General features: G+C 51.4%; 4 protein-coding genes across 4 annotated transcripts; 1 reads left to right on the forward strand and 3 right to left on the reverse strand.

The window, feature by feature from the left end:
- Window positions 1-2,269: 2,269 nt before the first annotated feature.
- On the reverse strand, window positions 2,270-106,977 carry LOC101075381 (calsyntenin-2). Its single transcript, XM_029844489.1, has 17 exons — window positions 106,543-106,977; window positions 63,640-63,762; window positions 42,697-42,892; window positions 38,096-38,304; window positions 35,059-35,208; window positions 26,689-26,874; window positions 24,887-25,144; window positions 23,965-24,086; window positions 14,901-15,063; window positions 13,046-13,212; window positions 11,677-11,825; window positions 8,635-8,849; window positions 7,048-7,218; window positions 6,581-6,726; window positions 6,344-6,464; window positions 3,898-4,082; window positions 2,270-3,824 (listed from the first exon to the last, which is right to left on the reverse strand). The coding sequence occupies exons 1-17, from the start codon at window positions 106,601-106,603 to the stop codon at window positions 3,627-3,629; spliced, it is 2,820 nt and encodes a 939-aa protein (XP_029700349.1). The 5' UTR covers window positions 106,604-106,977; the 3' UTR covers window positions 2,270-3,626.
- A 4,969-nt stretch (window positions 106,978-111,946) lies between these two features.
- On the reverse strand, window positions 111,947-113,340 carry lpar5b (lysophosphatidic acid receptor 5b). The gene has a single exon (XM_011620714.2). It carries the CDS (start codon window positions 112,909-112,911, stop codon window positions 112,003-112,005), a length of 909 nt encoding a protein of 302 aa, XP_011619016.2. The 5' UTR covers window positions 112,912-113,340; the 3' UTR covers window positions 111,947-112,002.
- Window positions 113,341-132,438: 19,098 nt separating this feature from the next.
- Window positions 132,439-134,217, forward strand: rbp2a (retinol binding protein 2a, cellular). The gene is made up of 4 exons (XM_003968746.3): window positions 132,439-132,598; window positions 133,564-133,742; window positions 133,826-133,927; window positions 134,085-134,217. The coding sequence occupies exons 1-4, from the start codon at window positions 132,526-132,528 to the stop codon at window positions 134,136-134,138; spliced, it is 408 nt and encodes a 135-aa protein (XP_003968795.1). The 5' UTR covers window positions 132,439-132,525; the 3' UTR covers window positions 134,139-134,217.
- A 1,334-nt stretch (window positions 134,218-135,551) lies between these two features.
- mrps22 (mitochondrial ribosomal protein S22) lies at window positions 135,552-138,741 on the reverse strand. The gene is made up of 8 exons (XM_003968770.3): window positions 138,583-138,741; window positions 138,092-138,240; window positions 137,862-138,026; window positions 137,555-137,698; window positions 137,375-137,458; window positions 137,132-137,277; window positions 136,898-137,006; window positions 135,552-136,375 (listed from the first exon to the last, which is right to left on the reverse strand). Exons 1-8 carry the CDS (start codon window positions 138,707-138,709, stop codon window positions 136,283-136,285), a joined length of 1,017 nt encoding a protein of 338 aa, XP_003968819.2. The 5' UTR covers window positions 138,710-138,741; the 3' UTR covers window positions 135,552-136,282.
- Window positions 138,742-141,511: the final 2,770 nt, after the last annotated feature.

Here is a 141,511-nt window from a genome sequence, read left to right on the forward strand (position 1 = left end):
GTTTTACTGTTGCAGCAGGAAGCTCCGCCCCACGACCCGTCAAACGTTACCGAACGAGGCCGAAAGCTTCAGCCGAGGACGCGTTCGATCGGGTTAAAAGCGCCTCGTTTCTATTTGTCTGCTGTCCCCAGTCGGGCCTCGCTTCATCCGGCTCTCCTGCACGAGTTTCCCCTGATTCCCACTTTTCCTTCCATCCGATTTTTCCCTCCTTCACCTGCACGGATGAGGTGAGTCTTTGGGGAGAACGATCACGTGACTGTTTCCTGTCACACGTCTGCGTAGATGAGGACTCCACAGCCCCACGCAGGCCTGGATCCGTTATTTCTGCATAAAAATATCCACTTACCTCGGGAAGACGCTCGCGTTTCATATTTATTTGCTCTCCTTTGTGCTTTTACAGGTTCCACATGCCGATATCTTCAAAGGAGCTGAGAAGACTCAAAGTGAGGATGTTTCTTGTGCTCACAGTCTCAAAAAAAAACATAAATGGAAATGATTCTTCTGGCACTGAACACTGCAGGACGAGCATTTACTCTGCTGACAACTGGATCCAGCAACTCTTGGATCAAATTAGCTCTAACTTTTAGGGTTCAGATGTAGTTAAAACCATCCTGGCGCAAACACGCATTTCCATATTTAACTCGTTTCTCCTTTTGAACACAAATCTTGTTTTGGTGGATGATTTTCCCAGTCGCGACGTGGGCGTGGAGGGGGAACATAGCACGGCTGGGGTTCAAGATGAATCGGCTTGTTAATATTTTCAGAGGGTTTTACACGGACCCCTGCCTGCTGCCTCAACCTTTGCAAATGTCAGCCGGTGCCTCTGGGGCAAAAGCCGACCACCTTGCTGCAGAGGTGCATCTAAACTTGGTGATAACACCCCTGGGGGCACATTCGCACAAAGGAGTTAATGATTGACATGCACACGTGGTCTTGTTGATCTAATGAGATTAATTTCTGCAAAACAAAGCTGCAGGTTTCATGACAGCGTGATTTGGTTAAAAATAACCCATTAAAAACGGTTATAATGGCCGCAGTTAATTTATGCCGCTGTGTTTCTAGGGTTCTGTCGCCACCTTGTGGTCACTTGTAGGTGTTACAGCGCAACAGTTCCCAGGACGGCCCCCCTCGTGTGTGCGGGAGTTGTATCAGTTACTGTGTCGCTTTTAACCTTATTGTGAAGAACATCCAGAAAACGACCACATTTTATTGGAACTTCCATGTTACTTCAACCAGGAGAACCGAACTCTTTCCTGCCACCAGTTCAGCAGCGGATCAATACCCCGTTTTTTCCCTGAGCACCAAAAAGATGCTGGTGCTCGGACCGGCGCTCACCTGGTTCCAACTTGATGCGTTTGCTTTCCCCTCCTCCCTCCACGACGTCTGCCTATGGATTCCAGATGCTCCGGCTGTGGAAGTCCAAGGGGTCAGAACATGTCTTCAGGTAGGCCACGAACTAATGTTTAGTTCAGAAAAGTACTTCCTGTATTCCAGTGTGCAGGAGTTGGGCTTATCTCGAACTTCGGGAGCTAAATCTAGTCAAATGTTACTGTAGAAAAACAAATTCCGAGCTACTTATTTTCTGTGTTGATTTAAAAGTTGTGCCAGTTCTCAACATCCCTTTTTAGAGACTATTAAATATTAATCACATTTCTGTAATGTGAGGGAATTATTAAATTCTCTTTCGCTTGTTACTTTATAACATGCGTTTCACCCCAACATTCATGCTGTTTCCCCAGGGTTTCATCTTTTTAGTTAATATTGCTTCATTTTCGAAGTTTTAATAATTTCTTCAAACGAAAACATTGAAGGTACTGAACGTTTGCGCCCCCGCGTGGCGACAAACAATTACGGCAACTGAAAAAATCATTATTCTTATAATTAACGTGAATTGAAGAAGTCTTCTGGATAGAAGTGGAAACAGAAGAAAAACAGTCCAGCTGACACAGAAATGAGCGTTTGTTGTATTATATTGTGTAGCAGCAGATCTAATGTGTCGCATCTCTCCAGGCTTTCAGCGATCATAACGTGTAATGACCACTAGATGGCGCCACGAGGCTGCAATTGTTTGCGGTTCCGAGTAGGAAAGTAACAAAAATATACCAAAATATATTTAACTTGACGACTATATTTTATAACTTCACAGACTGAATAACACTTTAATTACTGACATGAGGAGAATGATCTTAGGATCCAGACATTTGGTCACTCATGGAACCCCCGTGGAAAAACTTAATCTACATAAGTGAAGAAGAAAACGGGCGTGGAATCAGTACAAGACCCACAGCTGGAGTCCAAAACAAGTTTTTATTGGCCAATTTACAGAAAGTGCTGCAGTGACCATTCCAAAGAAATCAGACCAAAGAGTCCAGAGAAATAAAACTCTAACAAAAAGATAAACTTTTACACATTTTACAAGGTCTTAATGTTAATTTAACCATCCGCCTCTTCTAAAACAAACGTCAGGACAACATCAGGGCTCAGGATGATGCAAAATCTACCAAAAGGTTCCGGGGGGGGTAATGGATCACAAGACTGGGTGTTACAGTAGATGAGAAACTCTCAAACAACATGAGGTCTTTACATGAACATAGAACTACAGTTTACACACAGCAGATTCTCTGGCGACGCCCACGGGACCCGCGTCCAACGTTGGCCGGGGAACGCTCCAACGCTCCCGGCGACTCTTGGATCGGGAATATTCTGGAAAGATTCTGAATTTGGCTCCGACCGTTTCAAGCGTAAATAACAGGATTAAGCTCGGAACACGGAGGTTCCAGACGGGACGTCCTCCCAAATTTGATATTTACCTGGACTTTCCCACTCGCTATAGCGATAAGACCAGGATTTAAGTAGCAGTAGCTCGTATATGAATATTAACGCTGTTTTTTTTTTGGTTGTCTGGCTGTTTGTGAGGCTGTTGCATCTTTCCTGGCAGAGCTGGAACCAGGCGACAGTGGGGGGGCCGAGCTGGCGGAGGCTCCCGCAGGCTAACTCCTCAGGGTACGGACATACATTCATATGAAGTAGTGGAGAGTGTGTGTGAGTGTGTGTGTACAGGGGCAGAGGAGGGGGAGTGGGGGGGTCACCGACAGTATTTCACTGCTATTTACACCAAAGGGGCATATAAAAGTTCCTTCCCAGAACACAGAACCCTAGGCTAGTCGAACATGGTTACACACACACACACGATGGTTTTCTTTTTTTTTTTTGTCTTTAGGTAACTTGAAAATATGCTATTTCTGTAAAATCACCTGGCTTTGCCGCAAAGGCTGGATTAAAGAAAGTATACAAACCAAAAAAACGATTTCCTCTGGGGCAAATAAGGAGTGCTTTATTTACACCGGACATCCGCGATTTCACCGTGAAATGAGTTGACGAGCTGCTCTTGGTGTCATTTACTGTGTTAATGAGCTGAAGGGGAAAACAGATTTCTTCATAGTCGTTTCTTTATTTTTAAATTGGCCGTTTTTCATCGCGTGTTTCGAGGTGACTTCCAGTAGGGGGCGCCATTGCCCCATTTTTAGAGCATTACCGTCACAAAGTCTTTAACTTTTGTTTTTGAGTACAGAGGTGCTGCTGAAGGTGTGAGTGTGTGTGCGCGCGCATGGTCTGGAATATGTGTTTCAATAGGATATTCTGGCTTTGTCCCAGTTCTGGCCCTTTCTGCTCTGGCGTTCCACCTTAGGTAACTGGATGTCGACTTCCTCCTCGCTGTAGTCTGACTCAGCACTGGTGATCTCATCATCCTCCTCCTCGTCCTCCTCGTCTTCATCCTCCTCGTCGCTGCCCGCCTCCTCTTCGGCCCGAGGCTCCTGCAGATTCTGTGGCGAGAAACATTCGGGGAGGTTTAAAACGCGGTTCCGCAGCGTTGCTGAGGGGTTCCTCCTCCCGTACCTCCATGGGGTTGACGGTGATGGTCAGAGCAGAGTCGTCCCAGGAGGTGCCTGCTTCTTTTGCCGTTTCCTCCAGCCTGATCTCCTGCTGGTGGGTCAGGTGGATGCGGTAGATCCCCAGCACGACCACGACCACCAGAGCCGCGATGCACATCACGATCACCACGGTGGCGGCGCTCGGCACAGCTGCGAGAGGCGGGAGGAGAGGGAGGAAGGTGAGTGAGGGAGGGAGGAGAGGGAGGGAGGTGAGTGAGGGAGGGAGGGAGGGAGGGGAGGAGAGGGAGGAAGGTGAGTGAGGGAGGGAGGTGAGTGAGAGAGGGAGGGAGGAGAGGGCAGGAGGGAGGGAGGAGAGGGGCGGGAGGGAGGAGAGGGCGGAAGGTGAGTGAGGGAGGGAGGAGAGGGCGGAAGGTGAGTGAGGGAGGGAGGAGAGGGCGGAAGGTGAGTGAGGGAGGGAGGAGAGGGCGGAAGGTGAGTGAGGGAGGGAGGGAGGGAGGGAGGGAGGGAGGGAGGGGAGGGAGGGAGGGAGGGAGGAGAGTGAGGGAGGGAGGAGAGTGAGGGAGGGAGGAGAGTGAGGGAGGGAGGGAGGGAGGGAGGGAGGAGAGGGCGGAAGGTGAGTGAGGGCGGAAGGTGAGTGAGGGCGGAAGGAGAGGGAGGGAGGGGAGAGAGGGAGGGAGGGAGGAGAGTGAGGAGAGTGAGGGAGGGAGGAGAGTGAGGAGAGTGAGGGAGGGAGGAGAGTGAGGGAGGGAGGAAGGTGAGTGAGGGAGGGAGGAGAGGGCGGAAGGTGAGTGAGGGCGGAAGGTGAGTGAGGGAGGAAGGAGAGGGAGGGAGGGAGGAAGGAGAGGGAGGGAGGGAGGAGGGAGGAGAGGGAGGGAGGAGAGGGAGGGAGGAGAGGGAGGGAGGGAGGAGAGGAGGGAGGGAGGAGAGGGAGGGAGGGAGGGAGGAGAGGGAGGGAGGGAGGGGAGGGAGGAAGGAGAGGGAGGAGGAGAGGGCGGAAGGTGAGTGAGGGAGGGAGGAGAGGGCGGAAGGTGAGTGAGGGAGGAAGGTGAGTGAGGGAGGGAGGAAGGAGAGGGAGGGAGGAAGGAGAGGGAGGGAGGGAGGAGAGGGCGGAAGGTGAGTGAGGGCGGGAGGAGAGGGAGGGAGGAAGGAGAGGAAAGAAGGAGAGGGCGGAAGGTGAGTGAGGGAGGAAGGAGAGGGAGGGAGGAGAGGGCGGAAGGTGAGTGAGGGCGGAAGGAGAGGGCGGAAGGAGAGGGCGGAAGGAGAGGGAGGAAGGAGAGGGCAGAAGGAGAGGGAGGGAGGAAGGAGAGGGAGGGAGGAAGGAGAGGGAGGGAGGAAGGAGAGGGAGGAAGGTGAGTGAGGGAGGAAGGAGAGGGCGGAAGGAGAGGGAGGAAGGAGAGGGAGGAAGGAGAGGGCGGAAGGAGAGGGAGGGAGGAAGGAGAGGGAGGAAGGTGAGTGAGGGAGGAAGGAGAGGGCGGAAGGAGAGGGCGGAAGGAGAGGGAGGGAGAGAGGAAGGAGAGGGAGGGAGCAGCAGGGCTCAGCTGTGATCCTGGTCCTGATCCTGATCCTGATCCTGATCCTGGTCAGCGCCGCCCACCAAGACGCCAAAACGCCGTCTCGTATTGGTTGAAATGGAACGTTGCGCAATAGATACACGTCCTGGTGTTAACGTGCACAGATCACCTCCTGACTCACGGGCCTGGAGGCTCGTAGAACCCACGTAGAACCCACGTAGAACCCACGTAGAACCAAAAACAAGGCGTCTCTCTCCCCCCGTACAGGCGACGGAAAGGGAATACGCATTTTTAGAAACGCCGCCTTTTGTCACAGCTCCGCCACAGTTTGCTGCGCACGGCGCCGAACAAACAGAGGCAACAACAGAGTCGATCCCCCGGAGTCGAGTCTGCGGTTCGACACAAAAGCCCCGATGATTACGATGGCGGCGGAGCATAATGCGAGTCGTAGAAGAGACAATGGCGTGGCTTTATGGCGTTTTGATGGCGCAGTGCTCCTCGGTTTCATCCTATTTGTCCCTGGAGGAGCAGCACAAGCCAAAGGGCTGCAATTTAAGCACTCAAAACGCACCAGCTAGGTTGTGATTGGACCTGCCAGGCCACTTCCTAAAGTAGGCAGAGAAACTTAATGACCATAATAAACAGCGAGTAAAATAAACCCGACTTGTTCGGCTGGTGACAACAGTGACGCCTATCGGCGAGTGTCGGTACGGCAAGTAAAAAGCAGGTGAGGCGGAACAGAGTTAAACGGCCCCCCCCCCGTTTAACTCGGTTCCGCCTCACCTGCTCCAGACCCACGCAAGTAGAAACCAAGGTGAGGTGACCTTCAGATGCTTGTGAATGAAGGTGTGTCTTGAGGAGGAGTGTGTTCCCTTTGAGGAGTTTAAACCTGGTTCCCTTCTAACAACACTTCTGAGTTGTGCTTGTGTGTGGTCTCACCTGAGCTGTGGCCGGCGTACAGGTCGTGGACCACAGATGGGCGGCGCACCTGCATGTATTGAGGCGGAGCGATGGCGTGACCCACGTGCTCCCCGGGTTCGGAACCGTGCAGCACGCTCACCTGGGTTGGAGACGACAGACGTGACAGTTTCATGTCGGTTGCCAGGGAAACATTAAAGGCGTGTAAACGTCAGAGCTGTTGAGTCTTTGGACACGTGAACCTTCAGGTGCACTGACCTCCAGGTTCAATTCGTTGCTGGTGTAGCGTCCATTAAGCTCTGAGCAGGTCAGTCGGAACCTTCTCTCTGTGAGGTGTGCGGGCCGCCGGTGGTAGTACCGAACCTGTCGGATCACCTGCTCGTAGCTGGACATGGAGTCCACACCTGGTGGAGGACGGAGCGTTGTTAGTTCCACGCTGGAGGACACGTGAGCGTCTTAAGATGCTGAACTAAGATCTTCTAATGGACGGAGCACAATAAAGTGCCCTTCAGGTGGAAGCCTAAAGGGCGTCTGGATCCAGGATAATTGATTAAAACGGTTCTAAAATGCATTAAAATCCAATTACAAACGGGCAAAATAGGTGCCCGAACAGCATTTAAAAATGATTAATTCACAATAAGAGGTGTCCTCCGAGTCTGCTGGCGAATCGCTCGCTGGGGTTCTGCCCAATTACACGCGGAGCCTCGGTTGCCGTGGTAACCCACCGTAAACGGACATGCCAGACGTGGAGTTGGTGGCGTCCAGGTGTTTCCCGAGGAGAGCGCCGCGCCGCACCTGGAGGGACTCCTCCTCGGGCCCGAGCTCCTCCCCGAGCACCAGGATGTCGCAGTAGTCCAGGTTGTGAATGATCTCCTCCAGAACCTCGGGCTGACGAGCTGCACGTGCACGCACGCACGCACACACACACACACACACACCATAATGAGCTGCGCTGCATTTTCAGGAGGATCAGAGTTTTTGGACCCGACTTTGTTCTCCCCCACTAAACCCGGACCCGACAGCAGCGTTTGGGTTCTGGGTTTGAAATGGGACAAGCTGGGCTTCAGAATGGCGGGAGGACTGTGCGGGACGGGCGGGTGGGAGCGGAGGAACGGAGGGAGGGACGACGTGAAGATGATGGGGAGGGAACAAGACGGCGGCGTCCAGGAAACACCAGCGAACGCTTTTGTTGAAGCAGAATAAAGAGGAAGGAACGAGGAGACGGAGCAGCGATTAGCACCCGATCGCTACTGCGGGGCCCCGAAAACCATGTGATCCATCTGGAATCCTCTAAGCCCTGGGAGAACACACAATCTTCTCATTATAGAACTTCACCGTGCCCCCCCCCCCCGTACGTAGTCTCATTGTGCGTCCTCTCGTTTCCTCTCTGGCTCCCCGCTAATCTCTTCCCCCCAGCCGCAGTCTCCATTTCAGCTCTGCCGACTCCTGAAAGCGATGCTTCTTCCTGCTCTTCTTCATTTGCGGCGTGACGCACAATGAAGCCCCCCCCCGATTATCTGCCCCTAATTGGCTGCAAACTCGAGGGCCCGGGGTTGGCTGTGGCGGCGCCTGACGGAGGCAGGACCGGCGGGACTTAAATGTCAGGCTCATTTGCTGGCGGTCGGGGTGGCGCGACCCTGGAGGTGGCGCCCGGGTGGGGGCAGGTCTGACTCAGCAGGAGCGGAGCTGAAGCGTTGGTATGGAGACCACCCCCCCCCCCCAAACCCCCGTCTGCTGCTCCAGATGCGTCAGGTGGAAGGAGCCGCAGCTGCTCCGCCGTCCCGGGAGGCTTCCTACGGAATGTTTGGGTCGTTTGGGCGGCGCCGCGTGGGGCAACGGGGACGACGGAGCGCATCACGGGTGTGAAACGCCGCTGACATCTTCAACCTTGACAGAGTTGCACCTGCAGGTTTGGAGGACGAGCAGACTCCAGCTTTGATTTCAGGTGATGACCTTGACCTTGACTGGGACCTTGACCTTGACTGGGACCTTGACTGGTGATTCTGCGTCTCTGTTCACGTTGAGCGGTCGGGGGAGGGGCGTTCTGCCGTATAGATGACACCAGTCCTCGCCCCTGACTTTAAAAGCTCCATTTCCTGATGTGCATCAGCCTCTTATTCTCTTAACTTCCAAACCAAAGGCGGCGGCGCGTCTCACCTGTGTGACGCGCGGCGGCGGCGCGTCTCACCTGTTTGACGGGCGGCGGCGGCGCGTCTCACCTGTGTGACGCGCGGCGGCGGCGCGTCTCACCTGTGTGACGGGCGGCGGCGGCGCGTCTCACCTGTGTGACGGGCGGCGGCGGCGCGTCTCACCTGTTTGACGGGCGGCGGCGGCGTCCGCCCTGGTGACCGTGCTGATGATGTGGAGGTCCTGGAAGAGCGCGATCCCGCCCGCCGCTCCGAAGTCGGACTCCGGCCGGGTCAGCCTCTCGGCTCCGCTGATGGTTATCCTGGGCTCGCTGGGCTGCAGCACCATCACCACGGCGTCGATGTCGGGGATGGTGATGCAGGTGTCCTCGCCGAAACATCTGGAAAGGAACGCATCACATGATCATCAGCCGTCTCTGGAGCCAGTGTGAATAGATCAGGTTAAATCAGATTAGATTAGATCAGATTAGTCCAGATTAGATCAGGTTAGTCCAGGTCAGATTAGATCAGATTAGATTAGATCAGGTTAGATTAGATCAGGTTAGATCAGATCAAGTTAGATCAGGTTAGATTAGATCAAGTTAGATCAGGTTAGATCAGGTTAGATCAGATTAAATCAGATTAGATTAGATCAGGTTATATCATATCAGATTAGATCTGGTTAGATCAGATTAGATCTGGTTAGATCAGGTTGGATCAGATTAGATCAGGTTAGATCAGATTAGATCAGGTTAGATCAGATTAGATCAGGTTAGAAGACATCTGAGCCATCTTCCAGCCCCTGAATCCTCTAAACGGAGGGAACGTTTTGCCACAGCGGCCTGTTTCTGTCAGACAGCGTTTCTGGAGACTGGCAGCAGATCAATTTTTCACTCTTGACAGACGATTTCCTCCCTCCGGTGGTTGGAGAGTGGCGGCGGCGCCGCTGCTGCTGATGGGCCGCGGCGTCTCCAGTGGATCACATGACCTTGGCCAACGCTGCGGCGTTGCTTTATTATGGCCAGATGAGCGATCTCCCACGACACGGCAGAGAGAAGGTCAGGCGGCGCCGGCCGGTGTCGCGGTTTAAAACGACGCTCCATAAACAAACCGTTTAGGAGCCAGTGTGTTGATTCAACGTCCAGGCGCTGCTGCATGGAGCCATCGAGCAGCCACGTGCACGTGCAGCTCCCGTGCACGTCTGCCTTCAAGTCAGAGCGCGTTTAAAGGCGCAGCGTCCTGGTAAAGCGCGGACACGTGACGGCTCTTTGGCGGTGTTGGCGGGCCATGCCAGCGCCCCCCCCCCCCCCCCCCCACACACACACACACACACACACACACACACACACACGCACGCACGCACACACACACACACACACACGCAGTGTTGGGACTGGAGATTCCACATCAGTGAGCAGGGAAACCAAAGGCATTAAATGGAATGAAAAATGCTGGTGGTCGGGGACGGAGGCGCCGCCTCTGAAAGAGGAACAAACAAACCAGAGGTTTTTTTTATCTTTAAACATTCTAGTGAAGCTCGAACATCTGAATATCAGTGGGGGGGGGGCATCAATGCAGCTTGGGGAACACAGGACGGGCACACTTCCTGCACCATCCACAGCCGGAGTTCAGCCGTGCTGCCGAGGGTTTTGGCTGAAGAGCTGAGGGAAGCAGCAGAATCAGGCAGAAGCTCTGGCCGAGGATCTGCACAGCTCGTATAACGCCGCCCCCCCCCCCCCAAAAAAAACGTGTTCCGATGAAAAGGTGAAATCGTATAGGACAAAGCAAAACCCTGGAATAATCCTCCAACAACAAGCCTTTTGTCTGAGTCGCAGTTTGGCTGCTCGGTCTAATCTCTCCCCTCCTCCGCTGGCAGCAGGTGGCGTGGCGGCTCGGCGTTCACGCATTAATCCATCGTACAAACGCGGCGATGCGGGGAGACGACTGCTGTCCGGGCCGTTTGCCTTCTTCGTGCGGGGGGGGGGGGGGGAACGGCAAAAGAAATGAAAACGCTCCCAAAGCTGGAATGATTCCAGTGTAATCCTGCTGTAATATGTGGAAGGCTCGTCGCCATCGGAGCCACTTCCTGTTGTTTCCCGAAGGCCGACGCGTCACAAACGGGCGCCGGAACATCACCGAGGTTCGATTTAACCGCACGAGCATCACGGGAATCGATGCTGTGGTCGCTTCAGCGTGCGCGGATCAGCAGAACATCGTTCCAAAATGCAGCCGCGGCCTAAATTCCCAGAGTGTTCGGAGCTTTCCTGGGACTCCGCAAATGTCCGGACGCCTCCTGACCGGCGGGAAAACGCACCACGCACACGCTCCCTGGGAGACGGCCGTAGATTAAGGTAGCATCGGAGGGCAACGCGCACGAGGGATGTTCCCGTTATTTGGGTTTTTAAACAGAAAAGCGGCACAATAATGGCCGTTATTAGGCATCAGCGGGGAGCTAAGCTAACAGTCTGGAGGAGCGAGCGGATTCTGCCGACGTGTTTACGGCTGCATTTAAAGCCTTTCAGTGGAGATAATGAGTTCATTAAATCCCAACGCTTGTTTTTAAAGGGGCTCGCCACTCTGGCGTGCCGGGAGCGCCCTGTTCTCCAGACCTGCGTGGCAACAGCCCAGCTGACAATACTGACGATCTGCAATGGAAGCTGAACATTTAAGCAGCATTAGCAGGGAAGCTAGCCGCTGCTTTATGGTGCTGCTTTAGGGGTGCTGCTTTAGGGGTGCTGCTTTAGGGGTGCTGCTTTAGGGGTGCTGCTTTAGGGGTGCTCCTTTAGGGGTGCTCCTTTAGGGGTGCTGCTTTAGGGGTGCTGCTTTAGGGGTGCTCCTTTAGGGGTGCTCCTTTAGGGGTCCACATGTCATTAAAATAATCACTAACAGTGCCTCCGTCACACACTATGGCACTTTTTTTGTGAACTAACTCTTTTTTTTCCCCCAGTTCCTCCGGCAAAACCCACGCAAAATTATTAATACATGGCATGAAAATGTAAAAACTAGCCCCCTGTGGCAGCGCGGGGAGGAACGACGGCGTATTAGAGGAAGAAGCGACAGCGGTGGAACGGAGGATGAGAGAAGTGAGAGAAGGAAGGATTAGCATTAGCGCGCGAGGAGGAGGGATGGCGTATGTGGGTTAGAGATGTTTTCAACATCTCAGGGGGGGCTGAGCTGGGTTCCAGGAGCCGGGAGGAGAAACCTGCAGAAATAAAGACGCGTACTTACTGCACTGATGTGGAGATGCGCAGACGCCGCGCGCCCGGCGTGGGGAACTGGCGGGAGTTGATGTAGGAAACCTTCCTCACGGCGGCGTTCATGTTCTCCAGGTCCTCGCCCTCCATCACCAGGATAGACTGGGCGGGGTTAAAGTGGAACTGTGGGGGGAGAAAGGCCATGGTCAGAGCGGCTCCCGTTCAACAAACAAGAGGGCGGATTGGTCATCGGGAGCGGCCAGGAAGCCGCGGCCACGGCGCTGCAGGGCGCCAACGTCGGCCAGGGATTCACTCTGGAGCCCACACTTCCAGGAGGAAACAACACACTGGATAATGTTACCGCTCAGCGTGAGTGTGAGCAGTTGGTGAATACCTACCAAATAAAGCAGGTTTTTAAGTGCAGTGTTCATATATTAGCCATAGTTAGCGTCTCATTTGAATGATTTGGTTTAAATGCATGAAAAGAACCCCAGAAGTGGTCAAATCAGCCATTTTTCTTTGTATTTCATTCGTACGCAGCATCGATGTTCATGTCTGATGTGGAATGTTTGACCACTGACGGTGTCCCTGTAGAGGCACACGGGCGAGGATCCGTGCCTCTTTTCCCACCTTAAACAGGGCTCAGCGCTCTCCTGCCACTGGAGCCGGGAGCAGTGGGGGGCTGGAACAGTCCTTCAGCGCTCCGCGGGGCCCCACATGCCCTCCCCTCCCAAGTCATTTTCTCTTTCACAGTCTCCTCTTCATATTCTGCCCTCCATCACGCCCCCCCCTCCTGGCCACGCCGTTATTCTCCTCCGATTGTGCTGTGCCAGCCCTCCAACAGCTCCACTAAATGCTGTCCTCAGGACTCCTGCGGACTTATGGAAGCCAGACGAGTGTGCGGCTCAGAGGAAAATGAAAAAGCTCTCAAAAGATAAAGTGCGCTGGCCGAGAGAGGTTGTGCTCCGCTTCTCTCCTTCCCTTATCCCACCTTGACTCCTGCGAGTTTGGTTTTCCTCCCCTCCGACTTCACCAGGAAAGAGCAGGAGTGAGGATGACTGAGGAGAGTCGGAGGGAAAAGAGAGTTATGGGAGCCGAGGGACCGGACAGGTGGGTCGGCATAAACCCCGATCCATCTTATCTGCCCTCTATCTTCCACAGCGCAGGGAGATGGATTAGCTGCAGTGTGTGTGTGTGTGTGGGGGGGGTCGACTTGGGATGTGGGGGAGGGGCCTGTAGGGTCAGCGGGGATCAAAACATGATGTTTTCCAAAGGATTCAAGTGGTGGAAGGTAAAAAAAAACCCACAGGATTCCGAGTTTTTACTGTCAATAATTCATCTTGCGCTCTTTTTCATGCAGCCGTCCTCTAGGGGGCAGACTTGCCCACCTCGCGCCCTCCTACCTTGATGCTCTTGTCCAGGCTTTCCAGCGAGTTGATGTCCAGACCCTCCTTGCAGGCCTGCAGACAGGAAATGACCTTCTGGCTCTCGATCTTTCCGGGTCGAATGGTCAGTCCAGCCAAGCTGCCCCTGAAGTACTGAGTGAAGCGAGGCTTCTTCACCTCCCCACCTACGCACACACACACACACACGCACACACACACACACACACGCAGAAGGAGCTTTATGAACACGCCGTTACCTCCAGGCAGTGTTGCCACGGTTTGGGTCTCTTTTATCGGCTGCTGTTACCGGACCGGAGTGTTCAGACTGGTGCCCGAGTCTCCTCTGCATTTCCAGTTAAGTAACTTCCAAACGTTATTTCGCCCTCTCCTCAGGCCTCGGCTCGCTCTTTAACGCCCCCTCCCTCCGTTTCCGCTGCCTTCCGCCCCAAAAAGACGTTATCAATGGAGGCCGCGGCCAGGAAAAACCATTACGGCTCCCAGATAGAGGCTAAACTCGGGAGCAGAGATGGGGGGATTACGGCGCTGCTGCGGGGAGGGAACGATGCGGGCGATAAAGCCGCGGCTCATTCCGCGTTTTACGCCGACTCAGCTTCCTTAAAACGCTCGGCGCCGCCGTCCTGGCTCTGACGGATCCTCGCTCTAGTTTTTAACCATTTGTTTTATTGCTATCAATGAGGAGGCGCCTGCATCCATCCTTCTCCACACGAAGTCAGCGGTAATAACGGCCGATTCACCAACGGGCACAACGAGCGCGTTCACCTTCACTGTGCCGGGGTCAAAGGTTAAACACAGACCGACGGCGGGAAAATTGCACATCCGGCACTTCAATAATTAGGCTTTTGTTGCGGCCAAATTGCCTCATACATGCTAACGAGCCAGCGAGCAAATTACCTGCAGGCGCCACGGCGGAAAATGCAGCTTTCAGACGCTGTGTCCAATCACACACATCTGTCCACATCTGCATTCACAGCCACACCAGCCACGGAAGCGGTATTCATGTGGCGTTCCAGGAGTGTTTAGCACAGCTCCAACGAGCCGATGAGACAGGCGGCGTCATTAAAACCATGATGTTTATGCAAACGACAGAGCCGTTAAGATGCTGAAAAGATGCTGCTCTCAGGCTGGGAGGGACGTGCTGATGTCGCATGTGGAAGTTTGCTGAAGTTCCGGAGCAAAAGGAAAATCTATTCCAATCGAAAACGGCGTTCAGGCCCGAGGAGCCGCTCCCACGACAAATGACATCATCTTTGCAGCACGCTTGCAGTCACACGCCGCTGTGGAAGGGCTAGCTGTCGCGGCTAATGGCCGATGTTAAGGTTTGTTATCACCTTTAGAACTCTTTTCTGAGGCCGACTAGAAAGGCTGAAATGGTCTTTGAGCGCCGTTTCCATTCAAGGCCTGTCTAATCCTCCTGAAGGCAGGCGAGAAATGGGCGGAGATGAGAGGTGAGAGCGTGCGTGTGGGCTCGCCGGCGCAGATAAAAGCATCATTAGACGACTAATCACGCTCCCGTGGCAAAAGAGCTCGACATTGAGACCGAAGGCTCAGCATCGCCGAGCAGCCTCGTCTGGGCCGTTAAGTCAACGTCGCTCCGTCCTCGGCGGAGACAAAGACACAATTAGTGTTGGTTTTAAAGGACCGGCGCCACGGGGGTCCATTACAGCAGCCAAACTGGCGTCGGTGACCAGAGGAGCTCAGGTGAGGAGCAGCTTAGAGGGGACCAGCTGGACCGGCGTCCACCTGGACCGGCCTCCACCTGGACCTTCTACCTGGACCGGCCTCCACCTGGACCTTCTACCTGGACCGGCGTCCACCTGGACCTTCTCAGCATTTTCCCGTCTCTCTCACTCACCTTGCCAGCAGGCGCCGACGGTCAGCTGCACGTCGATCTGCGAGGGGTGGATGGGCCAGTCGTCGGTGACCAGGTAGGGGTCGTAGGTCACGCCGTCCACGTAGAGCGTCACCACGGGGAACTCCACGTTGATGACGTAGTAGTGCCACTCCTTATCACAGATCTGAAAAGGGTTCACACTCGGTCAGTGGCCATCGGACTCACGCACGTCTCCATTCTTTAACCCCTCGGTGCCCTTTCAGCCGGGCCAGCCGGTGTCCTGCCTCTTTCCCGCCCCCCTCACCCTCACCTGGGCCAGCCCCCCCCCCCCGATGAAGAGCTGCTCATTAGCGCGCGCGCTTGTGCAGCAGATGGAGGTTCTAATCAATCGGCTCCCGTTTGGCTGCTGCTCAGGTGCCGCGCGCAGCATCTGTTCAGCCGCCCAGCGTTTTCCACCAGTCTTCGGCACACGTGCGGCGCGTCGGGCTGCTCCGCCACGCCGGCGGGAACGTCGGAATTCTGCTGCATCGCGTGAACAATAGTGAAGAATCGTCAGGCGTCACGCTCACAAAGAGGAGACGCTAAACACCTCTCAGACTTGTGCTTTTTAGTCTGTTTAATTGGCTCTCGAAGATGTTTTCACACACACACACACAGACACAGACACACAGACACACACACACGCACACGCACGCACACACACATGATATTTATAGATGCAGAACAACCAAGGCTCACTTGCTTCTTCCCAGCCTGGTTTTTCAAAGAAAAACTCGGAGCCCATATGGGAGCCGAGCGGCTGGTGGACGGCCTCCTGTTGGAGGCATCAAAGTGCCCCCCCCCCCACCATCCCGCCGCCGCCAATGCCGAGGTTGTGATTCCAGCTGGGAATCTCTCTCAGGGACGGCAGCGGGAGAACTGTGCAACCTCAGTTTGAGCAGGAGAGGCCTGCGATGGTGCGGCGCGTTTGTAAAACACTGTAAATGATTCAGCGGGAAAAACACTTCACACGGCTTTGGGATCAGGGGGATTACAGTTTTTAATAAAACCGGTCAAACTTCGCTCAGACACGGCGACCGGCGGCTGCTGCCGAACGTCTGCTAATGTGAAAAACCAAGATCGGATCACTTTTTATGACAAATACGCTAAATCTTGGAGGAAAAGCTGACAGTAATAAACAAATACAACAGGTTTCAGATCTCACAAACATTAAAAATGGGAGATCTGACCACGAGACAAGCTAATCCAGCCATTATTGGAGCCAATTCTGGAGCCGCTGATGCATCCATCACCCGACTGATGCTTCCTCCATTCGTGGCTGCAGCTATAGATGCAGCCGAGCCCAGGCTGGTGCAACTTCAGTGAGGTTACCATGGAGATCGCTGCCTCGTGCTAATGCTACACATGCTAACAGGTGCAGAGATGGAGCGTAAACCACATTAGGTGCAATCAAGAGAAGAAGAAAGCTCCGATTTGAAATGGTGGCGGTCCAGCAGCAGAGCTGGGAGCTGCAGGAGCTCAACTCTTCTGAAAGCAAAGTTTTCTTCTCTTGCGACCGATTCAAAATGACAGACGGAAGGAAAGGATGGAAAAAAGAAAAATAACCGCGCGAACAAGAGGGAGCAGGATGTGAAACAACCAGGACAGAAAAAAAATGAGAGGAGAACACAGAAAGAATGGAAACGTCACACATCAAAGGTGCCTCCATCATCTCTCGGGGCACTCGAAAGCAAGAAGAAAACAAAATCTCGCGGACTTTTTTTTATCTCTCCGTCAGAAGCCGAGCGTAGAGATGCTGCCTCCAGACCCTTTCGCAACTGAAAGTCTTTAAGAGATCTGTCACCCGAACCGACCTTGTAGCTTCAAACGAGAGATGGAGCAACAAGGCAGACAAAAGGTGGAAGAAGGAGGAAGGATGTGGTGATGTGATCTGAGATCTGGGGGGGGGGGGGTGAAGATGAAGGAAGAGAAAACCTACAGAAGTGAATAAATAGAGTTTGAGGAAAAAAGGACTCATTCAACTGGAGGGGGAAGAACAACGTTGTCCTATTGATTCAGCTCTGTGGCACACACGATGCTAGCACCGGGAGACGACAGGAATAGCATCAAAGTGAAGGCGTTTGATGGAATATTTAGGTTAAACTATTGAGATCACTGAGACAGTCAAACTCTAAAAACAATTCCTCTCATAGTTCTCCAAGAAAGACCAAGAAATGTGAGATTTTCTACCCTTTTTAACATCAATGACCATCAGGAGTAGCATGCTAACATTAAATTAGCATAATGGAGAGGATGGAAACTCACTGAGTCACTAGTGAGGCTTAAGATTCTTCATTTTCTGTGCAACAAATGATGGAGAAAAACAGCTCAACCGTGGAGGAAATGGGACGAACCATTAGGCTGGTAGTTTCAGCCAGTTTGGACTTTGAAATGGGAAAAAAAAAAAAGGACGCAGCGGTTGGACACAAAGCTAAGTTTGATGTCTGAGCTGAGCTAATGAAAGAGGGAAAAACTGAAGGAAAAATGAGAGGAGGAGGGAGGAGAGGCTGGAGGAAGACTCCAGAACAGAGATTGATGAGCAGGACAAAGAAGGTGACTTTACAGAGGAGGACGGATAAAAGGGAGGAATACGAGAGGCCGACAGGACCGGGCCGTTTAAACCAGGCGCACAAATGCTGATCACTCAAATAGGAATCGTTCTATCAATGGCAGCATGACGGCGAGGCCTCGGTCCGACTGGCTGGCGGGGTTTGACCTTTAGATGACGGCTGAAGGTCAAGCATGCGTCTAAAATCAAAACCCATCGAACAAATCAAGGTGTTCTACTGTCCTCATGATGACTCCGAGCGGAGGAGGGGCTCAGGACCGCCCTTGAAAGAGACGCTTGAGTCAAAACAGGCCTCAGAAAAAAACATCGCTTCAATCCGAGCTCCTCGTGGTTGGGTTGAACCTTAAATATGTCTGATATCTGCAGCTGTAATCTGCCCGGCAACAGATGAATCACAGACGCAAATTCAAGCGTCTCATCTTCAGTCGCACTCGCAGGTCCCACATTTGTGTACTTATGCCCCGCCCCTTTTCTCAAGTATCAGGGCGCGACCTGTGCGGACGTTGCACCGCTAGGTATCCCACAATGCATTGCAGTGCATCCGAGCTGCATCCTTGCACAGCGACGCTCATATCTGGGAAATATCGATGCCGTTTTTCTTCACCGCGTGATCCCACAGATCTGCTCCACAGACCAGCGGAGGCGGAATAAAATCGGAAACGATGTGGTGAATAATTGATGCTTATTGACATCCCGTCTGTCCTCACAGGAGCTCTGACACCAAGGTGGTGGAACGTCAAGCAAATAAATAGGCCGAATGTTTCTCCCTGCCCGTTCAGAGTCTTCAAATCTGCAATTACAATCCTCAAGTTTTTCTTTGAACCAGTAAAAACAGACTGATTTTGGTGGGGGGGGGCGCGTACGCCAACTCGCCTCTATGAACGCAACAAAGTTGCAGATTTCAGTTGAGGGAACATTGGCAACATTTGAGCTACGGCGTAAAACATCTGGCCCAGGAGCCGCCTGCTCACGAACGGCCGTAAACCAGCGTCCTGCAGGAACAACCTTAACAATTCCAAGAATCCAACACTGACGTCTCACAGGGACAATTTAGAAGTGAGGGGTGTGTGTGTGTGTGTGTGTGTATATACAACTACTGTACAAATGTGTGTGTGTGAGAGATCAGTACTTGAAGGTGACTATGAATTACCAGCTCGGCAAAAGTGACTAATTAGAGTTGCAATTATGCAGCAGCTCCCAGCAGAGCTGGTGAGTCAACAGGCAGATGACCTCTCTAGCAGCTCATAATAGACCACACACACACACACACACACACACACACACACACACACACACACACACACACACACACACACACACACACACACACAGCTGCTACTTTACTACGGCAGTGAGTACCATTAGCCTAGCCTAGCGACACACAGGAATACGCCGCCGTCATTAATTTGTGGCATTCAGCCGAACTTTCCGAGACAACAGGCTCGCCGTCTCAGAACCGCGAGGAAAATTGAGATTTTAATCAGTTAATTTAAAACCGCTGGCAGAAAGAAACGTCAAATGGAGGAGGGGGGGGGGGGGGAGGAGATTGTTCAATCTGTTCCGTGGTGGAAGTGAATTGAAATATGAAACAAATGTCACTGGTGCGTCGTATCGGCGCCGTCGCCGCGGCTGCAATCGCCGCTGATATTTGGACGCTTGTTTCTCAAATATCACCTCTTCAACGAGGCTCAGATGATAAAAATGGCAGAAACATGAACAAATAAGTGACCACAAAAGGAGGCGTCGGCTAACTCAAAGATCTTATGGCCGCGACTCCAGCAGCCCAAATCCGCCACTGCTAATTCCAGTTCTTAAACGCGGCGCTTCGGAGGCCCTGGTGGCGTCCGGCAGCGTTCGTCCGTCCCACGCCGCCTCCCCCACACCGGAGCCCCGACAACAGGTGCTCTCAGACGCTCCGGCACCACGCGCACCCACAACCCGCCACCCCCCACGTCTCTGCCTCCATTTCTCCTTCAATTCATCTCCCTCGCTCATCCTCTCCTCTCGCCGCACTTAAGGTCAGCAGAGGATCTGCACTATAAATCTTAACTGGGAATTCTGACAGCCGTTCCCCGTCCAGGAAGTGCTTGAGCCGGGCGAGGAGCTACACCGCACACAGGCTTCCTGGGGAGCTGTTTACTCAGAGTCCTGGGTGAGGGTGCTGGGGGGGTCAGTAGGTCACAGACAGACAGATCTGTGGGGCAGGGAAACATTTAAGCAACAGAAAATACAGAGGAGGGAAGGACGGAGGCAGGAAGCTATCCAATAATAAAGGATGACGCTTCCACTCTTAAAGTGATTGACGACGATTGTAAAGAAAAAGGGAAAAAAAAAAAGAAGCATGCGAGCGCGTCGCCGAGGCAACCAACCGACATCAACGTTAGCACGCGTTAGCACGCACTAATGGTCCCAACAGCAAAGGTTGTTACAAACACGACAGACAAATAAATACCACATAATAAATACCGCATAATTAATTCCGAAGTGTTAACATCTCCTTCCGTAAAGGAGTAGTGCGTCTCCGTCGTCTCCACATCGCCGCTCCTGCCTCCATCCATCCCGGGGAGACAATAAAAGCGCCTCCGCCCTGTCATTTATTGCCCTCCCCAGCACAGCGGCTGCCCCTCCACGACCTGCTGTATACGTTCTGCTCCCGGAAGATGGAGGTAATATTATCTGGAGACGACGGGGTGTGAAACGAATAGAGAATAATGGGAAAGTGAGCAGAATGTGCGTTTGTAATAAAGGCTGATTTCATTTGGGATTCAGACGGAGGCCCAGGGAATCGTCGGGAGGCTGTAATGGAATTTCTGTGATGAACGAGTGACGGGATAATACGGGATCGCAGTGACTGCGCGGCTGCTCTCATTACAGTTATTAAATTATTAGTTTTTGCATAGATGGACCCGACTCTGCCGCGTTCTGCTCACCAAAGAGCCGACAGGATGTGGGAATGTTGTCGGAGGCAGAAGGAAGCGGCCCTCCGCAGCGCCCCACGCCGGCACGTGTCCGTCTCAGCCGGGTGCAATTCCCGTTTATTCGCTCGCCTGACGGGATGTTCAGTCATTTTTATTATTCATTCATATCGCGCCGGCCTTCCGTCTTCTTGGGAATATTGATTCCGGCGCTGGAAAAATCTTCCAGCCGAATACAAACATGAATGCAGATTAATATGGGCAGATAGCGTCGGCGGCTCTGGCTTTTTTATGTTATTAGCAGAAGATTCGCTGTTTTACCTGATAAAACGGGGTTCCGAGGACGGAACGGCGACTAACGAGCACGAGTGGGCGAGACCACGAGGCTCCATTTTTATATTCCCGTGCACGTTGATGTTGAATTTAAGCAGCATCTTTGCGGGAGATGAGCCGGAGCTGTTTTGGCCAACGTGCTTTTGTGGCTTCAAACTGGAATTGGTCACTGACTTTGCTTCTTTTTTTTTTTCCCCTGGAAATGAAAGATTAATCACAGAGTGAATCGAGAATCAAAGAGCCGATGTTCTGTGGGAATAAATGGAGCCACGGTCGGAAACCGTGTACTGTACATGTGTGTCCATCAGGCTCTCCGGGGCCATTTGGTGCAGCGGCGCTCTAAATTTAGCAAGCTCTTTAGTAGGAGTCATCTATCATTCAACAGCAACCTTCCCTTGAGGAGACAGACGGGGTGTGTGTGTGTGTGTGTGTGTGTGTGTGTGTGTGTGTGTGTTTCCACTAAAAGATGCAAAACAGCAGCACAGATGAGAAACCAAAAGGCTGGATTCAGTTTCTGGGCTCTCAGGACAGAAGGAACGAACAGTCAGGCTGATCTCAGATCAGCTCATTCTGCTTTGGTGGATTTTTGATGGACGAGAAGCTAAAAGCTGCATCAACAGAGAGAAGATGCAGCAGGAGCCTGAGCCAAGTGTTCATGTATAAAGAAAGAAAAATCTACCAACCATTTAGCGTTTCTACACACACATGTGGCTTCCTGGGTGTGTGTGTGTGTGTGTGTGTGTGTGTGCGCGCGCGCGCTGGACCAGGAAGATTTTATTTCATCTCTGTGGTTTAAAAATGATGTTTCAATCATCTGTGGGATGCTGAGAATCAAACCCTGCTCATTCTAACATCAATTTGGCCTAAAATGGGAGACGAACAAAACCCCACAGCCTCACCCTGACCAAGCAACAGCGGCAAGAAGAAAACCCCCTTTTAACAGGAAGAAACCTCAACCAGAACCAGGCTCATAGAGGGGGGGCCTCCAGCTGCGGGTCAGTGCCCCACCAGCAGCCACCGGCTGTTATAGGAAACGTAAGTAAAAGAAGACAAAGTGGGACTGATGGACATGTTGTCCCGTTAGAAAACAAGATCGGTGACGAGGCGCTCGGATCGGTGACGTCAGTCTACTGTGATTTTCCACCCCAAGTGCCCTCGCTGATGCCATTCTGATGGAGAAAAGCCCATTAATTGCCCCCCAGAGGATGCCAAGAGGAAGAATGCCCTACACACACACACTCACCCCTCAGCCGCTGGGATTTACCTTTGAAATGACGGTTCAGGCAGATTTACGGCCGTTGACACACAAATGTTGAGACGGAACGTTGTTGCTCGTTTTGGGAAGCAGCATCGTTTGCCTCACAGACTGTTTGGGTTAGCAGGCGGCTAATGAAGCAGGATGTTTTGCCAGATAACGCGGTCGACCACCTCGGGCCGCGACCGCAACACGGCGGCGTGTTTCGTTGAACCATCGCGTCGCTGTCGCGCATTCAGACAAAATAAAAAAGCGTCGCCGTTACTCCCAGAATCCAAACGAGCGGAATAAAGATGTATTCACGCCAGTAAACGCCTCAGCCCGCCGTCTCTTAATAAAGCATCATCACAGCGAGCACAACAGGCCACCCTGCATTAAGTGGCGCCGCCATAACGGCCGCTCTCCCCGTTACGGAGAGATGGGACGCACTTTTTACAGCAGGTAAAACTATCATCTGAAACCATCTCAGCAACTCATCGAGACCATTATGGGGCGACTGGCAACGCATGATTGGAGCGTATGAGACACTAATTGTGCCTCTGTGGTAAACCGATGTGGGGTGAAGAAGGGTGTGTGTGCGCGTGGGGGGGTGGGGGGGGTGGGAGGGGGGGTGTGTGTGTGTGTTCTGGAAGTTCATTTGTTTAAAAGAAGAAGCACAAAGCTGAGTGTAGAGGGAGACTTAATGGAAGTTTCTCTTCATGCCCCGGGGGGAGGGGGGGGGGGGGGGGGGGGGGTTCAGAACCTGCTGTTAACAACAGGGAGGCAGAGTGAAGAATAAAGCAGCAAAGATTAGCAGAGAAAACCCACCCTCGGTTCCCGGCGTTCCCCTGAATCAAGATTCATTCGCAACGAATCAAAGAGAATGAAGTCAGCTTTCGGTTTTAGATTTGTTCAATCTGAGCAGCAGCGTTTTAAGAGGACGCGGAGCTACGGCCGCCTGACAAAAACAGGTTTATTCTACACCAACGCACATTCCCCCATCCTATAGCCAAAACCATGCTGGGACTCTGGGAGCAAGAGGTCAAAGGTCACGCCGATGTCAACACTGACCCTCCAGGGAACAGATGTTTGCTAATATTAATCCCAATTTCCATCAGTTTCATCCCACTTGGTGGATGAAAATTGATCGATTTGAGATCTCCGGATTCAAACGGAAACAAATATTTAACGTCTCCTCCAGTTTGACTGTTTTCGCTAAAGATTCATTTGAAAGTGGGCTCGGCCAATCAAAGGTAACGTATGGGCGGGGCACTAGGTGGACATCCGCGCACGTCTTCCTTCATTTCCCCCCAAATACTCAACATTAACAGCCAGCAGAAGAAATGTGGAATAAACGAGACGTCAGACTCTGTCGGGAGCTGAAATTCCTCCAGATGATCCCCTCTGCACACACACACACACACACACACACACACACACACGCGCATGCATGCAACACATGCCCACCGGAGGCTGACGGCTGACCTCCACTGTGCCCTCCCCCAATCAAGACCAGAGATGTGTCGGATCAAATTAGCCCTGGATGCTGCATCTGGAGGTCCAGGCTCAGCTGGTGGCTCTTCTACAAATCAAACGTCCTTGCCGCGCGAGTGTGGGATCATGTGGATCTGAGTGACCCCCTCAACTTGGGCAGACAGCTGCTGCACACACACAGGTGCGCACACACACACACACACACAGACTGCGAAGTTTGAAAGCATCCCTGAGAAATCGTGGACATGCAGACATTCAGCGTCTAAAATATGAAAATCACTTACACTTAATGGAGCTTGAACTGAATATTCATCAAGACACACAAGATGGCATATTTTAAATTTTAAACGGCCAAATGCCCCCCCCCGCCCCCTGAAATCGTAGAAGTGTGTGAATATGTGCATCCCTGTGATGCACTTTAGAATCTCCCGCAGAGATTCATCAGAGATCGTCTCAAAACACACATTTAAAGCCAAACGGTAAAGGTGAAGAGCCTCGTACCTGCTCCAGCTTCCAGTGGAACTCCGCAGGTCTGAAGGTGTCCACCTGGGTGAAGTCTCTCCTCAGCAGGAACACCAGGCGGCAGTTGTGGACGTAGAGCGAGTAGTGGTGTCGGTTCATCTCTGCGGCAAAAGCAGAGTTTTCACCGTAACCGAACCTCTGGAGGTTCGCCTTCAGTCATCCACGTCATCAAAAGTCCGTTTCATACATCCGAGACACTAGAATAAAACTCTCCAAACTGTTCCAGCGTTCAAACAATCCAGAGATTGCGACAGGAAGCAGCTCCAGCCAATGGGAGCAGCTCTGGATGTCACATGGTATGACGTCACATGACTTACCTACTCGCTGTCGGTGGTGTTTGGACAATGAGGAAGAATTTACATGTACAATAAGTTTAGGAACCGACTTCAAATGGAGCTTCAGCAACAGACTCCCGGAAGGGAAGAGTTTGTTTTTTGAAAATGTGCTGAATTTAATTAATTAGCGGGTTTAATACCGCTTCAACACCTGCAATCCTAACTGTCGCCACTAGATGTCGCCTGATTTTAATTGCGGTCATTAAAAGTGCGCGACGTGCACGCTTTGTTTTCACAGCATTGCAACAATGATGAAAGTGAGGAAGACAGAGAAGAAAAATGTTCTTTTCTCCAAATGTGTTAAACCAGCTTCTATTTAAAGGAGTGTTAATTTTATCGCGACGCTTCATTTACATTCTACACAATCGGGAGGAAAAAACACCTCCTCTGTTCTATGAAGAAGCTTCAACAGTGTGACTGAGACAAAAAAGTGAAAATGTCACAGTCGTTTGCTTCCAAAGTTCATTCTCTCTTGAACATGGACTTTTCTGACGGCTGCGTTTAGGCTGACTGAGTTGATCTGACACCTTTTCCCGTCGTCTCTTCCCTCTCATCTCCCCACTCACCGGTTTTGTCAGAGTTGCAGAGCAGCGTCTCCTTCTCAGCCCGGAGCCCGTGGCTGGGCCCGTGCTTCATCCAGGTGGCGATGGTGAAGTGGTCGGTCAGATTCTGAGGCACCACCCAGTCCGGGATTTTGGCTGCCTGGCGACCGTCGAACGTGAATATTAACTCACTGTCGCGGCCACTGTCCGTCACCAGGGACGCTGTCCAGTTGGTGGCAGCACTGGGAGCCGGAAGAAGGTCCGTGCTGCCCGAGGAGGCTCCTGGGGGTCACCAATGTGGGGAAGAATGAAAGGTATGACAGGAAATGTGTCAACAACTATCATGGCGGCTGTTCGGTGCATATTGGTCTAAGCTAGGCTATGATTACTTACGGGTAAAGAAGATGGCAGGGCTTAATACATAATCAATGGGATGGAATGGCTAAAGGATGTGGGAATCGATTCCTCGCAAATGAAACTGACTTTCAACAGAAAGGAGGTGTCATTGGGCGCCTAGCTCACCATGAAAATGTAATTCCATGTAAACAGAGAAGATAGGAGCGAGGACAGGTGAATGACGTGGCGCAGGCTAGCGGGGAGGGGTGGGGGTGGCTGAATCACCACATGAGCATTGAGTCATCCCCATCCCTTTTTCCGCCAACTCCATCACGGCTTTGACGTCGCCGAACGCTCCCCGTTTCCACGCTGTCACCTTGACGGACGTTATTTTCGCCTTGCCGCTCACCTTGTCCGTCAAGGCGCCCGACGTGCCCTCACCGACTCCTCTGTGCGACGGTGAAAGATGCCTTCCAGGCGCTTAAACCACATTTATGAATCATTTGTAACGTCCTCTGGATGGTTATAAATCAAAGCCGCACGGTGGCCGTGCTTTTCGGAGAATAAATGGTCAGCGTCAGGATTTACCGTGTCGGCTTTGTCCGAGCAAACAATCACAACATGCTTTTCATTCCAGCTAACGGCGCAACATTAGCCCATTAATTGATGTTTTTCCTCTTTGCCTGGAAACGCGCTGCTTTTCTCCACCTCCCACTTATCCCAAAGTCGGCACTCTGACTCCGGTAATTAGATTCCCCGATGAAATAAATCCGCATTGACTTTTCCTGCCTTTTCTCTGCCTGATGTCTCTGTACATTAAGTTGAATTGATTCTGTTTTAAGAAACGAACACAATTTATTCTCTTTACCATCAGACAGTAATTACGAGCCGCCTGAGAAGGATTCTTGAGCAAAAACCTCACGTGTTCGGGGTGTCAGGGAGACGGATTCTTGCATTCAGACAAGCTGGGATGGCAGCCTGTACAGGCTGTTATGCAGAGACGGTGGCTCCGGACCCCCTGCTGGCCCCCCAGTGTGGGCAGGGAGGGGGCTGGGCTCAGGCCACCGGCCCATGGCCAACGTCCTCCCGCTGCTGCGTCATTAGGTATCGACGGGTCTTTCAGTTCTTATTCTGGGTCGGTTTTACATGGACGTAGACGGAGACGAGACAGAGGCCCGTGTGTTTGGGACGCGGCGTTAGCAGAGGTCAGAGAACGCCGCCTCGGGTCACGTCTGACCCCGCCTCTTCTTCAGAGGCCGACGATTTCTAAATCGCTGCACGCGGTCGGTTGGGCCGCTGCCCTCAGAATTTATCTTTCATCAAATACCCGGCGCACTTCCTCCACGTCCTCGCAGCCGCAGGTCGGATTCTGCGGCGATTCACTGTAAAGCAGACTTAATTGAAGCTGCTCGCCATTCCGCGCACGTGGCACAGCCGCGCGCCTCGAAACCCGACAGGAATGCTAACAGAGGGAAGTTCGGGCCACCAACCGCAGAGTTTCTGCAGAGACTTTTCCGAGTAGGTCTCGCGGTCGCAGCCTTTCCCGATGTGGCCGGTCTGCAGCTCCACCGTGGTCCTCGCCGATGACAGGGGGCCGCCGCAGGTTTCCAGGTGCATCTTGGGAAACAGCTGCTTGCTCCCAGTTCCCGGCTCGTAATCCACGCGCTTGTTCCAGCCTGGGAAGAGACGGGAGGTGCTGAGTTTAGAGAGGACAGATCTGATTCAGAGTCTCTGATGCTTTTTAGGATCTGGAACCAGATTCCAGGATGTTGCTTCGGCGGTTCTCTTCAGCTCAGTTCGCCGACCATCACAACACCATTCGTCACCGTCTCAGACACCTCCAGAATCACAACCTGCTGTTCTGGCAGAACGCGCCTCGCTAATGAAAGTGCAACGCTCATTATCCTGTCAATGTCTGCCCCGTCTTCTGCGGGTTCTCGTGCCCGGGCAGGCGGCCATTACGCACCACAGTCTGTTTGCTCTTCTCCTCCAATCTCTGGGGTGTGATTCTGCGTTGAGATAACGGGAGGGAAACGACCGGCAGCGTTCGGTGTTCACGGCTCAGGTGAGATCTGCTGGAACATCCACGGATGCTGCTGACAAACGAGTCAAACGTTTGCCTCGTCAGACCCCCCCCTCGCCCCCCGATTCTGCCGCTCCGCAGCCCCACTCGTCAAACCTGGACAGACTCCACCTCCTCAGGAGCTTAATTGGATAACGAACTCAGCCTCATTCGCAGCTGCCATAAATGTTACATTCCTACGCATACAAATGGTGTGTTTGTCTCCTAATCATGAGTGGAGGCAAGAGCTGACACACACACACACACACACACACACACACACACACACACACACACACACACACACTATCTGATTTTGCTATATTTGCTTGCCACAGCAGTGGATGTGGTGGCTGCAGCTAAAAGCTTATGAAAGGATTTTCCACTGGAGGAGGGGGGGGGGACAGAAGACTCCACCAAATGATGACGCCTCACACCAATGACCCCCACATGGAGCTTCATTATGAGATCCAGACAAAGCCGATGTCATCAAGCTTCGGCCTTCCTTCAGTAAGACATCCCCCCATTCTTTGATAGTGTGAGTGCAAATATTTAGGATTTTCTACTAAAATGATCTTTCAAGGAGGACATCGTGCCAACAGGGCGTCCCCACAGGAAGTCTAGGACAGGTCCAAGCCCTGTTTGGATGCAGCGATGAGAGGGAGGTACGGGGGGAAGACATTGATGGTCTAATGGGTTTAGCGCCTACTGTGCATATAGATACATGAAGAGGGGCTGGATTACCTTTGGAAGGGGGCGATTAGGTGTTAAGGTCGGAGCAGCGAATATACACGAAGGATCATGAACAGCGCCAACTCAGCGGTGAGGTTGTCCTCCTCACCTCTTAATAGGTTTTAATCTCATAAAGTGGGAAACTCCAGTCTATACATCTTCTAGAGGAACTGTCTGTCCATCCCTCCATCCATCCGTCCGTCCCTCCCCACCAAGGCAACATTGGCTGGATTGTAGAGTAACTCATGTCCTCTATTATGCAGAACCAGATGTTATAATTGGGCACTAACAATATTTAGACCATCTGCATCATTGTTCATCACTGAATTGCTTGGAGGAGGAATATCAACCAACCAATCGTCTGTAGAAGGTAAGAACGAGCCCGTAAAAGCTCATTTCAAGCACGATAATCTAAACGCAGCCACTGCTCATAATTAAAACCTTCGTGCTCGTCCGGTCCCTGAAAAAGGGAAAACGCCCCCGTAATGACAAGAGCTAATGATGAATGCAAGGAGTGTTTGAGTAGAGCACCCCCCCAATATGAAAAGAAAGAGGCTGTCTAACATCAAAACACCGTCACCGTCTTGGGTACATGCATATTAAATATAATCATCCACACATGCAAACCGTTCGGATTCATTTCCATTCCTGACTGACTGGCCCACACGAAAATAACAAAAAGAGAAATTATCGGATGGTTTGGCTGGAATTGAATGCAATTTGCAGAAATTACAGAGCACGCAGGCGCCCGTGGTGGGAGGTAGACGGCTGCTGTGACACACCGACAGGAAGAGTCAGGAATCTGACATTTTAAAAGTCAAAGACAGGAAACCGCACTTTCTGGCTCCCATATGCGAGCAAAGGTATAAATAAACCTGCTTGTGTGACTTATGCATCACTTGATAATATCATCGCCTGCTTGTGATTGCAAGTGAGTTCGGCTGCTGCTTCCCGTCGTTCCAGCTGTGCCTCCGCGACCGGAACGCCATTAGCAAACTGATCACTGAAAATAACGGGCTTGAGGCAGTCCATTAGCGAGCTGCGTCCGAAATATCTGATTCCATTGCAATGATAATGGGAATAAACTGCTGGAAAAGCTCCACAGAGGTGAGTCCACCTACCCAGATATCAGCGAGGACGTATTCATCCTGTGTCTCTGTCGCCCAGATGAAGATGGATGGGTGATGTGTGGTGGATTTAACTTCTGCAGCGCCACTCTGAGATGACTCACCCTGAAAGCTCATGAGCACCATTCAGACAAGCGCATCCCTCCGCAGGACCAGGGTGCCATTAGATGCCATTAAACCCCCCCCCCCCCCGTCCATTTGCATAGGAACGCAGGCCAACAACCACAGAGGGCAGCTGGAAACGTGGCTCAGGTGGCACCAGCTGACAAGCATCCCACACGAGCTCCGAGTGTCTGTGGTGCAGGAGAACGCCGTGATTTCCACTGAGGTTTCTGTGTGCCTGCAGTAAACTGAGGATCCTGCTGTGGCTGTGAGGGGAAGCAGAGCTAAGAACATGCAGACGTTGGCATCAGAAGGGTAAATATTTGTTACACCAGGAGAGGAACCAGCGACTGGTGGTGGGTTTGAATCGGCTGCGCCTCCGGATCAACCAGAATGAGCTGTTTTCTAGCATCTAGAGGAAAACTGTATTTCATATTATGTGAAATCAATTTGGCAATTAGAGGACGGGAGGAGAAAATCAACAATAGTGATCGCCATTAGTGTTTGGTTAAACAGCTCATTTAGGCTTTGTCAATACTGTTGTGCTGCGCTTTGATAATAAAGTGTTTAAGCTGCTTGTTCAGCTGAAAGGAGGATTTTGGGTCCTTGTTCTGGATGGAGATGATAAAGTGAGGAGAAAACCACTGATACAGCGGCTCACTCAGACCGGCGGACTTCAGGGGATCTATTTAACCCGGCGGAAGAAGCTGGTGCCACTCTCAAAGACGTTAGCGTGAGTCTGCATGCGGCTGCAGTAACCGGCAGCCTTCGCTCACACCAGGGCCGCCTCTCGTCCTCTGGAACACAACGAGGTCCTGAAGCCAGCAAGATGGATGAAGGTGCTTAAGAAAATGATGCATCATCAGGCTTTGATGTTCTTCTTTGCTGTTCTCCATCTCTGGAGGGCGTGTCATCACTAAGTTCTTACGTGGACATACGGGATGGCGGTGAGCACGTGTGCGTGTGGGTGTGTGTACGTGTAAAGTGCTGATGCTACGTTGGAGTGGTTGGGTTGGAGGGCTGGGGGGGTCATCATTACTGGTTGCAGCCATCAGTGCAAGAGCCCATTTCCATTTAAAAGAGCACTCTGCTCCTCTTTTCCTTCCTTTCCCGCCCTCTCCACCTCTGTCTGCCTCTCCTGCTTCAGTGAATTCCACTTTTCTGACCCCCCCCCCCTTTTTTTCTACCCCAGCAATGTTCTGGTGCTTTCATACATGCCCTTTCTTGCCAAACAACAGCTTTTCCATTTTTAAGATTATGGAAAGCTCTTACATGTTTCATTGAAGCCCGAGACTTCACAGCGGGAAAATGCGGCGCTATTAAAGGTGGCGGCTGAGGAAAAATAGCAAAAACGGGGAAAAAGGCTTGAATGACAAAATGGATTATAGCACTTTTCGTCTCCTCTTCAAGTACACGAAGGCCAGCAAATGTGATCACAAAGCATTTAGTGGTGTTTCCTTTATGTTTGCAGTGTCACCACACAGCAGCAACATATATGTGAACATATCGTGACCTCGGAAAAATGAAGCCGCTGCACACAAAAGCCGGCAGTAATTTAAAGTGCAGGCAAATAATTCTCAGCTCGGGAGCGACTGATGAGCGGAAGCAGCAGAGGTCCCTTTGATTTCCTTGATTTCCAGGCCGACGAGCTGTCGCGGCGCCACTCTCGGCGCCACTCTCGGCGTTTCACTTTGCATTCATTCATTGTAAACGCGGCTGCGGTTTTCTGAGAGCGGAGCTAATTTGTTTAACGTGAAGGTCGGAGGAAGACGGATTAACAAGCCGCCTGGCCTCCTGTTTCTTGAGTTGTCCTCAAAGTGGCTGCTTCATGTGTGGATTTGAATTGAAGAGGATGTCTCACTTCTAAGCACCAGCTGCATTTTTAGGGTCAGACAACGTCCCTCACACGTCCTTCTCCTCCTCTCTTCAGTCCTCCTTTCATCCCCTTCACTCCTGATCTTTCTTCTCCTTCATATTTGGGATTTCTCAATGTCACAACGACGCCGAAGTGGCGGTAAAAAAAAGAGGAAACTCTGAACGGGGCGCGTGACAAGGTCGAGAGGAGCATAATCACTCCGACAGAGGTGGCGTGATGCTGCATCAGGGCCTCTGAAGTCACCAGCACGCTGATGACATCTTTGGATCTTCCGTTGAAAAGGGAAAACAACCGCAGACAGCAGGGATGTTTTTTGTGGAAAAGCCGGGAATCCATCCTTGACACGTTGAGGGTTCATGGATCCAGACGCCAATGAGGGTGAGATATGCTCGACGTAGCCGAGGTGCTGCTGTGGCGTTGGCTCCTCGGGTGAATGAAGCAGATGTTTAAAGATTTGGGTGCCAGCAGCAGCAGAGGTCGAGTTAGCTGATTTAGACGTGGTAATTAAGCTGCTTTTATTTTTATCTGAACCTGATCTGACAACAGTTTATCCTCCATTTTCAACAATAAAATAAACAACAGGACCTGAATATCGACACAACCTTGACAAGATCTCTATTTTAGGGGTGGAAAAAAGGTCCCCCTCTGGTCTTGGCAGGAGGTGGTGGACACAAGAAGGAGGAGGAGGAGGAGGAGGAGGAAGAGGAGGCTCTGCAGAGGGGGTCACCGCTGCTGCATCCCAAGGAGGAGCAGGAGGTGAAGGAGGAGGAGGAGGAGGAAGAGGAGGTGAAAGAGGAGGAGGAGGAGGAGGAGGAAGAGGAAGAGCAGGAGGAGGAGGAAGAAGAGGGAAGGAGAGGGCAGGAGAAGGAAGAGGAGGAGAAGGAAGAGGAGGAGAAGGAAGAGGAGGCTCTGCAGAGGGGGTCACCGCTGCTGCATCCCGAGGAGGAGGAGGAGCAGGAGGTGAAAGAGGAGGAGGAGGAGGAGGAGGAGGAGGAGGAGGAGGAGGAGGTAATGAAGGAGGAGAAGATGAGAGGCCTGGTATGGAAATGCAGCGTAGAGACACAAAGACAAACAAGAGAAAACAAGAGGAAAAAAGTGCTAAAGCAGCATCCAGATTATAGAGGAGGTGAGTGGGGAGGGAAGAGGAAGTGCTGCGACATTATTGGCTTTCTTTCTTTAATTTGTTCCTCTTATCAGAGATCAGGACCATTGACGGCCACACACACACACACACACACACACACACCCACCCACTCACACACACACTCACACACAACAGCACATAACTGGGCTTCCCCCCCCTAACGAGGTGTTGACCCAACCTTTTCCTGCCACTTCCACAGTAATTAAGTTTCCTTTATCACTGCAGTATTTGATTACAGCATCCAGCCGAGGGAAAAAAATAATAGAAATAAAAATCCCCTGTTTGGTGGGAAAAGCAGCGATAAAAGTCGTGTTTTACATCATCTTGAAATTGAAAAAAGCCAACTGTCGTGCGAAGACCTTTAAAGTTTATTCTGTAATAAATCATCACCACAAAACACGTTATCAGCTCCTGTGATCAACATAATAAAAAATAAGAATAATTAATAATCGCGGAGGCGTCTGAACTCTCCTGGAGGTTCCCTCATTATGTCACATGGAACACGTGGCGTGCTCGACCCCCCGGGATGGATGCCAACCTCTGTTAATTGTTCAACAGTCCCACGTGCACAGAGCTGTGCACGTCACCGTGGACGGCGTGGAAACGCCGTTTAATGGCGCTGGTCAGAGCTGAGAGAATAAAAGTGACGACATCCCAGGAAAGGTGGAGAGGAAGCTGCAGCCCCATCCTCACATCCTGAATGAGCTTTTATTAGCTGTGCCCGTGCGTGAGCGCGTGCACGTGTCCACAGAGATGAGGAGACAAGAGACAATGGCCTCTTTAATAAGGATATTGTTGTTATTATGCTAGCGTGAGTCATTTTTGAGAACGTGGCTTGACGGCGGTTTATTAAATCCAGCAAAATCTCGAATCAGATCCCAAAGTCTAATTAATCATGAAGCCGCTGGTGACACTGGGAAGAGACGTGGGAACAACGGGAACACCGAAGCAGCTGGTGACACTGGGAAGAGATGTGGGAACAACGGGAACACCGAAGCAGCTGGTGACACTGGGAAGAGATGTGGGAACAACGGGAACACCGAAGCAGCTGGTGACACTGGGAAGAGATGTGGGAACAACGGGAACACCGAAGCAGCTGGTGACACTGGGAAGAGATGTGGGAACAACGGGAACACCGAAGCAGCTGGTGACACTGGGAAGAGACGTGGGAACAACGGGAACACCGAAGCAGCGGTTGACACTGGGAAGAGACGTGGGAACAACGGGAACACCGAAGCAGCGGGCGACACTGGGAAGAGATGTGGGAACAACGGGAACACCGAAGCAGCGGGTGACACTGGGAAGAGATGTGGGAACAACGGGAACACCGAAGCAGCTGGTGACACTGGGAAGAGACGTGGGAACAACGGGAACACCGAAGCAGCTGGTGACACTGGGAAGAGACGTGGGAACAACGGGAACACCGAAGCAGCGGGTGACACTGGGAAGAGATGTGGGAACAACGGGAACACCGAAGCAGCTGGTGACACTGGGAAGAGACGTGGGAACAACGGGAACACCGAAGCAGCGGTTGACACTGGGAAGAGACGTGGGAACAACGGGAACACCAAGAGGTCCGGCCCTGCTAAATAAAGCCAACTGAGTTAAATAAGCAGACTAGCAGAGCCGAACCGGTTCAACACCATCATGGGCGGGACCGCCATGGGGAGAGAAGCTGCTAAACACTGCAGGAGTGCACATATTATGGGATGTTGCAGGAAGTCGCTGTGAGGGGTTTCGTGTCCGCCACATCCAGACTGGATGGAGGTGAGGTGACACCAACCAGCAAGTCGTCAAGCCTTTGAGACACGTGCACAGAGCTGGGTCAGCATGGACACGACGCCCCAAATCTACACCCCTGTCAAACGGCCTGTGTAAGAGCGCCGAGATCACCGGTTCTCCCTGGGAGCCCAGCCACGAGGCAAACAAACACACCAGTGATGTTTTACTGGGTTCCAGAAGGCAGAGAAGGAGAAAAGGGACCATTTCTCCTCTCCACCTGCCCCCTGATGAAGTGTGTGTGTGTGTGTGTGTGTGTGTGTGTGTGTGTGTGTGTGTGTGTGCACCTCACGTTCCTACACTGTTTCAACACCCTGCGGTATCCCCTGATCTGTGGCCATGGCATTTATTTACCCCCCCACTTCCCTTTCTTTTCTGCTGCCAAACAGCGCTCGCAGGGACGGCTGCCCTTTCATCCGGTGAGGGGTGGGGGGTGGGGGGGCAGGGGGGGTGGGGGGGGGCACGTGCACACACACAGATATTGCAACCAGGCTTCAAAGACAGGATTAGCTGAGCGAGCCTGGAGAGTTAATGTCGTTCTCTGCATCCCGTCTCCGGCGGCGACACGGCGAGAGAAGCAGAACTTTACATCTGCTGCTTTATTCTCGCTCCACTCTTCGGGGGGGTCACAGGTGGCCTGACGCCCCCCCCCCATTACTCTGATCACCGACGGTTTTGGAAAGAAAGCGGCGAGCAAGACCAAGACCTAAGTAACAAAAGACGTTGACTTATTCGCTGTGATTTGCCTCCGAGGCGCCGGTTCTGAAAGTGCCGGGGAGATTCTGCCTCTCGTTAGCCGTGCATCTCTAATCTTCCCTCCCCCGTCCACCCTTTGATTCTGTTTGCTTTTAAGAGTAGAACGTTTTTCTTCCTTCCTGACTCGCAGTCGGAAACATGCGAGGCAACGACCTCCGCAGAGCCAGGCTGGGGGAGTGGAAATGAACGCCTTATCGGGGGTCAAAGGTCGCCTCCCAGCTGCTGCTGCTGCCTACAGGTGTAACGACAGCCGGCCCCGCCCACCCAGGTGCGGTGACCCACCTTGCCAGCCAGGTTTGCAGACGGGCTTGACGTCGATGCGGACGGAGACGCTGCGCAGCGCCCTCTTCTGGCCACAGTCCCAGGCCGTCACCTGGATCTCGTACTGCTGCTGCCGGTCGTAGCTCAGCTTCTCCGTGTTCCGGATGTTCCCTGGTGCATCAGAGGAGACTTTATTCAGGCTTTGCTTCTGTGACCTCTTTCTGAACAACAATTTACGGTTCTGGTTGAGGACGGGTCCAGATTTAATCAGCCTTGAGGGATTCAGAGGCTTTACGAAGCTATTAAAGGGCCGTAAACGCTTTTATAGTGCAGTTTATTTTACAGTAATTGTAAACAGGGTTGAGTTGAACAAACAGATTCATACTCTTAAAATTCAAATAATCAAGTGAAGGAGCACTTCCTCTATTTAAAGGCTTTGTTTTTTTTATGACTGGAGGGTGCGCTCCCTATGCTGCCTCGTGCACAGTGAAACAACCATTTAACTGCTGTGTTTATGGGATTTAGAGGAAAACTGGAGTTTATTTCTGCTGAGACATCCTCTCTGCATCTTTATACATCATTGTCAAATGAACTGTGCGTTCTGAATGTCATCAATGGAGCAAATGAGGGGGGGGGGGGGGGCAGGGGGGAGGCAGCCCACCCTAAACAAGGGCTCTGATTAATGCTAATAGCTCCCAAAAACCTTCTGATTAGATCCCCAGCACCTACTGGTCACATCACACACTGCAGACTGAATAGTTTGATTTTTTATGCACCATATCTTTTAGTCTTTTTTGCTGGAAAATACAGAAACGTCTCGGTGAAACTAAAAATAAACAAGCTAGTCATGTTTGCAGGTCCCAGTCTGACTGGGAGTCTCTCTCCGTGACCCATTTACTGAGCCAGCGTCCTCAGTCCTGATGTTCAGAGTGCATAAAGCGAGTTCTTGCTCCTCTAATGTGTCGGTTAATATTTGATGAGGCTTCCAGAACAGACCGATGACATTGCTACGCACACCACAGGGCCTGCAGGGAAGCCTCTCCCCGGCTCACAACACTTGCAGAACGGCATTAAAAAGACACCATCTGGCTTTTACCGAGCTGGAGAGGAGCTGCACTTTGACTTCAGATACATTTCAGTCTGCTTCTCAAGATTTTGGAGCTGTTTCTGCAGCAGAAGCAGAAGCACGATGGTCTGCAGGGTGTCACAATTAGGTGCAATTCATGCTAGCCTATTAGCAACTGTCGCTCTCTTACGCAGCCCCCCCCAAAATAATCTGGATGCAAATGCACACACTCACACCTTTCTGCATGACCGAGATTCTCATCGCTGCTACTTGAATTGCTACAGCAGCTTAGCCGTGTCAGCAGCCCGTGCGTAGCCCGTAACCGTAGCGAGAGGTTGACGAACAGATGACTGCTTCACCCTCCGTCTCACCCTCTCAATTTGCCTCTCTATCAAACGCACTGGTGTCATGTGACGTCTCCTCTCGTCCTGTCATAATTAATATCCAGTTTTAGGGCCGCGCTGATGTGATGCGCTGTATTTTTCTGCTCATTGTTTAAACAAGCACGGTTATTTTGTTATTATTCTCTTGTAAGCAGCAGAGAAGCAAACACTTCATATATTTGTGCTACTTCTGCATGTTTCTGCTCACTTCAGCACCATCTGATGAGGATAAGTGGAGTTAACATGTTTCAATGAGCAACAAGCGCATGAAGGAGACCAGGAAATCAGTTGTGCTTCATATTTTGGTCTTTTTTTAACACCCAATTGACTTCAGCACATCTTTTTTTACTACATCTCTTTACTCTATATTGAGCAGATTAAACGTGCGCAGCCACTTCAGACAAGCACAGCAGCTCTGGCCTTGTAATTAAAGACAGGGAAGCAAATAAACAGACTCCAGATCTCTCCGGAACAGCAATTTATGTTTTAACTCAACATTAGTGCCTTCTGTTAGCGTTATGAAGAAGTTCGCTGAGGTACTGAGGTAGGAGCTGCTCCTGCTCCAACACCGGCCACCATCAGGCTGAAAGGTGGAGCTGTGGCATCTCTCGCCACCTCCTACCTCCTGTGGGCCACACCCCTCCTCCCCCCCTGCTGCCTCATCCCTCAGGTGCTCTTAAGTTCAAGGGCTCCGTTCCTCAGCGGACAATGACTGAGTGAGACCTCTTCAGAGAGGAGAGGCCAGAGACGGCCTCACGGCGAAGGGGCGTGGCCTTCACCTTCTTATCTAAGCAGCAGTGAAACACTCGGCGAGAGGCAGCTACAAGGCCCTAAAGACTGAAGGTCACACAAGTATGCAGGATCTATCTGCCAGGATTAGTTTAAAAAATGACTTCTCTGGGCGACTCTGGCATTTTTGTTGGATAACAGGAAGAAAACCCAGTTCTGTGAAGGTCGTAAAGGTCTGAAATGGGCAGACTTTCACGCATCTGTACTCACAGACACCCAGTAAAGCTGAGGGAGTCTGTGGGTTTTCCGAGTATTTATCTTTGTCAGCATGTTCTTCCACGCCTGCGTGCGCACGCATGCGCGGTCCGATTTGTGGAGACTGATGGTTTTCTCGGCAAAGCCTGACTTTGTCCTTGAGGAGCGTAAAGAACGTGTTCCTTCCTCAGGAGGGAAATCTAGCAGAATATTAGTAGGTGGCGTTTCTGCTGTTCCCAGACAGACGTTGGAGCGGATCAAGCCTGTTTTCTCCTCACCAGGTGAGACAGTCTGAGAATTATGTTGAAATTTTGGTCACGACGGCGAGCTTCACCCGTCTCTCCGCTCAATAATCGAGCAGTGCTGCTTTTTGTCTGCTTTCGTGTCAGATGTTGGTGTGATCTGTCAATCACGCCCAGGCTGTCAGACCTTCGATCGGCTCTGCTCTCTGCTGCCGTCGGCTGTCATTTCGGGGAGGAAGAGTGCTGCTCCTCCGCCTCTGAGGGGTTTGGAATCTTAGCATCCATGCTACCGATGTCGCCGCGTTTGATTCAGACACATCTGACAAACCTTTCTGAAGCTGAATATGCAAACAGGCGAGAGGAAACCCTCCTGGCCCGCTCACCGTTGCGATCGATGGCGAAGGGCGTCCTGGCGCTGGTGATCTGGTAGTTGCAGATCTGGCTGTACTGGGGCGAGCAGTCCTGGTCGGTGGCCTCCACCTGCAGGATATTGTCATAAATCTTGCCCTCGGTCACTGCCGCCCGGTACTCGCTCTCCCGAAACACCGGGGCGAACTCGTTCACGTCGTTGACCTGGATGTGCACGGCCGCCCTGCAGACAGGAGAGGAATGCATGTGAGTGGCATGTTCAGCACAGCTGGAGCTGGCTCTTCTGAATTCATTAGGCTGGTGGGGTTATTTCCAGCTTTGCTGCGACGCCACGGGACCAACGGGGCAGCAGGGAGCACGCTCGTCGCCCCTAATCACAGCGACCTGAACCAGCAGAAACGCTCGATATGTTTTTAATCCACACGCATTTCCTGTGGGACTCAGGTCCCCACCGCAGGCAGAGGTTCTGCTCAGGTGGTTCCAGGGCAAAGGTGACTGCTGGTGACGCATTAGTGTGGCCGCCTGTAGCCGCCGGGTGTTGTATAATATACAGAGTGACCCGACCTCATGAAGCGTTCAATTGTCCCCCGATGGCCAAATAATTGCACGAAGCATTCTCAGGCCTCCAAAAGCAATAAACTGCACCTATTAATCACCCCATAAGTGATCTATCAGCAGTTATTCTAACGCCCTAATCAATACCCTCCACTGGCCAGAAGGTTACACGCTGCATGGTCAATGGTTCGATTCTCCCGCTGATTGCTGATGATTGATAACGTGGGACCCAATGGGAGTGAAGCTCCGAGCGGCTGCCGCTAATATGCTTCGTTTTAAGAGATAAAGAGTTGGACATGAGCGTGTGTTTTATAGGATTAGCTGCTGGCGGCGATAATGCTGCTAAAATTATCCTGTTAAAAGACGCTGTAAATATGTCTGCAACACACGGCAGTGGGGGCGAGTCGGGGGGGGGGGGGGGGGGGCAGTTTCTGCTGTTTAAAACGCAGGTTTACGTCCTTTATGGGTTCTAGAACTTTGCCAACTTGCACACTCCTTTATCTTCTCACACCTTGTCATTAATGTTCCATCTCACACAGGAAGTCCAACCGCTCTGGTTCCTATAATGTATAATTGATCTGAAGACACAGGTGGCTGGATCATAAATAAACATTTCCCCCCTCCTTATCTTGGCTCTTCATTCCACAACACTGAACACGCTGGTGAATAAAAGCCGGGGCTTTTGAGGTGGCAGGATCCTTACTGCAGGGAAGAGGATGATAAGAAGCCCTGACAGATGATGGCAGCACCGCTGTGTGAAGAAAATCCCCCTGCCTCTCCGCCTTTGTCACATTAATGACACGCTCTCATTAACATTATCCCCTCTGCGTCAGCGCACTCCCTGATGGCGAGGAGGCAAACATATGTTCTTCTCCTGTGGGGCTTGTACAGCTCTGACTGAGGCACAGCAGCAATAAGTGGAATAATTGTGAATATGTCTGATTTTGACAGTGGCGTAATCTGGCGTAAACAGACGCCGCTTTGACTCCGTGTGCATGTGTGTGTGTGTGTGTGTGTGTGTATGTTAAAGTTTTTTAAAATGCATGCCAGCCTTTCTTTTTTTGTTTAAGTTACTACTGAGGTAACAGCTACATCACTGACTGGTGGAGCCTCTTGGATGACAAACCTGCACAATATCGACAGATTAGCATGATGAAACACACACACACTCACGCACACACACGCACACACACACACACGCCACACACACACACATCATAAAGTGACTCAATCAATCTTTGTCACCAATTCACCACGAGGGTGAGTGATCAGTTTCCTTCTGGGTAAACAGAGGAAACAAACAACCCCCCAAGGTGTCGCAGGAATGAATCCATAGGGGAAGGATGGGGGGGGGGGATCCTCATCAGTATGCAAGGAAATTCCTCCATCCACAGTGACGAGCACCCCAAGGCAGCGGCGCAGACAATTACCCCATGAAGGGAGGCCCGTATCATCAGAAGATCATCATAATGCACGATAATCCTGTTGGCCATGAAGATCCAGACCCAGATCAGGGAAGAGAGAGGGACGTCCCAGGTGAGGAGCAAAGCAAACCAAATGGGGGCTGTGTTTTTAATCCGGCGTAGGAAAGTGTTGCTTTCTTTATGTGTGAGTGAAACACACGCAGCCAGTGGAGCTCATCAAATACGCAGACGATACTCTCTTATTCCACCAGTCTAGCTGGAGCTGAGCGCTCCACCAGGACCCAGACTGATGCGGGCTTACAGGTTGTGACAGAATGAGGTTTCACTTATTATCATTTAGACTGACGAGCGTGAAGATCTGTTGGATCCCCTGCTCTTCCCTCTGCAGGAATCCATGGTGACAGCTCGTGCTAACCAGGCGCAGCTCTTGGCCCACTTCTTCCAGATTAGAAAGTCACTCTGCTTGTTATTGATGGGGATTTCTGTTGTCCCTGTGCATTTGTTGTCTGTGCGCCCGCCTGCGCAATCAGCCCATCAATGTGTTTTTCCTCTTATTTATATGTAAATGCAGCCACATCAGTAAATTTGACTCAGCGTTCGGGATTTGCCAGCGTTTGTGTTTGCTCCGCTGTCCTTCAACAAGCTGTTCCCCCGAGATAATTACGTCTCCAAACTGCAGCAGAAAAAAAAGCCCATAACCGCTCAGAAACGACTTTAATAACTCCAGAGCATCAAACATGCATGCAAATGTGTGGCCGCGGGAAAATGTGACTAAATGATTGCACTGTTTTCCCTCACACCTCTGCCTGTCCTCCAGGAGCGGCGCAGTGGAGCTGCTGCTGAATACAGGTGTCAGAGTTTAGGTTCGAGCTGGGGAATTATTGTGATTATGACACGTTGAAATTTGTAACGCTGTGAAACGTCCCTTATGTCTAATTACTGCATTGAAACAATGGAGACTCGCACAAAGCGCGGCGTGTGAGGAACGGCGCCGCCGCCGCCGCCGCTAATTAGCAGGGTTGTTTTTCCAGCCGCACCTATCTGAAGCTCAGGGGCTTATTTAGCCTCACCTGCGTGTTCGGAGGTGCTGGGCTCATTTACAGAGCAACAATGGCAAACTGGAGGAGCTTCAGGTGATGTGTCAGGTTCCATTGAAGCCTCCTAACATGAACCGCTTCCTTTGTTACACCTTTGGAAAGTAAACGTGCACAAGCCTCCCACTAGGGCAGAATCAGGAGATCGAGTTTGTTTTTAAGTTTGTTCCAGCTAGAAATAATCTGTAGCGTATTCGTATTGTTCCCGATCACACGGTGAATTACGAGATCCTCCTCCACTGGAAGTTTTGGACAAACAAGCCAGATTCGTTCTGAGTGAAGCACACGTGGGCGTTGTGTGTTTTCTAGCCAAGAAAGTTTGGTTTGTTCTCCGCGCAGACGTCACGCAGCTTTAGATTCCTGCTCACGCTTGACCAGATGAGCAGAAGGGTTTGGAAATATGAAAATGAGCTGCAGGATTCTGGTTGAAACAGAACAGAAACCACACAAGTGAGCGTTCATCTCGTTTGTGTGGCCCTGAGGAGCCTGGCAGTGATTCAGTGTTCGGCTTCGGAACGTTTAAGGTGAGTTTGTTCAGGTTGATGAGTAGTTGATGCTTCTATTCAGGTGGAATTCAGGGCTGAGAACGCCGCCCACCTGTGACACACGGAAAAAAGGCTTTTAATAATGTCTCCTCTTTTCCCGGCCTCACGGGACGATGCATCACCCAAAGGAGGAGGAGTTGGACAGAAACGGAGAGACAGGCAGGAACGAGGACTACAGGACTCCAGACCTGGAGTCTTCCGTCCTCTTTAGCTGCTACGTTTCAGCCCCACTGCTGCTCATGAGTGGAGTTACTGGAGCCACAGGCACAGATTCTCCATTAGCTTCTTTCTAAACCAGAGTGGGAGCCAGCTGTGCTGTGGGGCGAAGACGTGGTCCTGACCGGGGAGCTAAAATCTACTCTGATGGCGTCTCCTGCTTCATGCTCTTATTCTCCATCACTGTGAGTCTCCCTCCACTGTTGTGCACAGAGAATAATCCACAACACATTGAACATGCAACAGCCCCAAGGGTGGTGATGAGGTCAAAGGTCAATGGTTAGCATAGTTTAACCGGAAGCATTTCACACTTGAACCCCGGTGTCACTCTGTTCCGTTGAGGCAAGTTTGACCTGTCTGGGGCATTAAACCAGCCATTGACGGGCCTGCTGGTCTTTCAGACCTTCATGCCTCTAAAATCTGACTGTCTGGCCGATGACATGAAAGACAAAAGGTCATCGGTGTCGTTATGGACCTGAGAAGGCTCCTTCCTGTCCAGGCCTGCTGCTTCCACAGTAGCCTGATTAAATTAAATCACCCTCCTGCCTGGTGCTTCTGGGATTTTACCAGTCCAAAGTTTCCTCCCATCAGTGACCTCACCAATCGCAGAGGCCATTTGTTCCAGTGTGACCTGGAGGAGCGTTTAGCACCCCCTGGTGGGCAGGGTGGGAGGGAGCAAGATCTGCATTCTCCTCGTCCCTCTCTCCTTAAAAAAGGGCTGATAAATAAAGGATGAAGGCAGGAATGTACGTGAACAACCAGGCGCTTGTGTGCCACTCACTTGTGCGACTTCTTGCCCTCCGCTCCTCCGGGGCCGGAGCCACAGTCGTGAGCCTGAATGATGAAGGTGTACTCCTTCTGCGACTCGCAGTCCACCAGGCCGCGGGCCCTCAGCTGGCCCTCTCCAGACGTACCGTTCAGCACCACCGCCTCGAACGGAGACTCCAGCCCCTGGATGTTGAACGCACAGATCTCCCCTGGAGGCCAAGCAGAAGGGAAGAGGACAGGAAGAGGATCACTCAGAAGGAAGCGTTTTGGAATAATCTCTGTTTCTCCGGGACATAAAAACCACACGGGGACCTTCAGAGTGGATAAGACTCCCTGTAAGTGAGGAGATACCTGCTGTTGTCTCACCACAGCCCTCAAAACGCAGCACACACAGCACAATCAGGTTACATTCGCCTCAAAGTCACCCTGGTGCTGGGGTATAAACAGAGCATCCATTTAAACAGAGCGCGAGGAGCCAGCAACGGCAAAACAAAGGAGCAGAGATGCAACTGACAGCGAGCAGCAACCTGCATAAAGAAGCCACCTGGAAAGCCGGCAAGGTAACCTTCCTGTTCTTTATTTACTTTTCCCTCCGATCTTGCCGTCCCCACGTGCTCCGACTGCCGGGATTTGGGGAAATCACTTAAAGCGCTCTGGCCTGTGACAACTAATTGCACTGATATCACTTCAGCTAACAGCGGCGGCTAAATTGGATTCCCAAACAGCTTTGTGTGCACGTTGCTCCTGGCAAGTTCCGATAAGAGCAACTTTATTTCCTTCCACCTTTCTCTCCCCTCTCATCCCGCGCCTGTCATAATCCGCCCACCCACTTCACCCCGGCCTCCCAGCGCGCTCTCAAACACCTATTTGCCGGGAGAGGAGCCGCGGGCAGCAGAAGAGTTGGGCGATAACGGCGTGAAAGAACAGAAGAAGAGGTGATGAGCCTGTCTGACTGCAGCCTCTGGTACCTAAACAATTACACGTCAGAGTTGCTGTCCGGAGAAACCTGGTTGTCTGGCAAAAGCGAAGCCCTGGAGTGACGCCGAGCAACGGCTGCGCGGCGAGGAGTGACGGAGGACGCGGCGCTCCTCGTGTGCCGCTGCCGCACAAGGCACAAATGGGAAATCCGTCACTGCTGGGCCGAGAAATCAATTCAATCCAAGTGCACAAGCTTGACTTGATGGAGAATGTGCTGACGGTGGCCGTCCGGGTCGGGCGGTCCGGGTGATTTAACCGGGAGGCTCGGTAAACAGGTCAACACCTTCTCATTGAGAGATCAGTGCTTTTTCTGTCTGACACTGTTGGCGCTTTAATTCAGACCTGAGGAAACTGTTCTAACACCCACGGAGGGAGGAAGAAGGTTGGTGGAGGAGAGACGGAGGAAACGGCGGCCCTGATGGCAACGTAGGAACAGATGTTGACCGGCTGGCACTCAGAGCCTGAGAACGCTAATTACTGCGCTAAACACTTAGCTAAGTACGTGTCTCCACATCATATCACACTTTGAGGAGGTAGATTTATGGTTCCACCGAATGTGAGAACATTACCACACTGTTTTTATTATCAGGCTATCGATTGGCTTCTCTGGTCGAGGCGTGCCTTTAACTGGGGGGGACGTTCCATCGTTGACATCGTTGACGTTCCATCTTTTCAACATTTACAGATTTAACACATTCATCTGGGAAAATGGTAAAAATGCCCCTTTATCTTTACACTTTGACATGTTTACACAGTGAAACTTCTTCCACATCCTGTATCTGTCTCAGTCTTTCCCCCATCTTGTCCTCCGATGCTCTAATCGCTCACTCTCCCTTCGGGCATCATTACACTTTCATTTAATTAAGTCTAAATTAGCGACCGTTAGCCGGTGACAGCATGTGGCCCTGACCTGAGCGCCGGCCCTGGCGGTGTCAGGAGTGGCGCTCGTCCCCATGGGGGCTCTGGCACGCGTCCACATTAGACTGTCTTTGAGGACCCGGAGCTGGTTATCAGTAAAAGCAGAGATGTTCCAACAGCAGCATTTATTATCAAAGCTAGCAGAGCGTCGCTGATGAGCTGTCTGCTTTTGCCAAAACAGTCACATAAGTCCGGAGCTACGAGCGGCAGCCATTTACAGAGTGTTTGACTTGGCGCAAAACGCCAGTCGGGAAACGGCGGCGCCGCTGAGAGGAAGCGCGGGAGAGGAGATCTGAGGGGAGATGAAAGGATGACACGGGAAGGATGGAGATGATTGGCTGGAGCCTCGGGGCAGCTTCCATCTCCCTGCTGGAGAGTGACCAAAGCCCGGGCCCAAACACACACCCACACACGCACACACACACACGCACACACACACACACACACACACACACGGTGCCAGTTTGGCAGCGGTAATCAGAGCTGACATGCTTTTCATCCTCCTACTGCTGGAACACGCCACACAGACAGCAAGCAAATCTGATTACTGGATATCACAACCCGGCACACTCTGTAGCCGCCGTCGGCTCGCTGGCGCGGACGTGTTTGCATTATTTTAAGATCTCCTCTCGCGTTCTTTTGCCACTAAGTCAACAGTATTTGCAAAACAGTTGCTGTCAGCTTGGCAGTTTACACAGTTGTCGCAGTTTCAGTCGCTTTCCAAGTGTGGATGGTGGCGAGAAGTGATCTCCTCTACGAGTCACTCGGCTAATTCTCCTCCTTGTTTTCGCCCAAGCGGCACGTCCAGGAGCACTCGGCGATGCTCAGTCGCTCATCAACCCCCCCGCCAGCCCCACCAGCCCCCTCAGCTGCAGGGCAGAGATAGACCGTCGTCCTCATAACTCTGCAGAGGGCTGAAATTGAAAACGCTGTAATTATGCTCTTCAAGAAATTAGCCAGCCGAGTAAGGAACACAGTTGAGGAGCGTTCCGTTTTAGCGATAAGGTTTAATGCTAATCACGTTCAGGCTGTAGCACATGAAACCTAGAGGAGCGTGCACAACTTTCTGCGTGTTATTTTATTTTTTTAATTAGAGTCTCACGTTCTAAACAGAGGGGGGAGGAGGGCGTCTTCTCAAATGTTAATTACATTAAAGGCTCCTCTTACCGAGTTAATGGCTGTCTGTTAACAAAGGGAACGCCCACCCTCGGTCCAGAGCGGACCTGTCAATCAAACTGTCGCGTACGAAGAAAAAGGGTGACTAGAAATTCGGTTTGCAAGTGATAAAAACCAGTAGGAAGGCAGGGATGTGCTGGATTATCCCCAGGAATGAGCACTCCCAGCACCTTGGGGAGATTCAGGTTCAGTTCTTGAGATCTGTGAGGTCTTCTCACCGTAAAGATCACAAACTACCTGCCGTTAACCTTGAGAACATCCTTCCTCACACCTCCATGTTGCCAAAACTGGTTTAAAACATTTAAAACACTGTTTTATCCACCCGATTCAGAAAAAAAAGTCCCATCAGGCCAAAGCTGAGGCAGAGAAGCAGCCCCAGCAGCAGCTCCCGGGACGGTGCTCCTGGATCTTCTCTCTGCAGGCATCTCATTGGACAGCAGCACTCGGAGTCCTCAAACATCAATGCTATTTTGTCTTAGCGGCTTGTAAAGCCTGTTAGCTCTGCCAACAGTGCGCGGCGCCATGAACCACCCCCCCCGCCCATATGTCAATAAAGTTAATCACAACACCCAGCAGGCGACGTGTCAATTACTCCAACCTGTTGGAGCGGCGCCAGCGCGCTGGCAGGTCGGCGTTGCGCTATCAATAACACACTGGCATCCGCAGGAACGGCAGATAAAACATTCCACTGAACACAACCACATCAATTCCATCAGCTCGCTACTCGCTGGCTGCTCCAAAACAATCCGCTGGAGTGCTGAAAGCAGCAGAGACGGAGATGTTCTCACCCCGCTGCCATGACAGCTGGCCAGGCTGAGCGTGCACGTGTGTGTGCGCGTGTGCGTGTGTTCGTGTGGACTCTTATATTTTCCTATTTGGGGTTTTGAGCGTTTAAATCGGCACGTTTCCCGCCCGGTCGTGGCTTTAATTCATCGTTTTAAAGTCTTTGCCAGACACTTTTGTAATCTATGGGGCCAAAGTGTCGTCCTCTCCACGGGTCCACCGTGCACAATAGCAATGGGATTTGGGCCGTTTCTGTCGGAGCCCGTCTGAGCCTGGATTACACATCCCTCCCTTTATGATTGGGAACACTGCTGCTGGATAACAGTGAGACTTCTGTCCAATTACGTCCGGGCCTGATAACTCCCACATTCAGCCAGAAGCCGAGCGACAGGCCGGCGGACGCAAAAGTCAACGGTATTAAACGCAGCAATTATGGAAGTCGGCTTCCACATTAGGTCCAAGACACGGACAACAAAACAGTTAAATATTAATAAAAGGCAGCGGAGGCGATTCCATTAAACACCGCGAGGAATCAATAGTTTCTATTTTCAAATTGTGTTCGTGGAGCCGGCCTCAGGGGAGAGCATGCGTCCTTGTCTGAGCAAGGCCAGTTAGAGTTCAATGTGTTCAAATACCCGTATCGGAGTTTATGACCCCCATTAATGCCCCTGAGGATGTTCTCCACACAGCTGAACTGCCAATAAAGGAGAGGAGACAGAGAGAGGCCGAGCAGCGTGTTGCCCAGGTTGGTTTGACCACAGAGAGGCTCTATTACATCTGAGGTCAGCACCCAGAGAACAGGGGGGTGGCCCCGCTGGTCTAGGGGGCGCTGTTACGCCGGATTCTGCCCCAACAGAAGCATAAAGAGCAGCAACGGTGGCCAGAGTTAGCGGCCCGATTTAAAAATGCAGATTTTTCAGCCTTCTCACCCTAAATGAAATTAATCTTGGAAACGGCGTCCCGGCTCACGCACAAAAGAACCTCGGCAAAGTGATGAAGTAGAAGCTGGTACAGGCAGGAATGAGGGATCTGTGGTGGGGAGGACGACCTTTAATCGTCTCCTCCTCATAAATCTGCATTTACGGCGATTTAACGTGACCAAAGGGGCGTTTTATCACGGGCGGCGCCGCAGTTACTGCTGCTAACAAACGACTGGGGCTTAACTGGTGCGTTTACGTGGCAGGACGCCGCAGTACCGCCACCGGCCACCGCATTCATGTCGGTGGAGCCTCCACGTTGGGCTCAGCCCTGTTGAAAAGAGTCGAAAACTCCTTAAAATGGAGAGGCGGCGGCACCTCCGGGGGCTCGCCATATGGCCCGGCATTCAGAGAGTAACACGCCGTTTCCCATCAGGAAAATGGCGGCTTACGTCACCTCACAGCTCCCGGTGTGAAAGGAGGTGGAAAAATATCCTGAGGGGAACATCTGTCTCCAGGAGAGCTCCCCCGGTGGCCAGGTGGCCGTCACCAGCGACGGTCCCTCGCTCCCAGCCTCGGCGACGCTCCGCTCGGAAGCTCCGGGTGTTTTAATCAGGATGTTTTAATCCAGATGTTTTAATCCGGTGCGTTTATAGCAACAATGATCTGAGGATCATCGGAAATGCTGAGTCATGTTAGATAAACTCCAGGAAATTGGGTTAGTCAGGATATTTTAGAATTTTAGACTTTCATGAGTACATTATAGATCCAGAGAGGAACCACGTCCCCACAGACCCAAGCGGGAATTATATGCTAATCTTGTTTTCACTGTTTTTGAGGAAAACAAGCTGAAAATATGGATGCGGCCTCCATTCCTCTCCCATATTTCATATGTAAATTGCTATCAGTTACATCAGCCCCTCTAAGAGCAAACGCCGGGTCTATTAACGGGCCGGGCGTCACTTTCTGCCGGAGTCTGTGGTAATGAGAGCATTAGCGCGGGATGGATGAGCTCGCCGTGACGGGCGACGGCCTCAGGTGACACGGCGACTCCGCTGCCGGCGCTGTTTACCTTCCGGAGGGAGGAAAGAGAGGACGGAGGGGAAGAAAGGGGAGAAGAGAACTCTGGCAGCGTGTCTGCAGGCCATCCCAGGAGAGGAACCCCGGGATGCTGCTCCTGCCTGACGGAGAAGACGGAGAAAAGTGCAGGTTAATTCCCTCCTTAGGATGGGCGACGCTTCCAGGGAGAAGAGTCGGAACGTCTCTGGAACGGGATCGACCTTCGAATGGATGAAAACGCACAGAGGCCAAATGTTTCCTGACCTCTCATCGGTTTGTTTTAAAGCGGGTCGGGAATTTCGTTTTTTTCCCTTCATTTTTCCGAGCAGCCGTGGCATCGGCCGACCTCCCACGAGCGGGAGCAGACAAGCAGATATTCCGGAGAACACGTCAGCAACAAACGGTGCGTTTGAGGAGAGAGGTGATGTCCTACACCTGTACACCCTGTGTGTGTGTGTGTGTGTGTGCGTGCGTGCGTGCGTGCGTGCGTGCGTGCGTGCGTGCGTGCGTGTGTGTGTGTGTGTGTGTGTGTGTGTGTGTGTGCTCGGCTCAGGCACAGCCGCTCCGTCCCTCCAATCATTAATTCCTCCCATTCTCTCTCATTTATTCCCGTCTTCCGCTGAGCTGCCGTTCCTCAGATTCAGCCTCTTATTAAGTGTCTGTTTGCACCATTTGTCCACACAGCTGCATTTCTTCTTCCCCTCGTTTACCCTTCATCCCCTTGTTTACCCTTCTTCCCCTCTTTACCCTTCTTCCCCTCTTTACCCTTCTTCCCCTCGTTTACCCTTCATCCCCTTGTTTACCCCTCATCCCCTCGTTTACCCTTCATCCCCTTGTTTACCCCTTGTTTACCCTTCTTCCCCTCTTTACCCTTCATCCCCTCATTTACCCTTCATCCCCTCGTTTACCCTTCATCCCCTTGTTTACCCCTCATCCCCTTTACCCTTCTTCTCCTCGTTTACCCTTCATCCCCTCGTTTACCCTTCATCCCCTCGTTTGCCCTTCATCCCCTCGTTTACCCCTCATCCCCTCATTTACCCCTTCCCCTCGTTTACCCTTCATCCCCTCATTTACCCCTCATCCCCTCGTTTACCCTTCATCCCCTCATTTTCCCTTCATCCCCTCGTTTACCCTTCATCCCCTTGTTTACCCTTCATCCCCTTGTTTACCCCTCATCCCCTCGTTTACCCTTCATCCCCTTGTTTACCCTTCATCCCCTCATTTACCCCTCATCCCCTCGTTTACCCTTCATCCCCTTGTTTACCCTTCATCCCCTCTTTACCCCTCATCCCCTCTTTACCCCTCATCCCCTCATTTACCCCTCATCCCCTCGTTTACCCTTCTTCCCCTCTTTACCCCTCATCCCCTCTTTACCCTTCATCCCCTCGTTTACCCTTCATCCCCTCGTTTACCCCTCATCCCCTCGTTTACCTTTCATCCCCTCGTTTACCCTTCATCCCCTCGTTTACCCTTCTTCCCCAGCAAAGTTCAGGCTAACGTCTGGATCAGGAGTCTTTTAAACAAACCTTCAGTCACGTGCACACACACGTGCTCGTGCTGGTGAAGGAAGCTAGCGAGGCAGCCGCCAGTTTTAGAGCTAGCAGTTGGTTAGCTGGCGGTAAGCTTTTCGCTTGTGTGCGGAACATCTAATCCAACCACAGTGACACGATTTGTCGGATGAATAATTTAAATATCGAGGAGAGTCCCTGCTCGCTCTGCTGTCGACTAATGCATCACTGACAGAATCGCTAATTAAGACAGCGGGTCTTAATCCTTGGCTGTTTCTTCCCTGGATGCTCTGGGAGGATGGAATCATCCGCTCTTTAGCCGCGGCGCCGCCGGCGCGCAGGCAGGACGGGCTCACGTCTCCTTTGACTCGACATTGGCCTGACGGAGGACGCGAGAGTCGAACAGATGACAGAAAACATGCTTGACGCAGAGCGACAGCCTGGGAAGTGTGACGGAGCGCCGCTGCTCCCCGCCAGGCCCCACGATATCGCTACGCATCAGAGGCGAATCGATACCTGTGCAGAAGATGCGCGCGCCCGCTCTCCTGATGTCTGACACAAAGCGTGGATGACGTGCTCGACCTTCACAGTCTCTTCACCTGTCCCGCAGCTCGTTAATCTCCTCCACCCGTCAAACTCCCCTCCGTCGTCTGTCCCGTCTCCGATGGCTCCGTTCACCTGCTGCGGGCTAATTAGCGCTTTTACAACCTTTACGTTATCTTTACTGCAGCCTCGCTGCATTAACTCCAGAATAGATGCTCGCTGTTAGCTGCTCCGCTAGCAGTTATCTATTGCTAAAGCACAGACGTCCCAGCGATTCATGCTATTATAGGCTGAGATAGTGTCAACCGGAGCGGAGCGGAGCGAGGAACTGATGCTCAGAGATGCCGGAGAGAAACGTGGAAAAGCAAAAGTGTCGCTACGTTAATTTTAACTGCAAAAATAAGAGCCTCGACTCTCTGGGAGCTCATCAATAACGAGGGTGAAGCCATATTCATCATAAATGACCATTTCAGGGATGAAGTGGGTTCAGTCAACATGGAATATGGCGATAACCTCCCTCACCGACGGAGCTAGCAAGCTGGTTCACCAGAGCAGTCGGAATGTCTGACACGCACGTGTCCGTTCACCTTAGGAAGAGGCAATAGAAGACGACCTGGCAGGGCGCACGGATCCCTATTTAATGAGGGACCACGTTTGATTCATGGAAAACTCCACCAAACTACGACAACTCCACCATTTATCAGCAGCCGTCGGGAGAATCCATGATGGACGGACGACGTTCCTGCTGGCCGCTTCCTTCCTGATCGATATTAAAAAGGCTGATGAGGAATGCTGCGTGCGTGTCACGGGAATTCGGCTCTTCACAGGTTGAGATAGCTCCACGCTCCGGAATTCTCAGACTTTTCCCACTGGGGGGGTTTATCAGCAGCCACTTTGCATCCGTTGGTCCCCAGCCGAGTGTGTCGCCGCCCGTCTCGCCGCTCCGCTGAGTTTTTCCTGCACGCCGTGTCTCGAGTACATCTTATCCCCCATTCGCCGCCAGCTGGCACGGAAAATTGACGGCGCAGTGGGATTTTGGGTGATCTGTAAGTCTGCTGTCACGGTGACGGGAGCAGCACAAAGGCGGTGGCGGTGCGGTAAATGTCAGCACGTCAGGAAGGAGTGATAGAGAACATCTGAGCTCGGCACATATTCCCTGACCCGGAGCAAGGCCGGAATAAACAGGAATTATCCCCACGTAAGGCGTTCCAAAGGAAACAACCTGACCCGATCATACTGGGGAGAGATCAACAATTCCGGCAGTTAGCTTAGCTCGTTAGGCTAAGTGTGTTAATTACCCTGAATCCTGCTCATTCCCACATTTGGGAGGAAGTTTTATCCATGTTTGGGGTCAAAGCGACTCAGCGATGCTTTTATTTTGAAAGGAGAGCGACGTGGAGATCTAGGAAAAACCAAACTGTGAGAGGAAAGTCGTGCACGATCCTGCCAGGCAGGTTGTCCCAGCTGGGAATGAACAACGGAATGACAATCCAAATTTAAAAACATCCTAATCCAGCCTGTCGGAATTCTCTTTTCTGACTGGATCACAGGCGGTGTTAATGAGAAACTGTCAGGAAGAAGAAAGGAATGTTGGAGGGATGGAATCGTGTCCTCTGTGATCCCTCATCAGCAAACCTGCTTTGTGTTCATCCTTCAGCCGGAATACTGCTGATGAAACACGATTCCGGACGCCTGGATCCCGACAGGAGCAGGCAGAACTGACAGATCCACTCATTCATCCTCCGGAAGACGGGCCGGAAAATGAGGGGAGAGGGACGGGATCCCGTCCTGGGACCCCCCCCTTTGGGCCTCCAGAGAAGCCATTACACTTCATCTATGGAGATAAATTTACATTTCTTTTTTTTTTAGGGGGGGGGGGGGGGGGGGGGTCAGTGCGATTATTCCGGGCCGGAACAGCAGCCTGTCGTGTCGCCAGATGTGATCGATGTATTGATTTATTGATCACATTTCGCCGCCTGCTTCAGTCCCTTCTGACGGATTACCCACGATCCTTTGTGATTCATGACATCGGGGAAGAGACGCGCGGCCGATCGCAGATATGCAAACGGGAACGCCGGCGTTCCGTCCATCACAGCCGGCGAGCGGAAATAAACGGAGGCCGGCCGCGGCGACACGTGTTCACGTACCGGCGGATGTTGCGTCATCGCTCTTTACACGATCACATGACGGCAGCCACACACACACACACACACACACACGCACACACACACACACCGTGAGAGGAATCCGAGAGGTGCGGATCGGAGCCGATCCTTACCCCCCCCATCCTTACCCCCCCCAGCCTCCCATTACATCAGACAGCAGTGAAACATGGCGCCACGCTCTGACCTTCTCTAATTCCCTTTCATTCTCCGGGATCAGCCCAAATGATCCGATCTGCACGCAGCGGGAAAAACACACCCGCCAGCCGTCCGTCAGGCCGGACAGGCGCCACGCGTGACGGGAACGTCCACGCCGGAGACGCGGCGGCTGCTTAATAACCCTGACCTTTAGCGCCAAGGCGGCATAATCCAGCCGTATCGTCTCGGGAGGACAACTGGAAATAATCCCAGTATCACTGGTGAGATGTTTGCTGGGGTCACCGGAACACCACTGGAATGAGGAGGATGTCGGAACGTCGCCGTTCCAATTTCTTCATTTACGCTGACCTAATGCTCCGTCTCACGGCTTTAAATCGAATGGAAACCAAAACGGGATCGATCCATTCGTCCAAAGCTGGTTCCCTAAAAAGGCTGATGTTTAATCCCAATTCTGCCTTCAGACCACACACACGGGTGTTTGCTATTCTTGTGAGGACCTTCCCAGCTCTGCCTCCATGTTTCAACCACAGGTGCTCATTAAGTTAATGAGAAACGACTTTCTGATTCATTATCAGTGCACAGCCTGTGCGCACGTGCCAGTGCCTGCGCGCACGTGCCAGTGCCTGCTCTCCAACCCCATTCTTTTAATAATGTCATGAAACGTGAACACAAACTTTATTATTAAAGGTTCCGACGGCATCAGAACTTCCATCAACAGGAGCTCAAGTGTCTAATCTGCCCTCACGCCGTCACTCCACCAGCCAATCATGAGGTCTGCAATTAGTGTCGCTCTAATTAGAAGCCATTGTTGCCATTGCTTCAAACATCAATATGAAATTAAGCAGCAGCCACTTAGCGCACAATTTCTATTAAGACTTCACCCGTGTTGGAACAATTCCTTTGTGTCGTTGGGTAGAATTGGGCCTCCGGGCCGTGCGTGGGAGTCCTGAGAGGTGCACGAGTGGGGGGACAAAGGGAGGGAAGCACAAAGTGTGAAATTAGCCCTGATTTCCTCCTCAGGAGAGGACCCTTATCACAAATCAGACAGTAAACGGAGGCGGCGCTGCAAATCAAGCTGCTTATCGGCCGCCGCGACAGCATCGCGCACGATAAACAACCACCGACCACGGCGAGGGACGCGGCCCGCTCTTCCCGCTCTTCCCGCTCTTCCCGCTCTTCCCGCTCCCACCTTTGGTCCTCTCCTACAGATTTATTGCTGATGTCGCCGTGGCGTTGAACTTCCAGCTCTGTAAAACAATTGTGTTTAAAAGTTTTATGCTATCGGACGTCACACAGAGGGAAACAAGGATCAGCAGGGCGACTGCTGCCACTCTTAGTGCATCAATGTAAAAAACACACAATTATACAACTGGGCTTGACGAGCGTTTGAGGCTTAACGGAGCCGGTTGCTGAATTAAAGCCGTTTCTTTGGTTACGACCGACAATAATCCAGAAAAAATCAATTGTAAATGTTTCATTTTTCATCACACGGCTGCTGACGGCTGAACAGCAGCCTGACAAACTGCTGCAACCTTGGCCTGTTTCAGGCAACAGCCTCCGCTAACGAGCTTTTTTGTTCAGGCACCAGCCTGAACCTCCTCGTCTCTGCAGGACCCCCCCCCCCCCCCCCCATCAAGAAACAAGGAGCAGAAAAGAAGAAATGAAAGTGCAGATGGGAATTTATTTTAAACATAAAAGAGGGTTTAAAATGGGCGATCAGGGCTGAGTGTGTGTGTGAGTGTGTGTGTGTGTGTGTGAGTGTGTGTGTGTGTGTGTGTGTGTGTGTGTGAGTGTGTGTGTGTGTGAGTGTGTGTGTGTGTGTGGGGGGGGGTTAATGAAGCCTACGTGACTGAGGAAACGGTAACAAAAGCAGCACGGAGAAGCTCACAGAAGCTGCGACTGGTCACCATCTGCGCTCTTCGGCCTAATTACGTCATTTTAGCGTCCGGTAACGACGTTCCCACATCAGGAAGTCGGGAAAAAGGGTCTGAACAGAACGGCCGAGGGAAGCAGCAGAGAGATACACGAGTGATTAAAGGAGAAGAATGGTCGGAAGTGTTAAAAAAAGATGAGACAAATTCACAAATCTGGAGGCTGAAGGAAGTTTTTCCCAGTGAACCAAACCGGAATAACTGTGATGCTTTCAGTGTCGATGGACTTCAGCAGCTAATCGGCGCTAACGACGTCGCCGCTAATGCTGCGTTTTAGCTCGCAAACGTCTGCGAGTAAATGGTCTGAAAGTTTCAAACGGAGATTCCGAACAAGGAAACGTCTCAACTCCGGTTGTTTAACAGACACTCGCAACAGCCGCGAGATGCTAAAATGGGCTAAAGGTGGGAAACGGAGGGAAGAAAACATGGAAAACTGTTGAATCTTCACATCCTTCATTCGTCTCATTTATCATCAGTCAGAAAGAAAAATGAAAAAAAACCAGCCATCATTCAAGGGGCAGTAAAGAGACCTTCAATGTCTCCAACAAACCCCCGTTATTCCCATTTTTCCCCATTAGCAAAGGTCGCCCACTCCTCAAAGTCCTTACAAAGACGCATGTTTTCTTCCGGAACTTTCCAAACTTTCCGTCTCGGCTTTAACGAATCGCAGCTCTGCAAACATGTTGACTGAAACAACGCCTGCTAATGACGACTGCGTCGAATGCTAATTAAAGTTCTCGAGCGAGCACGGGAATAACGTGTTGGGATTAATTTTCCTTTTGTCCTTGTTTTGTCGCAGTTCTTCGCCTCACTCAAAGCCCGGCGCCGCTCACGCCGACGCCCTCGTGTAATCATATCACCAGATTGTAATTACCGCCAAGCCGCACGCAAATTTGTCCGTGGCTAAATGATGCTTTTCATCCAGAAAATTACAAAAATTCCTGGCGGTTGTATTAGCATGTCGCTGCCACTCCGCGGGCTTTCCCTGTTTTATCCTTCCCGCCAGAGCACGCGCGCCCCTCCATCCGTGACGGCTTTATACGAGACGCAAATCTTAATATTTACAGACTTTTAACAGGTGAAATCAAACCATAAACACGACCGACACGACCCCGAAACATGTAATTACCCTAAATCTGACGAGGAGCCCTTGATAAGAGAGTTTTCCATTAGTGTCCTGATGATTTTCTTGATTATTTTTCCCGTGTGACAGCAGGGATCTGATTGCTAATTTCAAAGCTAATGTTAATAGCATTGATGAAATGACGCTTCCAAAGGCTCCATCTCGCTCATCCTCTCATTTCATATGTTTTCCTGGTGCTGCTGCGCTCATTAATCCGGCCCATTCATCAAATCACCTCAACCAAACGCTCCTCAGCCACTCGGAGCTGCCTGAGGGAACGCCGCCGCCGCCATTCCAGGCAGGTTTGCTGCTTCCTGCATCTCAGAGGAGGAAGCCGTGGAACCATCTGGGGCTCGATGGATGGTTCCACATGAAAATGAAACCATCCATCACTGGTGTGTCGGGGCTTTTAAACACACTGTCCCATGGGACTTCTCATTAGTAACTGCCTCCGCTCCACAGGAATTCCCAAAAATGAATCCCCGACCGTCCCCTCAAACGCTCCCATTCCCTCCTAAACCGCAGCCAAAGCAAAGATGTTTGGCCCCTCGGAGCGCCGAGGCACAGCGGCCTTATTTCAGCCGGCAGTGCACGCCGGGGAGGCGGTATTTTTATCTGCGGAGCTGCAGGACGTCTCCCGACCGTCGTAATTCCAGCTGGGTATTGGCTTTTCCGGCTGCTGGCTCAGCTCCAGGCCGCCTGTCACAGGGTCACCTCGGAGTAGCCGCTCACTCACAGCCTGTAAAACACTGCTGATGGCTCCAACATCCACACCATCCATCACGCAGGTGCAACACACACGCACGCACACACCCACACACACACACACACACACACACACACACACACACACACACACACACACACACACAGGCCTGCCTCTGAGCCATCATTTACTGGAAGCTATTGATTAGCCCTTTGTAATTAACACATAATCCCAGAGGGAATAAATCAGCGCTGGTTTGTGGTGGTTTTCGGAGCCGTGTATTTCCTGGACGAGCTAATGAAAGTGACCCGTCAGTACTGCGCTGAAGCCACAGACGCTCCGCAAACCCCCCCACGGGACATGAAGCAACCAGACGCCACCAACGTTATCAGCCCGGTCCTCCAGCGGAGGAATCCAGAGGATGTAAAACGGGATTAGAGGATTATCTGATGCTCATGAAGCAGATGTTTACAGCTTAATCCTGATTACACAGAAACCACCAACAAAGGAGCGCACGTCAGCAAACATCAGCACGCCGTCCGCTTGCCTTCCTTACGGGGTTGGGACGAAAACAACGGGCGACAAACGAGCTCTTAACGAGCTCTTAACGAGCTCTTAACAAGCTCTTAAGTTCTGCTCAACTCCAGGCGACACCGTCTGACTCCTGGTTTTGTTGGGCTTCACCTCCAACAGCCGTAATCCCAGAATGAAAGCAGGAGCTCCAGGAGGTCCAGGAGGTCCAGGAGTTCCAGGAGTTCCAGGAGTTCCAGGAGCGGCGAGTCTGAAAGCTCGTGAACACGGGGAAAAGACGGGGTTCCTCGTGCTCCCGGTGCCAGTGGGAGCGGCTGGATCTCCAGGAGCCGCTCCGGCTTTATTCCATCATTTATGTTCAGGATTGAATAACCAAGCTTTTACCGGCCGATTCACATATTTCAGACTCGGGGGGTTAAATCTTACAGCTTGTCTGTGATTATGAAGTCAACCAAAAATAAATCATCGGGGGGGGGGGGCAGATTTGAAGCTGCCGCGTTCTAAAGGTCAAGTAGGAGATCGGAGCGGGCATAACGGAGGCCGTCAATTTGCATTTCGTTTCAACTTGGAATGGCGGCGTTCCATCATCTGAGACACTTTTAGGAGATGGGATGGATATTCCTGACAGGTTAGCGAGGCCGTCCCGCCGCTGGGATACAGTTCGGCTAACTCTTGAATTCCCATCACGGGTGGCGAGCAGCTTTTATAGTTATCGGAACGTCGTTTTCCTGCCTTTAGTTTGACTTTGGAGGGAATAACGACACCAAAAAACAGCCCAGTCACAATTAAATCCAAAATATTTGTCAGTCAGTGGAGAAAAGTGGATGAAAACATAATAATTAGCGAGGAGGAGGCTCCTCACGGGGCTGCGGAGTGTTTCAGCTATAGGATGAGTGTGATGGCAGCGCCGCCGTGCAACAGCGCCGCCGTGCAACAGCGCCGCCGTGCAACAGCGCCGCCGTGCAACAGCGCCGCCGTGCAACAGCTCTCTGATTGATCACATTAGAGTTAATTAAATATTGGCAAATTGCTCCCATCCAGCATCGGCCTATTAACGTTTCGACTCCTCCAACATTCATCACTCGTGTCTCCTTTTATCGCCGCTTTTCGCCTCCTTTCCTGGGCGTCAAGTGGACGGAGATAAAAAGCCGTCACTTTGTCTCCCCCGTGCACGCTCCCGTCCCCCTTTTTGTGTGGTTCCGTGTCTCCTGCCTCCCACTGGCGTTTCATTTCAATGAATTATGACAGCTCTGATACCGGAGCCCGACGAGGAGTCTTTTCCCGGCTCCTCGGAGCCGTCGGTGCCTTAAAAAGGGATCAAGCAGGCGGAGGAGGAGACTGGCAGCCACCGCTGGCTCCGCCCCCTCAGGTCGGCGCCAGGCACGCCTCCAGAACCAGGAGCGGCCCGGGCAGGAAGAACCTGTGATTACAGGCACAACCTTCTCACTGTGAATTCTGTGGTTCTTTTACAGATGACTGTAGGGAGTTCATGCAAGAAGCTCTTAACCAGCCAGCTAGCAGCTAGCATGCAGCTAGCATGCAGCTAGCATCCAGCTAGCATCCAGCTAGCATCCAGCTAGCATCCAGCTCATCTGAAGGGTCGGACACACCTGTCGTGATGAACGAGGATGCATGAATGAACCTGCTGGAGGAAACACAGGACGGACTCAGGGTTGCCCCCGGAGGACAAAGGGAGCAACTGCAGCCCTCCTGACGCATCCCGCGCACCCCGAGGTCGCCGTGCACGGTCGTGCCCGTCCCACAGAGTCCTCCTGGTGCTCCGATGAGGCTCACGCACGAGCCTCAGTAACACGTGAGCGATGCGCCGCAGGTTCCAGCAGCTAATCCCAGTCCGTGTAAGTCTGGGATAAAAGAGGGTGAACACGGATACGGGTGTAACGGAGGCGTGATCGGGACGCCCGCGGCGCCACTCCGGCGCTCCGCTAACGGTGGTGCTGATGCAAACCGCAGAACCAGCGAGGAAGAGGCGGAGCGGAGCCTGACGCGGCCTCCGTGTACAGCCTGCAGCCATTCCTCGGAAAACCGTGCTGCTGTCTCTCACCTGACAAAGCTCGACTTGAGCGGCGCCTCCTGTTGGTTGTGCCTCCATGGAGAGATCCACACGCACACACAGACACACACACACACACGCCCCAGGCAAGAGTGTGAGGTATTCCAGGCAAATCAAACGGTGGGAGGCTGGAAAAACACACCTTTATTCCGGGTTATGGAGCCATTTTACAGCTCCGTGATTGCAGCATCTTTAGCCTCCAGATAGAATTTTTATATGTTTTGTTTTCTACCGGTTTTTATTTTTCATTGTTAAAAGTTTAAAGGTTGACGAAATCTCAGGATCCTTTTAAAAAACTGCGCTGGCAGAGAAACGACGAAGGGACGAGGCTCACTTACGTCGGTCGAGGTCACCTTAATTGTTGCCGTGGCGATATTCCCGGAGGAAATCGGCGAGAGCAAACGACGGCGGCACTGAGAAGAGAGGGGAGGCGTAAAGTGGCGAGGAGAGGTTTTCAAGTGCACGGAGACACCGATAGCAGCTCCCAATAAAAGAGGCTAAAACGTAGCATGCACGTGCAGCGTTGTAAGCTAATGAGAGTAAGCTAACCCTCATCCACACGCTGCTGAGTACAAGCCCCCGCCGCCGCTATCTACCCCGCGTCGCACCCTCTATTTTATGCTCCAGCGGGTGACAATAATTTAAGGCCCCCGATATGCAAATGTCTTTAATTGGACTGTCACGAGCTCCCAGGCATCGTCAACTTTACGAAATGACTGAGGCTGGGAGCAGATTGGATTCCGCTGGCCAATCTTGTTCACTTAATTTATAGTGAATCTGCAGACGCTCCACCACCAGGTCACGTGACGCACCTCTCACCAGCCCATCCCAGAACGGACACAACAATAATCACCCCTCGTTTTGGTCCACGCCGACCAGCTGCGGCTAACATCGTTCATTCCCGACAGCTCCGGTCAAGCGGACGTGCACGTCAGAGACCTCACATTAGCCTCTAATGTTCACCACATCCCGTCGATGGAGCTAGCTACCGCTACAGCTAGCAAACATCGCATCTATGATGCCTTTTCTTTCCTTTAGCTAAACATGATGTTGTCTTAGCGTTAGCTGTTAGCAAACGCGCGAGCATGTGTTCAGCTGCTCCGACATCCAACGATAGTGAAGAGCGTCGCGGCTCATCCGCTAAGCAGAGCGGGACGCCGGAATCCCGGGATCGGTGGTGTCACTTTGGGATCCGCCTCCGTTTGCCGTGCACCAAAGTCTTTCCTCGGATTGTTTTGATCTTATTTGAAAACTCTTTATTAATGATCTCAAACGTCACTTTTGGGGCCGACGTTCCCTCCAAGAGGGGACAGTCGGGCGTCTAAATCTGCCCCATCTTCTCGCTCGGGGAAGGAATCACAGAGGCGAAGGAGCTAAAAAACCTCATTCCAAAGCCTAATTCCGTCCCCTGTGTGCTTGAGTGCGGAGGCTGATTGGATTTCAGTACTTCGTTAATAAACGAGCGCGTGAACAACGGCGGACTGACGCTCCGTTGTCTTCTAGGCGAGGACGCCGTCGCTGCGCCGGCCTTCGGTCCCGCGTCCGTCACAACATCCCGAGTGCTTCCCGAAACAACCCGGGACAAATGTTGGACAAGTCCGGCGTCGCCGCTCTGGCCTTTGAGGCGGAGCGTGATAAAAAGGCGGAGCCTGCTCACCTGGAAAACATGGGTGGAGGTGAAGAGGTTCAGGGTTCCCATGGAAACAGATTCACACGTCTACATCTGCGAAGGTCCTCTTGCAGTCCGGATATTCTGACCCAATCACCGGAGTCATTCCCTCTTCACATTCCAGGTTTGATGCTGGAATGTTTGTACTCTGGGATCTGCCTGGAAGCCTTCGGCCACAGCTCCGGAACACTCCCATGTTTTATTAATGAAGGTGTGTGTGTGTGTGTGTGTGTGTCATTGGCTCACACCTGGAGCCCGTGTCCATTTGGCTGGGCGCTCCGGCTGATGTCTCCGTGAGCGGCTGGGAGCTCTGGAACGCTGGTTCCAACGTGCACATTAACGTGTTTTATCGCCCCGGAAGAGAAGGATCGACTGCAGCCCTGATCTGTAACCTCTGTAATCATCACGTGTTTATCTCATTCCCACACACTTATCACACATTCGACTCACAGCTCCGGAACATCTGGGAGCGCCGGGACCATTTGGGAGCGCCGAGACCGTCTGGGAGCCCCAGGACCGTCTGGGAGCGCCGAGACCGCCTCAATGGCAGGTGAGACGTTAGCATCGTGCGCCTGCTGTAGCCGCACCGCTCCGGGGAACCGGCGCAGCACCGACACACGCGTCTCCCAGATGGCTGCCAGTGCGTGCGTCCATGACGGGACGCGGGACAGGACGCGGGACAGGACGCGGGACAGGACGCGGGACAGGCTGCCGTGCGGCGCAGCGGCACTTGCAGGAGCCGGAGCGCTGCGGAGCGGCAGCAGCTGATTGAAGAGGAGCTACTTCAACATGACAACATAATGGAGCTGAGCGCCGGCTCACTTAAATCTATTAAGCGCTATCACAGAGGTCGGGGGGTCATCGGAGAGGAGGCCAAGGGGGTTTTAATTTGCATGCGTTGGATCAACTGGATCCGATGGTTGGAATTCCAAAGATTCTTAAAAGTGTGGGTAGCGCTCCTGCGCCGCTACGCTAACACTGTGCGACGGTGGTCCGTGGTGTTTTAAAGCAGATTATTCAGGGCAGCAGTTGTCTGGAAGAGCTCAGCTCAGGTTCCGTAACGATACGGATCCGTTCAATACGGATCCAAACGTTTCATCCGTCTGGTGACGGATAGTTCAATTCCACAAGTGCTCTAACTTTATCACAGCACTAACGGCGTGTTAGCATTTGCAGGGATAACTTGGTGACGGGTCTGCTCAGGTGTCTCATTTCACTGCGAACGTGTTGGATCTCTGTTGCATCCACAGCAATTTCCCTGACACGGAATGTTTTCCGGAATGTCAACCGGCAGCTACAAAACACGATTTTACTGCATTTTGAATTATTCACTTCGTGAACGGTGACTGGATGGGAAACTCGACAGTAAGCTAGCACAGGTACTCGTCAGCTAACAAGCCAATTGTGGCAGAAACGTGCACATTTTTCCCAAATACCTGTAACTCAGGAATAAAAGACGCGTTTTAGCTGCAGTGGAAAACTGCAGCCAGATCCGTCTGTGTGTTATCTGAAGCACACAGGTCTTTTTTGATCCGCTTCTGTACCTCGGGGCGACGTACAAGCGCTCCGACAGAATCGCAAACATGAAATATTTGTATCCGCTGTATAATTTCCATCTCTGGGAAAAACCCCGCGAAGCCCGGGTGAGCCGCTGCGGCGTTCCCTGTTGTTCTGGACCAGCGAGTGCGGCGGCTGCTGCTCGGCACTCCGAGAGGATTAGCGGACAGGTGCAGAGTGATGCTAACGACGGCGGAATTACTGGGAGTTTGGGTGGGATTACCCACTTGGGATCAGCTGGAAAACACAGGCGGAAAAATGAAAGTTTTAATAAAGAGGAACGTTTAAACCGCGTCGTCTAAAGTGCCCCTTTCGGAAGGGGCTGCGGTCCTCCGCACAGTTAGCATCGACGGTAATTAAAAAGCTGGGCGCCCTGATTAATGAGGCCCAACTGTTGTCGGTGTCCCGCCACTCCTTCCCGTCATTCCGGGGGCTCCGAGGTGACGAGGATCGGGAAAAGGGAACGGAAACCATAACTGAACTGTAGGTGAGGAGAGTTCCGGCTGCGGCAGGAAACACCCAGGAATAACCAACGAGTTAACGAACCTCTGGCGGTAATTCAGCCAATCATCCGCCCCCAAACGGTGGCGTTGGTGGCGGCTCGTGCACGTGTCTGCGTCACCGTGCACCTTGGGATTTTTCCTGGTTTGCTGATGTCAGTCTGCCGGAGCCAGAGGACACATGCTGGTCCCCCCCCCCCTCGTCTCATCATTTCTGTCTTTCTCCCTGTAGGGTGGCCATTATAGTGAGCCCCCTCCAGCCCTCACACACACACACACACACACACACACACACACACACATACACACACACACATACACACACACACACACACACACACACACACACACACACACACACACACACTCCATTTATCCATCCAGCACAGCTCCGGGGACCCAGCAGTGGTCTCCAGCCTTGGCTACATTAGCAGCCTGGCAGGAGGGGCGGGCTGGGATGGACGACCCCCCCCCCCCCCGCTAACGTCCTCCCACGTCCCCCCCCCGCTAACGTCCTCCCACGTCCCCCTCTGGACGAGCTGGAAGGGTCCCAAAGTGAGCAGAGTCTAAACCAGGTTGACTCATTTTCTCTCTGTCCCCGTGAGGTTGATTCCGGACATTCCCACTGCTAATGGATGGGAAGTCCGTGCCGCCATGCGTCCTACCTGCGTAGGGAACGGGGGCGTCCTTGTCCAGGGCCACCAGGGGCGGATCCAGCAGGACGACGTCGGTGTTCTCGGTGATCACCCCGTGGTACGAGGTCTCGATCCACGGCTTGTGCTTGTTCACTGTGGAGGGGACAGAGAAGAAGCTAGGTTAGCCACGATTCATGCTAATCTCCCCCAGAGCTCGATTCTCTCCCCCCGGAGAAGGAAACGGTCGAGCTGAGGGTCCGATTACATCCCATCATCGAGCCGACGTTGAATAAAAGATTAGCGTGAGCCCGCGTACGTCTTCCCAGTTCCTCTCCGTGCACGGACACGGTCCAGTTTAGGTTCTCATCTGTTCACACAGCATTAAGTAATTATGCTCCGGGGACTGAAGTGGCAGCCGGGGGAGGGGGGGGGGTGTTGGGGGTGGGGGGGTGTTAGCGCCGGGAAAATAAAAAAATGAAAAATCTGAAAGCAGATGAAAATGCTAATTTTCCGCTTGGCTTGGGGACAAGTGCATAACCCCGATAAATGTGTAATACAGGGCGTAGCGCTGTCGGACCGTTAGCCGTGACAGCTAATGAGGAGTCTGGAGGATTGAGGGGGGGCTGGTTCCCAACTTCGGATTCTCTCCCTTCTGCCGCGTGGGCGTCTGGATGACCTTTAAATCCTTGATGTTGGGAATGCCGACGGATACTTGATTGTTTTTGCTAATCAGAATCACCCAAAACTGAAAGTTGAATCTATTTATCCTCAACAGTAAATCAGCCTCCCGGGAACGCTTCGAATTTTCCCACCAGTTTCCCAACGTCCCTCCAAACAGACGGAGCTTCTCCTCCCTCCTCTCACATAATTCAGCCTATCAAAGGTCGGATGGAGACGCTTCCGAATCAGCTGCAGATTCCCAGGAGACACTTTGCTGCCACTTACAACAGTGCTAACGCTCCGATGCTAAATGATTAGCTGCTGACTCCTCCAGCGACGTGAACCAGAACCGAACGCGCTTCATCTTCTAATCAATTTAAAGGAAAACAGGACACAATTTCTGACCTGTAACGGCGCCGCTGGAGTCGCATGACCGCTGTGTCCTAGCGGCGCGCTACGCTAATGATGTTAATGATGCTAATGATGACATATAAACAGTTGCTCGGCTTTTTCAGGGAATGATGAGCTATTAAAGTGTCAAAACCACAAGTTTTGACACTTTAATAGCATTTTAAAATGATTTCGCACAATAATTAGCTGATGAAATATACAGAAACACACAAAATATATATAGAAGGGTTGAAGAGGTTCTGTTGGGCTGAGGTTCTGTTGGGCTGAGGTTCTGTTGGGCTGAGGTTCTGGTGGGCTGAGGTTCTGTTGGGCTGAGGTTCTGGTCATGGTTCCTTCATGAGCAGAACATCATTTCACGGTTGCTTCCTTCGGTAAAAGCTCTGGTGTGTTGCTCTATAAAGCAGAGCTGATGTTTATCTGTGATGAGCGCACATCACACACGTGCACACACGTGCACACACGTGCACACACAGCGTCCGCTGCCCTCTACGTGACCCCGGTTTATCAAAGCAAACATCTTACATCAAAGCTAACATCTACACGGTTTTTACTGGGCGAGGAGAGAAAATGGACAAAAGGCGCCATTCGGAATCTCCTGATGGCGGCCGGGGGGGTCGCGACCTTTCAGCGGCGAGTCGCACGCACAGGAAAACAAGCGTCCCGTTAGCGTCGGCGTAACCTTTTAAGTTTCTCTTCGGCAAAATCACCTCGTTATTTATTTCGCTCTAAAGCGAATCAATAGATGCAGAATCGTCTCCTCACGCAGCAGAGCGGCGTTAAAGGGCTCACAGATACGCTAGCACACGTGCACACACGTGCGCACACGTGCACAGGCGTGCACACACGTGCACAGGCGTGCTAACCAGGCGCACGCTGCCCTTTACTTCCCTCCGTCATCTCACTGCCGATTAAGCCGAGTCGGGAATGTGACTCTCGGCAGACGAGTCCTTTTAAAATTGTCCCTTTTTTAAAATGGCGTTCCCGCTCCGACGTGGCGAAGCGTCCCCCCCCCTCACGGTGTTCCCGCCACAGGACGGTCCAGACGGGTCGGAACACGAGGAGAGGGACCAGTCCAGGGCTACAGAGGTTCCTGTTCCCGACCGCCGCTCACAGCTGTCGCACGATAAGAGACAGAAACAACAACGTTCGCCAAAGTGGATCAATTCTGAGTGAAGATGCTCTTTGGGTCGTGGTCGCCAGAGCCGCCGTGACCTTTGACCTTTCAAATGGCTTCGTATCCACTAACGTCCCCACTGGGTCGTTGCAGAGCTGTGATCAGCGTCCACTAATGAATGTAAACACACACACCCTCCACACACACCCACACACACCCACACCCACACACACCCTCCACACACACCCTCCTCACACACCACCCACACACACCCTCCTCACACACCACGCACACACACACACACACGTGTTTTTCCTTCATTTTCAGGAAAGTCACCGGCTTTTCAGCAATGCCCAAATTTGGAGATTCCCAATAAATAGAAGTCGGGAAATCTTGTCGTCAAAAAGTGCTCCCAACGCCGAGCCTGGATAAACCGGATCGCTTCATCCTGAGTGTTTATCAGAGGCGACGCATCTGCACATCTGGAGGCACAGATGTGCAGATGTACGAGCCTGGAGAAGCCCCACGTTCACTGGGACAAAGAGATGGGAATATGAGGAGCGCTTCAGGAATTAGAACAAACGCATCCCACCTCGGAGTAAACCCTGAGTGACTCCTGTGGTGGTGGGGGGGGCAGCATCCGTGAGTGCATTGATTGGTGCAACATGGAAATCGATGCCCCCCCCCTCCCGTCCCGAGGAGGGTTCAGGAGCCGGAGCTACGCTGCTGGTGTCCGGAAACCAGGAAAAATCGTGCTGAGCTCATGTTTTTTTTTGTCTTTTTCTCCTCCTCTGACCACATGGCTGATGAGGTCAAAGGTCACCAGGTCGCAGTCGTTATGGGGTGGGACGCCGGGAGGGGTCAGGAGGTCAGAGCAGTGTGTGTGTGAGCGGGTGTGTGTGTGAGCGGGTGTGTGTGTGAGCGGGTGTGTGTGTGAGCGGGTGTGTGTGTGAGCGGGTGTGTGTGAGCGGGTGTGTGTGTGAGCGGGCGTGTGTGTGAGCGGGCGTGTGTGTGAGCGGGTGTGTGTGAGCAGGTGGGTGGGGAAGATGATGGGAGGGTCACAGCTGGATGATGAACACACATCTGGAGGGCCCAACTTTTCCTTTCGCAAACAGCATCCGTGCGTTTTTATTCCCAGAATCGCAGCTTCTCACATCTTTTGCCTCCTGAAATCACATTTCCTTTATCTCCCGTCTGAACGGCGACACTTTGGGCTCCAATCGTTTCAAATTGGATGAAATTATTCGGCAGCGGGAACGATTCCGTCAGTTCCATCCCAGCGGGTCGGGGGGGCCGTTCTCAGGAAGAAAGAGGTGATTTCATCCCAACGTCCTTTAAATTCCTCCGAGAGCGTGAACGCAGGATTCGACAAATGCTAACATGCTAACAAAAAGAAGGCTGCAATCAGGAAGCTATTGGTTAGCGAGGAGCGGCGGCGCAGCGCCAGCGAGCACCAGTAGGGGGCAGTTACCCAGGGTTGGAATGAGAGTGCGTTAGGAAGATCGTGGATCTCCGGTCCCGGACGCGTTCGCCATCTCCGGGCTGAGCTAATGCGCGTTGACAGTAGGAGTCATTCATCAATCATTCCCAGCACATTCCGCTCCGTCACGTCAATGATCAGAGTCCGTCCTCCCGCCGAAGCGCTTCCCATCCACACGACGGGATAAATGGGGAGTTTTCATTGGGGATTGGAAGGGAGCGTCGCCGGAGCGTCGCCGGAGCCGCGGGGCTGCGCCTCGTCTTATCAAACACAGACAGCAGATTAGAGAAAGGTCAGCGCTGCGGTAAATCAGCGGGATTCCAGACGAGCGTTTTTACGGCGCCGCCTCGTTCCGGCGTCTGATGACGGACTTGGAATACTGACGGATCACTCTGCGCGTTAATGTCGATATTTCTCCTGCCACAAAAAATGTAAATCTTCCTTCAACCTCTTAAAAAAGGAGCTAGGCTGGCGTAGCATGCTAGCGGCTATGCCGCGCGGCTCGTGCTAGCATTTTCCTGCTCGACGGCCAAGCTAACGACTGTCGGTCGCCGCTCGGCTCGGCGGGAATGGTGTCACGTGACCGGAGAGCCACCGAGGGGCATCTCAGAGGTCGCGTCAGTCGTCCGATCAGCTCGTCTTCGCCGTCGTTAATTAATAGTGATGATGTGATTAGAACAGAGGTCGCCGCACCGCTCCGACCCTGACCGCATCTTTTCAATTTCCGCGTGCGTGCACGTGTAACAGGACGTGGATAACCTTTCAGATGCTAATCCCCCCCCCCTCCGCTCACACGTTTGCCCAGCCAGATTATGCTAATGCAACATTTCAGAGCCGGGCTAGAGACAGCGGCTCCTAGTTTGGTGAGTCGCTGGTGCGTGACACCAGTGCAGCCGGTAAACAGGAACAAACACAAGCAGGAGGCGTTCAGGGGCGATGGGACGAACGGCTCTACAAAAGGGCGGCTTTGTTTTCATGCTTTTGGGTTCACGTGTTTCATCTTCGCGCCCAAATGACGGGTGAGAGATTAGTTCCATTACAGCCTGATCACCCCCCGGACCTGCTCCTCCTCTCCCTCCTTGTCCTCCTTCATCTTTGCCTCCTACATCACAAACGCTCCGCTCCCCTTTTAATGAGATGCATTAAAACGCTCGATTGCTCCAGCGCGACCTCTGCGGAGCGCCACCGTCGGATTTGAGCGGAGCGGAAGAACCAGCTGGTGTTTGAAACAAATTACACATGTAACTATTACACACGTCGTCATGGTGATGGTGGCACAAACACAGCGTATATCATATTATCATTATAATACGCTGGCGTCATCGATCCATAGGACCCGTTTGGCCTCCGTCAGTGTCTCAGGCTCAGGTTGTTGTAGGTTCTCGACCCACCTAATGGGTCACCTCACATCACCACAAAGCTCTTGACTCCAAAAGAGCTGTTTTTGACTCATCCGTCTTCCTCAGAAGCCTTGATTACTTTTGCTCGTCCCCACTCAGCTCTGAATGATGTTCTGGTGGTTCTGAAGCCTCATTCAGGCTACAAGTGGACACCTTTGTGCTCCCGCGCGTCTCCTCTCGAGCCTCAACACCTTTACCACTTTGCATTATTCACGTCTACTTTAGCGTTAGCTACTTTGACGTTAGCTAGTTCGCCTCCTCAGCTCGAGGAGAAGCGGAGCTCACGGGGATGCGTCACACATCTGTGAAGTCAATCTTTAAAAAAGCAGCTGTTTTTCATTCAAAGGTGAAAAAGTGCTGCTGTTTTTTTTTTTGCTGTTTAACTCTCTGCTAGTTTTATTTGGGCGTTTCTCTTCCTCCGCTCGTCTTTAACGTCTCTTTCTCAGTAACAGTCGCAGCGTCGGCCAATTCCAGCCGTCTGAAAGTGGCTGCGCTCGGCTGATTCTACTGATAAGAGATGGAACGCCTGCTGTCCACAAAAGGAGGAGGAGGAGGAGGAGGAGGAGGAGGAGAGGGGAAAAGCTGGAGAGAAAAGAGGGGGATGATGGGAAAATGATGACATCAGGCTCATGTGACCTGACCTGACTCTTATTAATGGAGACGGTTTGATGATCCTCAACTGTGGATGTTAAATTCTTTTTCAGCCATGTTCCATGGAGCCCCTTTGAGTCACCTGACCTGCCAGGAGAGGAGGACGTCTCCTTTTCTTCTCCTCATGCAGCGGGAAGGGGGGGGGGGGGGGGGGGGGGTCATTAGCATTTACATCAAATGTTGATGACGGGGAAGGAGACGGAGAAAGAGGGGGGGTTAAGGTCAAGTTGTACTTCATCGAGGAGACACTAATCTCCTCAGGGGGGAAGAAAGGGAGCTACCACGGGGTGGGGTGGGTGGGTGGGGGTGAGGGGGGGGTGGGGTGCTGTGGAAGATGAATGCTCAGTGAAACCACAATTAACTGCCGGGTCCAGAGATGGGCCGCAGCAGATGGGAATCAATGTTCCTGTTCTGTTAGAGCAGCACTCACACCGCCCCCATGTGCTGTAGAACCCTGGCTGCCACACGCACGACACGTGCACGACACGTGCACGACACGTGCACGACACGGGCACGACAAGATGAGCGGTGAGGAAATGCATTTGCAACCCATATGAAGCCTCTAACGTGCAGACGGAGGCTCAGAAGGATCATTTCAGGACGAACTCAGGCTCCACGCTGAAGCCTCCAGCCTGAACTGCAGCCTCCTGTTTGTGTGTGTGCACGTGTGGGCGCACGTGTGCATGCTGGGAGCAATCTGTGCCCTTCCATGTTAGCGTCCAGCAGTGCTACACACAGAGCCAGCCCCCCCCCCCCGTTAACAACTCTTCATTTATTAGACGGCGTGTAAAATAAACTCACGCCGTTCCTGCGGGATTACGGATGAAATCTCGCAGCAAATGTTGCATTTTAACCTGCAACGACTCGAAACGAGCGTTTCTGAGCGTTGAGCTCGTCAGGAAAGATGCTGCAAAGGGGGAAAACGATGGTTCTCATCACAAAGGGCTCTAACCTGAGCTCCTGGGGGGGCGGAGGAGAACTCTTAATGAGCGAACTCTTCTATTTCGGACCTGTTTGAACAACGGGTCCAAGAACCTAAAAGGTTCCTATCGAGGGATTCAGAACACGTGGTGACTGTTCCTGGATGAAGGGAAGAACATCCACAATCCCGGATGAAGGTTGAAGCCGCATCACTTTCAAGCCGCCTCGGTCTCATTACGCTGTCGCCTATTAGCCAATTACATTGTGACTAATCAATTAAAATCCAATCATTGTCATGCACTGTGGCCAATCACCCCTATGATTGGAGGTTTGAACATCAATTTGATGCCTCCTCCTGCTTCTGCCGTGATAAAAATGGAGGGTGAAGGAGGAGAGCTGAGAGGTCACGGGTAGAACGCAGGCGGGCTAACGGCAGCTGATAAGGAGCGAGGCTGAGAACAACCTTGATGATGCTAACGAAGAGACACACGGGCGCCATCAACTGCTCTCGGGATGTGGAAACTGATCTGGACCGAGAGTGGCCAAACTTTCAGAGATAAGGTTCGTTAGCAGGTCGTTAATCCCCAGGCCGGGCTGAGACAAAAGTCTCGCTGCGTTAACCATCAGACGAGCGCTCCAGATGTGGAGAATATCCAGCACGTGCACGGGAAATAACAGGGACAGGAAGCAAGAGTCAAACAAGGCGGCCGTGGTTCTCCGCTCCTCACCGAGGTTGATCAGGCCGCTCTGGTTGCCCTGAGAGACAGTAACGATCACCAACTGTGTGTGTGTGTGTGCGTGCACGCCTGCTCAGACATCTATCTATATGTACGGGAAATCCTCCCGGGACCTCTGCATCAGTCCCACTCTGGTTCCGTCTTCTCTCTCCTCACCCCTCCATCATTCCGCCTCATCACTGCAGCAGCCTAACGATGATGAAGCTGTGGACTCGGCAAAGGAGTCGGAGAGGCGTCGGCTTTGCTGCGCACGCTCCCGTACGTGCACGCCTCTGCTCTAATGGCTCCTGGGTGAAGCAGCAGGTTCGTGCCCTTATTCCCTGCTCATCCCAACGCGGCGTCATCAGCGTTCCGTCTCTGACCGGACAATGAAGTCATCTGTAATGTTCACCCGCGACTGGCCGCTTCGCCATATAGAGAATATTTATGCATATGAAAGAGCAAAAGCAGCTCTTTTCAGGCACACGCCGGCTACCGAATGTAATTTGGAATCGTGGGGAGACGTTTCAATGTCTGCAAATGTGTCTTTTGTTACCGTGGAAAGTTACAAAGAGCCCGAGGCGCCGACATGTCCTGCAGAGTCCCCAGATCCCAGCTCAATTTAGCATGCAGGGACGGGACCAGTCGTGCAGCGAGCACAATGCATCTGATGAAGAGCATTATATCAAACTACTTTAAAGCATGAGAAATTTAAAAAAGGAGAGAAAAAAGCCTTTTTATGACTCCGAGTTCATTCAAGTCGATTGTTGAGAAAAATCTGAAGGGGGTTAAAAATCTGGAAGGGGGTTAAATTGTGCACTTAAATCTCCAAAGGAAAAGCGGCCCTCCTCACAATGACGCCGGATCGATTTGCATTGTGCGACCTGTCGCGGTAAATCCCGGTGTGCGGGGAGTAATGGCACGGTAATGACTCCATAACTTAGAGCCCCCCCACCTCCGACTCTCCTTATATTCCCCCTCATTCTATAGAAACTCTCAGCATGAATGTTCACTATTATTTACCTCGACTATCATTCACCACGAAGGGAGGAGGCGATGAGGAGGGACGACATCCATCGTTAACGACGTTGCTTTAATGCTCCTGTCTGTTTTCTTTAGCGAGACCCCCCGCAGGCATGTTCTCTGTGTCGCTGTGCACGTGCCCCGGCAGCAGATGGATACGTCTGCGCACGCTCACGCAGCAGCTAATCGCTATGGATCTGGGAGACACGCGCGATAACATCGCCGCACAAACAAAAGCCCGCTGGAGGAACGTGCGCGGGCGCCACCATTGTGTCCCTTTAAGAGCTATGAAATCTCATTGAGGTGCATTAGCGTGTTTGGGGGGGGATTTAGGCGCTGCGAAGATTGAATTAGACCAGAGCTCATCTCCTTTCAAAACAATTATTTGTCTTCCATCAGCCCATTAAAAGGCATCAGAGATGCAGCAGCAGCAGAAACGCCGACGGCGCCGCCTCCCTCCGTGCTCCTGCTCTTTAAGCAGAAGATGCATGTGGTTGATGGAGTCCTGCCGCTCCTAATGGGAACGTGATGACCCGTCACAGGCACTCTCAGCTCCGTGGACATTAGCTCGCGTTCAGGGAGGAATTCTGCAGGGTTAGGAGGAGGTTAGGCCTCCGCTTTTCCATCACGTCGCGTGTGTGACGGTGTGTGTGTGTGTGCTTTTTTGTCTACACACACTTTATTTAAGTTCATCCCCGGCCAGAGGGAGTCTTGCTTGGACAAACTCGGCTCTGGATGTTGACTTAAGTCTGGCAGCAGTGTATTTGGCTGAGGAAGGATGTGCAGAGAATCCAAACAAGTCACGGTCTGGTCCTGCACGGAGGCCTCGCTGCCGCCCCGGCCGGCTCGGATCACGACATAAATCATGTGGGCGCGAGCGGGACGACCTCCAGCTGCAGAATCTGGGACTCACATCACGTTTCCCCTCAAATGTCGCCAAAAGAAACCTGCAAACTTCCGTTTTATCACCCGGACAACGGCAGAGGGACGGACACCGGCAGGAGGGACGGACAACGGCAGGAGGGACGGACACCGGCAGGAGGGACGGACACCGGCAGAGGGACGGACACCGGCAGGAGGGACGGACACCGGCAGGAGGGACGGACACCGGCAGAGGGACGGACAACGGCAGGAGGGACGGACACCGGCAGGAGGGACGGACACCGGCAGGAGGGACGGACACCGGCAGGAGGGACGGACAACGGCAGAGGGACGGACACCGGCAGAGGGACGGACACCGGCAGAGGGACGGACACCGGCAGGAGGGACGGACACCGGCAGAGGGACGGACACCGGCAGAGGGACGGACACCGGCAGGAGGGACGGACAGCCTTAGCAACACATGTTCAGCTGTTCGGTTGCTTAATTTGTGACAATAAGAACGATAATAACAACAACAATAATAATAACACAGACTAATTCTCCTGTTTGCACCATGTGACCCCTGACCTGAACAGTGCACCGTGTGACCCCTGACCTGAACAGTGCACCGTGTGACCCCTGACCTGAACAGTGCACGTGTGTGACCCCTGACCTGAACAGTGCACTTGTGTGACATAAACATCCACATATGTAAGATGAACCTTCTGTGGTTTGTTGTGGCGGAGAATCAAGCGCACCACTAAGGAGCAGCAGCTTTCTGATGCTAATTCTGGCTCCACCTCCAGTCTGGAGGCTCCAGGACATCATAGAGCAGCAGAGGGTGGATCTAGAGCAGCACAAACCCGGCCCAGAGCTCTTTTGGCTGCTAAAAAAGTGTCATTTCGCTCTTTGCTGATATTGTACGATAATTAGGTAAAAATCACCCACGATAACAATGCTGCTTTGTGCTGAAATGACTATTTGTGTCTTTATGAGGCAGCAGAATCTGGTGGCACTGCCTGTAATTATGGGGCCTTTATGAGGCCGCGGCAGTTATTGTTATTCACCCTCATATTCCACTGTAGCCTCTCTGCACCAGTGGCTCGTGAAATCGACTCATCAGTAATAGGTAGGTACAGAGACGGAGCAGGAGAACAGGGGAGAGAGGGAGAAAATAATGCACCCACAGACGGAGGAGGAGGAGGAGGAGGAGGAGGGGGGAGGAGGAGGGGGAAGAGGAAGAGGAGGAAGAGGAGGAAGAGGAGGAGGGGGAAGAGGAGGAGGAAGAGGAGGAGATGGCAGAGTGAAGCCGCCAATGAATTTCCTGGAAAATAAAGTTTATCATGATGCTTTTCATCGAGTCAACGTGTGAAGGAAGAAAAGGCAAAAAGAGGGAGGAAGGGAAGCGTCCGAGGCCGAGCATCGATCGGGGAACGCGTCAGCTCGGCTCTGGAGGCTCGATCAGACGCCTCGGAAGCGGCTGGAGACAAGCGTGCACGCACGCGCGCACGTGTCGATAGCGAGGCGCTGGGCGCCGTGCTAATGCCACGTTGTTGTGCTCCGGGTTACAGGCGCCGTTTCCCAGAAAACACTGGATTTTCCCGAGAACTTCCGCGTGAGCGACGACCCCTCAGAGCGCCCCTCTTCCCGGGATATAGTCTCATCCCGGGAATGGTGAGACCGGTGGTGGAAGGTGGTGTTTATTAATGAGCCAACCTTCGTCCTCCTAATGTTTCAGGCCTCGTTAGGCGTCCGTGGCAACTCGGGATTCCTCTCGTCTACGTGGCAACTGGCTCCAGTTCGGATTCAAAGGCGTCGGTGGCAAATATGTGGGCGGATCTTTTAATCAGGCTCAGAACCAGCTGACTTGACCTCAGGAGACGCTGAAGTTTTATTCCAGAACACAGAACAGTGTCCAGCCGCACCGAGAACGCAGAAACGCGTCGGTTTGTTTGGCCAGAAAAAAAGAACTCCCCCATCAGCAGCGAGAATCTCGTCTGTTATTTATTTTTACTTTTTAATCTCACTTGTCAAGTCTGACAAATAGCAACAACAAATCGATGGGTGTGTTTCATGAAGTCATTAAGGCTCCGGCTCCCGTCTGAGCCCCGGATGATTAGATTAGTCATTAGTCAGAGAAAATCATTGAAGGGGCCGAAGATGGAACCTTTGGCCCGCTTTAACAAGACAACATAATTGTTTAAAGCCCTAATTTGGATTTTTTTTTTTGCCCCCTCTTCTCTTCTGCCTCTTTTGGTGCTGAAACGTTTCCGAGCGTATCTGTTGGATTGAGCAAACCGCATCAACCAAATCTCGGACGCCACTTTTCTTTGCTCTGCCATTTCCTGCTAACGTGTCATTTCCTGCTAACGTGTCATTTCCTTATTTAGTCTGTAATTTTCCCTCGTTCTCCCCCCGGTTGTGTGAGATTCCGTCAGTCCTCCTCACCTCTGCTCAATGTGGCACCATAATAACAACCTGCGTCATCTTGGGCAATCATGGAGGGACGGTGGTGGAGGCGGAGTCACGGAGGGCTGCACCACCGGGTCCAGATGAAATCACTGCAGGATTCCTCCATCCCCCACACACCCCCGACGCCCAGAGGGGCTCCAGCTCAGCTGTGTGTGGGAGCAGCATGAACGTCTGTCTCCACGGAGGAGAAAGAAAAGGCTGCGTCCAGGCCTGTCATCCATCAGCTGTGGGACAGGCCTGGACAGTGATGGTGGTGGGAAAGGGTGGTGCTGCTGGTGCTGCTGGTGCTGGTGGTGGTGCTGGTGCTGGTGGTGCTGGTGCTGGTGCTGCTGGTGCTGCTGGTGGTGCTGGTGGTGGTGCTGCTGGTGCTGCTGGTGATCCTGGTGGTGCTGGTGCTGCTGGTGATCCTGGTGGTGCTGGTGCTGGTGGTGCTGGTGCTGGTGGTGCTGGTGGTGGTGGTGCTGGTGCTGGTGGTGCTGGTGGTGCTGGGATTCCTCTGACTGATCTACCATCTCTTTCCCAGGTCACAGTTCAAGATTGACCATTTCACACTTTTTACTGGCAAAAAATCCCAATGAGCACTATGGATCCTGGTGTTTATTAGTGTGTGTGTGTGTGTGTGTGTGTGTGTGTGTGTGTGTGTGTGTGTTTTCTTTCTTTCCACCCAGATCTCCACTGTCTCTAAATAATTCAGCGATGCTGCTCTCTGCCATGGAAATATTAGATGAAATATTGAAATGCTGAAATTGCAACACGGAGCAGTGAAATTGTGGCACGGGGGGGGTGGTGTGTGTGTGTGGTGTGGGGGGGTGGGGGGGGCACAAGAAGCACTGGATCAACAGTAAACTGAGAATATGAAACCAGATATAAAACGCTGGGGGGGGGGGGGGGCTGCTGGGGGGGCTGCTGCCTCCCCCCTCATCTTCATCCTCATCATCCTCATTGCCTTCCTCATGTTTAATCTCAGCAGTGACGCTCGTCTCCAGTCCCCCCCCCCCCTCCCCCCAAACTGTATCACTCTCTCACCTGCTTCAGTTCCTCAGCAGCTGCCAGATGTTGACCTCCTCTCCACACCCACCCACACCACCCCCCCCACACACACACACCTGCAGAGCACTCTCTCCATCTATCAACCTCTCTTTTCTTATCTCTCTTCTCGCCTGTGGCCTGAAACAGACAAGTACCTCACATTTACTTTACAATAACACTTATCTCCAGCGGCCCCCCACCCCACCCCACCTCCCCTTCCATCCTCCCTTCTAGCACCCTTACACCCTCTGATCAATAGCTCTCACATGCTAAAAGAACAATAGCAGCAGCCCAACATTTGTCAGGCTACACCGCTCAGCTCTGTTCTTCCTCACCGTCTAATGCAGTCGCTAATTGGATTTAGAAATTGATTTGGGGGGGGTCGGAAGGGGAGGAAGATCCTGAGAGATGGACGTGTAACTGAAGCTGAGTCCACCGGCCACTCAGAGCAGACAACTGGAGCTGCGCAGCCCCCATCACTCACAACTTCCCCATCAAATTGAGTTTCCAAAGCCGCCCTCCAACCCAGCAGTCACCTCTGCACGCCACACTCAACCTGGGAGAAGTTTATTCCGCTCGCTTAGCACCCGCCTCGCCCGCAAGTAAACAAAGCTGCTCAGACTAAATGCCAGGTGAAGGGGAAAACTGAGCAGCGCTCGGTGCTAAAATAACAAGCGTCAACGCGGGTGTGAGGGAGGAGAAAAGCTAAATCACCTCTAAAAGGGTTGAAGCAGCTGTCAGCAAAGTCCCGTCTGCCGTCTGTTCTGTTTCCGCGCCGGCCCTAACTGTCAGTGACAGAACAAGGGTGTGGCGCGTGACCTTTCGCTAGCGGATGGGAAGCGGGCGAGGACGAGAGGGCATCTGGCAGTTGCTATGGTGACGTGCTGCCAATAGCGGTTATTTATGGGTATTATGTGACTCAGCGGCCGAGAGTCTGACCCGGCTCCGAGGTGGCCGCTGCCAAAGAGGCTTAATCAGCGTGGGGGTGTTTGTGTGCATCGGTAGAAATGAAGAGAGGACCAAAATGTGGCCCTGAACCCTGAGGCCTTCGCAGTGAGCATGACCTCGTCCCTCTTCGGGTATGTGAGGGCAGCAAAGGAATGAGAGCGACGGCATCTCGATGGTTCCAGTCAAGGAAGCAGCGATGAAATTAGCTTCTTATCGAAGCGGACACAAGAGAAGCTTCAGCGACCCTGTTGTTGGGAATCTTTCTGTCGAGACTGCAGGCCCGGCAGCGTTGGTATCTTTGCTTATAGCTGCCAGGAAGTTCCAGGAAGGGTTATCTCACCAGACACGTTATCTCCAGACATGCATCTTTTCCACTGACCACATAAAGATGGACACGACAGCAATTCCCAGAAGTTAGACTCCTAATCTCAGCTGGAAGGTTGTAGCAGATCCATAAGCCTCGACGCCGGCGGAACGTGTGATGCAACGATGTCAAAGGTACATGAGCATAGAAATGTTATATACGTCAATTAGCAATTTGAAGTGCCAGGAAGCCACCTTCCTCCCCCAGCTCGTGACTCCAGGGGACGTTCCCGATGAGCCCAGCGCCTGATCCATCACCGGCAGATTGCCTCGCACGTATCCCAGGTTCCTCAAACTATTACACCCTTTTTGAGGCTCTGCAATGGGCCGTCTGTCCGCCTGCGTCGGGCCGTCTGCGTTGGGCCGTCTGTCCGCCTGCGTAAAGGTGCAGCACCCCCCTTCTGCTCTGCTTCTTTTGGATTCAGGGCGTTTATGAATCCAGTCTGGGAGCGCTGTGCACGTGCGCCCTCTCACAATCACACAGGCAGGTGTTACTGCAAAACCAAATTCCCAGAATCCAAATGTTCCCGTTGAATACGAAAGCACAACAAGCTATCGTACATCTGCGCCCGCTCGGTAATTTCCCCGGGTTTTCCAAACACGAGGCGGTGCGTTCACACAATGACAGGAAATAAATGCAAAATCGCAGCGAATAACATCCTCAGATTGCCGATGTGTTGGAGCGCTGCTCCTTATCAGACGACTGACCTGCGCAAGAAACACGGGCAGATTTGCAATTCCAAACAGTGAGTGGATGGGTAAATGAAACCTGTGCTGGGGGGGTTGTAGGGATGAGACTTCAATTGGGGCCGGCATTGGCCGGCGTTCCCTTATCTGTTTCCATATTGAAGCTGCCACTGTTGTGTTCTCCCCCCCACCCCCCCATGCTCAGGCTATTGCACCCTTCTTTTAAGGCGATATAGCAGCCAGACGCACGGCCGTATCAGGTGTGGATGCTCGTCTACATTTTCAGCACGCCGCCTATAACGAGCAACGTATAGGTGCACTGACTGGAACGGCGAGGTGACAATTACGTGAGTCGTGTTGTTTCTAGAGGGGGAAAAACGGCGTGAGTGTATCTGACAGCTGAATAAGCACCGATGTTTACAGTTACCAGGTTAAACAGTCGGGTTTCTGTGTTTACAACGGTGAAATAATCGCGTATTTACTCATCGTTAGCTACAGTCGCTTTCATCGGAGCGAATTAGGCGTCAAGGACAAGCACGGCGACCGAGATGCAAATTTATATCAGCTGATCCCGACCTGTTCAATAATGCACATCATAAACAGATTTAGGATCCTATTAACAGGCCAGAGCATCCTGGATCACTGCGCTACTCCCACAAGGCCACTAGGGGCAGACGTCACTGTCATTCTCCTTATGAAGCGTAATGGGATAAACCGCCTCGCCCCTTTTCTGACAATATAGCTTTATTAGCATATCCAAATCCTTTATCATGCACACAGGAGCACAGAATAAAGCAAAGCTAAGCAGAGGTAGCGCTTTGATTTACCGAGCTGTTTTATGCGACATCAGATAAGCAGCACTTAGGAAACGCTATAAAGGCAGTCGTAGTTTAAGCGGGGAAGCCTGTATGCTGATACGTGCCGGCGTCTGGGTTACCACCCTGACCTGACTTCAACACATCAAAGCAGCCTCAACACATCAAAGCAGAGGGAAGGATTTCAAGGTTTAAAATGAGCTTCTGCTCAATAACATGACAACAAATACACAACTGTCCATTAGAAGACGCAGACAGGAGGAGAAACAGGTCAGAGAAGCTCCTTAAAAGCTTGAGCACTTGTTCTCAAAGTAAAGATTAGGGGAAAGGTGAAAGCACAAGTTTTAAAAAGGTAGAGCAGAACCGGCGGTCCATTAAGGTCCTGGTCGGAGTTTTTCACGGTTCTGATTCAGCTACTTAAACCTGAACGTCGCTCTGCTGCTTTTGTCACTATGGCACCAAGATGAGAGCGAAGGGAGGTTTGGGGTTTAAAACGCACTTTATTTGTTGGGCCTCGGTTCAAATTTACATTCAGTGCTGCAGCAGCTTGTTTACAGAATGTGCAGCCTTGTCTGAGATGATTCTGGATTCATCCACAGCACTCCTGACCTCGGGGAATCTTTACGGAGCGGAGCGTCTGCATGGCTACGCGCAGAGAAATCCCAAAATCCACCAGCGGCTGCAGCACATCAGCGTGTTGATTTGGGTCAGTTTTGGTCAGAAGAGTAATATTTATCTGTTTATTCAGAATGGAACAAGCACATTATGAGGAGACGACATATGGGAGCCCAGAGCAAAGCACATCAAAGGAACTGCTCCCATTTCACTTGATTCCAGCACATTCAGACCAAATCTGCTGCTCATGGGGGGGGGGGGGTGAAACCTCCAAGAGTCAGATATTTGACACATATGGTGTTATAATAATAATAATAATACAACACAGAGATCCTGAGCAGCACAGATGCTCTTATAGTATTGTGAAGTCCCCCTGTTGTCACATGGGCTGTCCTCTCCTTTGATCTGTGTCAGCACACACACACACACACACACACACACACACACACACACCCACACCCACACCCACACCCACACACACACACACACCCACGCACACCCACACACACCCACACCCACACCCACACACACACACCATCTATTAAAATCCTAATGGCTGTTTGCCAGCAACAGACAGCTGAGGGCAAAGGGACCAGCAACTTTAAAGAGTGTATAATGCACTGATATGATGAGAACCTCTAATTAGAATTCCCTTCTGACTGGAGTTTGTAACCTTCTGGCTCAGGGGCAGAGGGGGGCAGAGGGGGGCAGAGGAGGGCAGGAGTTGGACTCCCAAAAAAGCTTGTTAGAATAATTACACATGTTCGCCTTTATGTGATTGAAATGAACCCAACATAGGCTGCTGCAGATGCAGGAAAAATGAAGTCCAAAGGCTAAAAATGACTGTTATCCTCCTCCGTGAGTCTCCGGAGAAATAAAAGGAATGGTTCCGTCATTTGCAGAGGTAAACGGGGTCGTTTTGTGTGCACATACGTGCTTTTTATGTCTGGATGTGCAATAGAGAAGGAAAAGACCCTGAAGTTGTTGCTGCGTTTAGGACCAAGCACCACTGAAGGTTTACATCTGCTGGAGGTAGAAAAGGTCCGTTTGTGGCTTCTTGTTTTTCCTTTTTTACTCCTTTTCATATGTAACTAAAGGTCATGGATTTGGGATTTGGTGGTTCTGTCCTTCAAAAACTATGGTTTACAAAAGCAGGAACACACACTTTTGCTTCCTCTTCGATTCTCAGCTGCAGCTCTTCAACACTTTAGTCTGAGAACAAGGTTAAATGGCCAAAGTGTGTCTGCAAGTACAAAAATCTGAAGTCTTATTTACAATTTAACCATTTTAGAGTCGGGATAACATGCGAACAGCATCATGAACCCTTTGTAATTGGGCCGGGGACTCCATCTCGTCTAAAATGGTCGTATCCAACGGCAGCGGCGGCGGCAGCCAGCGCACCATTTTGTCAGTGGTGAATTCTCAATTTCACACCTCCATCACTGTGATTAACAAACAGCGGGTGGCTGACTTTGATAACATTGCAGAGCGTGATGGGAGAGCAACCTCCTGACATGGTTAAAAGGCGGAAAGTGGTGAGGAAATGGAGACTGAAGTGGTGAGGGGAGGAGAGGCTTCTAAAAGGGAAAAGGGGAGCTGTAAAAGCTGTTCTCAAGGCTTTTAGAGTCATGTTATTTGGACTACTTAGCCAAAAAAGGCATCGCGTGGCAGCATGTGATGCTAATGGAGCTTCCATCCCATCCACAGGCAGGAGAAGCATTAACAGCAGAGGCCCTCAAGGTTCCCAAGATGGTTTATGTATATATGGTGTGTGTGTGTGTGTGTGTGTGTGTGTGTGTGTGTGTGTGTGTGTGTGTGTGTGTGTGTGTTTATATACCTATATGCAAATGTAAAGGTTTGGTGTCAGAGTGACCTTGAGGACATATAATGAGAGCTTTCACGCAACATTGCTCTGAGGAATTTATTCATATATTCGCCTCCGTGCACGTCCGCACTCGCGGCTCTGATGCTCAGACGGAGAAACAGCGGTTCAGATACTTAAACCTCGGGATGAATTCGCACCGGCGCCGGACGCTGGGATTCCACGAGATCCTCATATATTCAGGCCCGGATGTGGTGGATCACCAGACGGCAGCATAATGTTGGGAGATGAAGAGGGAACATGACAGGCAGAGGCATTAAAAAAGGGAAAAAGCAGCAGTTCTTCCCGCTGTCCTCTCGGAGGGTATTTTTATCCGGCTTGTTTACGGTTGTCGACGTGCATTCTGGTCCTGTCACAACCCACATATGGCATCAAAACAGACTCTCCCGGCACGCCAAGCGCGCCCCTCTCCACGTGTCACGTTGTCAGCGCCGATATCCTGATATCAGATGCATGACAGGACGGATTTGCTTTCCCGGTATTCCAGCGATGCCGACTTTGTTTTCACTCCCAACCAGCTGTCAGGAAAGCGTGTGGAGAAGCAGCGTTTAGAGGCTCTTTCCAACTTTCCAACCTGGAAGCAGAGCTTCATGCATCACCAGACGCGAGGAACATCATCATGAAGCGACGAGATAATGCTAATCAGTTAAACAAAGGAAGCCAAGCTAATGCTACGCAGTTACGCAACACTCGTTTCTGCCCGATAACGAAGTTACAAGTTAATCCCGAGTACATCGACACATAGTTGAGAGGAGGAATAGTTGGCGACACTCCCACGAGCGGCACTTTGAGACGGCCGGCGTTCCCCCGTGTGACTGACTGGCACACTGACATGCTTCTACATTCAGGTGTCTCTCCGTGTACGTGACGGGAACGTCGATGTTCCGCAGCGCCGTGCGCGGCCTCCTGACAGCCGCGGCTACAGCGGGCGGTGGAGTCTAGGGCCCACGTGTCAATCTCCACGCCACATTTTTCCTTTGATTCTGTCAAAATATGTGTTCAGCACCAAATCAGCTTGACAGGAAGCACACGGGCCCTTACGCAAGTCAGGTTGCCTATTGCTACAGATGCCCCCCCCCCACTTACGGCTCTGCAGGAAGTACTGAAACAACCTGCTAGACTTTAGCTTCTGATTCTCTTTAATAAAGAAAGTCTTAATTGTAGCCATGCTGTGCAAACTCTATGGCTACGTGGCTTTTCAAAGATTCTGAAAGCACGTGGGAGAACACAATGGCTTTTTGACTGATTATCTCTATAGGCAAATCAATTCAACTGCACCTCAAAATGTTGTTATTGTCTGCGTGAGCCGAGGAGACGCGGGCGCCCCCTGTCGGTCACCACGTGAAACTGCAATAAATCCATGCCTCAATTAATGTTCAAGGCTGCCAGACCTCAAGACTGTTTAAAAACAGCCTCAAACTGACTAGAAATGCTTCCAATATTATTTTTTTCCACACAAAAAGCTCATCCCTTACTTTCTTCTGTTGCAGGAGCTCACCTAAAGGTCTGTGCAGCTCCAAGGGGGCTTCACTCCTGCAGAATCTGCATCCTGCTTATCAGAAAACAGCCAAGCAAACCTCACATGTCGACACACTCTTCCATTAGCACTGAGCATCACTTAGCATTTCCACTGACGCAGACACTCACGTGCACGGGCAGGAAACATGTCGAGGGGAGCCAGTTGAAAGCACTTGACTGTGCACTAACATAATGAGGAGTGTTCCAGATTGTTTAAAGGACGGCCTCCGCAGCATTAGCCCTGCTCACAGCAGCCAAAGTCCAAATTGGTGGAAATGATTCGACTTTGGTGTCGACGCAACAGAGACGCAGACGCCAGAAAGTCGACATCATGGAAGAGTTCTGAAAACCGCTCAATCATCTCATTTCAAAGGCTGATGGCTTGTTAGATCTGATCAGCGAGACCGCAGCTCATTTATCTCAGCCGTCAGCGGCCACCGGTGCTCATATTTACGGCCCCGCCCCCACTGCATGTTCAGCAGAGGGGAGGACTGATTCAAACAATAACGACCCAATAATGGCCAATAATGGCCAATAAGGGCCAATAATGCCCAATAACGACCCAATAATGGCCAATAATGGCCAATAAGGGCCAATAAGGACCCAATAATGGCCAATAACGGCCCAATAATGCCCAATAAGGACCCAATAATGGCCAATAATGCCCAATAAGGACCCAATAATGGCCTATAACGCCCCATAGCGGCGTTCGGTGCAGCTCTCTGCCCGCTCCCCCTCCTCACTGACCACACGTCTTCTTGTCCTTGAGGCAGCCAAATTATGTGCACTTTATTGAGCTTCACTCCATTTTCATATTGATACTGCTGAACGGCGCCGTGAACAAACGGTGTGCAACGGTGGAAACTGATGGGAAATGCAAATGACCGGGGTGGGGGGGGGGGCTGGGTGTTACGCCGCGTCCTCTGGTGTCACCGCTTTAGAGCGGGTGCTTTATTGGGCTCTGGAATGGACAATTATTCAATTTTAGTGCCTGTTATTACTGGATTAAAATGAGGCTTTGCTCAATAAGTGCCAATTAAAGGGTCGGTTAAATGTTGACCCCCCCCTTTTACATAACTTCTTTTTCATTTCATTGATGAAAATGAAAACAAATCAAGCCAAGCACCAAATTGCAAACATTAACATTGGCGACCGGAGGCCGATGCACAATCTGTCCCAACCACGAAGGAGTCAAAGGTGCTGGATGGAAGCGGAGTTCCAGTGGAGGACCGGCAGAGGGAGCATGAACGTGCACGCCGGGGTGGGTGGGGGGGCACGACACAGCAGGGACGATTTTCTGCGACCAATCAATCCTCACTTTGCTTTTGCCGCCGATAATTACATCAGCCAGCGAATTTCCCGGTGGAAAATCAAAAACAAGTAGGGTGGGGATGAGTTGGGAATGTGCCGTGCAGTGGGAAAATGGGCTGGAGATTGCCCGGAAGAGTTTGCAGCATGCTTAAAAGTGCATTTATGTTAATGAATCAACAATCAGCATCGAGCTTTTTCACTGTGGATCTTCTTTTAACTGCCCCTAAAATGCATCATTAGCCATTAGCGCGCCGCCGCGCACCCTTTGGTGCAGAGAGGCGGGTTGGGAACGTGATTAATGCGATGCTATATATCACCAGATGACAAATTGTGGAGTTTATCTGCAGATTCCGGCGGAGTCAGCAAAGTGGGAAGCAGAGACAAAAGGCTCCCGTCCTCCCGGGAATTCCGAGACGCTGCATTCGGGGTTAACGCCAGAACAGACGTGACTGATGCCTCCTTCACACCAGCAGCGTCACCTTACTGACCCCAGACCCTGAAGATCTTTCCTTAAAACCACATCAGACGGCGCTTCTGATCCTATCGGAGCGTTCTCTACGTTCTAACCAGGCCGCGGCGTGCGCTCGTGCTCGTGCCACGCCGCTATCTGCCACCCACGACCCGGCGCGCTAGCAACGCTAGCAAGGTCGAGTTCCCCTTCGCCGCGTTGGCGTGGGAGATAAGAACGTCAAAACAAAGTCGGTCGTCCTTTAACAAATGCGGAAACTTCCTGGAGCAGCAGATCAATGGCGACGGCGGCGGCGAGCGGCGCCCGAAGAGAGGGGGAGCGATTGAAGGCGGAGGGGTGGAGAAGAGGAGGCGTCGGGATAATCCAGCAGCAGCTATCGCCCGTTTCTCCGGAGCAGAAGAGCAGGCGAGTGGAGAAAGTCAAACAAATCTCTCTTTCGGCACTTTTCTTTTATCACCTGCCGCTCCGCCATCGCCGAGTCGATCCACAATGGAGGGAGTAAGCAGATTAGCCCGTTCAGCCATCAGGAAAGGGATTACATTTACCCATTTCCTCCGACGGGGAGAGTTGAAGCTACATGGAAATGCGTCTCCGAGTAGAAACTTCTTCTTTTTTTGATGGCTCCATGAGTGATTGGGGTTCCAGGAAAAGAGGCTTTTCCGTGCCGCTGTCAAATTCACTGGCGGCTGAACTGAATTTGCTGGCGGGGAACATCAAAACAACCGAACCCTGATAAAAATAGACGTTAGCGAGTGCCGCGACCTCGGCGACCTGCCGCCCAGGAGTTATTCCAACTTTCAAAGTTTCAAAGATCGAGATGATTGTGCGTTCGCCGCCTATTGATTCAAGTTCAAGGAGCCCTAAACTGCGAGCGCCGCCCCCACGTGGCATCACGCCGCTTTGCTAATCGTCGCGGTTTAAAAAAGGCCCCTGACGTCATTATTGCTTCTGCAATAATGACGTCAGCTTCATTTCTGAACCGCCACGAGAGCGTTTCTGGAGAGGTCCGTTTGATGTCGGCGAGGCCTTGAAACGGGTAATAAGTGGGTTTATTGCTGCCGCTCGCCGTCTTCGCTCATTGCGCCGAATGTTGCTGTGAATGAAGCAATCGCACGTTTTATTGCTGCCGTCGGCTGCACGTCAGCAGCTCAAATGGGCTGTGGTGGCGGCGCCGTTGGGATTTCAGCGCCGGGCGCTCCCATTGGCTGCACGCGGGCGCGGATGCGTCGTGCCATTAGCTGCGGTCACACGCCATCCCCGTGCTTCCTGCTACATTATTGCTGTCAAAATATTAGATTTCAGGACCGTTGAGTGCAGCTTGGGATCGGGATGCCTCTCGGAACTGTCGTCCCGGTCACACAAATCCTAAAAAGCATCTGGCAGCGAGGAGGAACGTCGGGAGTGTGGGAACGCCGTCCACGGGCCGCCGATGGCGCCGCTCGGCTCCATTTCAGAGCGAGACTCCCCGGAAAAAGTCCCGCTGCTCTTGATTCTGCTGGCAGAGCAGATGCGACATCAAAAAGCTCTTGTTTTTTCCCAACAGGGAGAGAAAAACACACTTGAAATGTACAGATCAGGACAGAAGAAAGGGATGAAAGAGGGACGGCGAGGGGACGGCGAGGGGACCTCCAGCCTCCGCAGTAATGACAGGAAGAGCGAGGGCAGGAACGTCCCGCCGCCTGCTCATGAAAACACAAAAACTGCTGTTGAATTGCAGCCCAGTAGCTCATTTTCCATCATTTCCTGCTCTCAAACCATCAGCGAGGAGCCCGAATACACGAGCCCACGTCAACACACCAGGACGTGCGTCTCTTTCATCCCGAGGAGCCCGTGGAACTGAGGGAAGCTTTGATCCTCGGGAGATGGAGAGCAGCTCAACCTTCACCGCTGATTGGAAAATGGGTCCATTCTGCTTTCATCTCATCTCGGATACTTTGTGGCTGCGACCCTGAACCGTGGTCGGGAAGAGTCGGGCCGTCGCGCCGAGAGCCTCCGTCATTACGCTTCGACGTTTTATTGCCTCTTTGGTTATATGGAGCGGGTCACCAGAGGGGAACGGGCGCACACAGCACACAGACGGCTCATTAAATATGTAATTATGGTTGTGCGGAATATCAGAGGCACTTTCAACATTCTTGGAGCGTTTTAGGGTCCGGTTTTTATTGTTTGTGCTCAGTGACCCGCTACTGCTACGCTAACGATGATCACAGCGTTTCTCTGCTCTATAGTTCCAGCGCCACTCTCTCGCGCCTCTTTCTCCTCTTGGGCTTAATCCTGCAGGAGTTTCATTAATGTCTCCTGTAATTAATGAGCCCTGTTTGCATTTGCATGCACGAGGAAGTGCTTTGCATTGTGTTGATTCCGCCCCCTTTTCAGAGCGAACATGTGACCCTGGGAAGGTCAGCTGGGCCGCGTCCTCTGCTGCTCCTCCTGCTCCAGTCGGCATGAAGATGTTCTAAATGAGGACGTGGGAACCTGTCTGGAGTCTGAACACGGCTCTCCAGGGCCGGGGAGCTCACCCTGCGCGACTCCAGGTGAGAGGAATCAAACCTGCTGGCGAGTTTGTGCTGCGTTCCCATGCAGCAGCTGTTAGCGGTTAGCATGCTAAACCCATGTTGTGCTGCGCTAACCTGCACATTTAAATGCAACATTGGGCTGAAAGGAAAGCGCCTCCAGATTCTTGAGGACGATGAGGACAAACCTCACTCAGCATCTCTAAGGATTGCATTTTGATTGCAATCTTAATTAAAAAAAACAAAAACAAAACGCTTCTTTTTTTTAATCAGACTCGGCGTCTGCGTGTGCACACAACATTCCCGCCGTTGGTCTCCAGAAGCGACGGCTGAATTTGAGGACGAGTCAAAGTGATTTGATGGCCAAGATACTGGAAAATGAATTGCTGATAAGCGGAATGGGCTAAAACAGAGGTGGTGGGGGGGGGGGGGGGGGGGGGGGGGGGGGCATGTGTGGAGATCAGACAAGAAGAGGTTATGACAAGCTAGCGCGAGCATCGTGTGGCCACCTCAGATTCACAACACCTGCGTGAACACATGTAATTAAGCCTCTTTCTTGTCCTCCTCCTGTGATGAAAACGCGCAGCGCTTCATAAAACTCGCTCCCCGTCCCAGGATTCCACCTTATCGCCGCGTTTCGCTCAAGCTCCGCTGCTCATCAAATCACAGACACGCCAGCGGGATGATGAGCTCACCTGTGATCCAGGTCACAGCTTGTTGCTGTGTAGCCAACAATGGATCACAGAGGACTTTATTAACCGGGCGCCATGAAAGGGCCGCAGAAGAGGCTGCACTTCTGGAAATCAACTTTTAATATGAGTCTGGACGCCTTTGTGTGCGGGAGAATTAACTGTGCGACACATTGAGCAGCTTTTCTGAAGAGGTCGGGCTGCCGGAACCGAAGGGAGCTCAGAGAAAAGGCAGACGATGACAAAAAAGGAGGCGAAGGCACGGCCGGCTAACGCAGCAGCGCCGAGGTTCCTTTTCTTCGCGGCACCGCGCTGTCGAGCGCGAGTGATCGCAATAAGCAGGAGTGATAGAATGGAGAGAAAATTAGACAGGGAGTGAGAGATAACAAGGGGTTTATGGAAGACGCCTCTTTGCTGCGTTCCCCCCAGCTCGCATTAGCGTAAAGAGAGTGCCGCGCCGCCGAGAGGAAGCGGGCTGCTGCTAATGGCCGTGATGGGAGACAATGATAGCAATTACGGTAACCACAATAATCATAGCCAATTCACTGGGCACTTTTAAAGCATCCGGGTGTTGTGTGTGTGCACGCTGGAGAGCGTAATGGACCCCGATGAAGCCGTTTTATGCTAATGGTGGAATGTCCGGCAGAAAAAATCTAGTCTGCAGTGGAGACGAGTGCTAATACAGCTGGTGCTATCTGACCTTTCGGTCCCATGCACAGCTGCTTCTGCACAGCCGAACACACAAGCGAATATTATTAATATACATTATTAGTATTATTAACACTTCGATTGTTCTTTTAGGGGCTAAAAGTTGGGAGCTTAGTTTCACAGAAAGCCGTGCGGTTGTTTTGCTAATGTCATGGCGGAAATGGAGACGTCAACATTTAAAGTAGCATAAAGGCCACTAGAACGCCTCGAATGGCCCCCTACAGTTTGGGTTTGGTAGAACATGGTTCTGCTCCGGGTCCTTCAAACGCAGGACCTTTACGGTGCTGGATCCACCAGGGGTGTCGTTTCCCTGTCTTGCTCAAGGATACTTCAGAAATATGGTTGCTAGGAGTGAAGCTAATGCTACGAGTGCTTTGACTGCAGCAGAGCTGAGTCACATCCGCAGTACAGCCTTCATCATCATCATCATCATCAGACAGAACCATCAATCTTTCTTTTTTAATGAGCCGCGGGCCATCAGCAGTCGGTTACTGAGGAGGCCGAGCACAGTCAGAACTCGCCACCTTCAGAGCGGCGGATGTGTTGGATGTGATCAGGTGCAGGGGGGGCGTGTCCCTCTGTCCCGCAGAGGGTCGCGACCCCGAAGCAAAAGCCCTCATTTGTCTCCCGAGGCGATAAATATCCCCTCGTCCTCCCCTCTGTTCGGTGAAGTGGTGGACCGGAACCACCAACCGACGGGCTCCAGGTTTAACGCCCAGAACGTTTGATCGCTGCAGGTCTGGGAGGGTTCCGATGATGATGTCATCAGCTCTGTTCCCTCATCGTCTACAGGCGGTGAACAATCAAGCTTTTGTTCACACATTCCAGTTTTACTGCCCAGAAATTCCTTCTGACCAGGAAGAAACTGGGAAAAAGCCTCACAACAGCCAGGATTGTCAACGTTTGCCGTCTTTTGTGCAACAAAACAAGGAGAAAAAGCTCAGAAGACTAGAACTGTTTTACTTGGAAGACCCGGCCAAGGTCGGCAGCTCGTTCAGCTAAATTCAGATCCGTCCTCCGTGCTGCATTCATCATATTTCTTTCATCTTCCAGACAATCTGTTTAAACCTGCTGAACCTGGGTCAGAACCAGAACCACTAATCACGTTATTTAACACAGTTCATGTTCAGAAGCTCTAAAACACTTTAACCTCGAGTGTTTTATTAAGCTATATTTAAGCTATAGGCTATATTTACTGAGCTGACTCCCATTTAAACAAGTAACCACAGTAAAACACCACATTAATTCTAATATTTTTAATACTAAAACAATCACGGCGCCTTGAGCAAACCTGTTTTGTTTTTTTGTTTATTTTTTTTTTAAAAACAGACTCTCCAGAAAATGAATTGTCACACAGCATTCAGCTAATTAAATCAGCTCTTCGTTCCCCTGATTCTGAACCTTTTAAACTTATCGGCGCTACGCGACGGTGGCGCCGAGGCTCGCTTACGACTCAGCGCCACAATAAGAGAATCTGTCACGAGTTCTGCCAGTTAAATGCCTGCGTCTCTCCAGGACGCCGTGGAAGGAGGGCGTAATTAAGCGGAGGTGTAAATACCACATACTAACGAGAGCCGGGACAAACGTGGCTCATTTAGCTGCTTTGCTGCAGATTCCAAATGTTCAAGAGAAAAATAAGCTTCTAACGCCTGCTGGTTACTACTTGACCAGTATAAACCAGCGGGTTGTGCGTATAAACCAGCGGGTTGTGCCTATAAACCAGCGGGTTGTGCGTATAAACCAGCGGGTTGTGCCTATAAACCAGCGGGTTGTGCCTATAAACCAGCGGGTTGTGCCTATAAACCAGCGGGTTGTGCGTATAAACCAGCGGGTTGTGCGTATAAACCAGAGGGTTGTGCGTATAAACCAGAGGGTTGTGCGTATAAACCAGAGGGTTGTGCGTATAAACCAGCGGGTTGTGCCTATAAACCAGCGGGTTGTGCCTATAAACCAGCGGGTTGTGCGTATAAACCAGCGGGTTGTGCCTATAAACCAGCGGGTTGTGCCTATAAACCAGCGGGTTGTGCGTATAAACCAGCGGGTTGTGCGTATAAACCAGCGGGTTGTGCCTATAAACCAGCGGGTTGTGCCTATAAACCAGCGGGTTGTGCCTATAAACCAGCGGGTTGTGCGTATAAACCAGAGGGTTGTGCGTATAAACCAGAGGGTTGTGCGTATAAACCAGAGGGTTGTGCGTATAAACCAGAGGGTTGTGCGTATAAACCAGAGGGTTGTGCCTATAAACCAGCGGGTTGTGCCTATAAACCAGAGGGTTGTGCGTATAAACCAGCGGGTTGTGCGTATAAACCAGAGGGTTGTGCGTATAAACCAGCGGGTTGTGCGTATAAACCAGCGGGTTGTGCGTATAAACCAGAGGGTTGTGCGTATAAACCAGCGGGTTGTGCGTATAAACCAGAGGGTTGTGCGTATAAACCAGAGGGTTGTGCGTATAAACCAGAGGGTTGTGCGTATAAACCAGAGGGTTGTGCCTATAAACCAGAGGGTTGTGCGTATAAACCAGAGGGTTGTGCCTATAAACCAGAGGGTTGTGCGTATAAACCAGAGGGTTGTGCGTATAAACCAGAGGGTTGTGTGTTATTATCCACCACACAGGGACACATTCTTGCACTTTATAATAAAAGGAGAGTTTTGCACGACGAGCGTGTTAAACTCAGTTAACTTCCCTTCTGAACACGATTCAATAAGCTCGCCTGCTGCAAGGCCAAAGAGAACGACTTGAAAACGTGCTTTGGCGTGCACGCCGGTGGAGTTTGTGCACGTTTGTGCGCTGCTTGTTGACCAGCTGTTTAGTTAGTTCATCATCATGTGGAGAAGGCAACGCTTTTTTTACTGGGAGGGCAGATTTTTAAGCAGGTGGTTGATCTGAAATTACTCGTTAGCTGACGCGTTAGCTGACTCGTTAGCTGACGCGTTAGCTGACGCGTTAGCTGACTCGTTAGCTGACGCGTTAGCTGACTCGTTAGCTGACGCGTTAGCTGACTCGTTAGCTGACCATAAACAGCTAATCGGGCTGTGAGCGTCTCCAAACACTGAGCCGCCACGTCGCCGTTGCCTTTGTTGTGGGTTTGTCGCTGCTCTTTGTTTCAGCGATGTCGGCGACGCCTCTGAATTCATAACGCCTTTTGTTTGTCTGCCCGACTTCAGCTCCTCTGCAGCGGATTCCGCCGCTCACTCTGAAACTGACACCTCGGAGGGAAGCGCCGCGTCTTGTGCGAAACGGAACGGCGTGCTGTCAGACAAAAGCGGCGAAGATGCGGCTGAAGCACAATAAAAACCCACAATCACACAACAATCCCTGAGAGCTCAGCGAAACAAGGCAGCGCCTGGAACCCGACGGCAGCGGCGACAGCCATTGTGGCGCCCTGTGAGAGATCAGAGCGCGCTGACAGGAACGCCGCCACTTCCTGGGATTCGTTTCCTCTTTCCAAGGCTGCTGGTCCGGCCCTGGACGACGGGACGAGGGAAGACACAAAAGCTGGAGTGATGAAATGAGACGAAGCCCCTTGTTTCTGCAATGGTGGTGAAACAATTTCACACAGGCGCCGAGTCTCATCCATCCGTTTCCCTTCTTCAAAAAGGACAGAGGAACAATTAAAAGCCTTTCATCCCGAGGAGGCAGGAATCCCATCCCAATAATTGCTGGTCCTCACGGGGACGGTTTCACAGACTTCACTCTATAGGCTCTAATTACCGTGCAGCACATATCACATTTCTGTTATTCTTAACCAGGTCACTTTATATTTTCCCCAATAATTCCATTACAAAAGTGAGCTTCTGTATGGAGGACGAGGAGGAAGAGGAGGACGAGGAGGACGAGGAGGAAGAGGAGGAAGAGAAGGACAAGGAGGACGAGGAGGAAGAGGAGGACGAGGAGGACGAGGAGGAAGAGGAGGACGAGGAGGACGAGGAGGACGAGGAGGAAGAGGAGGACGAGGAGGACGAGGAGGACGAGGAGGAAGAGGAGGACGAGGAGGACGAGGAGGAAGAGGAGGACGAGGAGGACGAGGAGGACGAGGAGGATGAGGAGGACTCTGCATTAGCACTCAGTCAGCCAATTAGCCGAGCGAAACTGTGCACGGTGGAAACTTCAGATATTACTGATACTTTAGGTCTTTTGTGACACAACAATCCTCTGGCTCTGACCTGTCAGGAGCCCCCTCACACTCCCAGAATGTGAGAACAACGTTGCGCTGTGGTTGAAACGGCGTGTTGGGGCTGTCAGTTCAGGCTGGCAGCGACGCCAGAACACAAAACTGCACGCCTCCCACCCCCCCGCTCACGTGGCCGCCGCTGTACATTATTAAGAAGGACAAAAGCTTCGCTGGCTCACATCACAAACACGGACTGACACCTCGGCGCCGCGTCGGCGCGCGGTCGCTCAGTTTTACGCTAATTTACAGCTGTAACATTGTTGCTGAATTCATATTCTGTCCCTCCGAATCAACGTAGCTGAGCTCCAGCTTAGCCACGACGGCTTTGTAGCATGCTAGCACCTGGGTACGTCCCAGGTACACCTCCGCTCCTCTTAGCCTTCTTAGCCCAGCTAGTCTGCGGCCATCTTTTGTATTCCCTCTGCCCCCCCCCCGTAAAGCTTTAACTTGCATTAGTGGCTTCCTTCTTCTGCCATCTGTCCGGTACGGCGCCGCGGAGACGAGCGCCGCCTCAGCGGCCCCACGGTGTGTTTGTACAGGAGAGGAATCAGTGTTTGAAGGCGTGCTGGAATCCTCGCCGTGTTGAGACGCGCCGCGCCGCCACACGCCTGCGTTGCAGGACAGAAACCCCGCCTCTGAACGCCATCACGCGGGGCACGGGAACCCAAACGAGACTCCTGCTCCTCCCACATCACAAACCCAGATGTGGCCGCCCTGCAGATGCAATGAATCCCTCTTTATTGATCACTGGGCTCTGCTTTCAAAGCCAAACGGGTCAAAGTCAGCAACATTTTAACGGATTTGGCTCCACGAGTCTGACTGACTCCACGCTCAGCCTGTGGAACTGATACATAAATACATGAATAAAGATTATTACCAGATCTGCATGAAAGCTGGAAAAGCTTTGAGAATCCACGCATATATTATCATATGATCTGAAAGATTCAGGAGGGGGGGGGGGGGGTTCTGTTTTCTTCCTGCCTGTCTCTCATCCCGCTCCGCTTCCTGTCTCATGTATTCTCTCGCTCCGTCATCAGCAGCCATTCAAGGTTGCAGGTCTTTATTTTTAGCCGTCCCGGAACACAACCGCCGGCCCTGCCCATGGCTGGGAGACGGCGAGCGTGAGCATCCATCCCCGGGGCCCGGCGGCGTTTAGAAGCGAGAGCACGGCTGCGGCTCCCCAGACAACCGTTGCGATCCTCATCTCATCTCTGCTGCCATGGCCACGGCACCAGCAACTAGAGGAGCGATGCCTTTGAAAAGAGGGCGCGACATTCACAACATTATCTCTGACATAACCCTCAATCACATCCGCTCCTACGTGCACATCAGCGCTGATGAGCCCGTCCTGATGGGAGGGGCCTTCAAAAACGGGTGAAAATGAAGTAAAAGAAAGCATCATTCCGGGAAATAAAAATCCCTGGCGCTAACGGAAGTGTTAGAAATGTGTTCCAGCCAACATGGGATTTTCCCCATCACGGATTTCATTCATATTGAACTTGTCAGGGGATTATTATGACTCTTAGCCCCCCCCTGATCCAGGAGCTGAGAAAATCCCCCATATTTCACACAATCTGCTGTGACTCGCCCGGCAACGACTGCAATAATACCTCCATCAGTGGCTGGAGCAGACCAACAGCCCCCGTCCGGCCATCGGGGCCCCCGGCCAGACACTTTTCTGGACAAGACCGGAAAAATTCCACACAATATTTCCCAGACTTGTCCCGTAACCTCCGCCATTGGATTTTTAAGAGGTGTGAAATGGAGGGCTGGAAAACCTGGATGAGCCTACGGACACGCGTTAGCCTTCATCCTGGGGATGATCGAAGGTGTCCCGTTGTAAACAGTCCACATCCGCTAATTTGGGAATAATCCACATTCCTAACGTTTATCTGGCCGGAGATGAGTTTTGAGTGATGGCACAGAGGCAGGAACCACTTAGGCCTCATCCCAGATGTTCAGACGGAGGCCGACCAGTCAGCTGCTGAAAGATTAATAAATGCTGCTGGGATGGAAAAGGCTCTTAGAGGCGCTCGCCCCGACAGAGGTGGAAAGGCATTGATTTTCCCGTTGGAGCGATCCCGCTCTTCTGACGAGATGGTGCTCCATCTGCAAAGCAAGCTTTTCATTAGAGCAACGCCGGCCTTCCCACGACCCCGGGGTGGGTCCGCCACGCGGGACCCAGATATTTAGCTGCCTCCATTTCGACCTTTATCTGAGGAGGTTATCTGAGGATCAATAGTGGGGAAAGTGACAACTGAAATGATAGTGTGGTGATGAAAGTGACGTCCAGGTGGCCTGTGGGGAACGGGCGGGTGTTTGGGACAACAGCCCGGAACCAGGAGCAGCGTTGGGGGGGCACGAGGAGCCGTCCCTGTAGGAGCGACCTTGATCTGACGTTACCAAAAAGGAGCCAAAGCCAGATTTAGCCCGAAAGGAGAGGGTGGAGCACTTCTGCAGCCAGATCCAAAGTGTACACAAGCGACAGATTGCCTGCCCCCCCACATGCACAGGGCAGCAAACCAATCACGTGGACTCGGCCCGTTGCCCCTGGCAGCTGGTTCTGTTGATGGGACCGGGCCGGCTCCAGAGAAGTGCGGCGCTGTGGTGGCCAAGAGATAAACGGAGCCTGACTGTGGCTCCGCCGCCGCGAGCAGCTGCAGTCGTGACAGCGGAATCAGAGAACAACGGCCGGATCATAAACCGGGAACGGGCCTTTTGTTTGGAGTTCTAAGTGTTGCGCAACGTTCAACTGATGCTTTACGCCCATTTCCATCTGTCTCCTGTAACGGAGCCTCTCCAAACCCGAGTGGCGTCAGGTTGGCGTCCTCGTTCGGCCCGGAGGATCTCTCTCTCTCTCTCATGGCGGCAAAAGAAAGGCTTTCCAGAAGCTAACGTTTAGCTAAAGCTAGTTTGTTCTGGTCATCAGGTGTTCTGAACTGGCAAATGGAGACCTTCGTGTCCTCATTAGGAATATTACAGCAGCGCAGGAGACCATGAGGTGGACCTGGGGTGGACCTGGGGTGGACCAGAGGTGGACCATGAGGTGGACCTGAGGTGGACCTGGGGTGGACCATGAGGTGGACCAGAGGTGGACCATGAGGTGGACCTGAGGTGGACCATGAGGTGGACCAGAGGTGGACCACGAGGTGGACCACGAGGTGGACTGCGTGAAGCACAAACGCAAAGGTTAAAACTGTGGAATCGTCCAAGCACTCGATTCTCTGTTCATGCACCAGAAAATGCCTGTGAAAGTTCCTCCGTGCTACAGGAACGGCGCCATGATCTCTGGCTGTGTTTCAGTATCTACTCGCCATTATTAAATGACCTTGTTGCCCTTGTGAGAACAATTTATTAGGACTGTAATTGTATTTGTTCAACCTTTTCTACTTTGACCACAAGACTAGAGGGGGTGGGGGGTGGGGACAGCAATTATGACCAATGTCAAGGAAGTGGGGAATGTAATAACCTTAATCCGCTAAATAAAGAGATTCCGAGGAAAGCCATTAAACACCGAGCTGGCAGAGGGAGTGGGACTCGACAGCTGAAGGAAGACACAGAAAGAATGTTTGTATTTGTTGTTTACGCCGTCATCGCTGCCGTTTCGCCTCTCGGGCGCCCGCGCGACAGGCGTTCCGCACATCAAACACGTCTGCTTACATCGCCCACATTTTAATTCCTGTCCTGACTCCGCGTGTCCCGACGCCTCAACCTGGGCGTTTCATCAGGCAGGCGGAGACTCTCGGGAGAACGAGGCAAAGGCAAAAACAAGCGTGAGCGCCAACAGAGGCCAGGTTGCCAGGGAAGTGGCGGGGCTCCACAACAGAGACGCTCCAACAGCCCCCCCGCTGGGAATAGCAGGCGCGCAGGAAAACAATCCCGCTCTGTTCTTCCTGCTGGATCAGCATCACATTTAAGACGACGAGGTGTTAAATCTCACGGTTCCTGCACCCCCACGCCGCGCTCGCCACGCTCGCCGCGCTCGACTCTGCGTTCCTCCTTCATTCTGCTCGTGTTGCACCTGCGGATCAAAGCAGCCGCGGCCGGCGGCGTTCCGCGAGGCTGCGGTTGTTGGGCTGGAGAGGCCAGAGGGAGCTGGAATTTAGCCAGTTTCATCCATCCTGGAGTTTCAGCTTCATTCTAAAGAGCAACTGTTGTTGTTGACAAATTCACGGTCAAAAAAACGGCCTCCTGTATTTATCTTTCGGCGAATAAAACCGCCGACTTCCATTTGAAAGGGAGGAAAATTGTGTTTATCACAGCGAGCGTGAGCGAAGCCTCCGTAATCATTTCTAATGAAAGCTTTCCGCACGCTTGAAAAAGTCCCTCACTTCCTGCACCCGGCCATCATTCCAGTCGGAATGAATGACCAGCGGAAACAGGAGGTCAAAGGTCAAAGTGGCCAACTGCCGTTTAACTCTGCATTAAAATGCTTTTATTGCTTTAAAAAAAACCACGCCAGCACCCTCTTGTCTGCACCTCTGACGGATTTGTTCGAGGAATTTCCCGTTCCCGAGAGCGGCGATGGTAAATGTCAGGCAAAAAAGGCGAGACAAGCGCGCCCTGATTATTCACAGCCTCTGGATTAAAATGCAACAGATCGCATCTTAAATGCGATTCTGCACGTTTGGGCTCCTTCTCCTTCTCCGCCTCGCTCTGTTCTTTTCATTTCAATTTGCAGCTGTCAGTCACTCCCTCGCCTCCTCTCTCTCCCGTAAACCTCTTAGTCATTGGCACGATCCCGCCGCAGGTTTCCCATCATCCCCCCCCCTCTCCCCATCGAGGTGTGACCCCCGCACTGCTGCCTCGCCCCCCCACGAGGCTGCAAATGGAGAGGAACGTGGCAAAGGAGTGATTACGATGTCAATTCATAAACACTCTCCGACCGCATGGATGAATATACCGACGGGGCAGGAAAATGAGCCACGCTACGTTGAGGAGAGCAAAACAAACATGCAGACGTCAGATCCCTGGGATCAGGAGAGAAGGTAGGAGGAAGAGGAAGAGGTGACGTTTATACTGGGAGAGGCGTCGCCTGCTGGGAAACAGGCTGGCCGAGAAGGTGAGGGTGGTGAGAACACACACACACACACACACACACGCACGCACGCACGCACGCACGCACGCACGCACGCACACACACGCAGACGAGGCGTTTTCATTTCTTTTGGAGCATCAGGTGGCCAGAGGAGAGCATCACCTGCCAAATCCCACCCAGCTAGATATGATCTGGGTGTTGGCAGAGCGGCGTAATTGCCCAAGAGGAGATGAAGCATTGATATTTAAATGGGGCCTGAGCGAGGGGGGGGTTGGGGGGGGGCAGCTGCGGGTAATCCACCTACATTAGAGTGTGATCCCAAGTTGTAGCGGAGGATTAGAGCGTTGATATTTATTTAGCTGTGCAGCATATGCAGACGTGCTTTGGTCATAATGTGTTCTTTAAATCCACTTCAGCTGCTTCGTGGTCTCGTCACCGTGGCGATGCTGAGGTCAGGGTGGCTTCACAATGAAATCCACTGCATGTGTGAGTCATCTGTCATAATGAAGATCTAAACAAGTGTTGCTCACACTCTCCCGCTACAACTGTTCAAATATTAACGTTGTCTCCGCGCCACTCTGGGAAGGTTGCATTTTTCATAAGCTCGCGGCAGTGAAATGTGTCCCGGCGCTCCGGAGTCTCGCTGTTTACGTTCTCTGTGTCTTTCCTCGAGAGGACAAACGTCTTGGACGGGATTTCCAGCGGCCTTTCTCCATCTGTCATGCGAGGCTCTGGAAGCCGCGGCTGCCCTCTGCCTCGCTCTGCAAAGTCAGACGCTGCTAACGCTCCCGCTGATACCATCGCTGATACCGGGGAACAATGGAGGCTCACGCCAGAGACGGAGGAGGCCCTGCCCGAGTTCCTCTTTTCTCCGCAGCAGATAAATGATGATTGCTCTGCCGGCCATCTGGAACAAATGAATGAGAACTGAGGAAACAATCTCACAAGGTTCATTTAGCACCCCGGGATTATGAAGTCATGATCACCCGAGGATGAGAGTCGGCGTTTAAGGTGCGTTTCCAGGTGGAGTTGATGTTCCGACGTGATCAAGGGGCAAAGACCTCGTATACGGAGAGGAGCTGATACTCTGGATTTCAGCGCCGCTAATTCCAGGTGAGGGTCGCAGAAGATGTAACTGGAATGCGGGATCAGGAGTGCAGATGTGCTGCAGATGTGCTGCAGCAGGAAATGGCGTCTCCTCAGAGTCCAGACTGGCTAAAGCGCTGGTCCGGAGGCCGCTCTGCTCTCGGAGACAGATGTTTGGGCCGAGCGCGGCCATCCGCTCCCTCCATAATGAGAACTCATGGGGTCCGAGACAGGCCCACACACTGCGCACATACATGGACACGTCCTCCTCTGGTCTCTCCTGATTCACAATGAAAGCAGACCCCCCCCCCCCCCCCCCGCCACAGAACCGCCGGCCAGTGAAAACAACTTCACCATTTCCAAGCTAACACGATGACCTTCAAACACACACCAGCGTCCAGAGGGCATGGGTGAAGGAAAGTGTGTGTGTGTGTGGGGGGGGGGGTTCTGACTGGGTGTTGAGTAAAAACAGACCTTTAATTATTCTCCAGCCCTTCATTAGCTTCTACACTGTGACATCTGAACATGCACATGATCCCAACGAGGAGCTTCTTTTCTGCTCACCTGTGCACCTTTTATTCATGGGGGGCACGGGTGCCAGGGGCTTTGCCTCCTTTCCTAATTTCTCGGCTCTTTACAGGATTTTACTGGCCTCGGAACAAATCGGGAATGTTTTTGGTGGGAAAAATATAAAAATTCTAATTTTAGCTTTAAGTGGCCTTAACCCAAAACCTGTCCACTCCAAGAACGTCCATGGGGTCCTGATGAAAGGTGCAGAGAGAAAAAAGAGGGAGAGGAGCGATGGATCCTGAGGGAAGAGAGAAGGGCACGATAAGAGCCGGCTAAGCCTCACCGCCGGTAATTACCTCCACACTAATGCGAGAGCGGGAAATCCCTGCAGGACCCTGGACAAAGATGAGGACAAAAGGCTGGAAACCATATAAAACCAAAAAGAGGACAACAGTGAATTTGTACTATCACTAGTTCCAAGATCAGACGACGACAGGCGGGGAGAAGATGGGGATAAAGGTAAGACTGATGGAGGGAGAACAGAGGACGAACACACAGGAGTGGGCGAGATACAAGCGAGAGGAGGAGCAGGAACACCCTGACCCAGATCCTCCTCCTGCTCCAGCCGGGCTGCACGGGGATAAAGCTCGACAGCTGGGTCAGGTCGTGACAAATATGCAGATCTGAAACACAATTCAGCTGTGGAAGACTTTGTTTTCTCCATGATTACAAGAAGATTTGATCCCAGTGGATGTGGAGCCTCAGTGCCCCCCCCCCCCCCACGCCCCACCCTAGCAACGCTGGTGGGAGCACCCTGGTCATGTTTGTATTTGTTGTTTACGCCGTCATCAATCCCGCCTCTATTGGCGTCTTTTTCCCAAAAGACGCTTGAGCAAATGAGGCCCCGAGCGTCACATTAAAAAAATGAAGCCGGCAGGTGCTGAGTTCACATCCCTGAGGAATTCACCCCGAAGCACATAAACACACACACACACACACACACACGCACACACACACACACACACACACACACGCATACATGTACACAATTATGGAGCCAGGGGGAGCTTAAGAAAGAGGAGAGGTGGAGCTGTGTGTGTCTGAGTGTGGCTGTTTGTGTGTGTGTGTGTGTGTGTGTGTGTGTGTGTGTGTGTGTGTGTGTGTGTTTGTCAGTGGCCCAGTTACAGAATTAGACTGTGCTGCAGCCGTGACAGGTTTTACACAAAGCCACCTGTTCAAAAGGTTCCACCTGTGTGTGTGTGTGTGTGTGTGTGTGTGTGTGTGTGAAGGCCACTACATTACCCAGACTAACTACTGGCTTTTTAGCATATCAAGCTGCACTCGGCTGAGATTCCTTTAGCAGGTACGGCTGAAGCACAAATACGGCAAAAGTTGTCACGTTCCGGCATCTATGGAGCCAAATTTCAGGGTCTGAAGGTTCCTGCCTGCAGTATTTGTGAGAACATTCTTCATAAAAGCATTTCATTATCATTTATTTCAATAGTCCAGGCCTTGTGCTAGCATCCTCAGTGCCACGCTCAGGTTTTTTTGATGTAAATAATCCAGTTTAAGAGCTGCAGAATTATTGCATTTTTCCATATGCAGGTCAACAGATGTTGTGGAATTATGTCCAGTGACATCAAACGGCTCAACACAACCCGAAGAAGTCGGAACCATCAACCTAATACTGCTGTCATGTCTGACAATGGAAACACTGAGTCCAAACTGCAGCTTAGCGTGTTCATTGTGATGCCGCGTGTGCCCTCGCCACTTTCGACCGTCCATCTGTCAGCCATCAATCATCGCTCAGCCTTATCATAGCGGTGACAGGCCGTCACATCCCTGGTGCCTTCTCACATTTCTCCTCCCCTCCAATTTCCTGCAAATGTGGCCTATGCAAACGTCTGCTCTCACTGAAGCGCTCTTCCAGGGCAACATCCGCTCCATTAGCCGTTAGCATTGGCTGAGAGGAGCTGGATCCGCTCAGCACCAAGGACAGCACCCTGCATGTCCAGCTGTGGTCGACCCATCTGCTGATGCCAAACAGGACAAAAACTACATATAAACTAAGCACATAAATGCTGGAGGTTTTGATAGAGTTCAGCTAGCTTCCCTGTTCCCTGGAATAATAATCCCAGTCTTTTTTCCAACCTCTGCTAGCTCCTCTTCAGCTTCCTCACAGCTGGCATATGGGCGGACAACTGTTGCATTCACGGGGAAACGCACAGATTAATTGAGATTGAATGGAGATGGAGAGAACAGACATCCAAGCGGCGGGCACTTAACACAATGATCCAGGCAGAACCAGACCAGGACTCAGGGTGTGTTTGTGTTTGTCTGTGTTGGTTTCAGCCTTTAAACTAAACAGGGAAATAAAATTAGCACTTGATTAATGAGCACGCCACAAAACCCAATACCTGTTTATAATCACTAACCTTGCAGAGCATTAGCAAATACACGGCACTAATGGTTCTTAATGTGTGTGTGTGTGTGTGTGTGGGGGGGGGGGGGGGGGGGGCAGACTGACAATGAAGACTGGGTGACGTGGAAAAGAGGGCAGAGCGCGAGCTGGAGCCGTTCTACAGCTCTGTGGGGGACTTCAGGGGGGTTCTGATACATGTCAGAACTTATGCAGGAAGACAGAACCGTGGTTCTGAGCAGAGGAGGAATGACATCACAGGAAGGAGGAAAAAGAAGCTCAAATCTGGAGGCAGAAGCAGGCGTGCCCGACTCTCAGGCTAACGTAAACATGACTGGTAGATGAATATATACATATTAGAATAGAATATGAAGTCTCAGCACAATCAGATGTCTCCTTTCCTCTCATTGGCTATTCAATGAATATTAAATGAATCACAATTCTGGTCGTTACCAGAGGCTGATGGAAGAAAGTAGGTCCAAACATGGCAAACACACAAACTAATGCTCACATCAGGATTCCTGCTACGATCAATCAACCATGCAAGTGCTCATTAGCCACAGCTCGGGCACGTGCGCTGTGTGTGCATGTGAGTTCAGAATGTTCCTAACAACCAGGACAGACATTTGTTGACAAGACTATTCCACCGGAGAAAAGGAAACAGCACTGTCACCCCGCCACTCTGCTGCGTGTCCATTTTAAAAGTCTGCACTCAACTCGGAGTGCTCCACCTGTCAGGCCGGAAGATTTATGAGATCCCCCCCCCCACTCTCTCCTCTCACTTGTCCTCTAACACTTCCCATCTTCTCTTTTCTGATCATTTCCTCTGGGGTCAGACAGACCCAGCTGGTGGAAGGAGACGGGTCAGCCAGCATCTCTCTTTGTAACCCCCCCCCCACACACACACACACACACACACACACACCATCAGCGCATCCGTGCATGTCTCGCCACAGTGTGTGAGTGATATCAAAGTCCACTGAGTGAGAGTGGATAGGAGGGAAGTGAGAGGAGAGGAGAGGAGAGGAGAGGAGAGGAGAGGAGAGGAGAGGAGGGGAGAGGAGAGGAGAGGAGAGGAGGGGAGGGGAGAGGAGAGGGGGGAGGGGAGAGGAGAGGAGAGGAGAGGAGAGGAGAGGAGAGGAGAGGAGAGGAGAGGAGGTGAGAGGAGGCCTGAAGTGGAGTTCTTTAAAAATCCCAGAGAGCTCTCGTACGAGCGAGAGTGGGAGCTGGGAGCTGATCGTGTCTGGAAAGATTAAAACGTCTCACAAACCTGATTATTCAGAGAGGAAGCGACAGACAGCCGGAGTTCTTACTGAGAGAGTCATTCCGAGAGCAGGAAATTTAATTCAGCTCCTCTCAGCAGATGGGAGAACAATATATCCTATATGATGTTGATACAGGTAGAGCGTCAGTAGGTGTGTTCAGGGAAGCTCGGTTTTTTAACAGCCATCATGGTGCTCACACATCTCCTGATGATCTAAAGGATATTGTCGGACTCCCGACGTGTCCAATGAGCAACACGCAGGTGAACCATCAACCATCAGACCACTGGTACCAACCTGCTGACAGTGTTCATCTAAACATCCATCCAAATATGACCAAAAAAGAGGCTAAAAGGATCCGGAATCACAGTGAAACGTTCCTTATTTCAGCACTTAGATTAGTATCTCTGGATGTTTATAATTAAGTAACGTTCAGAAACTGGTAAAGCCTTAAATACATTTGAAAAACCCTTTTACACCCACATAAAGAAAGTTTCCAGACGGAGCTGGGAGATGGACGATGCGGCTGCAGCGGTGCTTCATTAAGTTCCAGAACCTCCAGTAATCACAGAGCTGCGGCTGCTCCCCCCCCGATCTTCTGCCCTCGGATCAGCTGACACCCTGCTCTGTTACATCATCTGAGCAGCTCTGCTCCTCCAGTGACTCCCAACCAACAAAAAAAAAAGACAGAGCGAGTTCAGATCACACAAATTTAATCCTCAAACCAGCAGGATTGACCCGGATTGACTCGCCGCTGGAGACGGCTCATTCTCCCCGAAACATTAGCGGGAACTTGTCCCGACTCTTCATATGCAAATCGGCGCGCAGGTTTACACTTTGTTTGGGGATTTACGGAGCACTTCCTGGGCATAAATCTGCCTTCTTCAGCCACTCTTGTTTCCGCACTAATGGGATTCCTAAATCAGTGTCCGCTCGCCTCTCTGGTCCTTCCACGCACACACAAAACCGCACTGATACCGCACGACTGCTTTCAATTAAACATGCAGCCTCACAAACGCTCCTCAGAGTGGAGCCTCGGCTCACGGCAGCAGGGATTCCAAGCGTGCCTTTTTATGGACGGCAGGAAACACGTCCAATGTGTTTATGGAGATATAATAAAGGAGCAGAAAGGTTCCCGCCACAAGAGTCCGTCTGCAGGTAGCTGAATTATAATATAGTCTGCTGGTAATGAGCTATCTAAATTCAGAGTCTATATTGCCTGGAATTACACAAAAGTGTGACTCAGGGCCGGGCTGGCACCAACTCGGCAGCTCTTTCTGCTTCAGCGCCCAGAGATTCTCCCCGTCGAGCAGCAGCACGCTCGGCCCTGGGAAATCATTTCCTGCCTCAGTGTGGATCTGCAAAAGCAATAATTCCTCTGTAAAAGACGTCGGCGCCTCTTCCTTTTCTGCATGCTTAGAGACCGTCAACATGTTGGTCCCCTCGATGCCCCAGCTTGTGCATGGAAACCACCCGCCTACACACACACAGGTAGCCAATGATCTTAGCTTAGCGATTAGCCCTCTGAGCCAGGTCTGAGCCAGGTCTGAGGAAGCTGCACGTTCACGCCGCTAAACAGAACCTGACACTTGTGGTGACACTTCAACGTTATCTGGAGAGCAGCCTGGCGCCGCAGAGGCGGGTCCCTCGCCGCACACCGAAGCGCTCCAGCCGTGGAGCCCAGCGCTGAGGCGGAGCGGAAGCGTCTCGGTGGCCAAATGCCAAGTGCGACAGCTAGCGGGGAGGGTCAGCGGAGATCACCTGGACAGTCGGATCTTATAGTCACCAGGATTCAACAGCAGAGGCCCGCGGGAATCCATTAGAGCCCCGGCGAGCTTCGTCGATAATCTGTTTACTTCAAAAAGCAGCACTGAAACGGCCTTTACCAGGCATTTGGTTCAGATCGGACCTTAAATGGACAGTTTGGTGGGTCTGCTTCGTGATGCAAAGACAGCCCCCCCTCCCCCGCCAGGTCAGGTCTGTGCAGAAACGAACACGTGTTTCTCCTCCACAACCAATTCTCCATGCACACACGAGCGCGCGCGTCCGTCTGCGTCAGCGGGATAAACAGCCCGCCATCGTCAGGGAGACGCGCGGCCCCACCGCAGAACTGACAGGTGCCACCTTGTTATTCCGCCGTGCGTAAAGGCGGCGCGGCTCCGCGGGGAGCTGATTAACGCCAACTTGTTGTGTGTTCTCCGGGCTCACTGGAGGGTTGCGTGCAACTGCGGGACGTTGGGATGCTGCTTCGGATGAGATGAGCTCAGTGGTGAGAGGAGCCTGGCAGCACGCTGCACGTCTCGTGCACTGGAGGTGGGATTGTTTTCAACCTGATTCTCATCGGCTCCCAATTTACCTGAAGTGGAGTGCACGGCGTTCCTGATGGTCCACGCACAGTTGCAGGCAGAAGAAACCAATGAATTGTGGAATTGGAATCGCTGAGTTGGACGAATCCAAACGGAGAAATTTAATCAGAATTTTTAGAGTCAGCTGCTCAATCCAAGGAGTTTATGCTGCTTACGTGGCTCTCAATTAAAACATAATTTGTTTCAATTATCTGCTTTTCTGGAGCAGGTACGGGCCTGGCTTTAGAACCCAATTATGGTTCCGTTTGCTTTATTGTCCTGCCTTCATGAGCACATTCTGACTGAGCCATGTTTCTTTCATCCCCTTAAACTAAGAGAAAATTCCAAACTCGTGTCTCCCCAGACGCTCCTGCAGCTGCAGTAACAGTGGGTGACCTCTTCATGTTTGCCCGGGGTGATTCCACACCACAAGCATAAATAACACCGCACATCTCCGAACCGAAAATGGGTCATTCGTGCCGAACAACACAGCAACGCTCGCCTGCTTCGGGAAAATATCCACAATTCAAGCACATTATGAGAGGAACCCTGAAAGCAACTTCAATGACATGGTCAAGATGGAGTAAACCACCACGCCGCGATCTCTGGCACGTTAGACAAAAGTGCGCGGCGATGACGAGGTGCCAACAGGAAAGAGGAGATGAAGGAGGAGGAAAGTGCGAGAGAATTCCAGAGGAGAGCTCAGCCCACACTTCAACCACTCTGAAATCATCGCCATCAGCAGATTTATCAGCAGCCGCGCTGCATCTCTGATCCGCGGCGCACACGCACACGCACACGCAGAGGCGCGCCGGGCGGAGGAAGTTGCCCTTCACCTACCGTACCTTTGGTGCGAGAAGCGCTCAAGCCCAGAGCCAGCAGGGCCAGCACGGCTGTTCTCAGCATCTTCACGGCAGAGACTCGGGAAGGAGAGGGGCGACGTCTTCTCTCTTCTCTCCTCCTTCTCTCCGGCTTTTAATTCTTCCCCCCCCCTCTCCGATGCGCCCTCTCCCTTCTTTATCCGTTCCTTTTCGCGCAGAGTGCGTAAACAGTTGACTGGTACCGAGGACAGCGTGGAACAGGAGAACCGAGCCGCCGTGGAATGCACCGCACCGCCGTGGCGGATGGTTTCTGCCGAGACGGGACCGGAGAGCCGCGCACCCCGGGACCAGAGCGAGCGACGTCACAGGGAGGAAGGACTCAGGTGCTTCTTCTCCCCTCTCCTGTCGTCCAACTGCCCTCCAATCTTCGATCCTTCCCTCGCTCTCCTTTCCTCCGCCCTCTCCACCTCCCGTCTACTCTCCCCCCAGCCTCCCAGCCCACTCCAGCCCACCACGCCGAGGAATGAGATCAGCCGTGTGGAACGCTGCGTGGACGGGTCCCATTACACCCGACACAGTTTAATTTCATTAAATCAAATGCACAAGCAGGACACATGCGCGGGATGTGCTGGAGATAAATAATAACAGCGCATGCACTAGATCCGATCCCTTATTCATACATATCATCGAAGACTTGGGGTTTGGTTGTATTTTCCCCAGATTTCCAGCTCAGTGTACCAATAATTACCCATATTTAGCCAATGCCATAGAGCTTCATACAGCAGTTTTGGGTGCAAATCTGCAGCGGTTTGCTCATGTGTAGCCCCATTTTCCTTCTGTACTCCTACATTGCTCTTTTATCAGGAGTGTAAACCTCTTTTCTTCTGGCAGTTTAATTCAAGCACACACAGAGAGACAGGGGAGCGGCCGAGCCAACAGCGCGAGCCGGTACGTCGGAACTCTCCGTTTCCAGACAGGATCGGTTACTGGGGAAACTGAACTCATGGATCCTGGCTGTTGGGCTGCACTCTGAGGTTGGCTTGAAGAAATAGGCCTCGTAATAAAGCCTCAGACGTGACCCGACTCCTTATTTTGGTCTGAGCAGCACAGAGCATCGCTGCATGTTTGTCATACCAAGGTCAAATATTTTACGCTGCGGCTGACATCTCTTTCAAACTTTTCATTTGACACCTTTAAGCGTTGGTTCCACCTGGGCCGTGCACGGCCAAACGTTCGCAAGAGTGCATTGTACTTAAATTCTTTAAGAGTTTTAATTTCTGCCTTTGATCTCGTAGCATATCGGAAATAAACTTGGATTATTCTGGTAAACTGCTGCCAGTGTTATCGTTGGGAGGGAGGAACAAACATCCAAGAATGATACAGTGACGACAGGAAATGAAGTCGTCAACCCTTTGATGATTACAATCCTTTAATGTTTGCAGGGTCAAAAGCAGAAATCATTCCAAAATGATGTTTTCTTCAGAAATATGACGCAAAATTAGTTAATGAACGTCATTTTAATGTTCCGGAGAGCTTCAACTGAGGTGACCCTCAGGGAGAAATAAGGTGTGTGCGTGTGCGTGTGTGCGTGTGTGTGTGCGTGTGCGTGTGTGCGTGCGTGTGTGTGTGTGTGTGTGCCGTCCAGAGGGGAGGGAAAAAAAGACAAAAGCATGTATGATGCAACCCAACTGTGGTCAGTGCAATCCTGTTTGTCTTCCTAAGTTCTGCCTTTCGGAGCCGTTACTGATGAGATGACTGAGGAGCAGAAATGAGCCTCCAGAACAACAACAACACAAATACTACTCATTAAAAGCAGCCGCACGCTAAAGTGCACGGACCCTCTTGGAGATGACCGGGACATGGGCGGCGAGGGTCCTGCGGAGCCACGAGGACACTTCTGATCAAATAATTAATAATAAATTCATTATTATTAACGTTGACTGAACGCTCCTGCCTGATATTGATTGTGGGTCGTTTTTTGTTGCTCTTTGAGCTGAGGGAACCTCTGGGTCTGCCTCCCTTCATGATGCCCTGCTGCAGAGCACTGTGGCAGCAATGAGGCCGCCCCGCTGCACCGAGGTCACGTTCAGCACACGTGTTTCCTGCATCGCCACAGACAAACAGCTGTCAAATCTCAAGTCGAGCGGCAGCCCCCGATTATCCGACTCAAGCTTCACACCCTGTCTGGGAGTATTTGAATCAAAACAGACAGTTTGTGTCCCACCGGTGGCTCCTCTGCCTGATCGGAGTGGGAAAACAACACCGTGTTAGCGGCGCTAAAGACAAGACGCGCAGCTTTAGACTCGCCTGTGTGAATATCCCAACCTTTGATGGAGGTTAAAAGTTTACAGGAAGCAGAAGTGAGAGAGAGATCGGCTGATATCGATCAGTACGAGGAATCAGCCAAGCCAATGTGGGTCGACACTCATGTCAAATGTATCGGTGGAGAAACGCTGATCTGGTCCAGCCAATCGCCGCTCGACTCGCCACAGTGGTTATTTTACTGCAACGTGATTGGCTGCTGCTTGAGAGAACCTGGGAATCAATTCCAGGAGACACGGAATCCACGGGGGGGGTTCTGTAGGAGCCACCACCACCAGGCTCACGCGCCGACACTCGCGTCCTTATCTCGACACCGACAATTACGCAGAGACGCGCGTTTTGGCGCCAACAAAAGGAGGAGATCCGTGCGCTCGCGGCGAGCGTGACGGAGAGAAGCTCTCGTGCATCTCCATTTACTGAACACATGGAGGGGAGGGAGAGGGAACCAGGCCGTCGTCCATGGAGCCCATGGCCCAATCAAAGCTCGCCCTTCTCCCGTACAGCGGCCTGCCTGGATTTCTCAACGCCAGCGTGGTGGGAGATGTGTTTGGACATTAGATCAAATCCCCAACAAAGCAGAATGCATTTGAACGGGTGATGTTGCAGAGCACGGCGGCGCCAGATGGCTCCCCGCTGACGCTCCTGTCACCCTCCATCCAGCCTCCTCCCGGACGTGAGGAATCCTCCTCCGCCGACCAAGGTCATCTTGTCTCAGGTGATCATATTCCATGTTTCTGTCGGTCCTGCCCCCCCCCCCCTCCTGCCCACGTCTCTGCCAGCGCCTCCACCGTTTGATGGCGCGATCACTCCTCCCCGACACCACCTTCAGGCCTCTCTATCCCCGGGCCTCCGCCCTCACTCTCTCTTTACCGCATGTGACAGAACGCCGCCCCTTCCACACCGCCACCCCCGCCACCCCCCCCCCCCCCCCCACCCCCGACGACAGCTGGTTGAGGGCTGAGGGGGAGGAAGGACGGGTGAGACACGCAGCCCTTCAGTGTTTCCCCTTCAGCTCCTTCTGAGGAAGTGTTGGTGGCGCTTCTTTGAAGCTGCTTACATCATGTGGCGCCGTGAAGCCGAGAGAATGCCTTCTGGCCCCATTCTGCCTCCGCGCTCCGGCACAAACTGGGCCACAAGTTCTCATCAGCCTAAAGCCTCGTACCCTCATCCCTCTCATTACTGAAAAGGAGAAAAGTTAGCGTTCGCTTCATGAAAGCCAACCTTGTTTACGTTGTTTATACAAATGGGAACACACTGAGGGATTGGGTGGGTTTGAGCATCACGGTGTCAGAGTGTTTATCCAGATGCAGCTTGATGAGCAGCGACAGTCGGGCTTTAATAGTGTCAGACAGCAGCAGAAGGATGCATCCAGTGCAGCTGCTCTTCACTATAGGAGCCGCTGCTTCTGTTCCGACGCGCTCCGGCGCTACATGAAACGTTCCGCTCTCCCGGCCGAGCCCACTTCACCGCTACCTGTGCTTCTGTAGGCCGCTGGAGACGGCATTCATCCCTTTGTTGCAGCGCTAAGACAAGCAGCGTGAATGCCGACTGCGAGGCGACTTCCTGCGCACTTTCTTCAGCACGCTGATGGCTGTGGTTTCTGAGAGCTTGGCACGCTGCGGGACCGCTGTTGTTCTGCTTTATGAGCTCTCCGCTGTCCCCTCAGAAGCTTCTGGGTCTGTTCCCGTCGCTCCCGTTTTGTTCCTCCACTCTGCTCTTTGTCTTCCTGACCCTCCACAGCCACCGGAGCTGGTGCTGCTGAATGGTAATGCTCCTTCAGTTCAAGGCAGACAAGGCTGCAACACAACGGGCTTGTTTGTTGGGTTTGGCACTAATGGCTGCAGGGCTCAACGGAGCCGCTTCAAGATTCAAGATTCAAGATTCAAGATTACTTTATTAATCCCTTTAGGGGGTGTCCACCAGGGAAATTAGCATCTCCAAAGATCTACAAGCATCTACAAAATTTCCCACCACCATTACACCCCATAAACCTATTAAATAAAAATAGAATAAAATAAAAAAAAATTAAAAAAAATCAACTTCAACTGGGTTCCCTGTCTTTCTTTCTTTAATGACCTTGACACATGCAAGAACAGCACATCAATAAAAAGGTATCTGAGACAGAAGGTGTTGCATCTGTGTGGCTTCCAGGCCACGTCAGTGTTAAATGGTGTTTTACATTAAGGCTCCTGCCTATAGGAGACATCAGCACGGGGGTGATTTAGAATGAGGTACTTTTCTGGCCGGTGCAGGGAAAGGTCATGGAGAACATATATGGAGCTGCCTGTGTGCAGCTTTCCAGTTTATAAAAGAGTAAGATTAATGTTGCCATTGCACGCCGCTCCCATAACCTCTGTATCATTAAAATGATTGAAACATGTTCTATCTTTTTAAAGATGTGACCTTAAAATGTAGGATAATGTATACAATGGGTTCCCTTTCCACACGGAGGCCACGAGCACGTCTCAGCTGATGTTGAGTCAACAGGAAGTCCCCAGTGTCTAAATCCAGACATTACATCTGGATTGTTTCAAATCTAGATCCTTCATGGATCCATTTTCTGCAGCTCCCCCCACACACACACACACACACACACACCCTTTGGCCAAGCTTCAAGGACCTGAGAGCTGCTGGCTGCACAACTGAGACAGTGACTGAAAGCACAAAAGCCTCGGCGGCATCACAGGATTCATGACCAGAGAGCGCCAAACGATGGCGGACACGGCGAGAGGGGATCCAACGAGGATGGAGGAGGATTGTGTCTAATGCCCAAACTTTAAATTTACTTTCAGCCTCAAAATCATGCCACCTCCCGGGGAGGGGAGGGGAGGGGAGGGGAGGGGGAGGGGGCTAACAAATTAGCTTCAGCTTATCTTTTAATGACTGTTAAGCATCTTATCACACCCATGTTCCACAGATGTGCTCTCAAGATCACTTTGGTAAAGATCAAATTTCCTGTTCATAAGTTTCCACGGCGATTAGAAAACCCTAAAGGGGGAAACAAAACCCACCGAGACTCAGAAGAAACCTCGGTTTATTCTCTGCTTCTGATTTTACAAATTCTAAAAATAACAGATTTGACGAGAGAATTCAAATAAACAGCGGCGAAGGATAAGTGAGACTTTTATTGATGAATTATATTCCATCTTTATACCATCCTCCTTAAATGGCAGCCGTGCTTCTCCAGCTGTTGGTGCCAGTTATTCTGTTCAAAGAGAGCTCGGCGTCCTTTTTCCTCCAAAAACCATCCAGAGAAAAGTAGTAAAGCACAGGATCCAGGCAGCAGTTGACACTGGCGAGACACAGGAGCGGCGTGGAAAAGGGCTTCCAGCTGTGAAAGAGCGCCACGAGCGACCCGGGCAGAAAGAACAAGGCAAACATCAGCAGGTTCATCGCGAAGATCAGCATGACGTTCACCTTGTTGTTGACCACCACGGAGGGATTGAGATGCCTCTGCAGGGTCCAGGACACCATGGACGTGCACACCACGTTGACCGCCAGCATGGTCAGCACCAGCACGGGCTGCACGAAGTCCAGCAGCGTCATCGGAGGAGGACTTTGGAATTCAAAACAAGCACTTTTCGTGCAGTTCTTTAAAAAAATGGCGAAGACCACGCTCTCTGGGACGTTCACCATGACCACGCACAGCCAGACCAGCCCCGCGGCTTTCCAGGCCCTGGAGGAGCTCCGCAGGTGGCGCGCCCGCAGGGGGTAGACCACGGCGAGCAGGCGGTCCACGCAGATGAAGGTGATGAAGATGGAGCTGGAGCGGATGTTGTTGTGAAAGAGCATGGTGATCCAGATGCACGCCTGGTTACTCAGCGGCCAGGTGCCCGTGGCGTAGAAGTAGACCCTCATGGGCAACGAGACCACGAGCAGCAGGTCCGAGACGGCCAGGTTGACCATGTAGACGGCGCTGGGGGAATTGATGCTGTGGCGGCGCAGGAGTATCCACAGCGACACGGCGTTCAGAGGCAGACCCAGCACGATCACGGAGCCGAACGCCAGCGCGTACGCGGCGTGTTTGGCCTCCGTCCCGTTTCCTCTGATCGTTGAGTTGCAGGTTTCCATCGGAGAGAAGATCAGCGCGCGGAGGCGAGCGACTGTAGCGGCGAGACTGCAGCCACCCTGCCTCGCGCCTCGCGTGTCGTCAGCGAGGCTGCGGCGGAACAGTTGAAAGTAATGAAAGAGGAAGCAGTTTCACCACGGCGGAAGGAGCGGGGCGTCGATTCCAGCGCTGCTGCGCGTCTCTCTGTCTGACGTGAATCATCATTGGTTTCGCATCATTCGAGTAAAAGCAGGTTTGTCTTCAGCAGCGATAAGAAAACGCACGTCAAGCACCAAAAAACACGCTCGTGGGTTTTTCTGAGAAACGTGGCACATCGATAATCTGCACACTAACTCTAACCCTGACCCCTGGGCGAGCGAGAACGTTTCAGAGGGCCCCACGCCACGTTTCAGAAGGCTCCACGCCACGTTTCAGAGGGCCCCACGCCACCTTTCAGAAGGCTCCACGCCACGTTTCAGAGGGCCCCACGCCACGTTTCAGAGGGCCCCACGCCATGTTTCAGAGGGCCCCACGCCACGTTTCAGAGGGCCCCACGCCATGTTTCAGAGGGCTCCACGCCACGTTTCAGAAGGCTCCACGCCACGTTTCAGAGGGCCCCACGCCATGTTTCAGAGGGCCCCACGCCACCTTTCAGAAGGCTCCACGCCACGTTTCAGAGGGCCCCACGCCACGTTTCAGAGGGCCCCACGCCACGTTTCAGAAGGCTCCACGCCACGTTTCAGAGGGCCCCACGCCACGTTTCAGAGGGCCCCACGCCACGTTTCAGAGGGCCCCACGCCACGTTTCAGAGGGCCCCACGCCACGTTTCAGAGGGCCCCACGCCACGTTTCAGAAGGCTCCACGCCACGTTTCAGAGGGCTCCACGCCACGTTTCAGAAGGCTCCACGCCACGTTTCAGAAGGCTCCACGCCACGTTTCAGAAGGCTCCACGCCACGGCCGCACATGCTCACATCCATATCTGGGGTTGCAACTTCATGGCTTCAATAAAGTAGATGAGAATTTAGCAAAGCTTGAGCTCGGAACGCTTCGGAACGCTTCGGAACGCTCTGGACTCGGAGAAACAGGCGGGACAGCGTCAGCGCGCCGCCATCGCCAACGTGCACGTCTGGAGGCTCCTGCAGCCGACACCTGAATTCAGCTGTGACGGTCCACACTTATGGAGACGTTGGGTGGATCAGGAAGAGGATCGTTGACCATTCCTGACCACAAACACCAACCAAGAAGGTGAAAGACCTCGCGGTTGGTCCTCTGGAGGCACGCGCGTCGTGCTGAAACCCTCCCGTTCGCTCACCGCACCTCTTCCTCTTCAAACCCTCAGTCTTGCTTTCTGATCAGCCGCACTGTTGCCTCCTTCCTTCCCTTTCCAGACTTCTGCTTTTTTTTTTTAAATGCCAAAGCCAACGTTACACCTTTTAAAACACACAACACAGCCGGGTGCAAAACTGCAGGCAATTAAACTAAGGACAATCAAGAGGGAGTAAGGGTGTGAGATGCTAACATTTGTCCTGATTAGCATCTCAAGTGGGGACAGAAAACCGTCTCACAGTGGAATAAAACGCGTCTTTCTGAACGTTCGTACGACACGAATGTGAACTGCTGGGCCTCCACCTCGAGTCGAACCACTTTATTATATTTTTCAGGGGTTCCGCCCACCTTTGCATTCTCTATTAGCTGTGTCTATTATTACATCTTGATGGTCTCTCCATAGCAACAATTAGAAACTTCACCGTTGCCTTATCAACTGATCTTAAAGTTACCACTTTAGCTCTTCCTCCTTCTCCTCCTCCAGCCTCTGAAGGACTGAAATCAGCGAGACAGAGACGGCACTTTGGATGGGGGGGGGGGGGATAGCATTTCTCTGCATTACTAAGAAAAGAAGCTTGAGTTTGGTTTGTTTTCAGGCGTGCCTGAACCAAACCCTCCGTCAGACAGGAAGTGGAGGACAAAGAGAGAAAAAGTGAGCAAATGAGTTTCCCCCGTTGCACCCAGCACGCATCTGATGTGCATCAAAATTAGGTCTCATCTCACTTTTAATGGAGTCACTTCAACATTTTGCATAACCTGTCACTGGCCCACTTCAGGTGTGTGTGTGTGGGGGGGGGGGGTTCACAGGAAGCGGCTCTCTGCCCGCTTCATTAAAATTTCCATTTCGGCAGCGGCAGGAGCCTCAACGAGCCCCGCTCCCATGCTAGGCAGCACAAGGGTGTGTGTGTGTGTGTGTGTGTGTGTGTGTGTGTGTGTGTGTGTGTCCAGAGAGGTTTATGGGCGGTAAACACGCAGCGAGTTGATGCAACTGTCAAGTGCGACGCGTCTCTGTTTGTCCGTCACTCTCTGGAGTGAAAGTCGTGCAGGAGCTGCGGATTTGAGGAGATTATAAACCTATATAGATTATTTGGCTGTCATTAGCATCCAGGCCAAAGCAATTAACCTGCTTCATAAGTTTCAGCTAAAGCTCCAAAACAAGCTAATCCATCCCCGGCTGCAGGGACTTCACGCAAGGAGAAGGAGCTCAGAATTTAAGCTTAAACGAGCATTTATAGCCGCTCCTCACCTCCGACTTGAACGCTAACGGGTTCAGAAGGGAAGGAGGGCGAATAAGCTACGGTCGCTAAAGGTCCAGGAGAGGAGACACCTGGCGTCTGTACAGTGACCGTTGTTTAAGCTGCACCAACACCTCAGATGTAGCCTGGTTTAATAAAGTGGAGCAGGAGCGGAGCCCAGTTTTCAACTTCTTTCATTTATAATCTGGGTAATTACCTCTGCCAACAAAGATAAAGGAGCTTAGCTTTTCGCCCGCCTTCGCCTGAAAGTCTGGGCTGTTTTTTACCTACAGAACTCGGAGAACTTCAGAAGAGAAGCTAAACAAAAGCCGGCGTTTGCTTCAACGGTTCGATTGTGGTAAATCTCTCCAGCCCGACGTTTGTTTGGTTGTTTTGATTAATATTTATTCAGACATGTCCTTGCGTGATGGAAGAATGAGCGACTGTTATCTCAAAGAGCAGCGGAGGATGTTGCAGCAGATTAATATCAGTTTGGCAAGACTGCGGTTAAAATGAACACATCAGATAGAAAACACATTCTTCTAACTAAATCTAAAACAACACCCAGATGCTGCTGGCATCTGTCCTCAAACACGCCAGGAGTTCTGGGAAATGTAGTCCCGGACTAGACCGAGGACACGGTGGACCCAGAGGGCGTCAGGACCGGCCCTTTTCCTTCAGAACCAAACTACCAAATAACCAAATTATTTGTGTGTGTGCATAAAAAAGTCTCGTGCTGCATATGTAAACTGCCGCGGTGCACGCAGGACAGGATGTTTGCAGGGTTTGTGGTGCGGAGGCACCTTCCTGTGTTCAGCCACAGGTGGAACACAATTCTGTGGCCCTTTAGATCGAAGCAGGGAGGAACGTGAAGCGGCGACAGATCAAAGCGGCTTTTGTTTGGGATTTTTGGGTGAAATGTGGAAGTGAATAATTTATGTGACCCCCCCCCCCCCCCCCCCAGCTAAGGTGGCACATAATCCAAGATTAGAGTTCAAAGACATGAATGATATGGAAATGGGACGACCTTCACCTGTCTGCAGGGGTCAAAGCCTCCTGATGCTGCTTCATCCAAACATGAGGTTAAGAACACGACACCTTTGGCTTCCATGGATGACTGAGGCTTGTAGAGGAGTTAAAGAAACGTGGTTCCAGGAAAACATTAAATAGCACCCTCTGATGGGGCAGGAAGGGCAGGAAAACATTAAATAGCACCCTCTGATGGGGCAGGAAGGGCAGGAAAACATTAAATAGCACCCTCTGATGGGGCAGGAAGGGCAGGAAAACATTAAATAGCACCCTCTGATGGGGCAGGAAGGGCAGGAAAACATTAAATAGCACCCTCTGATGGGGCAGGAAGGACACCAAATCATGTCAGTGGAACACAAAGAAACTTTCCATGCAAACGACCAGCACAAATGCTGCTTAAGCACAGATTCACTTCATCTGTGAGATGAGAATGTTCCTACATCACCATCTGCTCCACGGGCATCCCATAACTCCGAGAGCGCGGGTGACCTCCAGACTGGGAGATAAAAGCCTCCGTGGGAGATGAAAGAGCTGAGCACCGCGCCCCGCGGTGCAGAACGGCACTCCGGCGTGGAAACAATGGAGGCGTAGCATGATGTCTAGCATGATGGCGTAGCATGATGGCTAGCATGATGCCGTAGCATGATGCCGTAGCATGATGGCGTAGCATGATGGCTAGCATGATGGCGTAGCATGATGGCGTAGCATGATGCCATAGCATGATGCCGTAGCATGATGGCTAGCTGAGCGGCGCGTTCAACTCCGGAAAGGAAGGAGGAAGGAAGATGAAGGAACGGGAAAATTGAGAGTCGACGCAGCAGCGATGGCGCAAACGGAGCAGGAGGAAGTAGAATTGTGGTGTGAACGTATTGCACATCACAGGTTTAGCAGAAGGGAGTCGGTGTGCGACACGTGTGAGAACTGGTGGCTTCCGCTCATTAGCAGAGCTAAAAGAGTTTTAAACGTGGGATTTTTGAAGCAAACTGGAGGTTAAAAAAGGAACGATGCATAAGTTAAATGTCGATATTTGAGTGGGGAGTTGGAGTTCAGCATTACTGTGCACGGCAGATCTTTGAGCTAGTTTTAGCATGCTAGCCTCCCTAAATGGAAAATGGCCACCTTTCACACATCCAAAACTTTTAATTTATAAAGTAAAGTAGTATTTAATGAGAAGGATGTTTGGAATCCTCACATTTAGAAGCTATTTTGAACATTTTAGCAGCTGTACAATTAAAATGACTTCTGTGATACTTTAGCTGGGCTCTTTTTCTAACCTTAACCAGAGTTACTGAATCAAGGTTGGACTTTTCCCTCAGTAATGAAATAATCATTAAAATGTTGAAACGTGAAGTAAAAAAAAAAAAAAAGCTTGTACTTCAATAAATGAAGTGGTAATTTGGCACTTTCATTCCTAAACGTAACACAAATATGTTGCAGGTTCCAATAAATCCCGATTTTCCGCTGGTCCGTTAAACTTTATGGCCCAAATTTCTGCCTCAGCAATAATGAATAAATTCTGATGTGAACGAGCAGCACTTAACCTTGAGCGCTCCGCCCACTACTGTTGCTCCCTCACCCATCAGTCACAGCAGCGACACCAGCTGAAGCACGCAGAGCACAGCAGCACCTCGGGCAGCTGCTGCCAATGCTGCTGTGAATGTTCTGCTACTATTACTGCTGCTGCTCTGCTGCTGCTGCTACTGCTGCTGCTGCTGCTGCTGCTGCTCTGCTGCTGCTGCTGCTGCTGCTGCTGCTACTACTGCTGCGGCTGCTGCTGCTGCTCTGCTGCTGCTCTGCTGCTGCTACTACTGCTGCTGCTGCTGCTGCTGCTGCTGCTACTACTGCTGCGGCTGCTGCTGCTGCTCTGCTGCTGCTCTGCTGCTGCTGCTACTGCTGCTGCTGCTGCTGCTGCTGCTCTGCTGCTGCTGCTGCTGCTGCTGCTACTACTGCTGCGGCTGCTGCTGCTGCTCTGCTGCTGCTCTGCTGCTGCTGCTACTGCTGCTGCTGCTGCTGCTGCTGCTCTGCTGCTGCTGCTGCCGCTGCTGCTGCTACTACTGCTGCGGCTGCTACTACTGCTGTGCTGCTGCTGCTACTGCTGCTACTGCTGCTACTGCTGCTGCTGCTACTGCTGCTGCTACTGTTGCTGCTGCTACTGCTGCTGCTGCTGCTGCTGCTGCTGCTGCTACTGCTGCTGCTGCTACTGCTGCTGCTACTGCTGCTGCTGCTACTGCTGCTGCTGCTACTGCTGCTGCTGCTGCTGCTACTGCTGCTGCTGCTACTGCTGCTGCTGCTCTGCTGCTGCTGCTGCTGCTACTGCTGCTGCTGCTGCTGCTACTGCTGCTGCTGCTACTGCTGCTGCTGCTCTGCTGCTGCTGCTGCTGCTGCTACTGATACTACTGCTGCTGCTGCTGCTGCTGCTACTGCTGCTGCTGCTGCTGCTGCTGCTGCTGCTGCTACTGCTGCTGCTGCTGCTGCTACTGCTGCTGCTGCTGCTGCTGCTGCTACTGCTGCTGCTGCTCTGCTGCTGCTGCTGCTACTGCTGCTGCTGCTGCTGCTACTGCTGCTGCTGCTGCTGCTCTGCTGCTGCTGCTGCTGCTACTGCTGCTGCTACTGCTGCTGCTGCTGCTGCTACTGCTGCTGCTGCTGCTGCTGCTGCTGCTGCTGCTGCTGCTGCCGCTGCCACTGCTGCTGCTGCTGCTACTGCTACCACCACTACCACCTAAATTAAAAGAATAAATTCATGCCATTGCCACCCCGTCTTGCTAAGCTCATGCTCTGCCTCTCCATTTCCGCTCCGTCCTCCCGCCCAGGCCAAGATCAGGACATTAGAGAGGAAATCTCTCGGTCTATCGGGGGAAGCGGAGGTTGTCGATTAGAACCATTAGTCTCTTTGTCCGCCCACTTGGCTGCGACTCACCCAGGTCTGAGCGCTCGGGCACCTTCCCGTCTGCCAACGGACAGTTGACTCGGTCCCAAAATATTCCGACAGGTTTGAATCCAGCACCGGTGGGGGGGAGGAGGGGGGGGTGCAGCGCGCAGGTCTACATGCAGATGGCGCTGCGCATAATGAGCAAACCTCAGAGGGCCCCACGGAGGAAGATCAAACTGGCGCCGCGCCGCGGCTCCTAATAAAAACACAGATCCGGCAGGATTCCCCTGCTCGCCGCCGCGGTTCGTCTGTGCCGCCACGCGGGAGCAACGGTGGCGTGCCAGTTAAAGATAAGCACATCCTGATTGGCCTCCATCGCCATGGTGATGCTTCAGAGTCTCCATTGTGTTCTACATCCTGGGGGGTGATAAAATTAAGTCTAAACGTCGTAATCAGGCAGCAAAAGTCCAGCTATTTTAACCTATTTTCATTTTTCCATTGTGGGTTTTGGTCCCAGCGGGATTTTTAGCAGCGTTTCAAACGTTCCCATCGTGCGCAAACGTGCGCCGTGCACGAGAACGTATGGAAATTCTCAACAGGAAATACATCAGAGCGGTAACGTAAAGCACATCAATGATGTTTCCCATTATCATAATGAGGAAATTACCTTTTTTTTTAATTATGTGCGTAACTCGACACGATAAAATCGAGTGTTCACACATGAGCCAATTATCTCCTCTGACTTGGGAATCTGCCCCTTTTTCCTGTGAACACATTAACAAAACGCTTAATAAACAATGACTAAAACACTTTCTTATGTCATAAAAGAGCTCAGAAGGCAAGCGAAGGTTCTGACCCATCGGAGCAGAAACGTGTGGAATCCTCTGGCCTTCATCAGCCGACTATAGGAGCAAACATCCCACGTCCAACAGCACCGCCCTCCTCGACTGGACGTGGCCAGAGCCACCGATCACAGTTCAGGGTGATCTATAAAACCCGCTCCTGCAGATGAAGCACTAAAAGCTCCAGGCCTGCATCCGTCTCTGAGATTAACGGGGAAATGTTTCCGCGGCAACGGCTAAAAGTGCATTTATGCCAGGGAAATGTAAAGGAATGCCACCCGGGTTAATGGAGAGGGAGCTCGGTGAGGAGCAGAACAAAAGCAGTGGATCTAAATGATCACTTCTGTGAGCAAACACCCACCAGATATTCATGCGAGGCTTCGGCAGAGCTTCCAAAAGCCCTTTTTTCAGTGATGAATCTCTGTTACAGCAGAGTTTAGATCGGCCTTCACCTCGTTCTCGCAGGAGAAAAACAAACCTCATCCTTCGCCCATTAGTATGAGAGAGGTTCCGCAACAACAAACAACCTTTTTCCACGAGAGCTTCAAAAATCACAACAGTCCGCATCACCATGCTGGACTGCTGCTAAGCTATGGAGCCGCTAACTGCTGCTAAGCTATGGAGCCGCTAACTGCTGCTAAGCTATGGAGCCGCTAACTGCTGCTAAACTATGGAGCCGCTAACTGCTGCTAAGCTATGGAGCCGCTAACTGCTGCCAAACTATGGAGCCGCTAACTGCTGCCAAGCTATGGAGCCGCTAACTGCTGCTAAGCTATGGAGCCGCTAACTGCTGCTAAACTATGGAGCCGCTAACTGCTGCTAAGCTATGGAGCCGCTAACTGCTGCTAAACTATGGAGCCGCTAACTGCTGCTAAGCTATGGAGCCGCTAACTGCTGCTAAACTATGGAGCCGCTAACTGCTGCTAAGCTATGGAGCCGCTAACTGCGTCGTTTAGCTGCTGTCGTGCAGAGAAAGGCTGATCTCTCAGCCCCTATCAAAGCTGGAGAGAAATAACCTGCAGACGGAGTCTGAATGTGGGAGAATAAAGACTGCAGATGTCTGTTGATGTCACAGACACGATGGGCCTCGGCGAAGCTTCTCCCAGCTCCGCGACAGCGACAGAGGAATTAACGCCACTAAATCTGCATAAATGGAGCGAGCAGTAAGTTAGGACAACATGACAAGCCTCTGACATTAAGCACTTGTAATAAAACGTTCTGAGAGTTATGATGCTAAATTTGGATCCATCACGCAATAATGATGATGATGATGATGATGATGAGTGGTAATCACTCCTTTCCACAGTCGGAGATCTCTTTTTATTGTGTTAGCTGCTAACTCCTGCTAGCTACTCTGAAATCACCTTGTGAGCGTTTGTTAGACTTTGAATAATAAATCTCACAGCTTGCTGGAATAATCGCGAATTTTTTCCCGTTTCTAAAGCCTGTGAAGCCGAAAAATCCCAGAATTAGAGGGGCTGGTCAAGAGCTTGTCCGTGTCCGCTGCCTGGACTCATGGCAGTTGGCCTTTTCCCCGGTGGGTTTTCTCCAGGTCGCCGCACCCTCTGGACACTTTTACAGTGTGATGCCACTTGTCAGGAGACGTTAGCGATTTGTATCGTGAAAACCCAAAGTTATAACCGGAGCGCTTCGCTCTTAAAATGAGTCTTTTAGTTTGGAGGAAACTGTGAGTGAAGCGGAGCACGCGGGCTTCCAGAGGTCTTGGTGAATTAAATTCATCTTTGAAAGACCCCGTCCTTGACACAACTGTGGCGTTTCATCTGTCTGCCCACTTCACTTAGACTTTCCAAGACTCCTCATATTACCTCTTAGAGCGCCGGGTCTTTGATGGAGAGATTTACTTCTGCTTCGGGGAGAGAGCCTGAGCAGCTGCTGAGAGAGCAGCAGATGATTAAGATCGGTGACAGAGCGACAGGGAACGAGTGGAGCGGGCCTCATCCCAGCCCGTTATTTACCGGCGTGACTCCAGCTGCCGCTGAGCGATAACCAGACAGGTATACGTTAAAACCCAACATCCTTTATGGGCCGTCGGAGCTCTACATCCTTCTCAGGTCATGGGGAAAAACGAGCATCTATGCTCCGGTTCCGTATGGGCCCAGACAGGACGCGCTGCCCTTTGTGTCACGCGTGTTTCCCCTGTAATGCAGCTGGTTATTGCAGCAACATTTCAGGCGCGTCACCGTGGAGGAGTTGTGTTTTTAATTCTCTGTGCGGCTGGGAATGAATCACGAGATCCCGCTCGGTCGACCCCATAAAGCAAGAATATCGGCATTGTCGTCAAATAAGATCATCGCTGTTAGCCAATCACCATGGCGATGGCTGCAGCGCTGGCTCCGATATCAGTGTTCTGATCGGGCGGAGACGGAAACAGTCCCGCCCAATGATTCTCTCATTAGTCAGCTCAGCACGTTTCACCGACGCCTCCGTGTACATTAAGAAGGGAGGCGGCGGCGCCGGAGGGGAGGGAATAAAGCCGGCACGCACAGACACGGGGTCGTCACACGCTCCTCATCTGTCCGGTGATTTTACAGACGAGACAATTACGACATGAGGTGAACGGCTGAGCGCCTGTTGGTCCATGTTTCCACCGTTGGCCTCTCCATCCAGAGCAGGCAGTTAATGAGCCTCCATTCTGAGGGTGCATCCATCCGGTGGCCTCACCTCTGGGGTCGCTGCACGCACGTAACGTGCACTGTCGGGAATATATGCTGCTCCATCACTGCTGTGATGAGCACGTGTTCTATAATGGTGATGATCTGTAAAGTTATGACATTTAATCCACAACTGAAACCAAAAGAAACCACAGAGAGCTAGCCGCTGTTAGCCGCCGCGGCCTCATCTGTCAGGCTGCTGCAGCTACGCCGCTGCAATGCTCGTCACCATCTGGAACTATTCCAGCTCTTAAAATAGCATCGGGGTCTTCAAAGACGCTACGTGGCATGAGGACGGAAGGGAAACCAAAGAGGAAGACGAGAACATAAAAGGCTGGGAGAGTGACCGCGGTGGTGCCGTGAAGAGTGGTTCTGTTAGGGCGGTGAAGGGAGAAATATTGGCCAGCGCGGGCCCGTTCCATTTGTCCTCGTCAGGATCCTAAATAGAATCGGGATCAATTATTCATGGGCTCTGTAACTGGCAATAAATGTTAGCCGGAGACAGTGAGAGCGAGGAAAGAGCGAAAATTGAGGTTAGAGGCTGTGATGGAGGTTTAAGAGTACGAACAAAACAGCTGAATAACCGGCGGAGGGCCACACCGAGCGGTGACATTTAAAAGCCTCCATTTGCTTGTCCGGTGCCACTTTGGCCGCGCGATAATCTGGGAAAGCCATCGCAGCCTTGAACCCAATAAAACGGGAACATAAAATCAGCCCAGCATGAGTAATGCTGTTTGACATATACAGCGACCACACGCAGGCCCCGAGAATCACCCAGAATCACCGAGGGACGGCGAATCGTGAGCCCACGGGCTTTACTTCTATGTGGGCGATATCATTTATGTCCTGCACTATAACATTTTTACTGTAACAGGTGAAAAACTGTGTGTCTCAGATGGAAGGAAGGAAGCAGCTAGGAGACAAATCCTTGATGGAAGAAAGTGAAGTACACCTCCAGGGCACTAGGTGGCAGTAAGCAGAATGTGGATGAATGGCTATGGGTGAAATAAAGGAGGAGGCAACGTGGGTCGGAGCGTTTAGGAGCCTCACTTACAAACAGGACAGCTGAATTCTGCAGGTTCTGAGTCTTTACTGGGAAACTAACACCACCTCAAAGGCTGGTTAAGATTAGTTGTTACCATAACTGGAGGATGTCGGGTCGTTCATTGTTTCATGTGCAGACCAGAATGTGGCCCAGTGGGTCTGCAGGCAGAAAGCTGCTCTGTATTCTCGGTTTCATTACATCCATCAGAGACAAACGGGGTGAAAAATGGACTCAAATGGGGAAAAGGAGGCGTTTGGATGGGGACTGGGCACCGGTGCTACGGATATTCTGTCGTTTCAAATTAAAGCAAAGGCCCGTGAGGAATCCTGGAAATTATGAGCATCTCCTGCTAATTTGTTTTCCCCAAATTATGTTGTGATGGGAGACAACTGCCGTCTGGATTGTGTTCATGAGCTACATTAGTCTGACGGTGGTCTGGCAGTGAATTAATCTCCTTTAAGAATTGTCTGCAGGCTTTTGCATCCCATAATGAAACATCCCTGCACACACAATGCGCCCACACATGGAACGGGACAGAGCCCTGATGTGTGTGTTATTGTTCTCTCTCTCTCTGTATTTGAGTTTTTAATGGCTTCTCATTGGTCAAGTTGAAAAGCACCAACGCGGGAGGTGAGGACTAATACTAATACTAATACTAATACTACTAATACTAATACTAATACTACTAATACTAATACTCTCCGGCTGTGAGCAGGAGCGATACGTGATGACCTATCGTCTGGGGGGGGGGGGCGCGTCGACCGGGGGTGTCCAGCCTTTTTCTTCTGACAGCCACTTTTAAATAAAGGTCGAGAGTTTTGTAACATTTATTTTCACAGCCGACGTCAAACCAGAAGGAAACACGCTTGTTTAGCAGGAACAGGAACAAAATATCGGGGCCCAGAACTCAGTTTGGTGTTAAAGCATCAAAAAGCATCATTTCTTTCTGCTGTATCTCACGTTAGGAAGTGAAATCCTGACTGCTGTCAAAGCCAAACCAGGCCAAAGGAAGCCAAAGGAGGCCAAACCAGGCCAAAGGAGGCCAAACCAGGCCAAAGGAAGCCAAACCAGGCCAAAGGAAGCCAAACCAGGCCAAAGGAGGCGGATCCACAGAGGTGAGGCAGATGTTTACACCCAAACGCGGGCGTTGGGAGCTGCCTGGTGGAGACTGCTAGCGTCCTCTGGCTCCACTGAGCTCCAGAAGTGCTGAGAATGTTGTCGAGACTGAAGTTGCTCGGTGTTTTGAAGGCTGTGGCCTCGATTTCCATTTCTGTGAATACGGAAAAGTTCAGCAATCTGGCGAGAAATCTCCCAAATGTGACGGTTCAAGCTTTTTTCAAAGTCACTGAATCCGTCTGCAAACCGCCGCCCGAGCCTCGAGAAGAGGAATCGGAAACCTCGGCCGCGGCTTGGTGACTTTCCATCGTTGAGACCGAGGATCTGCTGAAACCTTTTGGTTTCTCTCTGCTGAACAGTCATGAAGGTGTTGCCACACGCTCCGCGGTGTCTTTTAGCCGACGCCAGCGTGGAGGAGGAGCTCCCCACGCTCCGCACGGCGCTCCTCCAGGAACGGCTGAAAGCTTCCGTGCTGCTGTGAGCTGGTGATCTTAAGCCCAGACGTTATCAAACGCCATCCAGCCGGCCGTGCCGGATCACTGGAGTCAGCCGCCTCCTCTGAATTCAAGAGTGGATTAAAAACCTGTTTGCACTCGCTCGTGTCCGATTCCGGCGGATCAGACACACGCGTGTTGCGGAGCAAACCTGCTCCCGGTCCATGAAACCAGCAGAACCTGCCGTCCCACATCGAGGGGTCACGACCTACCGGGGGAACCTGGCATTGACCCCCCAGTGTGAGGACAGAACCTTTACACCCTGAAAACCACCATGGTTTCACCTCTAGATGTAAATATGCCGACGGAGGGCGACAGGTTGGAGGATTTCTCCATGAACATCCATGGGATCGTCCCTCGCACGTCCTCCCTGGTGCAGAGACTCGACCCCGGGCGTGAATTATCACACGGCAGCAGCTCTGCTGATAATTGACTGAAGGAACGCCAGGCACTCGGTGATGAACAGGAAACACTCCACTGTGCATTTCCAAATGGCTTCAGCCAGCTAATGGCAGTGTGGGAAAAATTAGCTGGCATCAGGCGGGGGAAGTAATGTAGCTTCCAGCTCAGTTCATTTTCTCCAAACCAAAGAGATAATCTGGACCCCCCGAAGGCTTTGCAGATTGAAAGCCTTGCAAGCGGAAAGGCCAAATAACTAAAAGAAATTAAATGTGAACCTGGGCCAAAGTTTTCTAATTCCACCCCTGCGTCTCACAGCGGAGGCCGTGGCGATCTTCGCCGCCGCTCCGGAGAGGAAAAGCTGTGATGCAACAATCCCACGCTAACGCTGCTGTCATGCTTCCTTCCACCCTTCTCCCCCCTGTTCGCTGTGGACGGGGCAAACGCGACCCCAGCCGTTCCTCCCCAGATGGACCGGAATGGCCCAGGTCACCTCTGCTTGAAGATTTCCCCTAAAAGAATCATAATGCGTTTTACAGCACTCTGATGGATGCGCTGTGTGTGGCTGGAAATGCTATGAGAGAACGTAACCTGGTTATGCTTAAAAGTTAATTAGCTCCGGACCTCCTGGCATCTCCCAGTGTAGATAAATTGGCTTTCCCATAGAAGCAACGGATGTCCAACAGCATCCGCACGGACACGGTATCGATCGGAGGAGCGACCGCCTCCACAAACAGAGAAATACGTGGAGTTTGACAGGAAACGTGACGGCGCCGCTCTCAGTGCCGACCACACCAGACTAAAAATGCACCTTTGAGCCCATTTGTTTTTGACGTCGTTGAATATTGGCACCAGAATCGGGTGACAGCCAGAACGCAAAATAGCAGTTTAAATGCATTTGAGCACTTGGCTGAGATTGAAACATTACGCAGTGAAAAACTGTTGACGCGGGCCGATCAGAGCTGATAAATCAAACGGCGAGCGCGTGACTTTAATGCCCACTGAAGCTCCGGCTCTGCCGACGGGGAGAAAAATAGCTGCAGATGAAAACGTCGGATCTGTACGAAGTGATGAGGGGACTGTCGCCCCCCCCCAGTCAGCAAACACAACAGCAAACACCACAAGTGTGTTTCTATAAATACGCTCTGCAACATGGAAGAGTGCTCCTCGTCTCTCAGGTGTTACAGGAAGCTCGAATGTATAGGAATCTTTACCAGGACGCAGCGGCACAACAGCGAGGACGGGGGCAAACCAATCTTTTTCCTCCATCTCCCCCCCATTGACGTGTCCGGGCTCCACGCTGCAGAATGTGAATCTGGACACTCTTTTTTTTCCCCCCGGCTGATCCCCCAGGACCCACAGTCCTTTCCAGCTCCACACAGGAAGTCCCATGCATTATGCATCGCCATCCAGTCCTATTTTGGAGCCGAGAAGCAAAAAAAAATAGAGAAATACAGAGCTTCCCGGGCTCCTGCAATCAGTCCCACTCTTGCCTAAGGTTTCTGTGGAAAAACACGGGACCGTACGGGATCACCGTGAGGAAAACATGAAATATTTACCGCTGTCATCTCCACTCTGTAGTTTCAGGCTCAAACAAGACCCCAAAGAAGGGCAAAGATCTCCCGTTCCGACATGTTCTGCATGGAGTCTGGTGCCGAGCACTGGTGGTTGGGGTTTAACCCGTCAGAGCACGGAGCCACGCTCAGAGAGGTGGAACGTGGAATTTAATATATGCGCCCTTGAAAGGGGCGAGAAGAACTGGCCTGCAGAGGTCAGATCAAAGTGGGCGTTGAGCGGAGCGCCGCTGGTCTAAACAGGCGGCAGTTTAGCATGCATAAACGGAGCAGCACCAAAGGCGAGCACTTATGGCCCATAAATACATTCATAAGAGGGCTGCACACAACACACGACACAGAACACGTTCCTCTGAAAGGCCTGGAAACATGTGACCTTAACACAGAATAGGTCTCCACAGGTAACTCGCTGCCAGGAAGTGGCGGCAGTGCCCGAGCCGGTTCCCTCTATTGACCCGCAAAACCTTTTATAGCGAACAAAAGTATAAAGGCAACACTTTTGTTTGGCCCCATTTTTCATGAGCTGAATTCAATGATCTAAAACTTTCCCACAAACTAAACTTGAATTTTTCCCAAATGTTATTCACAACTTCCGGGCTCATCCATCCGTCTCCCAGGTGGGCCTCAGCACGACCCCACCACCACCATCCTGACGTCAGCCCTCACCACCAGGATCCATCTGTGAAGGCAACATCTCTCCACAGACGCCAGCCAGTGGGAATATTTGCCTCCTCAATCCCGATGAGGACGACGGGCATGAAGCTGCGCTTCCCTGAGAGGTGGGAATTCTTTGATGCAGGCGGATCAATGCGGCAGCTGTCGGGCCGGGGCGGTTTTGGAGGTGCTGGAGGTCCTGGGCTGCTGTGGGAACACATGGTGGGAGCTTGTGAGGCTGGCTGGACGTACCGCCAGGTTCTCTGGAACACCTTTGGAGATGGCTCGTGGTCAGGACAGGAGTTTCCCATTGATGGTCAACAGCTCCGGCAGCACCCCTGCAGCCGGAGTCCAGGTTCCAGCTCCCTCATAGTGGCCTTTGTGGCGCTGCCGTGTGCTAAAGCTGCAGGTTCCACAGGCCTGTTGTTGTGAGGCGCACCTGTGCGATAATCACACTGTCTGATCGGCATCGTGCTGCGCCACATCTGCCCGGCGGATGGATGAGCCCGGCTCAATAACGCACATTTAGACAGATTTATGGAGGACGCTGGAGAGAAATGGGCCTCCGCGTACAGAAAAAGTCGTAGATCTTCCAGTTCAGCCCATGAAAAGCGTTGCCTTTCTATTTTTGTCCGGTGTGTTTCTCCTAAACACACAACACAAACACACAACACGGGTCATAAAATGGTCCGGCAGTGGCCCGTCTTTTGTTTTCTCTGTGAAATGGTAAAGGTTATTGACTATGAAAAGGTAATTTTACGTATACAGCGTGTGAGTGTGTGTGTGTGTGTGTGTGTGTAGGCTGACACTCCATCTGTGTTTGCTGCACACCAACTGCTCCTCTTGTCGTGCATGTAACACCACTGCTGAGCTTCCTTTGCTTCTATACACAGGGGGAGGAGGGAGGGAGGGAGGGAATCATTTAATTGTGTGGAAATGCAGGGTCCTTTTCAATTCCCCGGGACATCAATGCACAGCGAGACTTAAGAGTCCATATGTGGGATGGAAGTATATGGCAACATCTAACCACCGCTGAAAGCTACGAGGGTTTCATAAGGAAGCTTTGTTTCCTGGGAGGATTATGATTAATCTAACCTTTGATGTTCTGAAACAACAGGGAGGAGGAAGAGATGGGGGGGGCACTGGGGTACTTGCTGAGGGACATGGAGGCTTAGTGATACAGTGCTTTGAATGCCGGTCTAATGAAGCAAATTGAATTGAATCACACAGGATATGGAAGCTGTATTGTGGAGAGCGACGCAGCATGCCGGCGCCGTGCACAACAGCTTGCGTTTAAGAGATCCCACTGAGATGGAGGGATAAAAAGCCTCCACTCTCCGAGGGAGGAATGATTTGTGTAGGAAATAGAAACGCGGGACTATTTCACAGCCCGTCAACCGCTAGATTTGGTATTTTTTTAAAGGAAGAGGCGGCACATATCATCAGACACGTCTTCTTTAAGAAGCCTGCAGGAGCGCTGCGAGGTGTGGACCCAGAAGATGCCGGGGGTCCGTTCGGAACCGGCGACAAACGTGCCAGCGCAGCATGTGTAAGCCTGCTGGTGCAGGTGTGAGAGGTGATCACACAGAGGAGGGGCCGTTACGTTTGAATTAGCATGAATTAAAAATGAATTTACCGTCATGAATTATTAAAGCCAGCCTAATTGCATTTGCATAAGTTTATGAGCTTCTGTGTTTGCCAGCATGTGTGTTTGTGAATTAGAAATACTTCATCTTTTTAATAGGACTGTCATTTTACTCAGGAACACTAATTAAGGTGCACGTTTTGATGTTTGCTGTAATTATTTCCTACCTCTGACCTGTTTGGCACAAATTACAAATTCCCTGAAAACCAGCAGACAAAACAAAGTGCCGAGAGCTCGTTTCTGCCCGGCCGTCAACCAGATGGCTGCCTGTCACCCCAGCTTTTATCACACAATAACGTGTGTTGAGGCTGTTTTCGAGGTGTCGTCGCCTCTTCCGGCAGCAGATTTGTGTGAAGCAACACTGCCCCCGTGCGGTGAGATGGGGGAAATGTCGCTGTTTAAGAATCTGCTAAGTTTGGTGCTTTTGCTTCACCATTTTTCATCCAGAGGACTTAATTTAAATCAAAATTCACTGGAGACACTTACGCTAGTGTTTAACAACAGCAACACTGGCTTATTAGGGTTTCATTTTAATCTCCAATAACGTTTGGATATATTGGAACTTCAGAGTTCTGTACGAGCATCCCATTCACAAAGAGTAGATCTTAAAACTTCTCAGCTGCTTTATCACGACATATCTTCGATGATAAATGATAAATAATAGTTGTTTTTCGAATCAATAACCTCCAATGACCTTACTGGTTGTTACCACAAAGCAAAAGAGCATAAAATGGAGACACAAATGACATTTACACTTTGTATTCTTGCGATTGTGCACAGCTAGATAAGGATTGTTGAATATTCGAGCATCTTATCTGCTTTGATAAGTGACTGTCCAGATTAGCGCCCTGACCTTTGATGGATCCACATGATAGACGAGTATAGACGAGCTCATCCAAATGTAGGAAAATGTATGTATTGTCACTTCACGATATTTCAGGTCTTAATTTGCTTGAATTTGTGCATTTTTGGAACTATTCCACACAAAAAAGGGGATTATTTGGGTAGAAATACTGGCCTGGAGTTCCACCTGAGTCAGCACAATTTCTCACCCTGAACTTTGTTCCTTGATATGAACTTTAAAGACAAATTATTGCGCACCAGAAAGGTCTAAGAAATGGAGATAGCGCACCACACTCCCTGCTCTTCCCCATCTCCACTACATTAGAGTAATGGCCTCAGCCGGCTGCTCAGAGGAAGTGGGGAGAGGAACCAGCACCATGTATCTTTAAATTATGTATCCACAACCAGCCCGGTGTGGACGCACTGGGTATGTTAAAGTGGCAGCTGCTGCCCCTCAGAAACCAGGCAGGAAACCACTTCCTGCTTCCTGTATTGCTGCAGTATTGCTGCAGTATTGTTGCAGTATTGTTGCAGTAGTGTTGCAGTAGTGTTGCAGTATCGTTGCAGTATCGCTGCAGTATTGCTGCAGTATCGTTGCAGTATTGCTGCAGTATCGTTGCAGTATTGTTGCAGTATCGTTGCAGTATCGTTGCAGTATTGCTGCAGTATTGCTGCAGTATCGTTGCAGTATTGCTGCAGTATTGTTGCAGTATCGTTGCAGTATTGCTGCAGTATTGCTGCAGTATTGTTGCAGTATCACTGCAGTATTGCTGCAGTATTGTTGCAGTATCGTTGCAGTATTGCTGCAGTATCGTTGCAGTATTGCTGCAGTATTGCTGCAGTATTGTTGCAGTATCACTGCAGTATTGCTGCAGTATTGCTGCAGTATTGTTGCAGTATCGTTGCAGTATTGCTGCAGTATCGCTGCAGTATCGTTGCAGTATTGCTGCAGTATTGTTGCAGTAGTGTTGCAGTAGTGTTGCAGTATCGCTGCAGTATCGTTGCAGTATTGCTGCAGTATCGTTGCAGTATTGCTGCAGTATTGTTGCAGTATCGTTGCAGTATTGCTGCAGTATTGCTGCAGTATTGTTGCAGTAGTGTTGCAGTAGTGTTGCAGTAGTGTTGCAGTATCGCTGCAGTATCGTTGCAGTATTGCTGCAGTATTGTTGCAGTATCGTTGCAGTATTGCTGCAGTATCGTTGCAGTATTGTTGCAGTATCATTGCAGTATTGCTGCAGTATTGTTGCAGTATTGCTGCAGTATTGCTGCAGTATCGTTGCAGTATTGTTGCAGTATCGTTGCAGTATTGCTGCAGTATTGTTGCAGTATCGTTGCAGTATCGTTGCAGTATCGCTGCAGTATTGCTGCAGTATTGCTGCAGTATTGTTGCAGTATTGCTGCAGTATTGTTGCAGTATTGCTGCAGTATCGTTGCAGTATCACTGCAGTATTGCTGCAGTATCGTTGCAGTATCGTTGCAGTATTGCTGCAGTATTGCTGCAGTATTGTTGCAGTATCACTGCAGTATTGCTGCACATCTCACCTCGGAACATCAACACTGAACTCAGAAGACAAACCTGCAGTCTAACCTTTAGAACTGAACCTTCTTTCCAGCTATTGGCTGAAATTGTGTACTGTGCTCACTGTGTACCAAGTTCATGTACACAAGTATGCACTCAGACACACACACACACACAAGCACTCTAGACAGGATATTATCAAGTGAACCCTGTCCTTTGGTTCACACACACACACACACACACACACACACACACACACACACACACACACACACACACCATACTATATATAAAGGGCTGGGCCCTCGTACTCTCTCTCTCTTTTACTAACCAGTCCAAACACAAGCTGCTACCTTCTCCACACATCAATCAAAATGCCGGCAGATTACAACGGACGGTGGGAGATGGTGACCAACGAGAACTTCGAGGAGGTCATGAAAGCCCTCGGTAAGTGTCCTTCTGCTGGATCAGTCTCTGCAGTGTGGATGAGAGTAGAAGTGAGGAGGTCCACCTGCATCAGAAGATGTGACCACTAACAGGAGGGGTGAGCTAAAGATCTAGGACAGGTAGGACGGTAGGAAGGTAGAAAGGTAGGATGGTAGGAAGGTGGGAAGGTAGGAAGGTAGGAAGGTGTGACGGTAGGATGGTAGGAAGGTAGGACGGTAGGAAGGTGTGACGGTAGGATGGTAGGAAGGTAGGATGGTAGGAAGGTAGGATGGTAGGATGTAGGAAGGTGTGACGGTAGGATGGTAGGACGGTAGGAAGGTAGAAAGGTAGGATGGTAGGAAGGTGGGAAGGTAGGAAGGTGTGACGGTAGGATGGTAGGAAGGTAGGATGGTAGGATGGTAGGAAGGTAGGAAGGTAGGATGTAGCACCGCTCCGTTCCCTCATCGAGCCGCTGTCAGCTCAGATTACCCTTCTCCCCCCCCCGTGAGCGGCTGCTATCTGCTTTCATGCAAAATAAATATTGATCCGCTCCCTCCAGGATTGTTCTTATCCTGACACGGGGGAGAGAGAGAGCGTTCCAGGCTGCGGGTGAGGGAGCGGAGGGAGGGAAGCTGGGCCCATCATGGATCAGTCCAGAAATGCTCCCTGTATTCTCGGCCCAATCTGCATCTTATAAAACACCACCGGTGAAATCCTGGCTGCACCTCACCCCCACTGGGGAGAGCAAACTGGCATCCGTATGTAAATTGGCCAAAAGAAATATTATTTACAGCATAAAATACCCTCATTCTGAAGACTGATGGGGAGAAAATGAATTCCCACTTGAAGGCAAATGGGATGTGAATATCTAACTGGGGGAATGAACGCATGGTTGTCTTTGGATGTTTCCAGGGTTGGGGGGGGGGACTCATTTAGAACCTTTCTGAATGGGAGAGGAGGTCATTTTTTCGCGTGTGTGTTTCCAGACATCGACTTCGCCACCAGAAAGATCGCGTCCCACCTGCACCAGACAAAGGTGATCGTCCAGAAAGGAGACAAGTTCGAGACCCAGACCCTGAGCACGTTCAGAAACTACGAGGTCAACTTCACAATCGGGGAGGAATTTGAGGAGCAGACGAAGGCCCTGGACAACCGAAAGGTCATGGTATGTGAGGGGGGGAAGCTTTCAGGAGCCAGCGAACAGGAAGTAGCCGTTAAACAGTGCGTTTGCTCGTGTGCTGGTGACAGACGCTGGTTACCTGGGACGGAGACAAGCTGGTGTGCGTTCAGAGGGGGGAGAAGGCCAACCGCGGATGGAAACAGTGGATAGAAGGAGACCTCCTTCACCTGGTGAGTCACAGGACACAAAGAAATCCATCAGTGTGATCGTGTGAGAGATCAGAGCAGTTCTCTCCAGTAAATGAGGAAATTGCCCCGTTACACAACCGAGGCCAAAGTCGTTGCGTCACGCAGCAACGTCTAAAGGTTTCTGTTGCCTTTCTTTCAGGAGATCACTGCTCTCGACAAAGTCTGCAAGCAAGTATTTAAGAAAGCGGCTTGAGATGGAAGCTGCCCATCTGCCCCCTGTGTTGCAAATGACCGCCTGTTTATGGTGTAATAGTAAAAAGATGTAAGACTCCTCTGGTTCTCCTGTGTTTCTGCAGACGGGCCTTGCAAGCGTTAGCAACTTTGCTGCATTTATTGTTTCAAGTTCATCATCTTTTCTGTCACCACTCACTTGTTGAGGTCAGCCAAAATCCAAAATCCAGGCAAAATCCAAGGAGAGGTCCCTGAGGACACCAAAACATGAGGAAAACTTGGAAGAACAGCGGGGCTGCAAACGCAGAGGCAATGGAAGACAGGTGTAGCACATTAGGGGCGGGGCTAGTGGCACGTCAACACCGAAGGTCCTCCAGAATTTAGAGATTCACTTCAACAAGGTGAATCGAGTAAAACCAAGACTTCAAAATAAAAGCACACGTTTGCAATGCAACACACCTTAAAGACAGTCGCAGCATTGATGCAGATTTTTGAGCCGTTTCTCGGATCGGAGGAGAAGATCCACCATTTTCTTACCTTTCCCCACATTAAAGAGCATCAGGCAAACATCTGGGCTGAATCTGCCCGCTCCCCTAATGACGTAATCATCGTGCGAATGATTCCGGAATCCAAACACTGTTTGATCTGAAGAAGAGAGCGACATCAAAAGTGGGACAGAAGCTTTAATGTGCACGGGGAAACGTGCACACTTTGTGCAGCCAAATACAATCAAGCTGCTTCACTGGCATCGGTGTGACGCTGCTGTGCAATGAAGAAAGTGTTTCTGTTTCAGTACAGGCGCCAGGGCAGACCTCCTCCAGTGACTGAGAGCCTCGCACTGTTGAGGGTCATGCCCCCCCCCCGATAATCTTTGGCGTGGGGGGGCTCCAGTTGGCACAACACAAAATGCCAGTTTAGCCTGGACCATGAGTGTCAGCACCAAGCTCGGGATTATGTAGGATTACAAGTGTTGGCTGCCACCTCAGCAGCCCCCCGCACACACACTTGTGTTGTTGATGTCTGCCAAGTCCACTCACACACACACACACACACACACACACACGGTGTGCAATCTGGCCTTCATATTCTCATTGCTGTCTATACAGGAGCGAGAGATGATATAGAATCCTTCTATAAAACAATATAATTTATATAGAAAGAGAAATATTGGCTTGTTGAGCCAGACTGGAACGTCCGGAGCTTCTGATGAATCCACCTTCAGGTTCAGGCCCTTCAGAGGGCAGCTGATGCTCAGCCCCAACCCATCAGAACCTGTTCCCAGGTCTTTGGGGGAGCCTGGACCGGGTCGGGTCCGCTGCAGAACCCCCACCCAGAGCTGAACCTGAAAACTTCTGTGAGGAAAAGGCTGATTTTACCCGAAAATGATGCAGAAAACTTTAAAAATGCCCCAGTTTTAGGATGAATTATTGAAATGTTTTCAGGATTAAATCATGTTTATTCCCTGGTCATCATGTCTAAGATTACACTTTTCCAAAGTACAAAGTGTTCCTCAATCTGTCGGGTTTCCCTGCGGAGGAGCCCGGTTCTGACTATTCCAACTGTGACTAAACGCCGAGGCTTCACGAGGGGAACGAAGGGGAACAAAATTAGGGCTCAGCTTCCTCTGAACATCAGTTCATATCTCTGCCGCCCCGATCATGAAGACGAACAGCAGGCACCGTATCCAGTGGCCTCACAGATGCTCCAGATGTGGGAGAACCTTCAGCAGCAGGGCAAACATCTGGTACCGACCACATCTGTCCCCGAGCTCCTCCGTTAAATAGCAACTTGGATGGTGAACAGGAAGTAAACAGGCCACCGTTTTTAGCATTTTACACCAAAGGAGCAAGAAATGTTCCAGGAGTTTTTAGCTTTTGTATGTGATGCTGGTCTGAGACTTTAGGCTTTTTACCGTCAGTGTGGGTCAACCAAAACCATCGGGCCACTCGGTCTGACTGTCTCGTGTGTGACACAGCAGGCTTTGTTGTCAGGTTTTTATGTACATTAGTCAACTTACACATATTCTAGTTTAATTTCCCAAACTGTAAAGAAATACACAAACTGACACGTGAAAAAGACGTTTTTCCCCAGTCGACCCCAACGTTGATGCTCTGGTTTCTTCACCGAGGGTGAATCAGGGTCTAGTTCTGTTCCGGACGGGGTCGGTCAGGCTCCGGCGCTCGTAGCCTCCGTCTGTTCATACGCCTGCAGGGCGAGCTCAATGTAACCAGCCCGCTGGGACTCCCTCTGGGCGTAGATCTGAGAGGAACAAGGGTCAAAGGTCAGCATAACGAGCTCAGGGCAAAGCCCAATGAGAAAAGATTCTCACAGGACAATGCCAGTATTAATGATCCTAATGGAAAAGTCAATAAAAGGCAGCCAAGTTTGTGCTGCACAATTAAGCGTGACTAAAGGAGAGGCCTCGTGTGATGGTGTGTGCAGCAGACACACACCCGCGCCTCCCGCTGCTATCCCCTCACATTAAATGGCTGTCATTCTCAATGCCCCTCCTCACCGCTTCAAGGCCAAAAGGATGTGAAGGCTAATAGGACCTGATGTGTCCCAGGTTTGGCCTCGCACTTCCCACGCTAGAGACTAACCCAAACCTCTTGAAAGGGAAACCTTAGATGAATCGGCCTTGACTTGACCTCAACAGAGCCCCGCTGACTCTAATACCCCCAGGATGTGATTTTTTTTTCCACGGACCATTTCTGACCCTCACAACAGACATTTATCTCCGACCTCTGCAGGGACCCTCTTTGTTAAGGCTGCTGTCCTCACCTTCAGCAGGTCCGTGCCGGCGGCCTGCTGCCTGGCAGCCTCCTGAGCCGAGTCGCTGTGTGGGTGGATCATATGGAAGAGTGACACAAGGCTCGCGGCATCCTGGAGTCTGGGAAAAAAGAGCACAAAAGAACAGGGGAGGAAGTCACAGGCGCAACTGCAGCACGACAGATTTTTGATATTGTATATAACAGATATTCATGGCTAAAGCCCCACCGCACCACAGAAACCCACCGTTCCCTCTGCAGCATGTCCACGATGAGCCCGTCTACCCTACGAGCTCTGACCAGATACCACACCATGCCCCCAAAGTGCCTGGTGGAGTAGAGCAGCTCATATTTGCCATGCTTGTCCAAGTCTTCATACGTGACCGTATGTACCTGAAGATGACAACACACAAGAACAAATTCAACGCTGCAGATGTACAAATCCTCTTTTTATCCTCGTTACATCTTAGTGACACAAACTATATAGTACCTTGATGTAGTCTGCAGAGTCCGGTTCAAACTGGGCCAGACAGAGGTTCAGGACATGTTCGTGGTGGTCCTGAGAAAATACCGTCTGTAAATGAAAAACAGAATCGTGTTGAGCTCCTTCTCTTACCTGGAATGTTGAGCCGGGCGAAGGAATAATGATACATGATCAGATTTTTCCTACCTTGAGGTTCTGCTCCTGGAAGATGAGAGGTACCGTGAGTTGTCGCCCTTGTTTGGGGAAATACACCTGAATAAGTCTGTCTCTCTCCTCCCACGTCGCCTTCCTGAGGACCCCATTTGGCTCCCGCACAACAATAAACCTTTCCTGAAGAAGTAAACATTCAAAATGTTAAACGCTAACAATCTAGCTAGGATGCAACCTGCAAAAAGGAGCATCATCTAAAACAGTAACCACTGACTGTCAATAAGGAACCTTAGGAACTATTTTATCAGGCCATATTAGGATAGCAGTTATAAAAACATCATACCCTATGTGGGACGTTGTAGGTGATGTCCGTGAAGACATGCTTGGCGGTATCCATGCCATCCAGGAACTTATCCTCAGACAACACATCAACGATGGGCTTCCTCTCCGGTAAAAAGGGAGGTATCTTCAACAAGTTCTTTGCCTGTTCTGTGGCAGATTCTATTGCCTAGGATAACACAAAATGATGATTATTACGCTGTTGAGCGTGAGTTGATGCAACAGTTCCTTCACCTGCTGCAGTTGCTCGTCCGTCATGAGTTTATATTTGGGTGGCTTCAATTCTTGCTGGATCGGTCGGAATACTTTTTGCAGGTCCAGCCCCGTGAGCCTGGTGAGGATGTCCTGCACAGCTGGATCTGTGAACTTGGGCTGAGGGATGTCTGATCCAGGGAGACAATGGTTAAATACATGCACGAATCAAGCGCAAAATTACGTGTTTAAACAAGGTTGTGTGCAAGGATGCATGGTTAGCGTCCCCCAAACCCCCCTGCAATAACATTTGATAACGGGGCTTTTGAGATATCACACGAATCAGAAGTTTTGCGGTTGTATTTATTCGTAAATTAAAAGCAAGGTTTGTATCGCAATCACCGTTCAAAACAATTCCAAAGTGTCGGAACTGTTAAGGACGTTTGTCGAAGCCAGATCACCATGAAGCAAGGTCGGAGCTATAGTTGAGAAAACACACAAATGAGGATAATAGGCAATGAATTAATACATACCGGTATCATGTGTTCCATTACACAGAGTCCTGGTGCAACATGGAAGCGACACATGCTTGCTTTTATGAACATTTTTCATTCGAGAGAAACTCCGTAACAGACAACGCGCCGTACCGAGCGCCGCCATCTTTGTTGTGACCTCATCGATGCGACACGAATTCTGACTTTCAGCCCTCGGGTGCTCATGGGATATGTAGTTTTTATGTATTACCGTACTCATTAAATGGCGTAAATTCTCTACTTAGTATTTGTTAATTTACTTTGCAACAGCGTGCACGAGCCTTTTTTGAAAAATAGAAGAATCCAATGAAAATACATATATATGAATAAAACCAATGAAATCTAATTAACTATAATAGCAGCGGATGCATAATAATGGGTTTATTTTGTTTTCGTAATATTTGGTAATGTATTTATTTATTATTTTTTGCTATTACATTTTGGTTAAAATGCAATTTAAGTGAAATTTTAAGTCAAACGGTTGTATAAAAATGCAACACTAGATGGCACTTTACGACCAATCTTGAAACTTTAATTTCAACAGAAATTCACCACTAAAACTTACTTCTCTTGTAAAAATTAGGGACGGTTATTGATAACATTCCTTTGCACATCTCAAGTGTTTATGTTATTCATTCCCTCGTTTGTCCTTGATTGAACTCAATTCCCACAAGTCATTCCTCCGCGTTTCTAAATTTGCCGCTAAACTCCGTGTAGGAGTTTAAACTAAGGTTAAACACTTAACCAACATTTAACACACACAAAAAAATCTAATGTTCCAGGGTGTTCACAATTTATGGCTCATAATAATGCGAGATCGATCAACAAGTTTCCAACAAAATTTGTCTTCAATTTGTCCGACATTTTCACATTTTACGTCCTAAAAATCTGATCAGTTGTCAATTATTTATTTGACAGTCGAAGAGGCTAAATGTAGAAACACGGGTTCAAAAACCATTGTGATGTGGAATAAAACCATCATGCATTAAATTCTTAAAGCAGGAAAACACACACACACACACACACACACACACACACACACACATCTCAGTTCAATAATAAATAAGGTGGATGGATACAAACTTTAAGGATTTTATAAACACAACGTCTTAGATACTTTCAAAAGAAGTAACAATCCAATTGTATTTTTAATTTTAAAATGATCAAGCGATTCAAATGCAACGACTGTTCAGCTGTTAGAGGTGGTTCGTGATTAAAGGATCATTTCATTCATCAGTTGCTGTGTAATCAAGGCAAATAATTACTCCTTTAAAACGGGCAAATTCATAGGAAAAGTGTTGGAGCCGGAAGAGTCACTGGATTCATCCGATATGTGAACAGAGGAACTAAGAAAGGTCGAAGCGTCGCGATGCAAAAGCAGAAAGAACTTTGTTCATTCAGAGGAAAAACAAATCAAGGCATCAAATTAAATGAAGCTATTACAGCCCGTGAGTGACAGCACACACACACACACACACACACACACACACACACACATATATATATATATATACCCTATGTGTGTATATAAACACACACACACACACACACACACACACACACACACACACACATACCCTGTGTGTATATTAACACATACACACGCCTATATATATATATATATATATATATATATATATATATATAGGCGTATATATATATATATATATATATATATATATATATATATATATATATATATATATATATATATATATAGGCGTATATTATATATATATATATATATATATATATATATATATATATATATATATATATATATATATAGGCGTATATATATTTTAGATATATATATATATATAAAATTTATTAATTTTTTTTTAACTAAAATGATGATTCCACAGGCACAACGAGACGGTTCCAGCACCACCCCGACTCTACAGATTCTAAATAAAGGGCCGTGCGTGAACCCGTGCTCCCGGATCTCCTTTCCCCCCGCATCCCCGCACCGCTGCTCCTGACCCCCAATCCGCAGAGCGGGATTTAGATGTTAGTCAGACATTTGGAGGTGCGGCTCTGTCGGTAATGAGGTGAGCAGTGGCAGCGAGTCCGGAGGCCCAGACAACCGGCGGAACGATGTGTGGATTGAGCTGTAAGAGGCCCCGATGCGGCCAGATGCGCACAGCTGTCACGCTGCTGACAGAAAGTAATCCTGGAGCCCAGCTCACCGCCGCAGACGCAGACGGGATTAGAGTGGCCTGTGAAGCTTCACGGCAGCGCCAGCACTTTCATTTCAACTATCTAAAGTTTATGTTGCAGGCGGTGAGGAGGTGACCCGGGGTCCATGTCTAAAGTGGCCTCCGCCTTCAGGTGTGACACAAACACCTGAGCTAAAGGAGATCCTTGTGTGTTATGGTTCCATTTCTTTATTAAAGGGGAACATGTTACCTGACGGCAGCCCTAAAATAGGAAGAGGAACCCTGGTGAACCTTTAGTGTTGCTCCTTTAACGCAGGTCCGAGCTGAAGGCTGCCGTTAAAAGGTTGGGTGTGTGTCAGCACTGGTGAAACCTGAGTGTAGCAGAGGGGCTGACGTGTGTGTGAGTGTGTGTGTGTGTGTGTGTGTGTGTGTGTGTGTGTTTGGGGGGATGCAGGGGGCGTAAAAGGGCGACAGGACACAGGGTGGCTGAGTGGGTGAGCAGTGGTGCAGCGCTCCAGGAACCAGCGCTGTGCACGTGTTTGTTGCGCTTCTACACAGGGGACAGAGGAAGGGTTCAGAGCAGGGTGAAACGGAAAGGTGTGTGTGTGTGGGTGTGTGTGTGTGTGTGTGTGTGGGTGTGTGTGTGTGTGGGGGTGTGTGTGTGTGTGTGTGTGTGTGGGGGGGGGGGGGTGTTGGGGCAGAGAGAGAGTTCAAACGGAATATGTGACATGGCTCTTTTATATCATCGCTGCACAAACAAGAAACACTTC

This window comes from Takifugu rubripes, chromosome 11, assembly GCF_901000725.2.
Source record: "Takifugu rubripes chromosome 11, fTakRub1.2, whole genome shotgun sequence".
NCBI classification, from domain to species: Eukaryota; Metazoa; Chordata; class Actinopteri; order Tetraodontiformes; family Tetraodontidae; genus Takifugu; species Takifugu rubripes.

What these genes read in the sequence shown, in the direction of transcription:
- LOC101075381 (XM_029844489.1), bottom strand. Translation starts at nt 106,603, where the DNA reads ATGCTGAGAACAGCCGTGCTGGCCCTGCTGGCTCTGGGCTTGAGCGCT. An exon ending in TCCACTGGAAGCTGGAGCAG is followed by an intron (nt 15,064 to 23,964) that starts GTACGAGGCTCT and finishes AACCCTTTTCAG; the next exon opens with ATCTGTGATAAGGAGTGGCA. An exon ending in TCACCGTCAACCCCATGGAG is followed by an intron (nt 3,825 to 3,897) that starts GTACGGGAGGAG and finishes TTCTCGCCACAG; the next exon opens with AATCTGCAGGAGCCTCGGGC.
- lpar5b (XM_011620714.2), bottom strand. Translation starts at nt 112,911, where the DNA reads ATGGAAACCTGCAACTCAACGATCAGAGGAAACGGGACGGAGGCCAAA.
- rbp2a (XM_003968746.3), top strand. Translation starts at nt 132,526, where the DNA reads ATGCCGGCAGATTACAACGGACGGTGGGAGATGGTGACCAACGAGAAC. An exon ending in GGAGGTCATGAAAGCCCTCG is followed by an intron (nt 132,599 to 133,563) that starts GTAAGTGTCCTT and finishes GTGTGTTTCCAG; the next exon opens with ACATCGACTTCGCCACCAGA. An exon ending in AAGGAGACCTCCTTCACCTG is followed by an intron (nt 133,928 to 134,084) that starts GTGAGTCACAGG and finishes CCTTTCTTTCAG; the next exon opens with GAGATCACTGCTCTCGACAA.
- mrps22 (XM_003968770.3), bottom strand. Translation starts at nt 138,709, where the DNA reads ATGGCGGCGCTCGGTACGGCGCGTTGTCTGTTACGGAGTTTCTCTCGA. An exon ending in TAATGGAACACATGATACCG is followed by an intron (nt 138,241 to 138,582) that starts GTATGTATTAAT and finishes TCCCTGGATCAG; the next exon opens with ACATCCCTCAGCCCAAGTTC. An exon ending in GACATGCTGCAGAGGGAACG is followed by an intron (nt 137,007 to 137,131) that starts GTGGGTTTCTGT and finishes CTTTTTTCCCAG; the next exon opens with ACTCCAGGATGCCGCGAGCC.